Below are 140,484 nucleotides of genomic sequence, written 5' to 3'. Positions count from 1 at the left end.
GATAACCCTTCTACTACGCCTCCATTTCCGTAAAGTTAAAGGGATGCATGCCGCACTCCCACGCTGTTTGTATAGTCAGACACCTGCGCACGCACCGCGGTTTACCTTAAAAAATGAAGGGCTGTGACGCTATAAAAAAACCTGCGCTTCTTTATTCTCCACCACACGTTCGCTCACATTGGTAGAGAAGGACTTTATACGTCCATCCGACGTGTTCATATGAGATAATCGCACATAGCAACCAACAAGATGAAAATCAAGCATGCGGATTGAGATACATATAGTGCACACTTGGACAATACCGAAACCCATGACCTCACTTTGAAAACTTGGGTACCAGGGAACCTGTCTGACATGGCAAACGGGCACTTCAGGTTCACGCTGACTCGCAAAGAAGTCTGGCTGCATAATCAATATTTGATATCTGCTGCCTGTGGTTGCTTTCCTGGATAAAACCAGGAACTCTTTGGATACTTGAGATGGATAACGTGTAAAAGTAGATGTATTTTGAGGCTGGCATTTCGAAGTATTCCTGTGTTGGTCATTGAGTCAGATCAATCCTAACACAAATTTCTGGACTATGTGGTCACACTTAATAGTCGCTTCAGCAGATCTCCGTACAGATCGAAGTTTGTAAACATAACAAACTTTGAATTCTCAGATATCCTGGCGTGTGAGAATACACAGAGGGCAGTTCAAAAGCTTCCGCACACAAATCGTTACCGATGAACTGATTAGGCAGGGCCAAAAGGTTCGCAAAATACCAGTGTTACAATAGCTGCTGACGAAAAACTTGTTTATCTGAAATATGCAGATGTCATTATTCTCATCTTCGAGGAGGAGGAGAAGGTCCACACGTATTTGGATGAACTGATCAAAGTCATTCCGTCTTTTGGCATGCACCTGACACTCACGATGATCAAGGTCATGCTTCTGAATATGCAGTCACAGTCAGGGAGAGGTCCTCGAAGTTCTAAAGGGTTTTACATATATTGAAAATTGTGTTAGCTTTGATTGTATTGTGACAGATGAGATCAATGAGCGAATTTGCAAGACTCGGTTTAGGTTTTCCCAATCTGAGGCACCTATGTGGTCAAAGCGGTATATCCCTGAATCATAAGGGACGTGTACATCAGGCTGCAGCGTGGGCTGTTTGTTGTATGACTGTGAGATTTGGCCTCTTCAAACGGCCGAGTTGAGGCGTCTCCAGATCTTAGACAACTGTTGTCCCACAATCAAGACCTGTATAGTTTGCTTTTAGGGAAGCTGTTACGAGGCATTCAGAAAGTAAGTGTTCGATTGGGCGACGGAGCATCCATCAAAGACTGTGTCCAACAGCAAAGGCATCTTTGTTTAGTCCACGTAAGGCGCTTTTTGAAACATCGTTTACCGAAGGTACTGCTGTTCTACGTGTCCGACTCATAGTGACGGAAACAGAGAGGTGGTCAACACTTGACCTGGCAGGGAGGTACGAAAGATATTACGACAAGTCTGGTTGCTGCAAATCCGATTGGTGACAGAAGCGAAGCATCAGCTGAACACTGATATTAGTTTTTTGGACGGCGATTATGGCGTAAATTGTTTAGTCTTTTCGGTAACCCAGTCGACCAAGTTAAAATATTTTTTGTGAAAAAAAGAAGTTGTCTCGATACCTGGCGTAGCTAATCACTGGCTCCACCTACACTGATGTTTCGCCACAAAGGTTGATGCCTGTTTTGTTTATTTTGTGGATGTGAGGGAAACCTGTGTTAAGCATTCCGGAGAAGCCTAATCCAGCTTACATAATGGAATGCAGTGATAATGGATTTCAAATTTTCTGCCCGAACGAACATGCCGAGCGCTGTCCAATCACGTGCGAGCTGATCATTTCCGATTGGTCAAATGAACCGATTAGGCTTGTGAATTTTGAGGCATCTGATAAGCATTCAATGCAAATAGGTTCCATCCCGTCAACGCTGTGAGAATCTCTAAGCCCACTCTTCTGTTCTACATGTTCTAGTTTAACGCAATGCAGAAATAATAACTATTGAGGAATTATTTTGAAAAATTGAGGAGTTGATCGTTGAGTTATAGTGTCTCGATACTGTGAAGAATGAAGTCAGGCAAGAAATCTGTTACAGTGGTGAATAAGGAAGACACGGGTCGGCTAACCAAGTAAGTCAGCAAACACTGAGTCTCAAAATTCCCACCTAACTCCTTTCATCACGTACCGAAAGCCATAATAAAAGGTTTATCATGGTAAGGCCTGACATAATAATATGCGTACTGTGAATTTTTTAATATACTGTTCTATGGTATGGTAAAATGAACGGATGCCATGTCATACCAAGTTATATTACACTGGACAGTACACTGTTCACTGTTACGATACGAGGTGCTCTATTCTGCTGTTCAGTGCCCTGCTACCCTACTACCATAATTCACGACTGCTACTCAGGGATATGCAACGCGTTTTACAGCTTGTCATTATTTAATTTTTTAAAAAAAGGACGAAATTCCATGACTAGTTCCAGATCACACTTGCCCGGCATGATCTTGCCGATTTAAACTTCAATTCACTGAGATAGCCCAACAAAATTTCACTTGCGTCATCACTCAGGGGGTGACAGTTGAAAACTGGACATCCTGACCACCCACGAGCTGCCATGCAAAATCCCCACATCGGAATTCCGGTCACAATTTAATCGTTTGTTTTTCGGTACTGACTATACAGTTCCAGCTTACCCACAGGTTTAGTAAGATTGATTGTGATTCTCACTTAAAATGCATCATGCCGAGGAAAGGCGTCCCTGGTGAATACGAGTAAGGACATCCAATGATTCACTTTCTAGGTTTGTCGAGTTTTATTCAAAAAAGCAGTCGTGTAGTAAGAGAGCGAAGATGAAATGCGAGGCTCAACGAGAATCATTCATACCGGTGAACAATTCTGAATCATTTTGCAAGTGATGTGTAGTCAGATGATCTGTATCGGATTTTCAGGTTCTCAGGTAGCACTGATTTAAGAAAAAACTCATTCACTTTAAATATGACGTGGGACGATCGCTCATCGGCGACTGTCCATTCGGATGTAAAAACTGGTCAATCACATCATTCAAGTGTGTACACGGACGCCAGTTCAGACCTTTCAATTCAGGCGCACTTGGGTGCACTTGGGTAGCACCAGTGATATGCTTGTTTTGCATGTCAACTGTCCGGAGTTGCAGTCCCACAGTACCAGGTACGCGTACCGATTATGACCAATTTAAAGCAGATTAGGAATACACTAGCCAGCTGCAAGAAGGATGAGACAATGCCTATAACGAATGAGTTTCTAATGATTCTGTCTGGTATTGAAACTCTGGTATTCAAACTCATCCAGCAAACCGCTTGTCGCATCGGCCAACACGTGATCGGTCAACCATGTCGATCTGGCTGTTATGATAATAAGTTTCTGATGGCACTATGCAGGGCGTCGCACAACATCTGAAAGGGTCAAAAAATAACTCGAAAATTTATGAATAGTTTTATTTTATCAGCCGTCAACATCACGCATCCAAAAATCTCCAGAGCAATCAGTCCCACGACGGCCAAGGCATGGGACATAGTTCCACCGTCCCTAAATAACTCGAACCACGTGATCCCGTGTTTACAGTGTCTTTAACATTTCTTTGAGGGTTCTGAAAAATTCAAGCGAAATTTCATTAGATTCTGGACTCAAAATACAGCTGTTGCATCCGTGCTAGAATTCATCAGCAGTATGTCTCAAATAATATCTGAGAGGATTTAGAGTTACATAATTTTGGAGAAAAAGTTGGGCGATGGGTTACTAGGATCACTTCATCAGTTTTGCGACTCTAGTCTAAAATAAGAAAAAACCAACTAGGTAACAGTGCGGCAGTTTCGTTAAATTCACTCATCATCAAGAAGGGTGTAAGCTTTTTTTCGCAAACTGAAAAAACAGGTTTAGAAAGGCATATCTCATTCCTTCTATCCCCGAGGTTTTTCATATGCCTCATAATCGTACCCAAATAAAACTCAAAGAATGTAAGTATGCATCACATTGAAAGACCAATAAATGCTGACTTTTTTAATTTCAAAGTGAGGACTAAACACTCCTCAGTCTACCATTCAAAACCGAAGTTTTCCCAGAAATCGGACAATGCACGAAAGCTAGAATCATAGGGCCACCAATTTATGGTTTTTCTGATGATTGTAATGTATTCAATCGGATTCAGTGATTTTCAGGCTTTTGGAATCAGGCATAACGCTCGTCTGTCGCACACCAATGCGCTAAAGTTAACAAACTTTTTGACGCATATGTCCGACTGCAGCCAGCTTCCTACACAACAGCCGCAATATTTTAGGGGGTAGCCGTGCTTACTACAAAACTCACGACAACAGCCTTAGGTAGTTTGCCCTTCACAGCTAAAAATACACTGATAAAAGACAGAGATATGACTTGAAAACCGAAGGTTGTGTAAGCGCACTGTTAGTACGATACCATCGGCTTCGCAATGAGTTGAAAAAAACAGCGTCCTGCTGCAATCCCTCATCACACATGAGGCTGTTTGTTTCTGTGCCATGGGTACTCACGAGGCGGGTTTGCGCTCTGTTTTCTGGATTATCGATGGGCCTGGAGAATGCCATGGTGCCATCGAGATTACAAAAAATTAGGACAATCGTTTAAACTGTTTCAGCCGGGATCGCCAAATTATGTTTTCCTTTGACATGCCTCTGGCTTCACACACATACACACACCCTGAGTTAGGGGTAGCCCAAACTTTGATAGGTTAGTTGTCGCATGCACAGAATATTAAAGCGTCACATGTTTCCTTTATCTGCGTCATGACTTACACCGAGCATCGTGAAAGATGATGCCAAACACACAGCTGTAAGACTTTACTGTCACCAATATTTTAGTGGAGAAATGCAGTCGAGAGCAGAAATAATTTTTGAAAACTCAGCCAACATGAGTGTTTGGTCGTAGTGCACTACTCATAAGGTTGCTCAAAAATCGGTATCTCGGTGGGATATAGGTGGGTCCTTAGTAACAATAAAATGGTATTTAAAATGAGTGTAGTTTTCGACTTTCGTATAATTCGGTTTCAATTAAAAGATAAGGTTGACGAAAACTCGGAGCCTGCACCTACCTGATGAGTCTCAAGAAGAGCGGGCCTGGATGTGGGCTGGCGGGGATTTTTCAGCAACATTAAGGGTAGTGTATTACGTCTATTAAACGTGTTGCCGTATATCGAATATCATAATAACTGAAAAATGAGGCGGCCTGGTGCAGCACACTCAGTCGCTTAAGAACATGATAAAAGAGAGATTCAGCTATGTTGCGTGTAAGTGTCCCGTCAAGACCAGCTTGGTATGCAAATGATGGCAATTCGCTAACTGATTGTCCGATATAACGAAGAACAATAGTGAGCGCAATTTAGAATATCAGTGAAGCGGACTTTTCTATGATGAGATTACGGATGAGATCGTTCTTCATCCTTCATTAGTTAATTTAGCTCAAATTGTCTTAGGAAATAATGATGAAAATGATAGAACTAGTTCGCGTATAACTTCGAGTAAATGAAATCAATAAAACAACTGGATATTACTTGTTTATAATTGAGCGTTTACAAGAAACTATACAGTTTTAAATTTCATAACCACATCGCTCTCGTTTGAACAGTCGTACCCATGCCCTGCAGAAGTTGGTCAGGTGATTCCACACTAATTATGGGAAGCATTTGACCCGACTTTCGCTCCCATCGGAGCTCACCAGCGGTGCACATCCTTGATCGTTTCGTGGTTTGAACGCTGAAGATATGCGAGGTAAGCTTGTGACAACTACTCCAAAAGCACACGCAAGACTTATCTGATTTCGCCCGTTTGAGCAGACGAACGGGACTCACCAGAATTACCACGGCAGGACAGGTGGACTACTGTTCAGATGATAGTGAGGCGAATGTGAAAACTACCTACAGAAAACAAAATAAAAATAGTCCAACGGGTTTCAAGAATCTGTGGCCCTACCTAACTGGGAACCCCAGAGAGGCATCCTAATCGATCGGCACATTCAGGGTAGCTACCGGGTGTCGGGCCAGTCGATCCCACCACTCAAGCAAGAACATTTTCCCCCAATCAGACGTGAAAATTCGGATACATATCGCGTGTCGTAGAACAGTGGTGACGCGCTCACCTCTATGTCAGAGGTGTAGATTTCAAACCCCGGCATGTCCAAAAATATGCATTGGCGATTGAATCTGATGAGAACAGTGCAGTGCCCACCTTCGACTGGCACCTAGACACCAGACGTTCGGTGTACGCTCAGCACAGGCATATACAGAAATCAACGTTGGGTGGAACCAGACAACCTTCGATCACACGAAACCATGCAGAAGTATGATGTAACCCAGACGGTTGGTTGCTCAAACACAACTCACTTATGACCTGGGGTCCCGTTTGTGACGGGTTGTGTAAGACCATATTCGGTAAATTCAAAAGAGTGCCTCAGAAAACCCTTTGTACTATAAATTCTCCTTTGGAACTGAATGTCACAAACAACAAAACATCAAATCACACCAAGAAAAAATGTTTGAACCAGCACGGTATCACTAGGTAACTTCGAATTGAAAACGCCAAATCAACTCCAGTCATAGCATGAAATTTATGTTGTGCCCCTTCATGACATTCGCACACAGATATGGATTCCGGGAATTCACAGTTGATTGCAACTGTTTTTTCCCAGATATTTAAACTGAAAATGTTGGATAGCGTTTGTGGAAAGTACAAGTACTGGTGTATTAGACGAACAGAGAATGCCATTTCAGACATTCATGTGCCAGACATTTGACAGGGCCAAATCAAAGTAACACTAAAAAGCATTTGTTGAGTCTGCTGACCGTTTTCCTTCCAAGAAAGTAGAAACAACCGAAGATGCCCGTTCTTGGGAATTCTAAGCTGGGGAATTCTAAACAACCTTACATTTCGAATATCGTACCGAGTAGAACAAGGGTAAGCCTGGTGCAGCCTTTGGCTTAAAAATATATGTATAAAAAACATCATAAACGAGAGATTCAGCTGGGTTCTAGGTGAGCCTCCCGCAAAACCAATTTGGTTTGCGAATGAGTGTACTTCGCTGTTTTCAGATACATTAAATAGCCGACTTTGTCAAGAACTTCATCAAATGGATTAGTGTATGGATCATCCAACCAGGTGAATAGTTTTTGTGTGAAGAAAACCTAGGATCCCCCAACCACTCATTTAGAAAAATGGTAAATATTGCTTCAAATCATCCTTAGTTATTAGCAAATTATAGCCTACTTGCCAGGTGCACTCGGACGATCAGTAAACGGGATATCACGGAGTGGTGATGGACACTCTTTGCTTGTGATTTCTTGTGTGATAAAATTGATTTTTGAAAAATTGCGCAGTGGTACGGAAATTGGTTAATTTCTTTTAAATACAAACAGCGTTTATAACTTGGATATTGGATTAAGTGGAACTCCTAAAAGTTGGATTTTTAACTAGAAATGTGTGTTTAATTGGGTTTTTATCGAATGGTTTTTCAGGTTTCCGAAACACAGTGTTAAGCATGTGTGTCCATGCAGATGGGAGACCGGATGAAGTGATGAGCACTTCTAGCCAATTTAGTCGGCAGTGCCACAGGACAGGCGGTTCTTTCTCTTGTTTCGCAAATCCTCTGACCTTTTTTCGCCAAAACAACATCCCGATTAGGTTTTCAACCTTTGTTAAACAATAATTAGATAACCAGCTTCCATTGTAATCCAATCAATGAATTCACAAAACTGACCTTCCTTTCTGTCCTGCATTTCGTGTGACATCAAGGGCGACATTATTGTTTATGTGCGCCAAACTGTGTGTGGTGTGTGGGAACCGGTAAAATCAATAAACATCATAAATGGATGTTCGACGAACCACAACACAATAAATCATATTCGTGGGGAGCTAGCCCATCTGCCAAGGACAACCAAGCTGTCGTATAAAAACACACATGAAAAGCAGCGTTACGTGGATCTTTGACCCTCTTTGAATAGTTACTTTTAGTGAAGAGGGTTGGGCCTTTAAATGACAGTTGAATAGAAATATAACGTGAACGGCTACTTTGTACACTGAGACCTGAACCAAAATAAAAATGGTGCACCCGATCCATGCTAACGGGAAAATAATGCGGTTATACGCACCGGCCTCATCAAGACGTAAACGATGCTGAGCACAAGCGGATTGTTGAAATTTATCCAGTGACCCCTTTGTTCCGGGTTCAATTATCGAATGACGATATCTCCACGAGGTTTAGACTGACACTGAACTCGATTTTAGAACTTCGTTCAGCTAGTACTCTCCGTCCTTAGGGATACCTTTAAAGAACGGAACAAATGGTAGAAATGTGGAAAACGTGACACTGTGCTTAATTCGGGCGCTTTGATCCAATCAGCGATAGAGTATGGAAAATTCACATGATCCCATTTCCCCACTCTGGATGCAATGGGGAACATGAATAAACTGTCTGACCTGCCGCACAGGTGCACATGTGTTTCACCATAGACAGCAATCGATAATTTATCCGAGCCATCAAGGGCTGACAGTTATAGGTTGTGTTTGAGTTGCCGACCGGCTCGCTGATGGGTGTGTTGTGTAAAAAGAGATATTGATTGTTCCTAAACATTTGTTTTGTAGCAAGATGGAATGGGCGTCGAAATAGAGCGGCAGGGAGCAACAAACGGTGAAATAACGGTCAAGAAGGGCGGAACCCGTCGTCGGCTGTCTAAGAGTTTTCAGCAAACTTGTGAATATTTCTATTTACGGAAATACACCGTGATATCTCGAACATCGTACTGACTGAAACATGAGATGGCCTTCGTGCAGCACATTCAGTTGGAGAATACCAAAACGAAAAATTAATTCAATCCAAAAAAGTTGAAATGCAAGTGCAAGTGTTTGATGAAGAAACGATTCAGCTCTGAAGATAAACAGTAACACAAAACGGTCATAAATAGATTGGTAGGCAGCAGTGTGGTTTTTGGATTTTTCCGGTTGCACATCGCATAGATTGCTACCAGCATAGAGTACACTTATCAATGAATAACGCAGTCACTGAGGGTAGGAAGCCGGAGTGACTAGGCGCTGTAGCAGCCCGATTAAATTTCTGCATTCGGGTCCTGCTTCTTTGCGGCAAGCAACAAGGCTGTGCTGAAAATCAAGTACTCCTTTTGGATCGCCGTAATTTTTATCTATTATGCAGGTACACATCTTTATACTGCTTGGAATTTCGACCGATATTTCGTTCTGTGTGCGAAACCAGTTTATTCTGAAATGCCAGCAGCCACTGTATAGATATTTCATCCTTATTGGGAATAATCAACATTGAGCATTTCACAGAACTCATTGAATTCCAGTTTAGCGATATTCCGATCACCGGTTGAATACTCAACCATTTGGCGACCAGCGTCCGAAGAGCAGTGTCAACTGCTTTCACTTTATAGTACGCACCGATCAATCACTTTCAAGCCAAATGCCTAAGATTTATTGGATTCAAAACATCCTTCTGTTTCCCCGAATGTATAATACCATATATTGTCAGGATTGTATGCAATGCTTCAGTTGACTAGGTTTGCCGGTCAATGAACCGGCTATCGACCGGCCAGCAGGGATTTTCTCACTTTATGCCCTATAATCCTCCCCAAATAGGCTTCTGCAATAGTTATCTTCTACTGAAAGAAAGGAGGCCCGCGGTACAATTTTATTTATTGGGAAGCACTGACTGAACAGTTAGGGACAAACAGACAGGAAAGCAAGACTCTCATGTGCATCTTGTTTATAAAAACTGAATATCCGTCTTCTTCTTGAGCGTGTCTGCCCGAACTCTCCTGGATATTCTTTGAATATCACTCAAATGTAAACGAATACTACAAACCAGTTCCACAAATTCCGGGATAAAACCAACTTTCCAATAGACACAAAGCGGAGTTACGAGAAAACATAATACTTGCATACCTCACCATTAGTATCCACCGTTACACATTACAAGTATCGATTTTTTGAAAGATAACCATTGGGGTGGTAAAGGAAACAAGGAAGGCGAAAAGGAGAGAAGAGGTCTCTGGGAATAATGTGCTGCCACCGGTTCAGACAGTCGTGTTGGGTCGCTTTTTCCCAGTGTGCATTAGAGCTTGGCTGTGCAATACACGGGTAGAGGCAGCCAGTTGAAGAGGGAACAATCGGTTCTGAACACTATTCAGGCAGCAAAGATCGTGTGCAGTCAAGATAAGCACATCAGACGCAAGGTCCTCGACACATAAGGTCATATGTGGAAGACAGTGACAAAGAAGAACAGTTGACGTAGTTTGCTTCGTATAAAAATGTTATACCTTGAGAGACAGAAACGGTGGGTATGTATAAGTCATTGAATGCAGCGTTTGTGTAGAGGCTGATTATTACTCATCGTTCCGTTATCTGTCTTATTTACTAATGGTAGAACATCATGACAAAATCTTTCAGTTTACTTTTTACCATGATATATAAAGTCATCTAAGGAGTTGGGTTTCTCTAGGTCAAGTCCTCTAAGTTTTTCATGATTTAGGGGATATTTCTCAGCAGTGCGAATGCTTTGATGCACTGATTTAAGTCCGTTGTGAACATTTATCTTCATTTTCATCGCGGATAAAATGACCAACATACTTTTGGAATGGTAATCAAAATAGACTTCCACAAAAAGCAGCATACAGCCCTGAAACTGAAACAAAGTCTTCAGTTACCTGGTGCACTAATGGGATAAGTACAAATCCGAAAATCGAAGAAAATGCATTCCAGTGTTTACAAACATCATCATCGAGTTTTAATTTTTCTCTTTCCAGCCGGAAATGGAACTAATTCTTTTAAATATTCTAAAGAACTTTTAGCAGAGTGGTCTTTGGATTAGGCTCATTAGGCTGATCGGTACGGAGAGGTTTGCACTCAACGTAAGTATTCGTCATATATAAAAAAAATAAATTACAGCAGCATAAAGGTATGTGGATCATCTTTTGCACGCATATTGGCAGAATTCTGATGACATAATATTCCGATGACTTGACTGCCGGCAATCTAGTTTAGATGAGGATTAGGTGATGTCACGTCGAAGATTGATTCGCCTCAGCTTTCCTCAACAGCCCTAACAAAACTGACAGCACCTTTGCCTAATGGGTCTGATACAATGTGTCCGGTAGTTGTGCTATCGTTCGTATGCTACCACTCAATTATTCGCCCATTTGATGGACACGAGAGATAATACGCCGATGCTCTTACAGCCCTGAGAAACATCAGTTAATCGGGAAAAATAGCGTTTTGTTACACATTAAGGCATGGATAACTTAGTACTGCACTTTCGATTTTCAAAAACCCCTGTGATAGGCATTGCCTAAACACTGTGTAAATGATTTTTGAAGTGTATAAATTATGATTGGCATTCAGTTATGAATTTCCTTGATTGATGATGTCATCACTCCTCATAAAAATAGTATAAACCAACCATAGCCTAGGCCTCCAACAGATAGATGACGAATGAAACTTTTATTGATTGCAATCAACCTCTTAAATATAAGAGTCACCTTTCGTCATACACATCCGATACTCGTATTTGAAACACGCAGGTTTCATGTGACACCGTAATCCATTATTGCACCTAATTTCCCTATGATTAGCATGTTAGTTTGGATTTTTTCGCGTCCTTTTGGCATTGAGGCCGCGGCGTAGGCTTTATGAGAAAGTACCTGGGGGGAGGGTTACTAATTTTCTTAAGGATATTAAAAATGCATAAATTATTGCTTGTGCACTTTGACCTGACGAGTAATGACACATAAATTCAATCTGTCTAACCGAGCACAAATTCCGTGGTAAAATCAGATGATGTTTGAAAATTGATCGAGTAATGGAGATGTGCCAATTCTCTGAGTGGATACAGTGGATCACAAATTGGTAGAACATATCTGAGGTTGTATTGGATGCCAGTCGAAACAAGTGCCTCACATTGGTAAAATACACCAATTTGCATATTCATATAGTTTTGACAGAAGACTCACCTGGAAACCAGATAGATCTCTCGAATATAATGTTTCCAACAACCTTATGTGTAGTGTGTTATACCTATTCAGGTGTCTCGAAATTTCATCTTCATCTGATAAACCGAAAGAATCAACAAAATCCCGAGCTCTGCAATTAATCTACTTCTTATTGGTTGTAGAAGGCTGGCCTTTTAGTTGACCTAACTCCTCATTCATCACGTAATGCTAATCAAAAGGGCTTACTGAAAACAGATAATCATTCTATGCCCAGCTGCCAAACCACCCGCAGAAAGCACGGATGTTGGGATACCATCAGACTGCCATTAGTCAAGTTGCGGGAGTTGGATTTGAAACACTGACCTTCTGGTTGAAAATTGTGCTTCTTTCTTCAGTTGCGTGTTAGAGAAAATCAGATGCCAACCAAGTGTTAGTTTTTCGCACAAACTGAAACGAGCACATGCTAATATTTCTCTTTGAGGTGTACACAAAGTGTCACGCAATAAAATACATTTAAAAACAATGAAATTTTACGCTTCAATTTTTCACAAAATTTTATGATTATCGATTTCGACGTTCAAACCCGGAAACGTTCTGGTTTGAAGCTAATATATAATGTTATTGGGCAATCATCGGGACACAGTAATTCGCACAGTGTTATGCCTGATACATCTCAAACCAAATTCAGATTATTGCCGGTCATTATACTACGCGGAGTGTGAACCCAAAAGCACATAATGCTAAGAAAAGGAATGGATACGTGAACGGAAGGCCACCGTGTCACCTGTTACTTAACAGAACCTTGGACCTTGAAAACGAGGAATCATGGTTTTTTAAATTCCATCTGAAGGCTCCGTCTTTTTGTTTGTACACCATGTATTCAGACCTATGTGTAAGTTTGCTCTAATCTTGTCGTTCTTATTCATGTTGAAAACGAGGCTTTCTGGCTATATACGGGTGATAACGACCTTGGCCTATTGACGAAGTCACGAGGGACTCACACGTATAAGGGACTCAGTACGGTACTGAAGGATATCCACAGCTGTCCCATGATGCGGGGGCGAGTTGAAGCTCGAGTGCACTTGTGTCACGTGGGGCAGTGTGCATAGTGGCGCAGCTAGCACAATGTTCGCAGAGAGAAATCTCTGAGCTAAGTTCAGGTGGTGGGCGCTATCCTTTCAGTTACATTAGGTTCAAACAATTTCTTAAGACTTTTGTGTTATAATGTCCTTCAGAAAATGCTTACAAAATTTGCAGTCAGCTATCAATCTCTAAGGCTGAGCGCAACCTTAAGATTCAGCTGCTGTTTCTGCTTTTATCACGTGATACCACGTGAGGCATTTCCACACCAATACTTCAATAGTTCGTCTTCCCATCCTACTTTCACCACGACCTAACTGCTCAGATTTATCGGGCAGTCGAATAGACAGACCCATTCAAATTCAACTTTTTTTAAATCCAAAGATTTAAATACTTCTGTGAGCCAAAATGGCTCAGTGTCACAGAAAATGTGGAGGCGGAATATTGTACACCAATGTGTGAGGTGTGCGTACTCTTTATTGCCTGTTTATGTCAGACCTACCTTCCTACACTCCTCCACACTAAATGGAACGATTAGTGGAGATTTTAGCCGCAGATAGCATGCATGAATGGACATTGCTTTGACACCAGTGCTTTTGAACAGTTTCTATTTATTCCTGCTCTCCTAAGTTGTTGTGGCGAGTAGTACTCAGTCGTAAGCATGTGTTGAACTGTCTAGCCCATCGTGCGAAATCTCCGTCGTGTGATAAGTAATCAAAGGCAGTTGATCAAACAGACTCACGGGATTACTAATGACCGTCAATTGATTGCCAACCACTTTCCAGTTTTTGATGCACACTCACATGATACGTCGTGCTTTTAAAATGATGGAATATGATCGCACCTAGACAGACTGCGGATCGCTTTGATAACTAAGCACCATAAAAAACGAAGTGAAATATCATGTGATGTGATACTGGGAAAAAAACCACTACAGCACCACCAATACCAGAAGTGAAAGCAAGGGTATTCTCGGAATTTTTTGGTTTAAATGACTATAGTTGTGCAGGAGTTTCAGGTAACACAATACGAACAAGATTTTTTAAGCCAGTGATGGATGGGTCACCTACGTAATGTCATTTTACACTTCTCAGTAAGTCAAGAGGAGTTTTGATCGAAAAAGTAGAATGTATTTCAAATGCCAAAGTTTCTCTGAAAAGAGCTGGGTTTGTTGAAACTAAAAGTGTACCTGGCTATTACCGGTCCTAATCTTCAAGTGATCGTGGAATCCGCCTGAAAGGAGACGAACGTTTCATGCTAAAGGATTTCGATGACAAATACATGGGTACTCGTCTGTCTCGTCTATCAAAGGCTTGAAACTCTCATCAATATGTAAACGGCTTCGTGAGAAGTGTGGATCAGAAATTTGGGCTTTGGGCGGAGCACATCAATTCGACCGGTTTGGTGGTTGGTCAACGACAGTTTTTTTTTAATATTGATAAGATAAGAATACAAGAACCACAACTGCGATTATAGGGAAGAAAGCAAAACTCTTATAAAATCAACTTATATATAAGAAGAATTGTTCCAAAGGAAAGTATCAAAATTCATCTTATATTCTTCAGTATCTCTGAGACTTTTGGTTGATGAGCGGTGCTCATTACAAACTATGTTGGGCAGATTTTTAATGTTCTTTAGGTGACAAGTGGACGGGTTTCAACGGCTTGAATGCAGATAGATTCTTGGCATGGTGTAAACCGTCTTTAGGACTCCTAGTACATGTAAGGGTTTAGTATACTAACTAGTTTAACCTTTCCACCTTAATTGGATATCTGCTCTCGATTTCATATGGGTTAGGTTAAACAACGCTAGTTCATTCGTATTCTGGTTTTGACCGCGGAAAACGAAACAGTTTTGACGAATCAAGTGAGGAAGGCTTTAGGATTATTTCGCACATTCAAGTATCCCAGCATTTTGGTTAATCACGTGCCACCGCTCGACTAAACCACAATATTTTAGACACTACAATTTACTGCCCTCCCGTTGGTCACGTCTCGGCTTTGAAAAGAATAGGTGAGAGTTCACTTGAAGGCCTAATTACTGAAACAATAAAACCGACCAGAGTGCTTGTTTCTGCATGCAGATTAGTCACTTCAATAACATTTTGTAAGGGAAACAGTTTACCGTTCTAATTGTCTGCCGAATAAAGAAACTTCCGGGACGTCTGGCAAGACGCTCTCCAAATGAAATGTTGCAAATGAAGCGGACTTGGGGTGAGCTAGCAAAAAAAATCGGACATGATTCTCAATCACTTGACATCCACTTCAGCGGTCCGGAAAATGCTCTGGTCAGTTTAAAATCGAACTTTAATGGGTCGGCTTTAATTAATTTTGGAAATAAACCGACAGGATTTTGCTGATAAGCATAACGTCTAAGAAATTACAAACAGTTCTATAGTTTGCAAACTATTCTCAGGAGAAGATTGGTTGTAATAAAGCATAAGATCTATACTGTGGGCTACCTTCACATGAGGCAACATCCTCCCTTCAAAAAATTCCACTTCCGATATCTGAATGAAGTGTTTCACAACTTGGTGCGCCACAGCAGTTTACAAAGGAACTTCTTGACTACAAATCGGCCATCACACTGTGTTTTGCAAACAGCTGCCTTTCAGCAACAACAAACCATCACATTCACTGAAAATTATTGGCCTTCTGAAAAAAATCCCTACAGGATGAACAAATGTCAAAGAGCTTCGTGTTTAAAAGGCCGCGAATGGGGGTAAGGTAACACAATCCTAACAAAAGGCCATGAGAAAATATCAAGTTAAGAGTAGCCGAATATGCTGAAGTCACCAATAATCAATTAGCAGACCGATCGATCGATTTGTTAGACTTTCTAACTGATGGAAATATTTACCATCTCTTAAGGACACATTGTTTCAAAATATAACCAACTGTGTTCCGAGAGTAATGCTTATTGAACAGCACACTAAGTTTGTTGTGCAAAAGTGGCGAATGTGTTTACTAAATGGATTCGGGTTTTCTTTAGACATTTGCACACCATTGTTTTTACCATCACTCCAAACCAGGTGGACGGACGTTACCGCAAAAAGGACACAAATCTTGTCAGAAATGAAGACTAAATTTGGTCGGGAGCTCTAAAAAACAAGAGGCATGAATTCAGGGATCTAAGTAATGATGCCATATGTTTCGGTTGATTTAAGTCTTCTAATTTCTGTAAGTGGCTTCAATATGTGTCTAGTCTACCGTTTAGGGATCAGGATTGCTCAGTGGTTATGAAGCGGAGTTGGTAACCAGATGGTCCTGGTTTCAACCGAATCTCGGCATGACAGTTGTTCCTGTTTAGACTTGGAAAATCTCGAAGTATGTTAGCTCCTTTTTTTCCATCGGGTGGTATGATAACTGCTCATAGAACGATCGCTACAGGTTGGCAATTTAAATTTATTTATTCCGAACTTTTTGGCTGGCTGTTTTGTGTCCCCTTCTCAGTTTTTAGACGTGCAGATGCTGGCTATGCTGCTAATCAACATTGTAGGTTGGCGAATCCATCACTCCCGCGAGACTAATTACAAACCGACTATGGATGACATAAAATGCTTGAAAGACTGCTTTGCCTAGCTCGAACAGCCCAACCTTTCCACATAGTCGTGGTCGAGTAATACAATGTCAATGATTTCAATATTTGTATGTATTCACCAGTATCATGGATAAGTCGGTGATAGTCGATCGCTTATTTTGCATGATAACCTGACAGTCAGCTGTTCAAGTGAGAGTTAATCACATTGGCGTTTAGCAGCTCCTGGCCGAACCGTCAAGTCTTCAACCACTCACAGCTAGGTCGCAAGTTTCGTGCGATGCGCGCTGCAGATGATCTTCATTAAGAATGAAACGGCAGCTCTGCAGCTTTTCAGTGTGGAGTGGCTTTGCTTCCTCTAATTACCTCACACTATCAACTATTGCGGCACAGTTCTTGTCAATTTGTGCTATTTTCGAAGTATCTCATTCTAACCAAAATTAAGCATTTCTCCGCCAAAGTGAATGCATGTGAATTTGACTTGAGCACCCTCTCCGCTTTGGAAATGAAGGCCATTAGGAATGCTAAAAATTCATTGACAACCTTATGCCTACCTTCATATGTTGAAATGCTTAAGTTCTGATTTCTACCCCTGATAAGATGAACGATTTTGGATTTTTATCCCGGACAATGTAGTGTTTCACGTTAACAGATATGTTACCAAATATGATTAAAAAGTATGGCGATTATTTGGAAATGGTTTTCAGGGAAAAAAGGCCAATGAACTTCACTTAAATCTTTCCCAACATGGTTTGATCCTACAATTTTTCCATTCAATGACAGCTAAACCCCCGCAAATTACAGGCTTGTTTTGTGATTTACCGTTCAGTAAATCATTTCAATTGATACCAATCTAAACATGAGTCTGGTTACTGATGCAGACATATTTTGGTCGGAAGCGTGAGTGAGTAGTTGAAAGAAAAAAACAATCGTGATACTTCGATGGTCATCCGTACGGAACGGTCAAATAGAGTATTTCTCACTGATTTTATACAGACCATCATATATTTTCTAGGTTGCATTTCTTAGCTTGAGTAGTGAATCCAAACACATCGTTTCCAAAGTTTTATGGAAGAACTGCGTTTTAGTAAAGAAAGTGTATCCCACGATGTTTCGGTTTTGTGATTTAACATACATAATTCAAAGTAGTTTAGTGAAAAACTCGATCACCTCGGATCTAAGTTCCATTTAAGTGCCAATCCAGGCGAGCCACTTTACTCTGTCTGGTAATCAAGCAATGCAGTGGCATTGCTTGGCTACAGCTGAAACAGTCACAGTACAAGTGCAAAATCTGGCACTGTTTCTCTGATTCTTTGGAACTCTGAATCTGCCTTGGTCACAAATCGATCGACCAAGTCGATCAGCAACCAACTGGGCCACTTCACATTGCCCAGCCAGGTGTGACTTGGGTTTTGCTGACAAGCGATTGCCCATGTTTCTCCATTTGGTAGCCAGTGATTACTTTGTCTCTCATTAATTACCCTTATATAAAACATTAGATATGCACTGTTTCGCAAAAAGGACCGTCAAAACCTTAATGTTCGTCAACGTATCATTGTTGAATGCATTGGTTTATTCAAGCCGTATCCCCAAGTAACCGGAAAATTTCTGATTCGACAAAGAGCAGATGAGACCTATTTCCTTTGGATGTAATGCACTGCCCTGCTGAAGGCTCTTCAAAATGTCACGATCGAATTCGGCGTTGCTGGGACGCACAAGCAAGAGATTCAGCGCAACTCAATGTGAGTCTCCCATCAAAGCTAGATTGGTATACAAATAAGTGCGTAGGTCGAACCCCCTCTTCTGTGCTCAGATTATTTTTAACCCAGGCATAGTGAGAAACATTTAAAGTCCGAAGTTCTTTGTATTTGAATGAACGAAGCTGTATGTGGAATGTCAGAACAACCGACACATCAAGTTACCCACCCTTTTGAAACATTGGTACCATCAAAGAGAAATGTCAGGATGACAACCCGCTGTGAACCAGTGTTACAGCAAAATAATGATTGCAGAAGAATCCAGCAAAAATTAGTTTATGTACATAATGATAAAAATAATGAACTTGTTGATTATAAAAATACCTAAATAGAATTGAACAAAGTTATAAATAGTTAAAATTATAAAATTGCACAATAATATAGAAGGGTTCATTCCTTAACTGCATTTATTTTTATCTATACTTCGCGATGCGCTTCATGGTCACATCCCTTCAAATTCCACGATTTGTAAACGGAGACTAGTTGGAACCGTACACAAGACGGCTGATCAACGACTTCTTGATAAGATTTAATCTGGTGGACGTCAATGTCCAAGACTGATCTGGCAGATATTACGTTTACTTTATTGATCCAGCTGATAGCCGCTCCCGAGAACCCTTCAGCATACATAATGCTCGCAACTGGCACCATCGGTAAGCAAAGTTTATGAATTTCCTGTGTACGTCAAATATTACCGCTCACGGACATGTACTCAAACTCTTCTGCTATATAACTCTCAAATTCTGGCTTTTTGTAGTGTGCCCCTAAGAATACCGGGTTAAAAAGCGTACGTGGGACAACAAAATTGGAGTGATGGGCTTTTTAAGTGCCCTTGAGCCTGGGCCACACCTCTGGGGAATACTCGGGCTTTACAAAAATATTACACTGGGAATAACGAAGAAAAGTTTATTGTGACCTTAATTAACCTGTTATCAAATAACCGGTTTGATAGCAGATCAGTTGGTATGAGGGTTGAGATATCAAGTAAGTGATCTGCGTCTCGGTGCGCGGTCGGTGAACGGACGGTTGGGAATATCTCTTTGAAAGTACAGGTTCATATCTACAAACTTTCATACTTCCATGGAACAGGAATATGAAGATAGGAATGTGCAGGGACGACTGTAAAATGCACTGGATCAGAGTGATTGGTTTGTTTTTAGCACGCTTTCGTGGGGTATTAGCCAAAGATATGCTCATCCTGTGAGCCACCCTGGTTTAAGAGATGAACACTGTGCATAATATATATCACAGTGTTCCATTGGGCACGGATCAGTCAGCGCATTGGTTGGCACATAGACGATACGTTTCGGATTATCAGCGATTACCGGCAAACAGACCACTAGATAGATATAGTTTTTTCGAGTCTTCCCTAAGAAACCGCCAGATAAAATCTTTAAATTGGCATAGTTGAGTGATCCTAATTAGATTTATGGAACTTCAAGTGTAGATGGACAAAACGCATTTCGGATGATTTAAAGAGGGTGATGATTAAGGGAAAGTTGCAAAATTTCCAACAAATACTGGGAGTTCAGTTTCATCAACTCACTGAAACCCAGCCTTAAACCATTGGCAAATACACCTGGTGTCTCAAAGCCCACCACTAAAAACATCTATTTGTAATTAAAAATCCAAGAGCTGGGATTTGACGAACTTTCTGTATAGCGTATCTGCAATTTTAGTACAAGCGACACCTAGTCTTTAGATTAGCCCTGGTTGAGCGAGTGGACTACGCCTCACTTTATCTAGTTGCCCTTTAGTGAATTCTTGAAAAACCATTCACTACATTTCCGACCATATCTACCGGCGAAAACCAGGTTAAAGGCAGCATGGCTTTTTTCAGTTCGGCGAAATTTCCCCTGTACAGCTTGATTACTCATACTGGTAACGTCTATTGCTCGAAATACTCACGTAATTGTCGCTTTTTTCAAACAAACAACTACATATCATACTCCCTTATGTTCCAATCACTTGCGGTGTTCGTGATGGGTATTCAGGAAAAATCGGCACGTCCAGTCCATTGTTATCCGGGAAACACAATCGAGAACTAGTTGTACAATGTGAACTGTCCCACAATGATTAGGTGGTCTGATAGACAGACTCTAGGTACTTGTTTCGATAGGGATGGCACACAGCGTGATTGTTTAAACAATGAATGTACAATGTTAATTTGCATCTTGCCGTTCGCAGTGATACGTCCGCAGAAAATGTCTTGTAAAGAAAACGATCTTTATTTATGACTAGCATTTGTTTTGGCATAATTGGCATCGTTGCCATGGGACCTGGCTATTTAAGAAGGGTTAGAATTAGGAATTCAGTCCTCAACTAGGCAGTCACTATAAGTTCAGCTGGTGGAGAACCAGAACAATAAGCAATGTTACGGAACATAGGTAGCTCTGGTGCACCGCTTGGTTGTTGGTAGTCAGGCACGACAGTTGGATTGCAAACGTCCCATCACAAATCTAGATGCAGAATGAGTTAGTGAAGTCCTACTCTTCTGCCGGTGCTTATAAACAGTATCTGATAGCTCCATAGTATTCGTTTTTTGAGAATTTGCATACTCCTCTGTTTAGGTGATCACTTTATGATGGGGAGTTCAAGTGTGGTTGTCAGATGCCAGGAAGTTACACCACTGATCAGCTGGTCGTAGAAAAAGGGTTCAGCCTTCAACCAAGTACTCGGAGGCTTAAAAATGTCACTATCGTTTACATCTGCTAAATAACTTAAAGGAACTCGGTGGATGTACAACTATTTTGAGTTCGTCCAAAAATTTATGGCCTAAAAAACAAACCTTGTAGATATGTGAGCAGTATTACGTGTTGGGTGACTTTTTGGCTACTAATCCTAAATAACGTTCAACTTGGACTAGTGTATGCAACTGTTTTCTCGCAGAAAAAACACGCTTAGCGGATTTGCATAAAAAACAACTCAAAATCCGAGTATTTTGGCAACATCAACTGTGTTTAGTTGGGTCGTGAGAAGAGGCATGACACAGACTGGAGCTTTTGTTCTGTTTCCCCTTTTTGCTCAAAATTCAACCATTCAGACAGTTTGTGGCTTCCAAATACTCCCCAGGAATAATAACGATTTTTCCATGCTGCCGCATTTCACGGTTCAGTTTGGACAATCTAATTACTGGCAGACAGGGAGACCGATTATTTGATCTTGACAAATAACCTGATAAGTAAGCCATACAAGTGGAATTTCTCCAGACCTGCCATATTTTGCGATGACCAAGCCGGCAAAGTCTCGGAACCGAGTGGTTTTTGTCTGAAAAAGACTCATCACTTGAATATCTGGCCGAACTGAATTAGTTTTCCGGTGCAAACAATTCACTGACTAGTCGGCCGGGTTTACCCATCTGGTGATCTGATTAGAAACAATCGGGCCGCCTAATCAGTAGGACAAAAAAGGGACATCTATCAATAAAAGTGTCAAAGAATATTTCTTATCATGTCTGATTTTTTTAGTTTTTCGTTTGAAAACTCCATTTTTATAAAAATAAGTTTAAAATGAATTTGTTTTTTTTTCCTGTCGAAACTTCGATGTGACCAATGGCGGGGTCCTGTTTGGCTGGAGAACTCCATTGTAAACAAGGCATGACAGTAGACGCTCAGGCTTTAAAAACTCTTTTTTCAATGTGATTGGGCTCCTACATCGTATAGTGTTTAACCTGGTCAATGCCAGACAGGGATTCTATCCCGAGTAGGGCTTTCCGTGACAACATTTCTTTTCGTATTACTGGCCTACCCGTACAGCTATAGTGGACGCAATAAGCTATAGAGTGGTTTGATGGTAATTGAGGGTTCACGTGAACCCAGTTGAATCCTACACCTGAAAAATTGCAAAATCTTGGGCATCGTATCAGCAGAACTATAAATAAGCCTTTTGTGTAGCACGTTTATTTGAGGAATGTAGCAAAGAAGAGATCTGGCTAGGATTCAGTTGAATCTCCGTCACAATCAAACTGGTGTGCAAATGTATCGCAATATGAATTCAAGTAGAATATAAGATTGGTGAGAACTCGGAAAGGGCATCAACTTCATGGGTCCGAAGGTGAAGGAAGCCAGCAATGGACCAATGGAGAGCTTTCAGCGACCTTATGAGTAGTATGTCATATCCAGGCAAAAATGTATTGCGATATTTTCTAATATTGTTCCAAGTAAAACCTGAGGCGACTTGACGCAACACACCCAGCTGGAGCAGGTTATCATAGAATACGGTTCCGGCTAAAATTTGTTTTAGTCCCACATCAAAGTCAATTCAGATTTTTCTAGTTTGCGAATTTCATTGAATTTGGGTTGAGAGATACTCGGGGTTGCGCCTTCTTGATGAGCCACGAAGATGTCAAATTGGTCGTAGTCCGACAGAGTATTGTGAGGACTGTGTTTGTCATGATAAATTCACACATTTTTTCGTGGGGCGGATATCTGGCTTTATAAACAACGATCCTGTACTCTGTTTGGGATAAAATTGTATGGCACATAAACGTTTGTAACAAACATCAGCTTCTCTGGGTAGGACAATCGTGATAGAATCAGCTCAACTTTGGGTGACCATGTGAACACTGAACAGACAAATGAAGTGACTAGTTTTCGAAACTGTTTGTTCACGTCCGTGTATGCATTCTGCATGAAGGAGATGATGGTTTTGTGGCATATTCCATGGAGGAGCGGCTACTAAAACCTCCATAGCTTGTTGTTTATTTCTGGGTGAGGATGAACTTTCCCACATTTATCCTCGGACACACAACTCTATTGAAGATTTTGTCCAGGCGTTGGTTTTCTATACAAACTGCCGATATGCGTCTATCGTACACTTCTTCCATTCTCTGTCCTGCCTTTGCTCGATAAGTTCTGACTAAAAACATGGTATGACGCTTCTTGGCTGTCACAGTGTGACAATGGTCCCAATTAACATTCTACGTCGTCCTCGAAAACAAGATTCTTTTGGCTCTAGTGGCTTCTGAGCACTACACGTTCTTCTCAAATCGTTTTGGAAGAAAAACACTTACGTAGATTAGGTAGAATTGTATGACTTTTTGGCCTTGTGCAATAATTTAGAGATTCACTTGCTTAGGAAACGGATTTGTTTGTTTACATCACTGTTTGCTTCAGAATAATCAAAAGACTACGTAGTGAGTCACTTGCTTCTTCGAAACATCCGATGTGATGCGATAATTTACAGCGCTCAGGAGGCCACAAGGGAAATCTAGTTAATTAGTGTAGTTCGTGAGACCAGGCGTATGGGCTGATAACCACTGAATCTGTCCTGATGCCTTCAGGCCTCCACAATCAAATGTCAGCTGGATGACTTCCGTCTCAGCCATCCTGGTTTAGCTAACCTTGTCTGGAAAGTCTGAATTCCGCGACTTGGTCCATGCAATCTGATGTTTGGGTTTCTAACTAAACTCAACTGCTGCTCAACCGTCGGCCTATGTCTCAGCAAGTTCGAAACCGAATTTTTAATTAATAAGGCCGGTGAAGTCTTTGACACAAATATTGACGAACCAAACCTCTGGTCAACCGCTCCAGTTTACCCAGTGACACGCACCGAAGTTTGCGAAGGCTTTTGTCGAACTACTCTAATGTCCCTGCGAACCTTGGATGAAACCAAACGGGAAACGGAGTCGAATCAGGGCACAATCAACAACGTTTTTGGCCATGTACTCCCATCACTCAACGTGCTCCCTAAGTGTTGCGTTTTGGATGTAAATTTTGTTTTTTTTTCAGGCAGAAGCTTGAGTGTTGCGTTTTGTAAATTTTGTTTTTTTTTCAAGAAGAAGCTTGAGTGTGTGCTGTGAATTGAGGTCGAATGACAGGCAATGATGGTGAGATAGAGGGAATTCCGGTCTGACTGACACATAAGTGTCTGATGTCCACAACATGCAAAACACAAAAGAGAGTGGTTTTATCGTTTTTTTGGGGACCATTCCAGTGTCAATCAAAGGGTACAGAACCAAACTGTTGTAATATCTGGCTTTAAAAATAGTGATAAAATATAACTCACTTTCTGTTGCAAAGTAACATTACCAAGGAATTTAGTAATTTCTCTCACTCGTTGAACCGGTTAACGTTAACGCAAGACTTTAGTACTTCTCCCTTTCTCTCTCCTGGTTTGGTCTCTTAAGAATAAATGCTCTAGGTCATCCAACGTTTTATTCAGTAGTATATTAAAATAATGTGCTAAAAAACGGAGGGAAAACAATGGTACTGAGGAACAAATTCATGAGCAGACGTCATAACCAGACGTCGTATTGGAGGTTGCATTGATGTAGTCAGGAGTAACTCTCCGGTTGCCAGTGTTCCAAGATGTTACTTTCTGAGGTTGATTAAAGCCTGTTTTTGAATCAAGTTGTTAATCTTGACTTACAGGGTGATGGTTCATATCTTCCGTAAAAGGCTGGGTTTGTCCTATGGCTCCTTTTTATGCTTGCATCCAAATCGATCCAGTTTTATTATTCAACGGTCTCTCAAGTAAAATTTTGGACTAATGGAGACGCCAAGATCAACAGGTTGGAAGGCAGATTGGTTTCGGCGGTGAATACAATCAGTACTATGGGCTGGAACTTTTTCTGTATTTATAACCGCCAAACGAAAACGTCATAGAGTAATTCTGAATATCCTGATGGTAAATACTAAGGCAAATAAAGCGGGGGAAGCTGGACATCGATGGGTGAAGCCCGATTGGTTCTAGGACCTGGACGTACTGCTTAAATATGAAAAGGATCAAACAGTCACATATACGGTACCCGGGGTGGTAACACGAGTTCCACAGCTAAACGCTCCTTAATCTCATTTATGTCCTTGGCATATGAGGTGAAACATGATTTTGGCATTGTGACAAAGTGGTTTATTTATTATATGTGTGCCACTTGAGGGTTATAAACAAACTTGGTGAAAACGCTGCTCAGCTATGTATACTGCTGTTGTTTCGCAAATTTTAAGAGGTGATTATCCATTTGGAAGATTTGGTTCTGTTGTGAGAACACTAAAACTGGTGGTAGTAATTTGTGAACTATGAAGTTATAGAAGTGACCGTATTTCAGCCGACAAGTTCTGTCAGAAACACGACTGTTCGGCACATACTGTTCTCCTAATAACTTTTTCGACGATATCGAATAAACGCAGACGTGCGAGGGGAATAATTACCAGAACGAAGTTCGGTATAGGCATTTCTCCGAACGCCTGTGCTTCGGAGAAGATGCAATTTCAATGTACAGGACTGCTGTTCCGGGTTAAACGAAGGCAAACTTCCACCTAACTGGACAGTAGAAAGCTGTTTCTTAGACAGCTATGTATGAAGAAAGATTATGCCCAGAACTCGGTGAACAAACAAAATGGGGAAAGGCAGAAACACGAGCATACAAAGAGAGTTACTGAATGGTTAGGTAAAAAAGATGGAGGAAATTAGGCCCTGGTTATTCAGGTGAACAAGGGTGTTTACCGACCCCTTGTTTGGTTGTGCTCGGTGGCAGGTGACCTTAGTGAAAAAGGTAACAAGTTCGCACGCAGCTGGTCAGTCGTCTATTGGTGAACAACTTCGGATGGCAAGCTCAAGAGAGCGCACACAGTGTAAACAAAGGATGACTAAGTGAACAAAATAAATCATCATTGCGCTTGCAGGTTCGGGTCAGTAAACTTGATGAAAAACAGAATCGGGCGTTTAATTTAAAACACAGGCCGTCAGGAATTCAAAGATAAACACCTCCATGTTGTCCTTGATTCCTACATATTAAGCATCCACTGTCGTTTGACAATTCTCTTACATTTTGTTTCATCCTGAGGTAACTCATACCCACCAAACATTGGAAATCAATCTATTTCCTCTAAGGAAATGCCGAACCTTATTTCCTCGAGTTTGTTCTACTTTTGTTGGCACAGTAAAAGGACCATGACACGGTTGGTAACTCGGGTAAATTCATTTGAAGTTGACATGTTCGCTAAACCCGGCAGTCGATTGTTGAAGGTTTTGTTACTGTTCAGTAAAAAAATTGTCAACTGGTTTAGCGGTATTGTTCTTACAGATCGTGGTCCACCCGTCTTCTGGGTATCTGAAACAAGTGAACAGAGTATGACCTTTCTCGTATGGTTGCAGCTTACAGAGAAAGGTGTGGCTGTGGGAGAATGCACTGACTTCATTTTTGTACATCTACTTCGGGAATTAGCGGGACGACTTTCATGAAAATAACACCAATATTATTATTCAAATGCTGGGGTCTCTTAATATTTTCAGAAATTTTAACCCAGATATTTAAATGTAAGGAAAGGAGGAAAATTGAATGCAAATTAAAATCAAAACCCTTTTGTCAGAGGTAAAACAACGGGCTCGGAGCAAGGCTAATTTCACTGCATGTGTGAGAGTTGTCACTTGTGAAACCAGACGGTACGTGATCACATAATGTGGGATGCATGGCCGAAGGATGAGCATCGCTGTCCTGACTAAATGAGAGTTAATCACGCTAATGATCAGCCACTCGTGGTCAAAAGTTTGTGTTCAGCCATGGCCGTAAGGTCGCCGTTTCGTGATTCGGATTTTTCTGAGATCAGCAATGTTGATGAATGCAACAGATATAACGTGCTCCCCGGCTTTTTAGCATACATTTACTTCAACCGCATAAGAAAAGTAATTTTACAGTCTCCGAGAATAAAGTTCTGCAGAATTTTATGGTTAAAAACTCCTTAAAAACGTACTGTTATCATGATTTTTGAACGTCGTTTTCATTCAGAAATCTTGTCGCCAACGTTTGTGTACATGTATGAAACAAATTAGCCTACAATCAACATGCCAATTTCTTAGCTGACTATTCGTAGGTTATTGAGAATTAAATAAGACGGTAGGCACAATGAAGCTCTAAAATTCATAATATGATTAGTTTATGGTAACAGTTTTCTTTTATAAGCAGTCCTCTTCAAAATTATTTAGTTGTATTAAGCATAAGTGTCTTAAAATTTTGTTTTGCTTATTAATCCAATTGTTTGAGTATATCTGAAATTTATTTGCTTAGTCAGCATTGCTGAAATTACTGAGTCGAATAAGCTTGGTAGCTCGGGTGTGCCTGTTGATTCTCGGTCCGTCTACCGAACTTGGCAGTCAAATTGCAAACGTTTCTCCAGTAAACAAGAAGGCATTATCAGTGCACAGTGATGCTGTCTTTTCATTAGGTGATAAATCGTTTGTGAATTCATTGTGAAGTTCGGTGAGCGTATCAACAAACACCTGATCAACAACCAATAAGCCCGCTCCCAAAGGTTGCACCAGTCCTCCGGCTCTTCCTGCGCGATTTATCGCATAGGCCTACGTACTGTTGGTTACAACAAAAAGGCATAAAAAACCTCATTCATCTAACCCTGGTTCCGAAAACAATTGAAGTTAAGTTGAATCAACAAAACATGTGTGATGAACGGGGTTCGGCTTAATGAGAGACGTTTGCAACCGAAGCTGACTCGCTTCATAATTACTAGAAAAAAAGCGACGCAAACAAATGCTTGGTTCTAAGACTTTTATCGTACGAATTCGGGAGAGGGAATGATGTTTAAATTATGCCCAAAGGCAGCATAAAAACGTGATTCAGGTGGCTTCCAGATAAGTTTCTTATCAGAACCAAAATGATACACAACTAAGTGCATGATGCTAATTTTGTACAATCGGGGACTGAACCTTCCTAATGAGCCCCCCAAAAGTCGGAACCGCTCGTAGGCTGTCGAAGAGTCTGCAGTAACCTTATGAGTAACAACCTGCATCCGTACAATGTAGCGTGATACCTCAAATATCGTGCCACGTTAAAAATGGAGCGGCCGAGTACAAAACATTTAGTTGTTCAAAAACAGGACGAACGCGAGATTCAGCTGGGTTATAGGTGAGTCTCCCACTAAAACCAAACCGGTATTTTGGAAAGATTTTCAGTTTATTTAGAAATAGGACGTATTGGTAGATTTATCTCATTTGGGTAAGCTTGACGAATCAGATCAGGAAATCAAGAGGTTTGAACTTTTCTAACAACCCTATCAGACTCTTGAGTGCACAGTGTGGAGACGTCGTAGATAAACCATGATATGTAGAATTTTCACTGGCGGCAGCGTGATCAAACATTATTATTTACCTCATACCTTCTTAAGAATATAAATTGTTCTGTCTCTCGAAGTCAAACTTACTTCAATCATTCGATTGGAATATTAAATAAGGCCGTCATTAACTGTCTGTCGTGAATTTTGTGTGCGTGTTTTCTGTATGAATAAAGACTCAAAATATCGGTAACCAAACTCAGCAGTCAAGATGTATACTGATTAGACGCGACCTTACCTGATTTCATGAACGGTAACGGAAAGTGTCTGATAAATCATCTCAATATTTCGGAAGACGCTTTAGTAGTCTTTACTGTGGCTGAAAATATTTCACTTAATTTCTAGAATGTTCCATCAACTGACTTAGATTTGTCCGATATCCACAAGTCAAGTGTTTTGGTGTTCACTGAATAAATTGAAGTGTTAGCGGTCAAGGTGAACTGCCGCAACGAAAATCCCGTTTCATAAAGTATGCTGAATGAAGACCAGTATGAACGACAGCGCACGCATTCGTTTGACGCGAATCACACGATCTTAAAATCAGCACTACGTGCTGCCCAATAGTATCAAATTTCGTGTCTGTGCACAATCGTTGCCTACTCACGCCTACTTGCCCTTCACTTGAATTGAACACGCACCAGCAAAAGCACCACTATTTTGGACTATGCCATTGTGCAGTTTGCAAGAACTAAAAACGGATGTATTTTTGAACGGAATTTTCCTGAAAGTATTCAGTAAGAAGTAACGACCATCAAATCCGACAAACTGAGAAGCCATCATAGTAAGTTTGAATTCAATTTTGAGGTTTTCAATTCGGATTTTGTTTTGTAACTTAAGCTTATCTGTATAAGAAAAACCGAGGACACTGTAGAGCTGTTCCAACTTTGTCAAGAATCACCAGTAGTGAATATCCCACGAAACATTTGAAAAAAGTTTTGAACCCGCAGCCTCCCAGCTAGTAGTTTAAACAACCGTTCGGTCGCGGATCAGTAATGTGATTAACGCTCACTTAATAAGGTTCGAAATGACAACGTTTTCGAGAATAATCACCATAGTATTGAAGCTGATAGAGGTAAGCCACATTTCGAAGGACTTTTCGAGTATCGAACAGTCGTCATCTCTGGGTGGGGTATGTCCATGATTGCAACGTTGTTAATGGCTAGTCAATAGGTGGACCCCATTCGAAAAAATTTCAGTCCTCGTCTTCATAACTTGAGGAGGTAAATTTGTTATTATCAGAGTCATTATTATCACCATCCGGACGCAGGGAAAATTTTCCGTCCGTCTTTTTAACTAAATATCCAAAGGTTTTGATATATGTCTAGTGCATGGGAAGAGAACCGATATAGAAATATTTTTGTCTTCTGGTTCAAAATACACATTGATCGAGCGCGTCAACTTGGGTCTTGTCAAAACTGACAGTTTGTTCCATAGCACTGCGAGACCAGAACGAGCACGGAACAGCACTGGGAGTAAACAAAAACTAACGTAACTCTTCTGGACAAAACCTTATCGTCAGGAAACTCAAGATCATTTATCTTGGGCAAAAAATAAATGCAAAGATTCTATTGCCGGCACTAATTTAAAATTTTGTAACCAGTAAGAAGTGACGTCAAATTTTGTCCAGCAAGTGTTGACCGAGAAGTCAGGAGAAATTGCGAAGTTTTTTCAGTATTATCAGAACTCAAAATTTTGAAAACCTCTTGGGAGGTTGATAATTAGATGTGAGTCGGTTGTGTCGGGGGAGAGTTGCGGTTGAAAAAACAGAGACGTTTTAAAAATATAGTAAGGTTCTATACAACGTAGTAGTTAATGTCTACTTCCTAAGAACTCTGGGGGAAACAAATCCAAACCTGTGCAGTTCTCGAGTTACTCGACCCCGAAAAGTTCCTTTAAAGGCAAGAGCGGTGGTTAAACAATATTGAACGGAATAATTGGTCTTTTCTGATCAAAACCTGAACGGCAGTTGCACATTTAATCTAAGTTCCGTTGAGAGACAGAAACTAACAAAGGTAGTCTCACTCACTTAAATTGTAATGGGAACAATAAAATCTATTATATTATGCGAAATAACAAAATTTAATTTTTATGAAGTGTTTTCGCAGCTTGATTATTCAGTTTATATATTTATATGTATTTATGTATGTATTTGTATGTATGTATGTATGTATGTATGTAAGTATGTATGTATGTATGTATGTATGTAAGTATGTATGTATGTATGTATGTATGTATGTATGTATGTATGTATGTATGTATGTATGTATGTATGTATGTATGTATGTATGTATGTATGTATGTATGTATGTATGTATGTATGTATGTATGTATGTATGTATGTATGTATGTATGTATTTACATGTTCGCCCTTTGGCTGGTGGTTTGAGAGAATATAAACAACCTTCCTTCCGGAATACCCGTTTCAGTAAAAAATTTGAATATTTCTGGAAATTCAAAGTTTATTCAAGAAAAGCTCAACGCTTGGCTTACTGCATGAGTTAATTAGTCTCTGACATTACTTAACAAATATGTGAATCGTCTCCTCTTTTAACAGGCTGACAATCAAACATTTTGTAAACAGTTGAACGAAAGGACTTCTTATTAGCTAAGTCAATGTACTTAGTTAAGTGACGCGTTGTCATGGTGTCAGAAGAGTTATTCGGACCACAGAGACAAAGATCCTTGCGGGAAAGCCATGTTCAGACTAGTCTGATGAGGATATTTGGCAGTATTTTATAGTTTGGGCCTACTTTGTACGCTAAAAAAAATGCGGCTTTATCTAATATCACTCAAGGAACCTACTGTTTATTACATTATTTTTGCGTTAGTTTCGGTAAGAGTGGGATCTACAAACTGGAAAACTATACAACTTCAAGAAATCTGATTATCAGCTTTGAAAAACAGCACTTTCCAGCTGGATACATTTAAAATTACTTCGTCGAGGCTTTAAATATCTTGGGAACTTATCGAATAATTGTTGGCTTTGGTGTGCTTCCTAGTTTTTTATAACCTCGCTGTTGATCTATGCGCCTAGCCTGGCAATCAGCTCACCCCTGTTTCGTCACACGTTCAGGAGAAAAGATTAGTGCACCGGTGGCTGCACACTAATTATGTCTCGTCAATCAGCGTCGAGAGGCTTGCAAGCCAATTACCAACTGGATAGAAGAAGGACTGTAACCAGCTGGTTAACCACTACCAGAAATTTAGTTTTCCACCTCGAAATCATCGTTAGGCTAACTGCCGAAACTCTACAACCATCTAAGATTCTGAATCATATTGTGCACATACTTTTTGCCACACCAACTCAACTATCTGACAAACATGTATGGAGTGGTTGCATGAAAGTCACATGTGCCCCCAACTTATTTCAACCGTGTTTGTGCCTCATTAAATTAGCGCAAATGAAACTGTGGATGTCTGTTTTCTTTCTGATTTATTTTCGGGACAAAAAATTTGGAAAATCGTTTGGTATAATGCAAAGCCCAAAGGCCGCCAAGGAGTAGTTAGCAAAGTGGTTCCGTAAAAGTCGTCTCTTTTATCTTCTGTTGCTACAGCCTTCTGCTACACATTATAATAAAGACTCTGAGGAGGCTTTACTGAGTCCACGATTCTTTAAGTCTTAACATTGATGTGACCAAAAATATTTTCTTCCCATGTGAAACATTATTAAAAGTGTTCGATCGAAATTAGTGCAGAACGATTAAGACAAGTTTCTGGTGCAGGTGCAAACATAGCCACTACCCAATAGATGGATTCTTCATCTCAATGAAAACAGCTCCAATAGGGTAAAAATTTGAAATCGCTTTAAATGTATGCGGCCACAAGCAAAAAAATACCAAAATGATTGTTTGTAATTGCTCTTTTCCAGAAAAATGTTAGTTATTGTGCAAAATTTGTTTCGCTTCATGTCACATTGCAACACACAACGTGAAAGGACGCGACCAGATTTGCAGTTGCCCGTCGGCAGCCCGTAAAGAAGGATGAGAGGCGTTTTCTTGCCAGAAAAACGAATAATCAATAATTTCCAAGTGATAATGTGGTGGAATATTGGTAGATCGGGTGTATTAGTTGGTAGTTGATCAGGTGACTGTTGATCTGTTCGCCGAGCTTGGCAATTGATTTGCAAACGTTTCATCACCATTCGAGGAGACATCTTCATTGCGCTGTCCCCAACCAACAACGCACTGAAGATGTCTCCTCGAATGGTGATGAAACGTTTGCAAATCAATTGCCAAGCTCGGCGAACAAATCAACAGCCAACTGATCAATTACCAATTTCCAAGTGATTTTACCGTGTACTGTACTGCAGTTTGTTTGCACGACCTATAATCAGCTTTTTCCCAAACTAAGTATAATTGACACACGCAAAAGTTACTTTATCAATCACCCAAAAGAATGACCACCTGGACGAAACATCAATCTTACGTGAAGTGTATCCGGTAAAAAACGCTCACGATAATTCAGTGGAACACATTTAATTAACACAAATCGATGAGATATATTGTGTGAAGTCGAAAGTTTTCTTATTTTCTCTGGCCACAAGGCAGGGAAAATAAAAAAATGCTGTGAAATTGACAAACAGCCGACATATAAGGAATACTGAATGATTAAAATGGGAAAAAGTTAATGATTTTACCAATTATACTGTTTTTACCCGAGGGCACAAACGAAAATAATGTCTTTTTCTACAACTTGTTTGGTTATAGTGTGGATATTTTGCTTTAGAAAGCTACCGGTTGTTTCTGGGGTATTCCACGGATAAATTCGCTGGATGCCCTGGGTTTAAAACCTGTTCTGTCAATAATTAGCGTAAATCTGGAGAAAAATGACAAGAGTGACATTGCGAGGTGACTATCTAGTTGCGGAAATCACGGTTGTTTCGGTTGTACATTCCAAACGTTGTTTGAGGCATCCACCAGTATCGGATTTTAGTTATGAATGATTAGCCATACTGATAATATTTTCATCCCATGTGTCGACAACTGATTGACACAAACCCGTAAGCTAAAAAGCTTAAGAGAACGTTTGTAAAAAGAGCCTGTGGTGACAATATAATTGGGTTTCTTGCATGTCTGCAAAAAGCAAAAAAGCATCAATTCTAGTGGAGATTTCGTCCGTTGTGTAAAGCCAATTTATGCTGAAAAGGCGAACAGCATTGTGCAGATGTTTCGGTTTCATTGCAAAATCGTCAGCACTGAGCATCTTGCGTGAATCAAAGGGGTGTCTAGTCCGCGACATTCTGGCTAATAGATTGGACACATTCGGGCAAGAGCCACTGGTCGGCATTTTATCTCCATTTACTCATATGTCTAACCCATGAGTCACTCATATCAGTCAGAAACCAAACTCCAGGATTTGACGAACAATGTCCCTAAATTTCATTATTGCAGTCTAGGAGAACAATTTTTATGAGACACTTTGAGAGTAGCTTATAAACAATCATTTGCTCCACCATTTGGTGTAAAGTCGTACAGGTATTCTTATGAGCACAACAGACGCCTGGTAACCTAACGCCTGGCTGAGCATTAGAGAAATAACGTTTCTGAAGGAGCACCACTATGTCTCGTAAATTGTGAAGCCTAAACATTGTCCTGGTAGACTTACTAACCAAGATGCTATGAGCTGTAAGCCAAAAAATATAGCTGGTAAATATATATTATGTAGACATAAAACACCATTCGTGAGTTTGCTGAAAACCATTCAGCAGGCGAGGAATGGCTTCGCCCCTTTTGGGTTCCATCAAGTCAGTGAAGTCCTCGGGTTTCCATTCACTTTGTGTTGCATTTGAACCCGAGTTACATGAAATTCGACAAATGCACCAATTTTGTTTTTATTACAAACCCATCCATATACCAGTGAGCGATCAAACTGAGACCTAGGTTGACCATTAGGAAAAACCAAATTTGTATGCAAATGAGTCAAATTTCGTGAAATTCGCATTCGAATATAACGTAAGCTTGACGGGAACTGATTGATTGCATCTAACTTACGAGCCATGGGAAGGGTGATATCAATTGTTGGCTCCCGAAGAGATTTCACTTGCAATAAGACTAGTGTGTTACACCTATACAGTTAATTGAGACACTTCAATAACCTAATAACTCAAACATGAGGCGGCTTGGAGAAAAATATCATGAGCGAAAAAATCGGCTGCAATTTAGGTGGGTATGCCGAGAAAACTTGGTGTATAGACAAATGGAGGCATTTCACTGTTTAATATATTTTATTTATGCCAATCTCTGAACCTTTAACCATTGGAATTCATCAACCAGCAGTGTGAACATGGAAGTACAAGACGTTTAATTTTTCCAGACCCAATAGGGGTGTTTTCCCGGTTTCACAATTTTTCGTCGGGTTTTTGGATAACTTGTATAAATATTGTTTCTAGGCTGAATGGGGAAAGAAACGTGCCAGGCTTTTTCAATCTTTACCTTGTTAGCCAGCTGCAGGTTTGAGTCCAGCATTAGCCGAAAAACAACTTTGTTTCAATCATTTGAGTTAACCACTGTCTGCGCGTTGGGGACTTCACACGCCAGAGCTCAATGATTTTGCAAGTGGACATCAAAGTTTGAATCCGTTAGTTTTGTAATCGATGAATGAAGGCCAAAAACTGGTTAATGCTGTTTCACGGACTGGACTGTAAAGACTCGGTGTTTGTATTCAATTCAGCAGAAAGTCGTAACAAACGTGGACAACCGGCTGCGCAGATAGGTTAACTATGGGCTGCTGAAAAAGTTTCCACTCAAAAGCTAAGCTGTTTGTTTATAGTTCTGGCCCATGTAGCAGTGGGTCCGCATCACGCTGTTTACAAAACACGATAAGACATAGTCCATAGCTTCCGTATAATTCTGCTCTGTGGTTACAGGGTAGAAGGAAGAATCTGAACTCATTTGCAAACAGCTTTTTATTTTGCATACTGAACTGCTAGTGAGCTCGCAATGAGCATCTTAGTTCAGATCACACACAAAGTCCTTCAACTTTATCAGAACAATGTGCCTGTTGAAGTACTTATTTTACCGGGTACCTCACCACTTATGAGCATATGATCCGGGGTGATTTTCAGACTTTTATTTTTTTGATTAGAGAGACGACAGGATAACTTTTGCGGAAGTTATTTTCCAGACGAAAAATCGAGACATTGACGGCACAGTATACAAAGTTTCAGCATTCAGTCGCGGGTATTCATTTCCTATTCTTGCAAAGGGGAGAATGACACGTTTTCCCGCGAAAAGACTGTTTCTGCATTGGTTATATGCACTTCCAAAAAAGAGACGTGATAATTTTGGACAGCGAAGTTTAGTAGTCACCTGTCACTCGCAACACTACCAGGCGTTTGGTGAGTGAACCGTGAGTGAGTTTTGTCCGGACTTGATTGGTACTTTGGTTGGAACGGTTCGGTGGACTCCTTCAGTTTTTGAAAAACGTAATAAAACCAAAGTATGACCGAATGTTGAGATGCTTGGAATTACCGATATCTATTGTTTTTGGTTCAGAACTATCGTTAGGGTATCTTAATTTTAAAGTCATGAACCTTTGACAGATTGGAGTATGAAGATGGAAGGAGATTGCTTGGACCATTCCAAAGCTGTTCTTGAATGGGCCTCTGTCCAAAGTTGACTTAATTACCATCTACCCCCTCAGGAATATTTCTTCAGTAAGTGCTTAATCATCTTTTTTTGTAGTTCTTGACTTACTACTTCCTGTTGTGTTTGGTAGGGGAGCTTACATAAATGATTTTCACCAATTGTAAGCACCTGTATTGGTGAGAACAAAGTTGCGAGATAGCTGAAGGGTTACAATTGTAAACATTTGTAAACCAAACCAATGGAGAGGCGGAACCATTGCTTTATGGAGATAAGACACGCATCACTGGTGCCATGTTTACCGTTTGCAAAAAATACCATGTGTGTGTTGGAAGCCGTGCTTTCGTTCAGCGCACCAGCGTACCAGAGTTATTTCCACCGATTTGTTTTGACGTGAATTAGATGGTTTCGACTTGGAGCCTCTTGCAGCGTTATCAGTTTGGCTTAAAAGTACCTTTCAGTACGAGTTAATGCAGTCCAGTGGAGCTCCACGATCGTACCGGGTACTACCAGCTACTAGGCTAACCGCTGCATTAGAGCCAATGTACAACACGTTTTTTGACCTTTTATTTGGTGCCAGGAGGGAGAAGTATGTAGCAAGCAGCCAAAATATGGAACATAAAAACGCAGTTGATTTCTACGCAGCCAGTTGATGCTGTAATAAAGTCTGATAAAAACCAGTGATTGACAGCACTGCGCGCGCAGAACGGTTTTTAATAACGTTGCGCAACCGAGTAGGTCTCATTGAACCGCTTCACCGTGAAAGACCGTTCTCCTAAAAGGACAAAACGTTGTATTACCAACTGCTCAAACAAATCTTGATTCCCAACATTTAGTCCAGCTATTTCCATCTCTTTCCAACTAAAGAAGTAATCAGTAAATCGATGAAAAGATCGATGATCTTGTGACGTGTACAAAATCCTTTTTGTAAAAAGACCAAACAAACTGTAAGTAATGATCGGATAAAAGGTTACGTTAGATCACATTTGCTTCAATCACAACTAACCGAGATGGTTCTGGATGAAATTTACATTAAAAAGGGTGGATAATTCACTAAGTTTATATTTCTAAAACACAAAAGAGGAACAATTTTTTGCGTGAAAATCTGTATGGGTATTTCAGTTTTGTAGATGTGAGAAGTGTTGGTGCAGTCGTTGAATTTTTGAAGAATTTCCAGGAGAAAATAGTGATTTTTCTAAACTTTTACAGACTGGTCTTTATAATAAAAATGGTTAGTGTAGTAAGTAACAAATCGAGAGAAATATTTCCACACGGGTGACAATGGCGGTAAATGTAAATGGGGAAGAACGTTCTTCAAGTCCGTTCACATAACGGTAGCTTGGAAAACTGATAGCCCGTGGAATGCTTAAAAATAGGGGGATGCTTGAAGGCCTGAATAAATCAGTTTTCCAAACTAAAATAAACAGTTTTTGGATTGAAGTTGCCTTCACCATGTGGTTATGCAAGAAGCGTGTCCCGATTCCATGGACTTGGAAATATTAATGACCAGGGAGACTGGGAAATTTAGACTATTTTCGTCAGATTTACATCAGAAGCAGCTTGAATCGTGAAACAGAGGAGTAGAATGATTATGGTTTGAGTTGCGTGGCATAATGGTCATTCACAAACAGTCAGTCAACCAATCACTATTGTCGTCATTGCCCATACCGATCATTAGTTTGTTTCAGCCGACCACATCACTGTTGTCTAGCAAAAAATCCCTTATTACCAATCAATATTTTAGATACAAATGGAAAGAACCAGGATTTAAGATGAGGGTTTTTGTACCACTTGCTTTACAGTGATGCTCATGGTTGATTATTCATTAAGTTATGGGGAATGTTTTCGTAAGATGTAACCTTCAGGAACTCACCACTTGTAAGCCATTGCCTCGGGTTTTCCTTACTTCATAATGCTTTTTTAACAAGTATTATGAACCCACATAAAAATTCCACGAATCCAGAGAAAAATAATTTCTCGATCATGTATTTTCTGGTAGCACTCATATGTTCTAAGATGAGACACTGTAAAAATTTCTGACATTGTGATTTTTTTAACAAACTGCTGAGGGGTTTATTTGATCACTCATTTTTGGTACGTTTAGTGTCCCATGAGTGAAAATGGTAGTGGAGTGGTAGTGGAGATAGCTAGAATTTATAAGCGAATGTCTTTCTGGCAGAATCAGTCGGTCCTTAATGATAAAAAACTAAATACGGCCTGATTAGTGTTCTGTAAATACCTTGCTGTAAATGATTTTTTTTCTCTTAGAATAGGCTAAGCAACCCGTTTCTTAAAGTCTTCTATTTTCAGAGGCTAATCTAATAATCGCAAGTTTGTGCGTTCGAAATTGACATACCAATTAGAGGGAATGAGACACGATCTAATGCCATAATCTAATGTTCTTCATCTAAAAAAACTCGGCTGCAATTTCCTTCTCAAACCTCAGTTAATTGGAGTCATTGCTTTCTATAAACTCTGAAAAGGCTAGAGATTTACGCATGATGCCGGTTACGTATGAAAATCAAAAGGAACCCAACAGGAGTCCTCTCAAAACGCACGGATCCCAAGAATTTTAGCCTTAAATGGATTAAATTTTGCCCTTTGCTTTTCTCGTGTTATATCTTTTGTCCCACTTTTGAACGTTTTTTCAGGTAGCTGCTTGGATAACAGAATAAATCTCTTACTTTGATCCAACGTCAACAGTAATTCTGAATAGGATTTTCTGGAAGAAAAAAATTAGCCTAACTAAATTGCGAAACAGATTTTCCAAATGCGTTGTAGATTGTTTGACGAGGGTTTTTCCGAACTATGGCGCCGAATTGTTTTTGTTGTCTATTGGCACAACTCTGACACCAAAGGTTACAGACCAAAGTATAAAGCGGTATTCTTTTGATGTGGCAAACATTTGACGTCAAGCTCTACAAACATGGTCGTTTTCTGGGTGTGAGTGGAAAAGTGAAATAAATTCCAGTCGAACCTCTCGTTGTTAACGTAGTGTATACTAGGATAGTTAGTCTCTTTCTTCAACTGGCAGGATATTCCTAATGGCTAACATGTTCAAATAGAGCACATTACTCAATAAGTCATTGAAAACTCTTTTTTGCATCTGAGTGTGCTTCACAAGTTTCTTTTCAAGCAGAACATTTGGATGTTGGAACATGTAGACGGCTCCCTCCTGAGATATCCAAAGATGGTTCATCGCAGTTGTCATTAGCATCCTAAGTATTTTTGCAGGTGCACATTAAGAAAACGATCTTTCTATCTCCAAAAGAAACAGTCCCTTACCCAAATGTAAAGGATTGTATATCCAGTTCAATTTTGAGCTGAATACGCGTTCACTGTTGTATACATTATATTGGCACGTTGGCCACGTTAGGCGTTGCTTGTTCGTTCACTTGCATGCTAACAAACCCGGCCAGATGCAGATATTCCCCAGGGCGGCTGGAATCTTTGGCAAAATACAAGGCAAACTGTCAGATGTTGTGAACACAAAGTCCACGTTTTGGTGAACCTTGACCGCCGTACTAGCTTACGGGATTTCGTGTCAAACAGTTACTTCCAGTTTGGTACTTGCTAGCAAGAGATCCTTCAGAATCTTCACTGTTGCTGAGTAATCCATCCACAAACCAACCCATTTCGCAGACAACCGATGAATAATCCACCCGAATTAGCAAAATGCACCCATTTGTAAACCAATTAGGCTTTGCGGAAAACCCACCTGGAACCAAGATGAACCCCTCATTTACGCTGTTGCTTAAAACATCATAAAGGAGAGATTGTTTTTCACAAATGAATGTAGATCACTAAGTTCCTGTAATTTGGGTCCAAGTAAAACATGAGAGCGTCTATCTGATGAGCCCCCAGAGAGGCGGAACCTGTCCTGGGCTACTGAATAGTTTTCAGCAGCATGATGAGTAGTGTAATATGTCCAACCATCCAAATGTTTATTACCTCAAACGATTCCAACATACTATATGCGTACATTCAGCTGTTTATCTATGCCCGTTACACGTCACTAAGTGCGTCATTTATTCTTCTTCAATTGGATTGTCATAGTAATAACCCCGATTCACCTCTTGGTCTTAAGCCTGTCGATCTAGCGCACTATTGACGTATTGTTTGTCATCAGATGGGAGGTAATTTCTGACCTAAAATGCGAATAGCCTGGTGCTGTCAACTTCTCTGAACTGGATGTTTCAACAAGCTATGTTCAAGTTCTGAAAATATTCTGAAAGTCATTGTTGGGCCCCACAACCCAGGAAGTATCGGCGCGTACTGGTTATCGCAATCAAAAGTCATCGTAATGTCAGTTTCGGTGATTTATCTTCCGTTTTGTCAGATAATATGAGCTATCGCCAGACCGCATGACATCCCCGACTCCCGGTGAATCAAATAAAATTTGAAGTGATTTAGGTGGTCCGCCGAGATTACAGTGGGTTAGCACCGGTTTGGTTACCCTTCGGGGGTGAATCTTCGGTGCACGGCAGCAATCATAGTTGAAGCTCATATGTCAACAAACTTATTCCGGAGTGTTCGTCCTTGACTTTGCGATAATCAGCTCCTAATCTTGTTGACGTTATCATTTCGAAACTCTTGGAAGTTGAATTTATTTGCAAGCTCACTCGTCACCGCTCTTTTCACCTTGGTCGCACATATGCTTATAACATGTATTATGCGTGTTAAACCCATTTATTAGAGAAAAACCGTAGATTTGGAAAGGGATGGCTAAGTTCGGTGAAACTGGATGCCAGTGAATATATCTAACTACCTTCTCGCCTATAAAAGTTCATTTCGCCGGAATACTCTATAATCATGTGCTGCGTGGACAAAAAAATTTGTCGGGAATTTTCAGGTGATCCGGCCACCTGACTCCGTATAACTTACTTTCAGCTGCAATTATTGTTAGTAAAATAGGAACATCTTTTTCGCCGTTTTTGTGCAACCTGTGCGTTTGCCAAAAGCCCATCAGATAAGAGTAATATAAAGAAGCTTGTCCCCTAAGATGAATAGTAAAGTGGGATTTCATTCGTCCAAAGGTAGACGAATGCGAGAAATTTTCGTTCTCCGGATATGCTTGGTTAGCTAGAGAAGTTGAAAATCCAGACAAATAAGGAGATGGGAAAAAGTTTGTTTGACGTTTTTGAGTAGATCACCATGCAAGAGGAATCCTAGAAGAAAGTTTTTTTAATGCGTCGGATAACAAAACAACTGTCATGCATGTTCCGCAAAAAAAACGAAACCAATTTTCAATGGTCATAAACCACACGCCAGATTGATGGAAATTTGCTCATTGTACGCCGATATTAAAAAGTGTATTGGATAAGCATCATTCACAGTTGATCGGCTGATTTGTTCTGTGCTCATCCACTGGCTTGCTAACGTTTCGTCACAAATCGATGGGAGGCCACTAGCTCGAAGTTGGATTGGATGAGTCATTGACGGCAGGCACTGGGAAGCCTCTATGAAGTGACAGTGCCTGGCATGGTGTCTTTTACCTCTTTGTGTTTTGCATCGTGTATTTGAATACCTTTCTCGCCAGTCCATATCTGAGGTAAGCAATAATGATTATGACCCTGACTAATGGAACCATTGCGATGCGCAAAGTTTGCGCTAATGTCGACGGTTTTGTATGACGTACATTCTCGTGCTGCTTCGTCAGCTGCTTTCAGCGTGAATTTGGATATTTGATAAGCCAGTTCTCTCTTGCTTACGCGTACCCGAGGGTCCTCTCGGGGGTGAGTAGCTGTTTCGCTGTATTCAACCCAACAGATGTGGATGCCTTATCAAGGCATAAGTAGTTACTTTCACCACTTTGCATCAGTTTATAATATGTGCGCCAGTGTATCAAACAAAATGGCATGATAATTTATCAAAAGGATCGGGTAAATCTGCTGAAGGCCTGCTCGCTTAGCTAAGCAACTTGGCTAAAAACACCTCAACGACAGTCGGAATCTCATCACGGATTCACTGAAGTTAGAAGCACGTGGTTGTCGCGCGTACGCGTACAAAGAGAGGGCCTAATTGCTCAGGAAGAACTTGATCGGTAGTTGGTTGTATGGGTGAGCATTCCTACCAGGATGTTTGCGGATCTGCCTTCTGTTTGATGGATGCCCGTGCAGTCGTGTGAATCAACTTATCCGAGTCCTCACCTCCACTTTTCTTCGCTCGGATTGACATAGATTCGCTTGTTTTGGTTCTTTGGTTTGATGGTCGAGGCTGTCAATGCTATCATTGATTCGGTGGTCGGCAGCTGATAAAGGTGTGTGGACGGTGGGTTGCTTGATTTTTTTGCGGTTGACCATGCTTCCCAAAAGTCCATCTCGTTTTCTGTGGGTCTGCTCTTCGCGTTCTCCACATTAAACTCCACTTGTGAAAATAGCAGTTGGTGGGTTTTGTCAAGGCATTATCTCATTGCGGTTTCACTCAAAAAGCACGGATAATGTCACTTCGCGGGAACGTTTGCAATGATGTTGCCCAGTTCAGCGAACAAATCAAGGTTAACAATGGGACGTGAGCTACCCATAACATAGTGATCTACTCAAACATTTTTGGCCGAAAGCTCTACTCGGTTCCTTCACTCCTGCAATCAACCTTTAGTTATAGTCACACAGGAAGAAACAAGATTTCGGCCATCCAATGTGAGTTTCAGTATTTTATTAAAAGGTAACTGTCTGGGTGACAAACACCAAAGTGTGGTGCACCAGCTGATTAATCACTTCAGTGTCTGTCATGGTCCGGTAATCCCAACATTTGTTGCGCTCACACACAAACTCGGTTATAGCCTTTCACGTTTCCGTTTGATGCTTCAACTACTTTGACCTATATATTGCATCTGGAATTACTAAACGATTTCTACGTCCGTCTCTACCCAGGCACATCCACTGGGAAGACATAACAATTATGGTTAGTCCCAACACCTCAAATTATTTTTATCCTATATGCTAACTTTAGCCGTCTCTCCAGAAGTAACACATTGGCCTAAATAAATCCCAACGGGTATTCGATTACTAGGCCGACAATCAGGGAATCGAAATCGATTAATCGATTGACCAAGTGATGGTTAGATGCACGACCATAAACAACAGTTACAGCACAGACTGTTCTAAAATTCACTTTCCGACTGCAGTTAAGCACGCGTAGAAGCCTGGTATAGTAGTTTTCGGGTTTGAACCATCACTGTAAACAATAAATTGTATTTTATCCTTTTGTAGGTTTTAGAATTCGTCATAGATTTTGGACGAAAGGTGGCAGCTTCCGCTTGAGTAGAAGTAAACGGGTTGGGCGTGGTTGGTGTAACCATCCGACCTATTGAGAAATTGACGCACCATTGAGAGTAGCTGTCTGTGATTCAACGTTACGATTGTCACATCCAACCTTGGTTTGCGGTTTTCTTCATCATCAGCAGCATAACATCAATTTTGAAAGATGATGCTTCACCGTCGCACAACCATAATTTACTTGAGAGCCTTATTGTGGAGTAATGAATAAACCATGGATTTATTACCAAAACCATGTCGAGATACACAAATAGATACTCACTGAGGCAATATGGATAGAGACTGACAACAGGAACCCCACTGACATTGGTTAGCTGCCATATCGTACGAAATCTCCAACCAAGCACAGAAGAGTGACGCTGACCCCATCCTGCTGGGCATGTCATACAGGCAGCGCTCATACCAAACTACTCATTAAACGCAAAATAACTAGGTTTCTTATCCATATATTGTGCACTGGAGGGACCGCCGGTGTCAGTTACATTCTGCCCGTTCTAGTTCATTAACACTGTACAGACGTCTGAGCGGTTTTGGAAAGAGTTTCTGTCGAAGAAATCAGTTTGTCTCAGTATCGTAACGTGTCACACTTATCCAGTTTGAAGACAAGCTACATCTGTCTGATGGAAGAAACAGATGCGGTCTTCTAACATCTAACCGAACTCACTTGTTATTTCACAGTGTGCGCCAATTTTAGGCGGGTGTTGAGTGAGATACGAAAAAAAAGTTTAGACTCCCCCTGTCACCTGCAGCATAATTACTGAGAAGCATACATTCGACTTTCACATGATTATAGGGTGCTTTTGGATCCCTCTTGCCAATGAAAAGACCACAGAACGGCCTACACCCAGTTTGAAGCAAGAAAGGGGATGAATGGCTATAACGAAAACAGCAAAACGAGGGATCCAGCTGTACAGAAAAGAAAAAGAAGAAAACAGTCACGAGCGTCAAAGTCTCCTGTGGTTAAAAATGGCTGGTCGTAATTGCCTACCGTTGCTCCCGGAAAATCAGACTTTTCCGGTTAAGGTCATGGAGTACAAAAGTCTTACTCTCCGGTACTCCTCCGTATCACTGACTATTCACTGGGGATCTTCCCACGGTCCCGACGTATTTCTGCATCTAAAAGTGCTGCGAGTGACTTCCTAAAAGTCAGTATTCTTCAGTTAAACATAATTTTGATGGTACGCGTTTTAATGTCATATACGGCCAGGCGATAACCTTTCGTTTCAACCAGCAGTTCATTGCACTGAAACGTACAACTACCCACATGCTTAACCTAAAAGAACTTAAAAGATTCAACAATCAAAAATATCACTGATTTCTATGTTGTTCTTGAGGTATAATTTGTCCAAGGTTACAAATTTCAGGTCGTTTCCAAGGAGTAGCTTTCTACATAGCCTTTTCTTTTCGATTGCTCAATTCAAGCATGTTAACTGGGAAACTATTTGTACATCCCTTTTGTTGATTTCCATATTCCTTTGAGGGTAACAAAGGACTCGTTTCAGCTTTGTCCAACTTTCCCGCTACTCCCCTTCGAATGGAACTTCTGGCTAATTCTTCAACTATTTGCCTGCTATGGATATCAGTTTTTAATAATATTTAACCTCAAATGTTACCTAAAGCTACACTTTTTTTAACTTTTCGGGCCCAAAAGCTTAATTACCAAGCTGAAATTCATCCTATTCTTGGTTCATGGTTCCTGGAATATTTCAGTCAATTGTGGTTTGCACATTGTCTAGCGGTCTTTCACCACCAAGTTCCATTTTCAGCTTGCTTGCATAAAGAGAGAAACTCATACTTCATAGCCAGCATTGTTTTAGGTGAGATTATACCATGAACAAGAACGTTTCTCTCTGTAAGTTACAATTCCGGACTCCGGTTCGAAATCTATCGTCCGTAAAAAAACAATTCCAAATGACTCACCAGACGCCCCGATCTGCGACAACAAATTATACAAATGGAACACCATCTCTCCATGGAATTCGGGTTGTTTTATTAGACTTATTTTTATGAACACTAAACTACCATGTAAACTGTTTAGACGGACAATTCTCTTGAAGATTCTGCAGAAGTTCGATGACCTACTGGTTGTGAAAAACCATGCAGATCAAAAAGAACTTCTCTGATTTTGAACGGTTTGATTCTGAGTCTTGCGCTTTCGTCTCCCCTACAGTTGCTTGCGTCTTATCTCAGTTTTGGTACACTAATTATATTTTGGGGCTATTTTCGGAAGTAGATTCAGTCAACTGCCTCATTTAGCCGTTAGAGATTGGACCGACAATCTTTCCGAAATCATTCTCTTCACCAACGCTTACCTCATTACAATGGTATGTTTGGTCTGCAAAGGCTGTGTCTCACCTAAATCTGATGATAAACGCGGCGCCATTGACCCACTTCGCAAATTTTCCACATCTTAAGTTTAACCAAAATTATTATTTTTTTATTATCACCAATTGGACTTGTGCAGCATGCTGGAAGATGCAGGTCTTACTGTATATCTCACCTGTTTGTCTGTAAATAAACGTAAGTGCACATTTTAAGGAACGTTTGTTAGTGTGTCACTTTTTACCTCTAACTTTTTAGCTGGACATCTAAATTTGCCCACAGCAAACGGCTTAAAACAATCTATCAAACTATATCGCAGCAAGTAGGTAGTTTCGATGATATGCCACTTACAATTCTTAGGATCTTGAAGCTTATGCCTTGGCTAGATCTTTCGGATATCATTGATACCTTATATACTTGGACTTGGCACAACATGGAAGTCATCCTTGGAGACTTTAAACTTTGTTCATAAGTACAATTTGGATTTTCGGCAGTCGACATTTTCAGGCAACCGTTCTGTTTCTACCCATTTAGAAAAGCTTTCCAAAGAATTCGACTGAGGTTCATGACACATCCGTGGTCTCTCCGTTGGGAAATATCCCACTTAAATTGGACAAAAAACCGAGAAATCTCTGTCGTTGCAGTTCCCCTTTCAAATTTAGTTAACCTCTTAAATTCGTTTTCTGGTTTTCTTGGCCTACTATAAAAGTACCCCTTTATCACCGGGTGAGGCCTTAAGCTGAATGAGGGCGCTTCCTATTAGTAACAAGGAATTTTTTGGGAATATTTTTGTGGCGTGTTCGCCCTTAATTATCCTTTTCTCCTAATGACTGCGAAATCCGACAGCAAAGTGGGGAACGTTTTTTCTTAAATTTTTCTGCCCGTAATTCCATTTAGTCCGTCTGTCCACATTAAGTTCAGCGCCTGAAAAAAACACTGAAAAGAGGTTTGGCGGGGACCTTGCTTAGCAACCTACGTTTTCGTAAGTGCTTTCTACTACCGATTCCATTCATAACCGTTTTGCGCAGATTGTCAAGGATCATGTGACTACTTCTACAGAGATTGGACGTAATATGATCCCACCAGTACATTTATTTTCATGTCCATCAAGCTGGCTCAGGCTTATTCGTGGCGCGTCGAAACGTACCCGTTCCTACTTCATTCTCAGCAACACCTGACTACGGTATTTTACAGTTGCAATTATCGTTCACGTGGTTCATCTTGGTATTCGACATAAAAACAACAAAAGATTTCACGGTAAAAAAACTTTCAAGAATTGAATGCACCTTGAATTTGACAATTATTTTGTCGTGAAGAACGTCAGTATATCTACCCACGAGTGTTAGTAACCGCTCTTCTCAGAAAATTTATTTATCCTAAACGGACTGTATGGTATGAAACTAATGTCATAAAATAGGACTTAAAGGGAAAACACGTTATTAACAAATTCCTGTTAATGCGCTGACGGTAACGAAACCTAATCAGTTTGACGTCAAAACCACAATGTACCATCAAATTCGTAAACCCGAGCCCGACCATTTGTCCGGGCTAAAAGCAAACCGTCGAGGGAGATCGATCCACCAAATTTCATCACAATTAGTTGGTCCCTTCAAGTTTATTGCGAAAAAAATGTTATCAAAGGGGAAGACCAGGAAGGAATGGTTGCTCCTGATTAATGTCCTAAGGTGGTTTAAGCAGAGAACAAACCTTGCTCCTAACTTAACAAGTAGAACACCATTAATTGACTTGATCCAGTGCTCACGTGATACACTCTATGTCTGGCAGCAGCTGAGTTTTGTGCGCCAACTGGAGTATAGTTGAAATTTACAAAACCAGGGACAGTCAGAACACCGGTATATAAGCAGAACCCTTCTGACAAAAGTAAGTCTTCATGCTCGAATCTTGGGGATAAACGTAATACGTTGGAGCGGTGCAAAACAAAAACCGTGTCGAGATCAAGGTCCCTTATTCTTCTATTACAGCACATGCAGTTGTCGAAAACGTTTCTGAATCATTCACCTTTCTCAAAAAAATGTTTTAGATAATTTTTGAAAAAGACTATGCTCTATTAAACATGTTTTTATCAACTGTACTTGGTAACGTTCACATTTTGCGAAGAATCAACTTATTTGAAATGTTAATTTTCCGTTACTTTATTTGGCTGCTTTTCTCAATGAAGTAGCCAAAATCATGGCATGACAAATTACCATCACATGACTTTCGTAGGCAAATTAAGCTCAATTTCGCCTTGTAACGTTCCAGGGGCAGCAGGCCGGAGGAAGCAATTTCGGTTGCGATACAATCACAGCTATACCACTTTTAAATTATCAACGATGAATTCTAATGTGAGTCTGATTTCAAACAAAAAAATTACGGATTCTTTCAACTTGGATAAATCACTTCACACGAAATATGCAGACAACAGTTCAGCGTTGGCACCATTAAAGCAATCTTTGAACAATCAAACCTTCCATCTCTGTACCATGCGTTGCTCGACCAAACACAGTAACAAGAGACTTGGTGTTTACAAACCGCTGGGCGACGGCAAATTGCCAAAACAGTCTGATAAGGGTCACCTCTATTTTCGGCTTGCGTGGTGAGGCCAACAATCACCCGACATGGCAGACTTGTTTACGACCGAGTTAATCGGATTCACACAGCGTAGAGACAGGGTGAACACACGATGTGACCGAGCTTTGAGAAGCGAACGCCTAATCGGGAAAACATTGTCGTTTCACGGACTGCTTGGTCGGTCGGACAGTTTGCTTGAGAACCATCTCGTATTTTATCGTTACACATATCGACTGTCACAAAACCAATGCACGGAACAATGACGCTTCAGACAGAATTTCGAATCATTGTATAAGAGAGAAGTGCGTGATGTTGATGATCTCCAATAAGACTGAAAAAAACTGCACACTGTTTTTAGGCCTTCCTGCATAGATGACTCCAACCAAAGGACAAAAAATTCAGTGATAAAATTCCCAAATCTCTTGACAGTAGTGGCATGCTGATCCAGATTTTGCCTTTAAGGATCCAACTGAGATATCAGTAATGGTTGATTATCTATTTTATATAACCTATGTCTATTTCGAACCGCTCAGTATCACTTCGATTATTCCAGCTCACAAGTATAATGGTCTGGGTCAAATTAGTCATCAAACGGACCGCAAATCATCTCCATTTTTAACATCTACAATTAACATCTACAATTAAAAACTATGTACCCTCAAGGGGAACTTCAAAAGATACTTTGCAACTGACAGAGCGAAGTAATTTTCAGGGCACTTTAAATTCAGTCGATGGATCTCCTAATTTTGAGGTGTATGATTTGTGGGCGTTCTATTGCCTAGCCGCATGATTCACGTAGATTGCGCGTATTGTGCAGTTATCAATGACTGCAGTACACCTTTCTGTTCTGCCAGTGAAGCCAAAATTTGCCGAGAAATCGAGGAGCAATATCTGGCTTGACGCAAAACGCCATGTTGCACATCTTCAGGGTGGTATGACCGCAACAACTCATAGTGAGTGGTTCAAAACCAAACCTTTGAGCTGGTTGGCTTTAATTGCCACGGTGCATAACTTATACTCAGGCGAGAAAAGTAGCTCCCATCATTTATGCATACATTTCTGAAGATAACGCACTCCGTTACTCTAGTCCATGTTTACTTTCACCCAGACTTGACGGATTGGTGAACCATTTTTAATCCCTATGGAAAATCCTCAAACGTATCTAACAGATGTACACGGTAGTCGATGCTGCATATTCAGCGTTACAAAGGTGGACCCTAGCTTTTATTTTAGAAAGGGGGAGCTTCGGAAAGCAGATGTTTACTGTCACCCTTGAATTCCTATTACCCATTTAGGCTTTTCTTTTAGGCTAACGACCGGTTAATTTTAAACCTGAATTGATAGCCTTTTTTAAAACAGTAACGCAGAATGTGCCTCAAGGGTGATATTGCCTGGATCATTCAGATAGCTATTAAGCAGCCAAGTGTTCTGAATAAGTGAAAGTTTCTGAATAAATGCAATATATAATGTTATTTTTCTTATAGCGTGCATGCATGCATGCAATTGTGGTGACAAAAGTCTTTTTTGCTGCAAGCCAGGAGAACTAAATTAAGCGTTGCAGTTTTCACAATAAACTGACTTTGTTGCATCATGAGAGTTTCTGAAATCCATAGGATTTCTCTCCATCAAAAGTCTAGCAAGGTAGAGTTTGTCATTATATTTCTGTTATGTGGACCTACGAATTAGCTAAACTTTCTCTCCTGTTGTTCGTCTTTTGTTGCGTCCTATAGTATGGTTTCGTTATGAAAGTTGAAAACAAAATGTTTCTGCAAAGAGAAAAAACTTATTTTATGGTTATTGTTTAAAACACAGCAGATCAGGTGACGGATATGACTTTGATATCTGTTTTCGAATTTGGACTCGACTGAATCGAGGCGCTGGGATAAAACGCAGAATAAAGCTTATCAGTCAAATTGTAGTCCGTTCTGGACAAAACCTGTCATGGTTCATTTAGTGTGTTGATCCAAAATAGTTTTTGAAAAGGAAATTGTTGGAAACAATTTTACCAGTTTTTTTTATAATTGGACCCCTGCGGACATTAGTTCACTGACATTGGCAATTCTTACATCAGATGAGCTTTTTGTGACATCAGAAGACACACAATCTTTATCGCATGTAATGTAGAACAAAACACAAATCGCCTGGTAACCAGATATCAGTATGTTCATTAAGCAGCTGGATTGCACTGGTTGGCTGATGATGACAGTCGTGAATGGAAGTGCGCGGATGTTTGTTTCGAAGGTACATTTAGCCAGACCACATAATAAAAACGTGTGTGTTGTGCGGGGACATTGTTCTGTTTTAAGGATTATATTTCTCCACTAAATAGGTGTTTTGAGCACTAGATGATGTCGTCTATTTTCATTAGCTGATCGGATTTTTTCCTTTCTTCCTTGGGGGGTGCAATACACAAAGATCAGTAGCCACTCACTAGATTATCACTGATAGTTAAATCCGGCCATAGAATTGCAGTCGGCGATGAAATAAAGTATTCCGTATGAGGATGCTTGGCTCGCGATTCCTCGGCTAATAGGCAAAGGCTGGAGCGTCCGTCAAATAGCAACTGACCAGTGGATTAACTCACTTAAACGAGATAAAACATCACTCGCCATGAAATCAATGTCACTTGTCGACTTTAGAGTAAATTTTATGATGTTGGTAAATACTATAAACCTCCGTTGCAGGCCAAACTCTGACTGGTTGCTTCTAATAGGACGTTGGTGTAGGCTGTATAACTGTAGCTGAAATCCCTAGGTAAAACACCTCTAGGGTCTCTTCGGAAAACGTTTCTGCAAGATGCTCAAAACCGTAATAAAAACTGCGTCGTTGTTTTCAGAGGTAAACACACGTTGAGTTTGAATAGAAGGTATGCCATGTCTCACACCGCTTTTGTCACATTAATTTACTTTCCACATTAGAAGAGCACTTAAATAGGAAATTAAACTCAGCGGTCTGTCACAAACTTCACCCAGACCGTGCTTTTTTTAATTCTGTTTTGGTTATTTTTCCGTTGGATTGTACGAATCAACCGTTCCCATGTTGGGCTAGACCGAGTGGATTCCAGGCGCACCAGTTGACCATCGTTTAGTGTCATATGCAATAGCGCACCATTTCGCAATGTCTTAAAATATGCTCTGATTTTGATTACCAGTCTGCCTTCTGACACACCCAAAGATGAAATCAGCTGTGAATAGCCCATTTTCGTCAGTCATGTTCAGGTCTTTCAAAGAGTAAAATGGTGTCGTTGCTAAGCTAACTTTGAGCAAATTTATCAAATTATTATCTTGTTCTTCTCAAAAACAAAGTCCGGCGTCTTAGTGAGATAGATGTCAGGAACGACTGAGTCCTGATATTAATAAAGCCACAACAAACCTAATAACGAATTATCATAACTTGATCAATGACATTCAGCGATAATAAGTGTTTCGGGTCCAAACGTGTGTCAATGCAGGTGACGTGAGATTAGAATAGGGGAGTTATTCTGAAATAAAATTACCTCTTTGGTTAGTTTGATATTTAGCATCTACCAAAAATAACAGTGGCACATGAAAGAGGACCTCCGCACAAAACGATGTGTCCAACGCAACCTCTGCCACAGCAGTACCGCCCACATTGCGGCAGGGAATTATTCCACCTAATTAAGAAGTCGAACGAATATAACAATATATCAGATGAAAAAATTCTACGTCATAGCTTGGCTCCACTGATTGCTTTTCTAATGCCAAGCAAAAACAAGGTATCTAACCCAATAAAACTATGGTAATAATTTGCACGGAACATTGAGCTCGGTCAGTTCAAATACTCCTTGTTTGGCGTAGTACGGCTGACAGGTTGTGATGGGTTTACAAACTAATGATGAACATACATTCACGAGGCGGTCTAAAATGGCCCCAATCTTTTCTTGTCAGCAGTCTATTCTTTCGCTAATCCAAAGATTTACTTACAATCGGACGAGATCAAAAACACATCCATAGATTAGCACAAGGCAACAACCTTATTGTCAGGTTTGCTTTCTTGCTTCACCTAGCTCACGTCAAACGTATCGTAAGCTCCAGAGTAAGAGTTGATAGCAAAGCATTTTTCTTCGACAATAGATGTACACATTCATACAAGCTTGTTGCTCCATTCAACGTTATGAGAACCACGCGCCGCTGTATAACACTTAAAGTTTGTACATGACTATCTGCGTCTTTCTACCGTTACTAAGATAAGAGTCAACCAGATTAACTAGCATCTAAATTTCAATTCTTGAGTACGTGATTGGTCTTCCAGAAATGGTGAACTGGTAATTTCTGTTAGATGTGCCCGAGTTGAGTGATAGGAACCGAAGAAATTGTCAGGCTTACTCAGGACCAGCTTCTCGCCTAATCATCAAACGTTTTAGACCGGACGTCAAGCCCACGCAATGACTGCGTGAAACATTTTACCCGATGCACCAAACCCTACTGACACCGTACAGACTAAAGCTTCCCGATTTCGTGCTCTGCCAGTCTGAACGCAATACATTTCCAAGTTGAAGCGAACCGTCATGAACGAGAAACGCAGCTGAAGCCAGTTGGATTTCCTGTCGAAACACAACTTATGTGCAAGTAAGGGTACTTACCAAATGGCGCCTCATTAGCTGCTTTTTATATTGATATGAAGGTATTTAACAAGTTCTAACTATAACATGTGGTATTATGTGGTACTACCCTCAGTTTCTGATAATTCCACCTTCACAGAAAAATCGATAATGGATTGTTGACATCCTAGTCGTTGTTGTTGTTCTTGTTGTCTTCGCACGCACGGTGTTGTGAGATGCAACAACTGAAACGTATTGTGTGGACACGTCAGCCGCTGTTGTTTTTTGTTCGTGGCGTCCCAGTGGAGTTTATCGCCGATTGTGGTGGACAGAATCCAAAAGTCCCAAGCGTAGCATCTGTAGAGATGAGAGAGCAAAGCGTCATTAGCTAATTCGAGTAGAAAAGATGATTCTTACCACTCCAGTCAGAGAGCGGGCACTATGAACATACTTCTAAACCTGGCGTAGTTGTCGCAGACAATGTGGAAACCTGGTGAAGTTAGCATTTGATTCCCAAGTGTGGTAGAATTTTCAGGGCTAAAATGCCATTGTTTCAGATAGAAATTAGGACTCATCAACTTCTTCATCTTGATGCGCACGTTACTCCATTTTTTGCTGGTAAACTCGGAATGGGTTGGATTTCAAAATGAGTGAACAATTTTTCTGAAATAACAACGATATTTATGAATCTGTTGAAGCGCTCTCTGACGGTTTTGAGGCTCGTAAGCTGAGCGTAGTTTTTGAAGTCGCGTCAGACTTCACCAACATCCCCTAAATTCTACGCAAAGTATACTGTATAATAACTTTGTTTTTTTTAAGAAGACGCTCTCATAAGCCTTGGCCTGAAGTCCTGTTTTTGACCTATTTTGGCATCTTAAATAGCGTGCCTAACGATGCTGTGAAGGTTCATCCGAGAGCACATTTTGCTGAAAAAAGGCCATGGAGAAGCAATCAACTCGTTATTCCTGACAATAATGAATAACTAACTCCCATCCGTCCATCTTCTGGTCTATTGGTATATTTGAACGCTGCTGAAACTGTGCACAAACCCAAACATGAAGGGGGCCCGAGTTATTGAAGCTTAGCTTAATCAATTTCTGTTGAATAAATAAAGAGGCTGAGTCAGAAACCTTGGCCACAAAAACAAAACGAAAATTGTTCAAGCACATACAAGCAACGCAAATCTTAGCTTACAACTGAAACAAGAGTTTTACTTAACCATTTGGTCTGAAAGATCTTTTGCGCTAGAAAAGAAGCCTACTGTGAGCAAAATGCTTTCTCACAGGGCAGAATATTTGTCACCAAGTCATGTGCGGGCTTTTACTTTTTTGACCCCTTTGAAGTTGAGGTGATAATGTTACGATCTTGTTACAGCTTGCCATGGGTTGATTACCGCAAAGTTCTGAGCGCAGGTCCCAAAACCAGTCTCCATCGTCTACTTACAAATGTTAGAATGAAACTGAAAGACAGGCCAAAATAACCATAACACTAGATGCTGTTTTTGTAGGGTGATCTTTGCTCAATCCGCCTCAGGTTTACTTTTTTTGCAATTTTCCAGCTAATGGACTGTCAAGGCTTGGTAGATTTGATAATTGCCGAGCTTTTCGTTTAGAATGACGCGGGATCTTTTCGACTGTTCGCTAAGCCAGAGAAATAATTAAATAAAATTCCGACTGCTGATAATTTGATAAGAAATCCTGCGATGCAATAATCTACTTTGGACGTAACTGTCAACTAGATACGAGAACGAGATGAACAGTCGAAGGTTGTCACTTTTTACACGCCGAACTACATTCTCCTAAGTTTTTGCAAAACATCTCTGACTTAGCCTAATGGATTGTTGGCTTGCGAGTAAAGACGTAATAGGGAAAATCATCCTCGGATGACGCAAACTGGAGTGAAAGAAGGGCTTGCGTAAGTGAAAAATTTCTTACTCGAAAAACTGTTCATGCCTTGTGAATCGATTGCTAGCGATCTACTCATGTTCCAGTGCACTGTCAAACGGTCATCGGATACAGTTAGATAAATTCCTAGACAGTCTTACTAGTTTTGTTCACATAAGTTGGGAAAAGTGTTCAGCATTTCCCCCTCTTATGTTGGACCGTTCGGTTTTTCGCTCATTTAACCGTGCACTGCCTTTTGACTGACTGAAGATAGGTTGAGTTATAGCCAGGGCACCGAATCCTAGAAAAGAGTTCGGTTAATTTGTTAACCGGAGCATTTATCTCAAAAGCCAGGCCGCGAGAAAATGTTGGTTGGCTTGAAACCAATCAGGCTAAATTCGAAGGGACAAGTTGACGCTTATTTCAACCCCAAACTAAAAGGACGTGAAGCTGTCCACTGACGGGGGAGACTGTGTGAATGTTTCAAGAGCATCCTCCGGTATAGTTCCGTGGTTTTCTCAGGTAATTAAACCATCGATACTGTCCTACTGTATCTTTGTAACAGAAGAGGCTGACCACCGTGGAAAATTCGGTCACAAGAGATTGACATATTGGTGCTGTCGAGTACTATACACAATCTACTGATATCGTTGCTAAGCTACGTAGGTAGGTAGATAACTGATTATATTTTGCATTTTTCCCCCAATGCAACACAACTATCGAGCAGTATTCAAAAACAATCTTCAGTATAGAAAAAACGGACCCTGACATTTTTCACTGAAGTAACCTATTTGAGCTTTTTTTCATTTCTCGTAAGAACCAAAGTTGGCACCAAAAACACGGTACGGTAAATATCATACCTTCTGGACCTCTGTTGCAAAAAATCACACGTGATTAATAGTCTGGTATCAAGTGGACAGGCGACATTAGTTTAGACCAAAGAGATTACCTAAAGCGATGTTTAAACACGGTATCACTTTTGTCCCTTACACACTATTATTTGAGTGTCAGACTTGCATCAAGTGAAAAATGCGGTCATATTCATTCATCCTAGAATCAGTCTGTTAAAAATTGGGTGCTTCTAACAAACGTCCGAATACGGCGTTCGAAGGCGTGACCTAACCAATGTCGGCCGCAAAATCCTTCCACATTTGTCAACTACGCAATAGGTTTGCGGGAATCATCAACATTCTCGCCGTAAGCATCAGCAATACAGCATTCTTTTTCATGACTGATCACTGCCGTAAAATCATCATTCACCTGGAAGGCTTTTCGTGAAAAAGGAACAAAAGTGGTTGGGGAGGAGACATGGTGCTAGCGTATCACAAGGGTTGCATACACATCCAGACACTCATTCAGAGAATCTGGATAATAACTGATAACAGGAACGTTATTGACATCGACTGGTAGCCACTTCTTGCAGCATATCCAGTCGGGCTCGCCGGGGTTCCCGCGGTCTCCATCATGGAAGGTGAGTCGCACCCTGCTTGCGCCATTCAGGATTGGGCACAAACAGCAGCACTGTCTTCGGAAAACGATAGTTCAGTGCGCGCAATACACAGCCCAAGCAACGCAGCTTCTTGTGTTGGACACATGTTTTGATAGACGCCCTCATTGGAAAACCAAACATTTTTCTAACTGGGCCATTGCGGGGTCACCGATACCTAACTGCATGAGCTATGATTCTGACATAACGCCCGTCAAAGACCTGAAGACACCTCAGAAGTGCAACAAGACAGTCTGTACGTTAATCTAATACGCATGTCCCTTGAGATTCAGGAATACCTTTTTCAGTGTACCGGCACAAGTGATTCAACAGATGATCACGTGAAACCGATACGTTCAGCTGATTAACAGACTGATGGGCAGTATTGCTAAAACAATGAAAACTTCATGTAGTTGAGGAATGCCTCGCTCTGTACCTGGTAAATTAATTCTTCACGTTTCCACATGCTACCAAAGAAAACTTGGATTTTCTATGAACAAGAATATATTTTACCTACAACGGGCTCGCATCTGGTAAAACTTGGCCACGCGACAGCATTTATCTTGTTGTAATCTGCCCAGATACCTAAAGCTTGTCTTCCACTAGTTGACGGACGTTAACATCACACCCAAATAACCGTAAGCACCGATGAGCAGTACTACTACAGCTGAAGATACCCGGTTAGACCCCGTATTTCCAAACTAAAGAATGAAGAGCTACAAAGATTCCATTAGAACAGTACAAAGTCCCTAGAAGGTGCTAAACACGTTAGATTTTTTTGAAGGGATGCGTTTGATATTTCTGACTATTTCTGCACCCCTCTTGAAAAAGTTGGTCAATTATTTTGTCCTTTTTGTGATGCTTTAAAGGCTTGAATGAAAGGTGAGGTGTTAGCTTTGTATGTTTACTGCTTTGGTCCAAAAAAGGTTAAAATGTTACTATTCTGATCACATGATTCTACTCACATACAGACCTAAAGCAGTTCCAGAACATCCTTGTATAACCGCTTTTCTCGGAATTCACACTGATTCGTCTGACAAAATCCGGCGACATCGCTCAGGCTCACACTTATTTATACAGTGAACAAAATTCATCAAAAATTACAGCAAATTAAATGCGGTGGAAATGAGATTGCAAATGCGATGTTCAAATCGATCGACTATATGTTGGACGTTTATTTTCGCATAATGCTACCATTGACGAGCTGTTCAACGAGACTGAGGAAACCGTTATTCTATTTAAATGTGGAAATTATGGTTTATTTAACCTTAAGCCGTGCCGTCGTTGTATAAGTTATGTACTAAGGACAAATCGTTCAGTTTTTATCCGTCCAAATATTCTCGCCTACGGTAGGCCAAACATTGGCCATTGCTCCGAGAAACCAGCAAAGGCGAAGTTCATGTAAATTCAGTTAATTCTAATGAAGCCACTTACATATACTTAAGTGACTTGATTTAATGGTTTTGCGAACACACGTCCAGCAGTGTGCATCTGCCTTATCCGCTTAATGTATTGGTGATCAGATGTGTTACATTATTCTAATAACTTGATCAGTTACCGGGGATGGACTACGAAATAGCCTGTCCCCAAACAGATTTTCCTTGTTCCGGATCCCGAAAAAAGTATGTTTCTAAGTATGATGTAGCTGTGACCTGGCTTGTCGAATCTTAGAGCTAAACTAATCCGACCAACTTGCTAAAACGGGACTATCACGCCACAATTAGTTCCAGCAGGGTCACACAAAGGATACAGTTTGTTGTGCAAGATGCTCTAGCCCAATTCATTCACTGATGCTTGTTACAGATGTGGTTCATGACAATCTGTATGGACATTACTCATAAAGTGTTTTCACAGAATTGAAGAATTTATCACCTTACTTCAGTGCATTCAGTGTTGAAAAATTTTTCGCCTTCTTGCAAGACCGGTTGTTTAGTCGTTAAAAAAATATCCTTCTTGAGACGGCCTAAAGTTATCCCCTTTCCGCATGAGAAAGCAAAAGAAAGAACAGAAGTCGTTCACGTATTAAATCAGACATTGCAATGTATGCTAGGTGCACTCAAAACACGATCAGTAATGCTTTTTTCTACTTTTTGCAGTGCACTTCAAATGATGACAGTGTCGCGTTACCGGTTTTGTTACTTATGGGCAGCTTTTTCCCCTTACTGATTGTTTAGCTCGAGAGAACTAAATACGCTTCCAGACAGCCTGATTGGAAACTTTGGAAATTTTCCAAAGATTGCGTGGACGAGATGAAATCTCTAGAATAAGTAACCTGTTGGCGACTAAATGGCATTTCCGATCAACTCAGAACGATAAGGATATCTCAGTAAAGTTGTAAAAGGTGCATTTTCGAAACTCCAAAGGTGAAAATTTCACCAAAATGAACAAAGTAAAAAGCAAAATTGGTGGTGCGTTGACCGATTGTAAAAGTATTCACAGAAGTAACACTACAGAGTTCAAAACCTGCATATTTCCTTACAAACCCTTAAAGGAAATGTTTTCGATAAACCTACTCACATGCAAATAAATTTGATTTCCTCGCGAGACTCAATTAAATGTGTTCCACTCTGGCGCACTTTTACGATATGTTCGGATGTTAGAATACCGCTGACACCTAAAAAGTGACTAAGGTTGAGTTCAAACACCCTACAGGCGTTCCTCGCAGACGAACAAGTTATTTGTCGGTCAACTAAATCGTAACTATTAAGTAGATCTCATATCATTCTGTCTCAATAGCCGATCGAGGTTACTAGGTTATTTGTCAGCATAAACCAAATACATGAACAAATTTAGTCATTTGCGTTAAAAAGTATGTGTCAAAGTGCAATACATGTCGCCCAAACCGACGAATGTTTCTTTTCTTACTGTTTTTTATTTGTCATCTCCCTTGAAAAAAAACTTTTTTTCTTCCAGTCGGAAGGTTTAGAATTCATACCGAATAATAATAGTAATAATAATAATAATAATAGTAATGATAATAATAGTAATAATAGTAATTGAAGTATGTTGCGAATGCATATGGTGGCATCAACCATTCTCCTATTCTTAGTTAAACCGCTGAAAATTTGGTGTGATATCCACAAAACCACTGTGATAAGGATGCAAACTGTTGATTGCTTCCATTCCGTGATTGCCAGGGATAAACTTTGCAGAATGGAAAGCTAGTCGACAGTGGATGTTTCAACTGATCAAAGGCCTTGACTCGAACCCAACTCGTGCGACAAAATAGTAACTTAACCATGTGCGCATTTTGACTGATATGGTAACTAGAAGCTGAGAGAGTATCACAGCTAAACGAGTGTCATCATTATGTGTCTTGTTACGAAGTAGGATGTGTGTCATTTTTGGCGCTTTTGAAGACATACTGACTATATCATCCAGCAGCGCATTACAACTCGCTTGTTTTACGTGCACTCTGGCTGTCCTTTAATCACACAATGTGCTTTCATGGTAAGTACTTTGCGAGGCGGGGCAGTTCCCGGGAGTGGTGGCCAAAACAGCCCCCTCATATGGGCTGAAGTGCTCCCAGTACTAAGTCAACTTCTCCGTTTTCACTGAGTATTGGGTCATTTATTCGATAACACAGCGGTTGGAGTGCATTACTGGAAGGGCCTGAAAAACTAATCTTGGATTCGATTCGCTTGAATTGATTCAGGGCAATTTGTGCATTTGGTTGATTCAAAACACTCTGGATCCACTGTGGGCAGTTGAATGGCGGAAGTGACAAATTGTATACGAGTTCAATAAAAGCGATGCCAACTGTGAGTTGTGTATTTAGTTGTTCCAAGGTTGTGCTGATGTGCTCGAAAGCGCGTATAAATAACCACTCCTCACTTTCATGTAATCCTGTAAGCGTACACATAGTGGTTAGTGAAACGCATTCGTAAGATACGGTTTTCAAAATATATGCATATCCATGGGACATATTCATAAAATTTCGGCTGGAAAGATTCTGCGTGGATAAAAATACAAATGTCATGGTCTGTTAAATCTTGCTGGGCTTTGTGCTTAAAAAAATCTATCCTCCACCAACACAGGGCCCGTCTGACTGCTTCCTGTACCTACATAAATCATATCAAAGTTTATGGCCACCGTTTTGACCAAGGTAACACAAATATGACCCGTAAAGATAAACACACATGTTTACCCACTCCCAGCAATGCGGTAGTTTATTTAATGAAGTGCTCGAATTTCGCCACCCTGCAGCTCCGCATTGAATGAACGCATTGCTTGACCGATCTCGTAAACAGGAGTTTGCTTATTTGGACTCCGACCATGTGCCTTTGGCTGGTTGCCGTTTGTGCAGTGAGTGGTTAGGGACCCATTTTCAAATATTCGAACTTGCTTCTATCATCCATCGAAGACGAAGGAAAAGTAGTCAGAAATTCCGATGTTTGGACACAGCTAATTGAAGGCGGCTTTTGCCACAAGCGTTGAACATCCTTTGTCCTAAATTTCACTCCGTCGGACGGTCTGTCAGTCATTTTGTGAGTTGTAAGCAATTTACGAAATTTGCGTTGATACAAGGCACCACGGTTTCGGTAACAAGAAAATCAGACAATGTGAGATATATAGCAGACCATTGCCAGCGATGACCGAGCATCAAAAGCTATGGCTTTGATGTACGAGTCTTTGACTGCGTGAATTATTCAATCCTGCCAGTGCCGCTAACATTTGGTAAGTTGAGCCGCGGGACGGCATCCGAAGCGGGAACAGTTGTCTTTTCGAATGACCTCACTGGTTAGTGTTTTCATACTTTATCAGCAGGTCACAGAGTTCAACACTTTGTCTATTGTCATCGGAACAAAGCTGAGAAGAAAAAAACTAGAAATCGATCCTCAAATCTCGATGCCCAGTTTATCAGACCGCTTTCGACCAAAGTTTTATCGCCCACACTTTTGGTCATCTGGGGCAGCCTTAATCAGTAGAGGCATAACCAAAATCACGTAGACAAGCGTGCACGTGCCAAATGATTACAACGTTGAAACAATTAACACTATCATCAGGTTGGGTTTGAGAGCCTGATAAGCTGCATTTGGATCTGTTCGGTGTCGATTAGTTTCGTTCAATTCCATTCAGATCCGTCCTTCTATTCGGATGACACATGAGGGTATAAAATGGATTTACTGGGCTTCTGGGTAGCTATGTTAAGCGTATCGTTGTGTACAGCAGTTTGTCTTGATCCGCGAGCACTGTCTAACTGTCGGTATGGGTATGCTTCCCAACTACTAAGTGTTCTTCCACTTTATGTGAAATGATACTTGGGAGTAGAAATATGCTTTTCTTTGCGAATTGTTTATGTGTTTCCTGTTGAAACGTTGGGTTTTTATTAAATGAAGACGTTTGTCACAATAAATCGGTTTCAAACACAACGGAATATGAGAAAGTTGCTTATACTCATCCGTGCTCAGGCAATCAAGGAAGTCAGGCTATGATTCGAACGTGAATAGCACAGTGTCGGAAATCTGGGCAGGTTACTGCAAAGCACTTTATTATGTATGCGACGAGCATTCAGACAACTGATAAACTTTCAACTCCAGATGTCTGGAAAACATTCTTTTTAGTTCACGACCATGAAGTTTTTGCTAGTTTGTCTTTACAGAAGTTTTTTCGGGGTGAGTCAAGCAGAAGCCAACTGCGTGCACATTAATGTACACAGTAAAGCGATGTCAGTTAGCTACAACAGCTCGACATGAGCAACATAAAAGCATCTATTATGATCCTTAACAAGTTTTCCTATAGTAACTTGCTGATTCAATTTGAGAATTTCGAAACGTTGGACGCTGGATTGATAATGTAGTCGTTCACAGCTGAACGTCCCGTAGTTCCTTCACTTTAGGTTTACTCGCATTCAATTAAAGCCGCACAGACAAATCAGACATCCGTTTAACGATGCGAGTCTATGGGCTTAAATTCCTTGAATAACAACGCATTTGCCCTTCTCCCATCGGGAGGCTAAGGAAATTTCTCTGCATTATCAAATGCGCACGAAGTTATTGTTTTACTTCGCTTATTCAAATTCTTTGACCTGTTTGCAGCGGCAATAGTGCTTGTTATTTGGTGGAAATTGTCTTCCTGTGTCTTTGCCATAGCTATTCATCTCCCCTAAGGGGTAAACCTCCAAAGTCAGATGCCAACATTAATCGGCCATCAGAGATAAGTGGTTCTACCTGAAGAATTAATTCTTTTTGGCCACCAGTGATTTTAATTTCCATTTAGTTCCTTCGAGGACCAATTTACTGCGGTCACATCCTTTGTGAGACACTTAGTTGTTTGGGATTTCGTCATGCCATTAAATGAACAGCTATAGGTATGTTGAAAACCCGATTCTTTGGCATTGAGGACTGACTTTTCAGAATTGCTGTACCCTTCAATTCCATGAACGAACCCCAAAAGCTTTTTGGCAATGGCTGCTTGATAGACCTATCTATGTCAGCGCAGCACCGGCAAATGAAATTTAGATTATAAAAACCTGTGTAAATGCGTTGTCTCAAGCGACGCGCACTGTTGTTTTACCAGAGCCTAGTACAGCGTTGTATTGCTTTTAAGGCGTCATATGTCCAAAATCTGATGACTGACCTGGTGGAGTGTTAGTTGGCCACACTTACTGGCTTGTCAATCAATTTTAGAGTATCGATACGGAAGTAGTGAAACCGTTCAGGACCTATATGTTCAGTATTGATCAGTAGAAAGTTTGGACTTTTGCGACAGATGCAACTGAACGATGAAAATCACACCCACGTTATGTGAAATCAAGGAAACGTTTCGCGCGCTGAATAACTGCAATATTAGTCAGACATTAAAGCGAGAATTCTACACTGTAAGGAGATATGACCTATTTTGGTCCACGCTTGATGAAAGAAACCCAAATCCGCTTGGAAAGTGCGCTAAACAGCACAAGGGTGTGAACTCCTCAGATTACATGCACAGGGGAGAGACCTACTCACCGTGATTGACATGGATGCATATCCCACGACCACCCACAACTAGAATTACTACGGTTTTGATAGGATGATTCTCCATTCAGCAGTCAGACGAAGGTTTCCATAGCTGGCACAATTCTGTCCATGATGGTAACGTTGATCGTCCGCATTGTCATGAGCCCCAAAGCCCCAGTGGGTGCAAAATTATTCGCAACAGTGACCACATAGATACGATCAAACATGCTCATGTCTCCATTTGCCTCAATCACGGTCGACTTGACAAATTGTCGGGTCATTTCTATTGTTCGCAGTCGCTTCGCGAGGTTTCATGAAGAAACGAATAGTATCAATAATAATAATATTAATAGCAACATTCGCAACATGTTATGTTGTCATGCGCGCGTCGTTCATGAGCGCAGGGAGCCAGGGTAAACCTTCCCAACGGTTTTGACTCAACACCACGTCTATTCGCAACGTGTATCTGACCATTCCTAACCGGAACAAAATGTGGAATACGTGGTGTTTAGAACTATACAATATGATTCACACTCCAGCCATCGAGAATCTTACGCCTGCTGCTTACCAGCTTCTTTTGGAATATCGTAAAACCTATGGATTATCAGTCTGACATCTAAAAAAATTTCAATTTTTCTAGAAGGTTCATTGCGCGCGCTGAAGTTAAGGTCTACTCCTCAGATTGTACATAACCATACTCTGAAGCCTCTTCACATCAGAGCGTTTTGTTCGTCACAATCGCCGGAACAACTCATTGTCTTTTGAAAGTAAAATCGAAATCATTGTCTGGTACATTATAGTCTGCTAAACAATTTCACCCTTACTGTTTGCCACTTTTTACTGTTTCGCTTTATTTTAAACCATTACTGAAATAATAAAAGCAATTGATAAAAAAGGTTGCGTTTTAGTTATTGGTGAGAAGAGACTGCAGAAAAATTCATTATCTGCTTTGCTAATTGGTTTTTCGATCATAAAAAATGAAGTAAAAACATAGAAGTTTCCATAGAATTTTCCTATTCACCAAAAATGCAGCTGAACTTTGTAGAACGTGGCAAAAATCCGTCCGTTAATGCAACAAGAAATCCTAATAAATAACCGTTACTTAGACCTTCAGCAATACATTTGGATGAATCTGTACAAATACTGCATAAATTCATACTGAAACTTCAATTTACCCAATCAGATTACTACCCAGTGTAAATGTTTAGTTAGTTATGGACTCATTTTGCTTTATTTCAAACATTTCATACGGTGCTCTTTCGTTTCGTTTTTGTTCCTTTGGGGGAGTAATTGTTGACAGCTGAATTATTGCTTGGGATCGGTGTCCATGGCTTACGACACAAATTGAAATGATTGTTCAGTTGTGATTGGTTGCGAGATTTGTGGAATTTACTGTCACTCAGCTCTCCTTTCAACACTCTTCCTACCCCTGCCCTGGTAAAATTATTTTGATGAGTCGGGAACGAAGTGTAGCAGCACTTGGTATGAGTTTCGCCATCATTAGACCTCAGCAGTAGTGCATGTCACTGGCGGTTGCGTCCAGCATGCGCTAGTTTAGTAGTGGTTACTAGCTAATCTTACATGTCAGGTACTTGAAGTTCAGCATGCAGCAGGACGAACAAAATAAACCAATTTCAAGGTCTAGTATAAACGACAGTCGAGTAAATTGCTTTCTCTTTTTGGGCGCGAACATACCAGAATAACTGTGCATGCTACTTGCCCGAATAAGGAAAAAGATTTAAAGAAATTAGCCTCCCTAGTCTGTGAGATTGTTCGCCATCTGGCTCAGCATGCGCCGTGCATCACAAAAACACTTTCTTACTTCCTGTCACAGAAGTCATTAAAGGAGAGCAGGCGTTCTACGCTCAATCATACCTTGCCATGTGATGGAAAACTCTTTTACGTAGTAGTATACGTATGTGCGGTCTGATAATCAAGGAATATTAGACCAGTCTGATTAAAGTCACTAATAAGCGAACTCAATGTCTCCATGTCGGGTCTTCTTAGCGTACGGTCAACTGATCGGCTTGGCTGTTCCAGATGCAAGCTGAAACTTACTTGTTGAATACGACAGGTCACCTGGAAAGCCACATTGGCAGACTCGCTCCTTTTCAGTGCTGTATACGTAGAAAGCAAAATACGCTCAATCCTTTTCAACAAAGCCTTAGAAAAGTCGTTCTTACCAAGACGTTTGTCGGTTGAGCAGATCTGCCTTACCCTTGTTGGTTCACAAACATGTTCTCATTAGATCGCACTAACTCCAGGACAGAAATTTAATAAAAGTTTAGCTTCGACAATTATTATGAGTGTGATTTTCGTCCGTAGGTCAGTCGTCATTATTGGACACCAAAACATTTTATGGATAGTCGTATGGCCCACAGAACGCGGACAAGTTGGGTCCACACTCTTATTGATCGTCGTGGCATTTCGGTAACATCAACTCTAAAGTGAGAATTTCCACCCATGAAAAACGTATTTCGTAACCGGTATGTATGTGATGAACCTGTGGCTTTCTTCTCCCGGAAGTACAATATCTAACAGGCGACGAATCGCAGTATGTTGTAGATACGTTGTGTTGATGAACATACTAAAATAGATGAAATAACCATATCAGTCAGATTCCCTCCCATAAAAGTTGCACAAGGCAAGCATACTTCTGAATACATGGACCGATCACAAACTAAGTGGGAAGCTTCACTGCACAGTAGCCTTAAATTTAGCCACCTAAATTGGCCTCCGATTATGATCAGAAAATCTCTCATGTTCTTAGAATTACCTTCAAGTGGCACCATGGAAGGACCTATCATCCTATCCAGTTGTGTACATGTACTATTTAAGCTCCATCTAACCATTCTGTTGACCCAAATATTTCTTGCATTGTTGTCACTATGAATAACCAAAAATATTTGAGGAGGCAGAAAAACGCGTAGGCATCCATTCACCCAAGACCGCAGGGCTGATAAGAGAGCAGTCAAGCTAATTCAGATTTTATCGAATGCCCTTTAAGTCACTAAAACATTTTAGATGCAAAATGTCATTAGGAAATAATTTTATTTCTGGCTTGCAGCATGATATTTTCGTCACACGGGACTAGAGTTTTTTGCATAATGGTCAGTTTCCAAAATCAACGTGGATGCCTAAGACTTCGCCTTTCAAAATGTAACAAAAACCAACTAACTATCATGGAATCAAATTTGTTGAAAACCTGGAGACATTCCAGGCATTTGTTAAACTTGAGTTTTGTTTATTACCCCTAACAAAACAGAATAAGCCGATATCAATCAGCCGTTAGTACAACGGTTCCAAGTGCTGAGCACACAGTAGCTGGTTAGCAGTTTTTTTACTTTTGTACCGACAATAGAACACCGACCATCTCTTGAATGCTGGAAGAGTCCTTGTGACTTGCGAAGCAACCCACGATTTATGCAGAAGGAATAAGGCTTTATTTTTAAATTATCCAAGTTAAGTTCGACTTTTCAGTGTCTGGTCTTGGCTGCATTCGCTAGTGGTGTCAGTCCCTAACGAGACAGACGTCATCCATGTTGAGCAAGAATTAAGTAAAATATGAAGTGAACCAGCTAAATTTCTAACAGGTTTTGACTTTTTAGAAATTAGACTTTTGTTTAAATGTGGGATTAGGAGATTTTGAGAGACCGACAAAGATTCCAAGGTGTAAGTAAAAGTAACCCATGACGAAAGACCATGGAATACTGTTTAGTCGTTCGCAACCCACGAGGGAGTTTAGTACCAACGACTTCCCGCTTTGAAGGAGAACACTTGACCTTTTGGCCACCAGTAACAAAATTCCAACATAGATAGCATTTTATCACATTTCTTATTTCATCACGAGATACACATCACCTTATTATTTGCCAACTAACACGGGTGTGACGACTGTTCACATGGAAAGTCTACCCATCACGTTGTTGTTCTCTGTTTAGAGTTACCCACCGTTTAGTGTTAGTTTCTATCACATTTTATTCCGGCACTTATCTCCACTACGTATCAGCTAACCCCCCGAAGTCTTTAAAATTGTGGACCGCTTTTCACCTGGAGAATTGACACGGTTCGAGATTTGACTGTCTAGCTCCACATACTCGAAACCTACTTGTGAAATCAGTCGAGTAAAGCTCTGAAATTCGTCCAGGCGCCTCGGGTTTGAAACGGTCTTTGTCTCTGGCAAAAAAGACCAAGGCAAACACAAGCGCCTTCACATGAATTTTGGGGTTTTTCAAGCGGATTCTTGCTCATCCGTAAGCAAAATTTCTTTTGTTTCTTCTGTGACACGCAACTCTTCGCTGTCATAGCAGTTGTATTCCACCTGTTTCGGAGGGTCTCCTAGTATTGATCGCGCACCAGTAACAAAGTACAGAAACACTGAATGTGAGTTGCGGGATTTCCACATTATTGTTTGACCAATTTGCTTTGTTCTAAATAAGCACAGTTGAAATTCAGATTGCATGTCTGTGCCTGTCGCAAAATTCACCAAAATCTATCTGAGGTGTGCTCTCCTAGCCGTGTAATTCGATCACCAACTACCTAGGGGACACAACAACAAAGCTGCTCTGAGATGTACTTGAGTGAACTGCGCTTTGTGCGATTTACACAAACCTTTAATACATGTACACTGCAACCATTTGGGCTTTAATCTCACTCCATAGAACGATGACTTGACTATAAGAAACTCCTAGCATTTTTATCCCCATCAAAACTTCTGTAAAGTATACTCATGGAACATATTATTCATGAACTTACTGAAATATATTCTATCTTTTTGATACTTGCTCTGAGAATGCAGTTGGCAAATTCCTCCCGTTCCTATGTTCTACTTGAATGTAAGTTGTACAAAATTTGCAAAACAAAATCGTTTACCAAATGATGTGGCATACCAACTGAGTCTTTATAGAATACACTGCTCAAAAGGTAACAAATCACGCAATTTCACTTATATCATATCAAATGAAACAAGGGGACATTTATTTAAATGTTTAGCACAATCTCAAGAGATTTATTAGTTTGAAATCGCATCCACTGAAGTTAACTTTTCTATCGAATGTATTTGTCAATGGCATGCGATTATTACAATATCATAAATATCCCCGAACCAACAATTTCGACGGAGACTGGAGACACACAGAAAAGCCCTATCTGAACATTTGTCTCGGATGTCAGGAAGCCGCAACTCCGTAGACGGCAGCCCCGACTAAATACCAAGCATAAAAAACTTCGTTTCGAACTTTCATTGCACACAAAATCATTTTTCTTAGACAAAACGTGACACGAAGCAACAATTGTTGTCCAAAAATATCACAAGGAAGCTTTTGAACATCGAATTTTAAAAGTAGATAATTTGATTTCTTAGTATACAGCAGCTGTTAGGATACCAGCAAAGACGTCAGTGCAGCCTGAAAATGTATGCTTTAATTCAGCTGACGGAATCGATCGTCAGTTGAAAGTAAATTTTGCCGAAAAAATGGGTTAGCTTACTGAAATTTTGGGATACGAAGTTAAACTTTCCAGTTTTAAATATTGAGCAGTTGTTCAACAATGCTGCTCACTTCAGCTAGATTAACTTTCGATTGGTTTAGTTCATATTACCTGATCTTGAATAGCTGAGCAGTTGGTGAGGTAGTAATTTTAGCGTGAATCTGAAGACGATAAACCGATTAGCTACATCTTGGAGTTTTTTGAGAAGTTTGTTTGTTTGGCTGTTTTTTTGAACGTCATGTTGAACAGCGTCGATCGGCGATGTGCAATCCGGTGAACCGAAAATTCCACTCCTAAAGTAGTTGCGGATACACTGGTTCATCAGCTTCTTGTTTGTGAGGTCCATATTGATAAATGTGGCGTGTGGTTGTCTTCATCGGTTTGTCAAATGTAGTACGAAACCGGAGAGCGCTATATATGCTGGTTGATAAAAATTAACCCTGCACTGTGAACAAAACTGGATGTTTGATAAGCATGATCACTTAATTCTAGGAAATAAAATTGGTCCAGTTAAAATATTTCGGAGTTATCCGCTGGAATTATTGTTTTCCTCACTACTCATGCTTTTTGCCAAATTTGGAAACCCACTGCGACTAACCTGGCGCACTCAGCCGTTGAACCTGCTGGCATAAGTGAACTGTGGAACACAGTCTACCTGTTATAAGAATACAAGAACAAGTGCATATCCGGAGCTTGTAGTTAAAACAATGAATTTTGGTCTAGGCGTATTTGCCTCAGTGGTCAGCTCTGCAGTGGAGTGGCAAGACACAATTGAGCCAATCGGCCAGTTCACAATTAATTCGCCTGATGATGGTCACCCGAAGAATAGAGTGATGTCAAAAGTCCCAAATATTTAGAAACACTTAACAAAAAGGGGACCGTTCGTATCAGTCTGGGAATATCAATCTTGAAGATATACATATCCTGGTAGTAATTTCTAATAGTAGGAAAACATCTTCAGCTGTTTGAAGTCATTCTATACCGAAAAGATAAGAAGCACTGTACATCTGTTCCATCCATGTTGGAATAACCATCAGGGTTCACTTCAAGGAAATCCTCAAGTTACTCCAACTGGTGACCTCCAGACTGGTGGTTAAAAACTAAACCGTCTGGCTACGAGCAGCTGAGCACCACGGCATTTGGCTCGCAGTTAGACTGACTATTGCACCGCTTATTCTTCAACCAAGAGATTAGAATTATATGGACACATGTTGACGGGCCGCACCAGTTACGACATCTAGCCTGGAGGGTTACTTACTCTTCCTAATGAAATACTAACATTAGAGAGGTTGTGAGTTGTAACCACCCTGGGGTTTTGTAAAATGTGCACCTATGGTGACTCCAAGAATTGTGAGACACCTGTACAGTGCTTTTCGGCTTTTTGTCACATGAACTTCATATTCAGGACAAAAGATCAATTGTAACGGGAAAGCTTTTTTACAATGTGGTTGGTGATTTTTAGGACTGGTTTTTTCAACTCATATTTTACCTCTTATTCCTTAGACGCCTACCACCCTGATGTTTCAAAACTAAATAAATCTCATTTTGTCTGCTCTAATTAGCTAGAACCATTTGGGATTTTGCTTTCGAGCTCACCCTATGATTAAAAGTTGGAACCATCCACATGAGTCGGCATAATTCTATATCCGGCGAATGCAGACGGATATCAAATCTCTTCGAAAGTAAAGATCAGATAGAACGGCGCCCACGGCTGCTATTTTTCTCCTGTTATAACATCAGGTAACTTCTATCTGATATGTGATACAGTCATAGTTAACTAGTTTGCGTCTAGTCGTTACCACTAACCATCATTCGTGAGATCAGTGATGAAGAGAACTCCTACAAAACAAAGGAATGCACTAGGTTGAAGTGACAGGTTGAAGCGTCATTTAAGCCTGCGAATAAACAACAATGACAGTGCCAAGGTACTTGTGCACCCGTCCACACTCATTTTCATAGGCAGAAAAGCGAACCCCTTGAACGGTTCAACGCACTGTTCCACAAATATTAGTTTATTCGGACCTGGATACTGGAGTGACCATATTCTAGTCCTAAGTATTCGCTCATTCAAAACTGCCATCATCATCTTCAGTTGTTGCACTTTCGTGTTGTTTAGGGTTGACAAGTGCAGTATGAAAACCAATATATAGATAACTGCCATGTGGGAAGAACAAAAAAGAGACAACCGGACTGATATCCGAGTACACACTAGGCGTATATTGAAGCTATTTATGTTGAGAAAAAAGCCTGAACGACCTCTAAATGTCTTCCATTGACGGAGTAGCCGGGAAAAGATTGATGCATTTGTCACAGTTGGCCTACACTTTTTGCAAGTCCATCTAAGTAGTAATGTAGTAAATTGTAAGGCTGACAAGTTTGTACACATTGTTTATCTTTGAAATGTTAGCGAATGGTGGAAAAACCGTGGTTTTTTATAAAATTTCCTTGCTACTTCTTCGTGTGTTCACTGATACTACTACCATTACTACTGATATCGTATTATTATTGATACTGCTAATTCTCGTTTTACAGTACAGAATAGTATTTGGTTTCACCTTTACTTTGAACCAAATGTCACGGCATGTCAGTTTAGCTAAGTAATTCGGGTGTGATTCTTGTCAAAATTTTGTTAGCTCTCGAAATCTGCTTTTTTCATTCATGCTTATGACGAAAGCAGCCTAATGAAAAAATACGAATGTGTGATATCCGCTTTGCATTCACATACGTAAAGCAGTTCTGACAGACGCCAAGTGATGACTCGCGGTGGATGGAAACAAAATAAAAATCGTACCACCATAAAACGGATGAACAGTATTATCTGGACGAATAGCCATGTCAGAAGTTACCAAACAAACACGTTGTTTTCCTACAGTAGATGAAGCTTTTAGACTGAAGATGTGCATGTTAATCCCGCTGATATTTTATACCATAACTCCATTTTTAGTTTACTGGATTTTGAGTTTCATTATATTTTTCTGCACTGGACACCATTACTTACCATTTGTTGTCACTGGTAAAGGTGATATTCCGGCTTGTTGTTATGGGGTGCAGAGTGCGACTCAATCTATCACGTCTCGTGAGGCCAGGAAATTTTGTATTTTCTCTACTGTTATATCTGCTGGACGGCCTCCACCACCCGTCAGTAAATTGTCCTGGGCGGGTGTGCTGGGATTTATACTGCTTTGTTTATATTTCCGAAGGTCTTCCGGGCTACTCACCTACCGTGGTTTTCGTTCCGTCAGGGCTGCTTTTTCTCAGGGTTTGAGAGATTTCGGCCGTCAGCAACCCGACATATTAGTCACACATTTGTTGTGCAAAGTGATTTCAATCCAGACTAGAAAGCAGGATGACAGCCTCGAGTATCGATATGGTCTGAAATAGCAGGCAGTTGTGCTCTAATACACCATGTTGCTTGAAACAAATCAATATTCATTAAGCATTTTGTCACTAATCCTTTTAAGTTGCCTCTTGCATCACCTCCCACTATTCTGAAAAGCTGTGTTCCAAATTGGGGAACAGATAATCCAGCTTACGATTGTCCTGGGTGTGCTGGGATTTATACTGCTTTGTTTATATTTCCGAAGGTCTTCCGGGCTACTCACCTACCGTGGTTTTCGTTCCGTCAGGGCTGCTTTTTCTCAGGGTTTGAGAGATTTCGGCCGTCAGCAACCCGACATATTAGTCACACATTTGTTGTGCAAAGTGATTTCAATCCAGACTAGAAAGCAGGATGACAGCCTCGAGTATCGATATGGTCTGAAATAGCACGCAGTTGTGCTCTAATACACCATGTTGCTTGAAACAAATCAATATTCATTAAGCATTTTGTCACTAATCCTTTTAAGTTGCCTCTTGCATCACCTCCCACTATTCTGAAAAGCTGTGTTCCAAATTGGGGAACAGATAATCCAGCTTACGCAAGTCTTCATTATTTCTTGTCATATTTAATAGAACGTCCGGTTCTGCTCAGAAATGCATTTAGCTGAGATATTATCAACATTTCAGTTTTGTCATGCAAAACCCAACAGTTTTATTGGTTCGCTAATGCAGGTTAGCGTGAGTTTGATATACTTGCCAAATTTTGGCCCCGACATGCGGTTTATTTGCAGTGGGTGAGTAGTCTCAGGATTTCGTAGAAGATATTTGGCCGAACAAAGTACGAGAAAACATCGGTAGATTGAACGAAAGTGTGCGATTGGAGGGCGGGTAGTAACCTGTGTCTTTAAGCTGGCCTTGTTCACACTGAAGGAAGTGGCCCAGTGGGGGGTTACAAACCGGTAGCACACAAGCGCGAATCTTTCCGGAGGTTCATAGGGACTGCACCCTTGATGAGTTCCAACTAGAAGGAAACACCTACAAAGAGCACCTTCGTTTTCCAGTACGGCATGAAATCCCCGCAAGTTGCTCCGCGTGCACTAAGAGTAATCAAGTTATCGAATGTTGTAAGCTGTCCAACAATGTTTAACCTGTTTAATTTCAGTTCCCTCCTGAATCCTCATTACCTCTCTCCCACCTTGAGAACAAAATTGTCGCCGTTATAATGTAACCTTTTGGTTTCCTAAAAAGCCGATTGCATTAATGAAGCCACATCTCCAAGCACATTATAAACAACATGACTTATTTATACACTCCAAAGAAAAGGCAGCCCAAACGTTTTTTTTCCACAAATCCTTCTTATTCCTATAAGACAGGAATGTTTTCACAAGTAACTAAGAAAGATAAGTAGAGCGAGCGCATCTCAGAAAAATAAGATGAATTCCTTCGTTTTTCTGCAACATATGGCTTCTAATTACCGCCAATTTTTGGGGTTTTAAATACCATTGCTGTCTATATTCACGCTGCGCAACGCAAGTGTTGATTCGTTTTACATGGCGATTCAGGTAAAGGAGCTCATCCTTTCTAAAAAAAGGCTAATTTCTTGCAGTTTCGCTTTCTTAGGCTTTCTCTATAACACATAAAGTTCTCTGGACTCGGAATAAACAGATTCGAGTTCGTCAAATAACCTTTCTGCTGTATAAAACAAGAAATTTACAATTATTCACAGATAGATTGGTTATTTTCTGTTGGCAGCTTGTTAGTGACGGGAGAAATGTAAGATTCTGCGATTGCAACCCCACGTTCTAAACCGACCTTCGTTTACAATCGCACACGCTGAAAAGTCCGGCGTTGTTTTGTTGATGATGACAGATAAATAGAACGGGACGTAAGCAACTAAGTTAGAAGAAGGCGATAATTCCTAATTCACTGAAAAAAGTCAAAAATGCGCTCACTGGAACTCTACACGATCCGTTAGGGGACAAGTGTAGTTCTTATCACAACGTTGTACCTGTTGTTCTATTTCCACGTGGCGTTTGACAGTTGGCCAATTGGTCTCCAAAAGCATTATATTCATTAAATAATAAACACTATTATTAAATACTGTAAGGTCAGTAGTGCAGTTTGAAAACAGAGGCTTGATGAATCGATAATTTCTACATAGCTTTAACAAACACTATTTGAAAACTTCAGTAGACCGTTAGTTTTTTTATTTTGTAAACGGTCACCAGCAGGTTGATGTGTTCCTTTTGGTCGCAGCATACATTGAAAACTAAAAACAGTCAAGTCCGCATTACAATAACGTTCCTGCACTGATCAGTATTACGGGGACTAAGTTTGTGATTTTCGCACACCAATCGCTCCGCAATAAACTCATCTAATCACAAATGGCTTTGGTAAACTTCGAAGAAACTCCTTCTCGGTGGTGATCAACGTATTTGTGACTCCAAAGCTTTGCGTCCTAAAAATCTGGCGCGTATGAACAACGACGCCTATTGAGCTCAAGTGAACCACAGTTTAATCGTGTCAGCAGTTCGTTAGTGGTACAGAGTTGCATATCCTCCGCCAGATTTGACTTATCAGAAAACCTCAAAAAACATAGCGAAGTCGTGCAATCAATGGCACTACTGCATCAGTTCTTTTGGTCTTTGTCAACACACCACTGGTCTTTCAATTTTCAGCTCAGGTTTTTACATCTGCCGTCACCCATCCCACTCCACAACGGCTGATAGGATAAGATGCGGTGATTCGAACTATTGTACACACTTTTGCAGCTTTTAGCTGTCAAACTGTACCCAGGACTGTCTAACATATCCTTAGGGTTCGTTTTTTTGGACCTAAAACCCGACAATCAACACGTCAAACATATATGTGATGCTGCCGTCAAAGCTGTTAAAGGTGATGTCGATACGCACAGTTAACTATTATTCAACTGTGTGCTTCCAGAAAAGCGTACAATGTCACTTACATGACTTGTTTGAAATGAAATTACTTTCTAATTTAGAAGTCTCCAAACACGGGTATTCCTAAGAGGTTTTGGCATCTGAGAGGCTCTGCTTTCACGCTTATTGTAATTCTACAGGCTTCTTGAAAATCAGATCCCCCATAATGTTTCAATCATTTGGTTCGAGACTTTGGTAAAACCTACTATCGATCAGTTTGGGCACCTTGAAAGAAAAATAGAACGTTTAGTACACCTTGTTGAGTACATTTGACCAAAGACTGTATAGTGGTTAATAGGTTTATTCAGTAAATGAAACAAAATTAAATACTATATACGATAGTGGTTATGGTTGGACAAGTTGAGCCAACAAAAGCCATCCATAAAAATCGTCAGTCGTGAAAATTTGTTTTTATCCAATGTTCGAATTCCAATGCACCAATTCTCCATCATCATTCAGTGTATTTAAGCAAAATGAATCGTTTTTGCCTGGCTATTTACCAGACGTTATCGGGACATGCCTAAAATTCACTAAACAGTCTTGTTATATTGATCTTATGGACACGATTTTTTAGGTTAAATTGATTTTTTTATTGTACCTCGTTTTACTGGGACATGTAACCTCATACTATTGTTTGAAAGCGATTTGGAATGGGAATTGAAACATGCTGCTGATGGAAGCTCAGCTTAGCCACAAAACGGTTTCAATTAGATTGGATTACTTCGGTAAACGAACAACTCAAAATTCATCCCAGTAGCTATCTCTTTTCGTGAATGCATAGTAGCTAGGGAACCTCGGAAATCTTGTGGCTAGAGCATGTCTACTTATAGCCGTCATCATCATGTTAAGTATTTGTGGATTGTGTTTCATCGGAGGCTAAAACAGCTGCAGCAATCAGGCATGTCCAAATGTGTCTGAATGTGAAATGGGCTGGTACATACGTGTCTGACACATACATGTATAATATGCATAATAAGTATGAACACAATGTATATGAGTTTATAAATGAATGGATAAAAAAATAAACAACCGAAAAAACCTGACCCGGAAAAGGGAGAAAAAATCCCCTCTAGGTAAATTCCCACACAAAACGGAAAGTATTTTGGTCTTGTTGTACGAGAATCCAGCGCCCTAAAATAAGCGGTTTTAAAAAAGTTTCACCTGAAGACGTATCAAGGTTTTCTGTAACAATCTTACGAAAGTAGTAGTATTGGCTTAAAATTCCGAGCATTTTGAGGTAAGTATAAACAAGTTTTCTGTGACTGCACCAAGGTTTGTGCATTGAATAGTGGTTCGCTTGTAGCGAAGTACGGTACCCAATCGTTCGTGAACGAAGTGAATACCCGTACTGGTACAAGGACAGTGTACCTGCAGAGGTATTTCAGGGATGATTTCGTCTCTGGAATTGTCGTTGTTATACGATTCAGGTAGAAAAGTAGGTGGCAGAAGCTCGTGAAATGAGCCTACCTGATGAGCCCCAAAAATGATGAAGCTTTTCGTGGGCTGTTAAGCTGGTTTAAGCGGGCCTCGTGAGTAGGTTTATCAAGACCAGTCTGTACATGTTAATCCATGTTGACCTCCAGTGAACTCGTGTGGAAACATTAAACGGCAGGTGGATGGTTACATCAAAATGTGCATGGTAATATCCCATCGATTTATGGGGGTGTCCGAGGTCAACAAATTCAGCCCTGGTTAAATCGATCATCGAGCCGCACAGGTGCGGGTTTTTGTCCTACCCCTTCTTCGGCTATATATATACCCCCAATTCCTAGAGAAATACTTCTACAGCTTTAAAAAATCACCGAACAACTTTATCCAGGTTCTATGTAGTGGATGGCATGGTTTCGTAGCTGCCTACCCCCATCCTCAGTGCTGTTAGGAAAGTAATGGACGGTTTCCCATAAGTAAAACTCGTCATATCACCCTCTTATTTCGCGTGGGTGCAGCGGATCACGTGAAATGTGAATTGCATGGAAAACATAAAACTTCAGCTTGGTCACACACCAGCATAATTTCACTATCCTGGGATGCTTAAGTGTTTGAAACCCAAAGGGGACTCCTTAGGCACCAGAAATATTTCACGAGTTCTGTCGGTTTCCGGTACTGCCATATCATTCTGACTATAACAGCTCCCATTGAACGATACCTTGTGTTAATGAAATCTGTCCGAATCTGCTTAGCACTACATTTTCCTCCTTAGGCTTGCAAGTAGTTGAAGGTCGATCTCGTGCACTATGGCAGGAACACCAGTTGGACAGAATGCTAGCTGTCTTGCCACACAAAACTTAATGTCGCAGTTCTACATAAACAGAGTACAGTTTATCAAAAGTGTATTTCATGAATTTTTATCTTAAAGAACTTATATGTCATGGAGATAAACATTTGAATTCTACTGACGCTCAAAATTTTCCGTGGTGATGTAGTATCGCCTTCCAGCCTAAGAGACGATAAGTACCTCAGGGGAACAGTAAGCTCTTAAACCAAGTGAAACGTTCATTTGATAGGCCGTCACTATAAAATGCCAGGCAATACCTGAGCATTTGATGGGGTCTTTGCAACTCAAAGATGCATTACCCTATGTACAGTCGAAGTGAGAGCTAGTCACACTGCAAACCAGCCGCTCGTGGCTGAATGTTTAAGTGTCCATCATCATCATAATCCTCCTCCTCCTCATCATCATCAAAGACAGCAACATCAGTGTTGACACTGATGTTTCACTGCCGTAAGTGTCCAACCAATGGTCGGAAAGCTGCGGGTTCGAAGCTCACTGAGTTTCGAGAGATTCTTTCCGAAGCAGCTATTCTGTGCTCTGTGGCTTTTCAGCACAGACTGGCCCTATCTGAAGGACATAATCTTATGAGGTGGTGCTTTCGTTTATGCTCTCAGTAGTTGTATGACACCATTTTTGCATTTTACTTAGCATACCAACGGAGCAGGTCCTTACGATAACGAGTGACACAAACGCCATACTCCACCTTTTCTGCCCAATGTTATTAACAAACCCATAAACTACTTAGAGTGGTTACCAGCATGTCTCCACTCACAGGTGAAAAAGTCCAATCGAATATTTAATGATGGCTAGCTAGACCTTTCCCACAAACTGTTTTCAGTCAGCCTGAAGTACCCACAGCATGAGACTAAGTTGATTCTAACTTGGTCGTGGTTACTTTTCGGTTAATTTTCCTAACCCTGAGTGATCTTCTACTCATACGAGGCACACAGCTTTGTGAAGAATTTTATTGAAAAAGTAGCTCGACTCACATGACGCTTTAAGTTATGGGCTCGCACGTAACTGATATGAGTTTTTCAACAAGGCTTTCACACCTGTGTTCGCTTGAGCAAACTCGTCGGATTAGAGTTTGTTTAACAGCTCAAACGGACGAAGGCCTGTGTACACAGAAACATTGTGCGTTGTGTACACTTTGTTATAAATAAACCTAATGGACTGGGGTCTGATGGTCGTCTGTTAATGAAAATCTTATCTTGTTAGTTAAAATAATCTATGCTGAAAAACCGGAACTCAGTGCACGGCTGTTTCACCCTGCTTTAGGCCGATTAATATGGTATGCATCTCACAAATCTGTAGCGGACAGTCACAGAGTTGAGACCTTTTGCCAGGTGGTCAAACAAGTAACACTTAAAAAACGAGAAAAATTGGAGATCCTGTCTGACAATGCCTGATGATTCCTTCTGGTTCAAAGCACTTAGTACGGTTGTGTGATTTTTCGTGAGCTGTATACTGGATACTTATCCGTCTTGCTCCAGTAATCGAGGTTTTCAACACCATTTTGTCATTTGTTAGGAAGAGTCCCTCTACTGCGTCATTTACTCGACAACTGATGTTGTTGCCTGACTAATTTCCGGTTCATTTTAACTTGACAGTAGCCTTTGTTGAGCGCGGCAGGTAAAAAATTAGCTTCCATGTTTTTCCCTCGCTCATCGGTTTTGCTTGCGATTTTTAACGTGTCACATTTAATGGCCTCTTGTGAACGCAACGGAAAAGTCTGCCTGATGCCCAGCACTAAATAGATGTTGGTACGTACCGAAAACCGAATCTTAGTCTCCATGTTAAAAATGAACTCATATTTCACACGATCCCGATTTTACAAGCAAAGGCGTTAAAAGCCCGTGAAATACGAAAGTAATTATTCATTTGGAATCACGTTCCTATTAATCAAAAGAAGCCATGAAGTCAACGGTAGACAGATGACCTTGAGGCCTTACTAAGGCAGTTACGGAATCGCCCTTTGATTTTTCTGTTTTCAGCTCAGATTTTATGGTAAGAATTGGTTGAGACGATTCATTCTTGAAACCTGGTTGTGTTACCAGTAATAATCATTTGTTGATAATAAAAGTTAAACAAGACCTGCCTACATAATTTGTCCCTTTTGTGCTCATCAGGTACAACTTTTAAGCAATCGATAAAAAATACGCATCAGCTGTTAAAGTGATGAAAAACAAACTATTGGCTATGTCGAAGCTAGCTTATGGGAAAATATTTAGTGTGTGGTACCGAACCATAAAGATGCGAAACCTAAGGAATTTACTTTCAAGGACCAAATGAGCTTGGCCATTTCTCTCTCTGTTTGGAATCTTCTTGTAGAGAAGAACAGCTCGGCACTCCTAGTACCGTTTATTTTGAGGATCTATAGAAAGTTTCAAAGCCGGGAAGTACTCTGGCTCGAACAACAACTGTGGATCTCCTACCAAGTAAACAATGAAAATATACTGAAGAGTTGTTTGTACCTTACTGAATCCAACTATTTTGATGGGGCAAACAACTTTTCTTCTAAATGGAAAATTGAATACGATCTCTACCCTTGCTTGGGGGTAGAGATGTCTCATCGCCTGAGTGATGAGGGCTAGACGTACTAGATTCAGATTAGTTTATCTATTTTTTGAATGAAACGGTAGGAATCGTTTCTGCACTCTGATAATTCACTAGTGTGGCGACATTGATTTTGTTCTAGGATGCCAAACAATACACTAGGATCATAAACTGTCAGAAGACTGTTGAGTGTGGTGGTTATTTGAAGGCCACAGTTAGGTGCGACTACGTCGCAAGAAAAAACTGGCTGGGTTGCATCATCATCATCATCGACAGCATGACATCAATTCTCAACACTTATGCTTCACCACTATTGTAAGCCCACATATGGCTATCTAGCAACAAGTAGGTGGGAGAAGTGACCAACTGGGGTTGTTCGAACCTTAAACGCTGAGCCATTTCGAACTCACTTCATTACACAGGCAGATAAATCCTAACTCGGCCCCTGGAGGAATGTAGTTTAGACTATTCGAATATTCCATCCCAGGTTCATCAGTTCTCCTTAGACAAAGGGACATGGTTATTGACAAAAGATTCGAGTGACCTACAACATTCGTTTCTTCTTGTAACGTTGCAAGTAACAGTAAACTGTCACTGCTACCCATCTTCCTCGTGTACTTTAGTAGGGGCGTTTCTCTCAGAATAAATCAGTTCGCACCAGAGGTCATAAATGGTCTATGCTTTTAGGGGAGCAACTGAATCTTTTTACGTTCCGATCATTTATTACATTTTCTATATGTTCATATGTTTTAATGCATTTTTACGTAGCATGAAAACTGAGCTGATTTGCAAATTGTAAGTGGACACTGAACTGTCTGCTTACTAACAGAATGACAATAACTCAAACAAGACAGTTGACTGCAACGAAAAGTGTAACGGACGAGAATAGACCCACTTGACAGCTGCACGTGTAGACAACCGTACCTCCCCTAACAGAATTGCCTCTGATATTGCATATATCGTAACGCTATCATCCAAAACGGATGACAACAGTTGTGTCACCAAACCGTGGAACTTACAAGCGCCTTGTGTGCAGTATTCCTCTAATTTAGGCATTCTAAATTGACCGCCAGGCCAGATCGCGCTTGGTCTGCTACTTGACTGATGAATACTACATAGCTTTACTCTATTTGAATAGGTACGTTCAACAAGTAGTTATCCAGTTGCGCAATTCAAAAATACTTTGACACCTTGACTCCGGGTAAGGACCGGTGGTTTCTTCAGTAGAGACAGGAGTGTGATCGAGCCAGACATCTAATTTATTCTCACGGGACCCGGATCAGCCCCAAAGGATCTTCCGTCGGAGCATCAAACGTATATGTCCGAACGTACTGATCCAAAGTTCTGGAGTTCGGACCCAAACCTAAAAATCTTGATTACTCTGTCTAGACATAGAAAAACAAACAACATCTCAGTCCTAGTGCTTTCTTTATTTGACATGGCCGCTATGCATCGAATGGGTGCCACATCTGAACGATTTTTTTGTTCTAACCATACTGTTTATGTTTTGCAAATATTGACTCACGACTCCGGATTTCGTCACTAGATGACAGCGAAAATATGAACCTGGCACGCTCGCTAAGACAAAGATCTAAAGATGACCGATTTCGATTCTCTGCTTTCCTTGAGAAGACTTAAATTTGGGCTGACATGGATCAAAGGTATCTTCCACTTCCTCGTAGAGAGTAGAATGCCAAGACAAGCACTTTGACATTCTTAAATGAATGAGTGTATTTGCATACCTTTGTTGCCTGAACATTGGTCTGGTCTGGTCTGGTTATCTGTCGTTCGCCAGAGCACGCTATGAACAGCCGTGTTAATAGTTCCCTTGGGAGTATTACTACTGTCAGATCAGCCGCTTTTTGTTCTATTCCTAGGCTGGATTTTAATCAACTCTATGGTAACTATTCTGTCCCCCAAACAAATGATTGGAGATCACTGATTAAAATATATTATGTAGGTGAACAAATGTCTCAGTCGACGGATAAGTGGGTTGCCATTGGGTTTTTCGTGAATCAAATTGATGAAGATAAATTTGTCGTGATAAAAAACGAACGGAGTTTGCTTTCATGGAAACAGAGTGTAGAGGAAGCTTCATTATATCTCCGTTTTTCGAAAAATACTCATAAAGGCTTGAATGGAAACAGAAGTTCTACTGAGCTTCCTTCAAACTTGAATGCTGGAGCTTATTATTACAAGCACCGGGCTGAAATTGTGCTTTGAGTTTAAGTGGTTCGCCAAAGACTGTTCTTTAGCACCTTTCTAAAAAAAATCCCTCAAAAATGCCACCCTGGCTGCACCTGAGTGACAATGTAATATTGAACATTCATTTAAAGTTAGCCTGCGCTATTTTACCAAGTAAGCCATCCGAGGTATCATCCAAAGTGGTCAGGTTGTTCAAGCTCCATTAAGCTATGCTTTGGGGGCTTTGTAGCGCCTGTTTTTGTCGTCAAAACTGCACCACGACCAAGTCATAAAAATTGCGTAGAAGCATGGCTTGTAGGGTGACCAAATGTTTTCTTATAATGCACGCAATCAGGGTGACGCCAGGCCGCCTCATAAATCAGTTGCTACGATATTTGAGATATCGTAACACACTACGTATAGGCTTGCAGAAAATCCTTCGGCAGCAACCAGAACAATGGTTGTGAGTTGTGTTCTAGCGCAGACTGCAATGGCAAACGTCTGAGCGCGTGATGAACATTCTGGATTATCCAGTGAAAAGGAAATAAATTCAACAACGCGAAAAATCTCATCACATGGGGTGGGTCAATTTTCTGAAATATCTTCATGTAAGATAACTGACACTTTCTTGTAATGCAACGAACGTTTTAATTCTTTGTTGACCCAAACAGGGATGCATTTTCCTGTCTTCATTAATTTCAGAGTTTGGCTGTTTAAGCGTTCTAGCTAAGTCGTTTTTGAGTGGACTAGTTGTTGTCACACGGTGCCCACCACGATTCAACAGCTTACGGGTTAGTAGCGTACATCGTCCGGGTCACGGAAGACCCCTGGCTCATGCAACCTGCCCAATGAAGTTTTATTTGTGTGAAACGAAGACAGCTTTCTTAGCCGTATACCCGTCTTCTACTCTAGAACCGTATCGCTCCCGGACTTCAATGATCTAGAAGAAACGCCCCAAACCATACGCATTAGATCGATGCTTTATTTCGGGGAAACAGACTGAAAAATCTGTACCTTCCGAAAACAGTCAACTCCATCTGCTCCAAATCATCTAACATTGTGAAATCACCAAAGGTGATGCGTTTTATTGCAGACTTTACAACCTTACAACCCATTTACAAGTTATCTCTGCACAGAGGCAGACAACTTACAGTCATGATTTCAGATGGAGTTGAGTCCCACAAAACGATGTGCCTTGATTTTGGTGACAAAAGCTGGGTACGATTGTTAAATATCATCGGCTAGAAGCGTGGCTCAGTAGAACCCAGGCACAAAATTACTTTGTCTGGAAGAGTGTATTTCACTCTACGCCGAATACAAGACAGTCCGGTGGCTGGGGCGCAAAGCATCTGATTGGAATATACGTGGTTCGAACCCAACCGCGGGCTATTGATTGCCCCCGTTTAGGCTTGGAAGTATCTCTCCCCTGTTGCTTTCTTCAAGCTACACTGCACCAAAATGAGAGGCACAGCAGAACGACTACTCTCTCATTTGTGGTCTCATCTTTGGTGACCATCAAGGTGGTTTACTACACATCTGCTGGTGGAGGAACACGAAACAATCAACATACAATTTGCTGAGTTTTTCGCGTCGTTGAATTTATTTCCTTTTCACCGGATAATCCAGACAGAATCTGGTATCCACCACGCACGCCTGACATTTGCTACTATCAGTCTGTGCTGCAACACAACTCACAACCATTGTTCTGGTTGCTGTCGAAGAATTTTCAGTAAGCCTATGAGTAGTGTATTAAATCGACATATGTATCGCGATATCTCAGATATCATATCAACTGATATATAAGGCAGCCTGATGCGGCATATTCAGTTGCCTGGAATCCTCACAAACGAGTGGGATTCAGCTGGGTCTCTCGCAAAACCAAATTTGTTTGCAGGTGGGTTTATTTCACTGATTTCGTGCAATTTGGTTCCAAGTAGAACATAAGGTTCACGGAAACTCGGGGGCTGCGCCTTCCTGATGAACCCTAAGAAGGGCGAAACTGTTCGTGGGCTGTCGAATGGCTCACTGCTAACTTTCCACAATCAGTCTGAGGTGCTTATACCTCGAAACACTAATTCAAGCAATCTGGATGGACACTGAGCACAACAACGTCTTTGACATCGACTGAACGTATACCTTGTAACCAAGCAAAGACAAGGTCATCGGGACCCCCATCCTACAAGACAATTCGCATCGTCATCATTAACCTGCGGAAAAGCAAATATATGAAGTTTGAACAATGCTCCCTAACAAGTGAATAACATGATGTGGAGCATATTTTACCATGCATCTTCTTTGTTGTCACTGTGGAGGGATTCTAACCTGCGGAAAAGCAAATATGTGAAGTTTGCACAATTCTCCCTAATAAGTGAATAACACCATGTGGAGCACATTTTACCATACATCTTCTTTGTTGTCACTGTGGAGGGATTTCAAAAAATCAGTTGAGATTTTTTCCTGCAAGTGAAGCTAATCTGAGCTTAAAAGTTGGAAAACATACAATGCCTGTTTCATCTTTGTGAAGAATTATCAGCAATGCGCACCGCTCAAATCGTCTGATTGGCTTGAACCCGTGTTTTTTTGGCTATAGATTGAATAAGCAACGGTTTGTGTGCAATCCACTAATATTTCAACCACGGAAACCATGTCACAAGGTCAGGTATCGACTAGTGTCTCAGCTACTAACTCTAAATGTCATTTTGTAGGGAATAAACTAATTAATGTACTGTATTCATCTAGTTTCACATCCACATTACTTGAGTTTGAACAGCCGCCCTCCTGTCAAATCAAAAATTTTCCAGAGGGTCTCAAGAGTCAGTGGCGCTACCTGACTGGGATGCCCTGACAGGTGGATCAATCAATCGATAAAACCAGGACAGTTATTAGGTCGTCGATCGAGGCATCGGCTAATTTAGTCTCATCACTCAGGCGTAAAGACATTCGATCGGTTGAACATGATGATTTAAGTGGAGAAACGGTAGCACACTCGCCTCGCACGACAAATGTTCAGCTTTCAAACTCCGGCACGGTCAAGGGTATGCACCGCTGGTGAGCTTTAACAAGAGCTATGCTCTAGTCTAGTGCTTCCCCGTTTTGAATGGACCCACGAAAATAATTGTTGCAGGACCAGTATGGGATAGTTCGAACGAGAGAGATGTAAACGTGACCACTACAAAATCCGTAACTTGCTACGAAATTATCTTCAGATTCCACTGACTTCCTTTGCAGACTTATGTCCGGAAGCGACCTCCGTTTTAATCCAAGAGAGTTTAGCCAGGATCGTTGCGAAACCATATGATCTCTCCCCTCTCAGAACACACTGTGAAACTGATTTTTTCAACCATTAGTGGTGGTTAGTTTGCTTTTAACTGGAACACATTGACATTCATCAGCAACATTGAACGTCTTCTTTCCATCTGAAGCCTTAACGAAATGTTTTGAATGTCCTGATGGTTTACACTAAGGACTTCTGACAAGTTTGCTTGGTATGTGACAGGCGGAGATACTCCCGCTCAAAAAATCGAATTCCGGAAATCTCAAGAATAAACTCTCGCCAGCTATTTCTGGCCTGTAAACACGCGTGCTCACGTGATATCACATACTGGCTGGATGCCATTCATCGTCAACCTTGACGCAATTATCCAATCACCAAAAACCCGACAAATTTGACTGATACGTAACCTGGTTATTGTTGTTTCGCCGACCCTTAAATTTGCCTCATCTTAGTGTGCTTACTTGGTTTGTGGAATCAACACCGCCGCTCTAAAATTCAGTGTCCGTCGAGAACGGTTTCCTGTGATTGAGTTTAGCATGTCATGTCCGGACTACTCAGATGCGTTTAACTCACAAGGATCATGTCATTGTGTACTGCGTGATTTCCGAGTAATTTTTATTGCATTGCATAGGCGACATATTTATCAAGCCTGGTACATCTCATACAAGAGTACGACGTTGTTCAGACGTTTGGCAGTATCACTGACGTACTGCGCGCGCCAAAATTCAACACAACCCCTGAGTATGTTCACTTTGGATGGCCAATTAGCTGAGCAACTACTGTCTGTTCGTGAATTTATATTAGCCCTCAACTCATTCACCGAGGGCCGCCCTCCATATGTATTTTTCCACCGCTAAACTTGTTCTTGTTCTTGAGCTAATAAAAACGGCACAAGGGGAAGTGACACCGATTGTCATAACGCTTCCGAATATATCCCACAGTGCTTGTCTCGAAATTTTGTAAGAACGTGGGTCGTTTTACACAGCACTGATCCAACACTAGTTTTAATGGGTGGCCACTTGCGTTACCAAGTGCTCTGCATGCATTTTTGTCGCTAATTCAAAGCAGTTTGCCATTTTTGGGCTTTCTTTGGAGAGAAATCCTCACAATTTGAAGTTTATAGCGCCTTCATATACACGTGTTTTGCATATAGTACCTCAACTGTTGACAAATCTCAAGACTTACCAATTCTTCGCCTGAAATTGGGTGATTCAGTCAGTTGAGCTTCCCAGAATACGTCACGTATCCTGCAGTCGGATTATCCTATCTCTTGCATTAGGAGCAATCGTCAACGGGAATAGGCTCTGCTTGAATCCAAAGAAGGGTGAAATCTCTATTGAAAATGGCTTCAGTTCCTCGTACCACCATCACTCAGTAAGTAGCCCAGTGACAACATTTTCTTGAGATGTGTGAAACTTTTCTCTGAGAAGTCATCACTCAAGAAGCCAGTAAACATGTGATCACGTGATGCAGTTTCCATGACTAGAAGAGGAGTGTCACCACATCCTGTCTAGTTGAGAGCTCACCTCATGGCTGTTCAGCCGCTCATGGCCGAATGGTCAAGTGGCCGGAAGGTCGCCGGTTCAAAAGGCCCTATTGAAGTTTTGTGAGCGATAATTCCCAACAAAACTTGTATAGTGCTTCTTGGCTTTTCAGCGCAAATCGGCTTCATCGACATGGTGAAACATGTGTGAAGAGCATAGGAATGGTTTTAAACTAATATATAAATATTACTGGGCTGTCAGACCGTCTTCTGGGAGCGTAGAAGCGCACTTGTTTTGGTAAAATACATAAACGGGCCTCGTAAGCGCTGGTGAGTATATCGAAGGTATGTGATGATTTACAAACGCAAAGAGAGAGGCCGAATGCTAGCGCCGTTTGAACTGGGTCGGAATTTCGCACCACTGGAACTAGAAAAACTTATCATCCAACAAAATAACGATAAATATATTCTGGCTTCATTAAACAGCTTATATAATTCGTTTATGCATGTGCGATCTCCTGAATGAAAACTAACTGAACTCTTGGTAACAATTTAGGCCGTAACAACTGGTACCTGAGCAATTCGATTCAAACCACCTGGAAAATGGGCATGTTTCTAGCACATTAAGTTAAACGACAGTGGTGGAACAATTAGTGAGTGCAACTGTGATATTAAAAACTCTTCTAGCCCATTTAATTAACACGATGTTCCACAAATATTATTATAAATCGCACTGGTGACAAGTATACGATTCTCAGGAATAATTAGCAAATTTGATGGGCGATGTGTTTTGTTCGGTCGTCGCAACTAAGTTGTATTTTTTCACGATTTTGGTTCTGGTTTTGTCTGAACAAAAAGTATTTGCACTTCCGCCACCGAAAACATCTTTTGAAGCACTCAGACAGCATGAGGATACATCACGCCACATCGTAAATATCCGTTAAGATCTTTATGTGAACTTCAGATCAGTCTGCCTTCATCCATATGACTGTTGGTACACCGCCTGACTATGTTTTCTGAATAATTGCTGATCCTCACGTAGGTCCAGATAGTTATAAACCCTGGGGTTTGTTATTTGAACGATGTCATAGTGGGACATTTAAGGTGATTACAAAGCGTCGATACAAACAAAGCTGTGTGAGTCGTGACATACTACTCATAATATTTTCTGAAAAGCCTGACAGCCCATGACTGGTTTCCCTTCTCTTGGAGCTGATCAGATAGAAGCATTCTCCAAGTTTTCTGAAACCTCATGTTTCAATCTAACCCGAACTGAACGAAAAGAGTAAATTACCCTCGATTGCACACCGGCTTGTTTTCCCCGGGAGACTCTATCTTTTTTGATGTTCATAGATTTGATTATTAGGTTGACGGGGATCGCGCCTACTTCTTGTACCCCAAAAACGGCAAAAACGTTTGTGGGTTCTTGAAGAGTTTGCAGCAACCTTAGGAGTATTTTTCGTTGTAAAATATTGTTGTTTCTTCCTTGCGCTTTCCTTGTGATCACCTTGCTCATATCAAAGGCGAAATGCGACAAATTCATAGAGGTCACTTTTGTTGAGTGTATTCATACGAACTCCTGTTGGCCAGTAATGTCTTAAGTACCTCACTCATGTCACGTTATTCCCAGGTTAAACTGGACTTCTCAAAATCGGTCGGAATGGTATGATTACCGCCATCACCTTGTGGATATTCGTGAACACATTCCCTGATTTGCTTTGGTCAGCATCTTTCAACTTAGTGGCAACTAGGAGAAGCCTTTTGACGAAAAATTGATTTAACAGATTTGTCTTCTTTAATCACCTAAAAGCTTTATATGTCCCTACCACAAAGACCGAAATCTGACTACAAGCTGTGATGCGAAACAACCCCATATCTAAGTTCAAATGGAGAAATGTTAAACCTAGCGGTATTCCAAGAAAATCGTATTTTCCCCTCAAAGTCGTTCACACTTCTAAAAACATGTTTGCAGTCAGGACCAATTAGGCTTCCAGATGAAAAACGAACCGCTTGGTTGTGTTGTAGCCAAACCCAACAAGCGACAGTTGGTTTTGTTGGACTTTACACCCGTGGTGGCCGATGCTAACAACAGTTGACGATTCCTGAGACTTTGGTATCCATAGGCGTAGTGAGCGTAAATTTTGCAGAATTTTTATTAGGCTTGCAGCTGGACCATCGACTGGTTGGCTGACATCAACCGCGTCAGCTGTCTACAAAATTTGTTTACTGGCTTCCCGAGTGGATAATCCATCCACTTTGAGCCCTCAAATTATGCTCCTACCGATCCCTTTTAACCAAATACTGCTTTCATGATGATCTTATTGAAGTAAAACTTCGCACAGTAGCGATTCATTATGCAGAGTTTGTAATGTGAAAGAATGCCAGAAATAGTAGTTTGGATAGGTGTGTTTTCTAGCCTAGTTCGGCAGAGAGACCACTGTGTTTTAGTTCAACTGACGTCAATCGTATTCCGACAACACTGACGTGCAAGGACAGCAAAGGTCATATAGTCACATGGCCAAAACTAACCCCTCTTATAAAATTCGCACAAGAAAATAGTTCACAGTTGAACAAACATGAGGGAAAATGTCTGTCGTGCATAATCCATCCATTCTGTCGATTGGCTTCAGTGTCTGACACGTGACGCTGATCAATACATGCCTTATTTGCTGGATTTTCACAGCATTGAGTGGTCTTTCGACAGAGACGGTTTTTAAAAAGAGGTTCCCATCTACTGAGGTATGCAATTTTTGAACTTCTTCAGCATTACCGAGAGATTCAGCTAATTTCTTTTCGATTACCTTCATCAACTAAGTATGTTGCACAAATGACACCTCATGGTAGAACAGGCGGCGAGACCGAAGCAAATATTCCCGAAATAACCCACTACCTATAAGGTGGTTGACAGTTTCGTTCTCCTTAAAGCCCACAATGTGTGCGTAGTCCCTCTAGTTGGTAACTATACCGAATGCGAATGGCGTAATATAATCATTTGCTTATGGCAAGATCGGTAGCCGGTTGTCCAAAAGATATTGTAAATATAAAATTAGCATTCAGCAAGGAATTGTACTACGATGTCTGCAATAAAGTTCTAACTGACATTTGTGCGGCTTAACAAGCAGTAAACAAGTTAATTTATTACGTGGCGTAATCCGCAAATACACTTCACCGTTTATATACAGTTCGATCTTCACAGAAATCAATTAACCTCTATGGGAACCGGCCCAATGGGCTACCAAATATGAGAGAACCGGTAATTGGCTCTCAAAGAGTTCTCAGAAACCTTATATTCGGTGTAATATGCTAAATTCTCCATCTACCTTCCTTTACTTTTATGTACGGAGGCCTTTGTGTGAAGCTACCGTTTGGCTGGAGGATTGCTTTGTAAAACCAGGAAGAAATCAACATGTGCGTTGTAGAACAGACAGCCAGTCCAACAACACAATATCCTAGTGGTTGCCATTATTCTCTATCTTTCATCTCGGCAGCTCGAATTTCAAGGTGTTTAGCCGACTGCCTGCTTCGTTTTGGTGATGATTTATCAGACCTATAGGTGCTATTTGACGAAACAGACATGGCGACTTGGTACACACTAGGTCAACAAGCAATGACAAGCAAATTACCAGAGGAAGCATACTTTGTGCATATGTCGGAGTTCTGCTAATGCCAGGGTGATTGACGTTCATTCACGGAGCAGTAAATGCTGTCTTTGAGCTGGTCATGTGACCCTGTGTGACCAGTTGCCCAACCGTCAACGCCTCGGGTTCTTTCTATCGGTTTGGGTGTTTCCCTTCATCAGCATCATAAACTGCGTCAGCATTTGCGGAATGTACCGTGTGGCACCGTTCTGCCCCAGCCACACACTACTACTACCATAAGTGAACTGGAAATCCACATTTAAAAGGATTTCCCGGCAAACTGGGCTTAGGCCACCGTAGACCAGGTAAACTTGCAGGTCAACTAGCAGGTTGATAGGTAACCCAGAATGTACCTTATTAACTGAGTTGCGTATCACGCAGCTTAGAATAGAAATAAATGAATTCACATGGTCAGTTTTAAAAACCACTGCTGCAAAGCACAAGAATGTCAGAAGCTGTTGAGAGTTTAGGATTTAGTATTGTAGGGGAAGAGGTGAGAAGTATGGCTTCTTTGGTCTTTTGTACCGTGACTCAATCTAACCTGCAACTCCTTTATCGTTCACAATTATGTCTTTTTCCATGGACATTGCCCTCAACGTCTACCTACTTGTAGTCTTTCAGTAGTATGACAAGCATGCTATTTAATGACTAGGGCGGACGAATCACCAGGTCGTTGCGTGGATTCTGCTTATTATGTAAGGAATCTTTTCACTGTGTGGTTTTTTTCTCAAAATCGAAACCACTTTTGAGTAAAGCGTCGATGAAAATTGGTTGGTTCAATAATTCTTAGTAATAGGAGAGGTTTTGTTGACTAGTTTAAGCACTCAGCATCGCTGTGCTATACTTCTGTCTCCCTGACGCCATGCATAGAAACGTTTGCACTATTTTAGACAATTAGATTGGGTGAGAAGGATTTATTAGGTCAACCTTACTGCTGAATGGAAATTGCGCAGATTCAGGCAATGAACAGCTATGCTGTCGCAGGCGGTAATTCGGATATCTAATTTAATCATTCATCGGCTGAGTAAAATCAGTAACGCACAAAGGAAAGAATAATTTCCCCTAAATGCGACGAACTGCTGATGCAAGTTTTCCTCCTTGACGTTATCATCCGTGTACTCTTCGTATTGGACATGCAAAGTGTTCGTTGCGTCCCTGGAAACTCATTTTTCAAGTTTACTCGAATGACGAATTTTAGGTAAAAAAAATGTATTGTTTCTAAAAACTCTTCGCATCGAAGTAGAATAGAAAAATAACTTATCCACTACAGTGCTAGCCGGTCAGAACCATCCGTCAAAATTGAGTCCCTATCGACAAAGATGCAACAAATGATCATTAGGAAATGGCAGTTCAAATGGAACGAAAGATTTGCAGTTGGTAAAGAGAGGAATGGATGTAATTGCCTCGGAGTGAAGAATGATGCCGAAGGCAGCCTTTATTTGCGGACGAATCCAGCAGCTTTCTCTTTGCTACCGGTAAAAGGAAGAAGGCATTAGGAAATGCCAAATTACCGTCTGCAGACCATTGAACAGGGAAGCAAAACTCTAATCTGCATCTTAGTTACAAAAACTGGACACCGATCTTCTCCCGAACGAGTTTTCTTAAACTTTCCTGGAGATTCATTGACTCCACTCATTCGTCGGTCAAATTCAAGCAAATGTTACAAAGTGGCTCCAAGAATTCCGCAACAGATCTCCCTTTTTTAATAGACCCAAAGCAAAATTCTACGAACAACACATACTACTCGCGTGTCTCCCCATCACCGTTACACCGGTTGCATACGTGCCCGTTCACACCCTGAGTTACCCGGATTGCATCACATGAGAAACCTGACTCAGTCACTTCCCAGCAGTTAGCTATTGTTTTGTTTAACTTCGTTTTTGTTGTGACCACTTTTGCACAGTCAGCGGTTTATAGGTCCAGTGTACCACGCCTTTCTGCTTTCCAACTACGATACATGAAATAGGAAAAGCAGAAGCAGTGGACATCTTTTTTTAAAAACATCTTCTCCCGTAAAGGGAAACGTAAAGGATCGTATCCAAATACCTACACCAGACTTACTGAAAGATAAAAACTACAGAGCTGTTATGGGATGTAGTGTACATCCTGTTTGTACCTTCCTTTAATACATCTGGAACATCTACGCGCTTTAATTTTTCCATAACAACCGCCTAAACAATTGGCCTGAAAACATTTCTCCACCAGTTGCTAAGCTTGGCGAACAGATCAACAGCCACCTGATCATCAACCAGTAAACTCACCCGAGCTAACAATATTTCAACACATTACCTACCGTTTAAACAAGCCATAAAAACCCTCAGTGGGATAACAAGCCATAAAATCCCTCAGTGGGATGCATTTCATTGCGTACGCTTTTTCAGACATGTCTGGTTTCCCAAAGAATTGCAGTGCAACTTCTCCGGTGCACCCGGAAAAACTCAGTCACATAAACCAAAGGTAATCGCAAAACGTCCGGTTCACCTGAACAAACAATAGCTTCAAAGTACAGACAAAAATCCATCGAGTGTAACGGAAACGCATTTAAGTATATTTTTTTGGAATCCACCACAATGAAATATTCCTTTCTTTTATCTACTCAATCAGAAAAACATACAAAAGTCTGGGGGATTCTCTACACAATATTTTCTTGTTCCAAGATAATAAGAACCTTGTCCTCTAAATGAGTCTAACCTCGGTGGAAAGGTCAAGTAACAGTGTACAATATCTCACAAACCTAAGACAAATCTCCTATCGGTGACCTCCAAGCTTACAGTTTTAACACTTAACCGTTCGGCCACAACCGGCCGACTATCAATCTAACTAACTCGTATTTAGACAGGATGGAATGCAACTCACTGTCATCACGTGTTCACAGGTCTTGACTAGTTCCACGGTAATGATTTCCCAAATGGAATTTTCACTCGTCTGTTGAATTTCATATTCCCATGACATGGGTCAACTTCACTTTGAGGTCAAAATTACCATTCAAATTCCCAAGAATGTAATTTGTTCTTGATTCAACGGACGATATCACTAACGTTTGTTGAACTAACTCACAAGTAATTTTTCACTTGGTTCATGCTAATGTAGCATCAATTATATGCATCTTAAGGGGTTTCTGGATTGCAATTGTCAAGAAGGGAGTAAAACATATCACAAAAATGTGAATATAATAATGATTGTGCATACTACTCGCAATATTAGGTCTCTATGAAAATATGTGATATTTTGGTTTATAGTACCAGTGTATATCGATTTTGTATGAACGGGTTGCTTAGATACGAAAATTTCGAGTAATGTCTTAGCTGGAATTTGGATTTGCTACCAGTAATTCTGGCGATAGTCTTTTTAGCAATCAATTTTTTTCCAATTGCTCTGACGGATTAGGACGGTGAGTTTTTGTTATCCCCACACGTCGAATAGCTCCTGATCCTTACCACTAAAGTTGTCCGGTCAACGATTTCAATATTATTGAGGTCATATGGTGAGATGTTTTTCGATCGCTTATGATTGAAAATGCACTTGAATGACAAAAGTTATGAGTTCGGAATGTACTTCCTACCTAGCACCTAGTGATCAACAGTCTTCTGAATTTTGAAAAGTAAATTTTGCATGATGGCTCTTCGTAAGGGTATGCCACGTCACATACACCATTTTGAGCAAAAGAGAAAAATAGAGTTAAGTTAACGTTGATCCCGAATGTGGCCGTAGTGTGGACTACCCAAAAAATTTGTTGACCAGAACCGTCCAGTTCTCCAGCACGAATTTTGATGCTACGATAATGCAGCATACAAAAGGTGGATGCCCATCGTCTGTAGTGCATCCCAAGTGAATTTATTTCACTTCGAAATTTACACTGCAACAAATAGCTTCATGATCACTGGTAGTCTGTGCAATCGTTATTCCTCGTTTGGTCTGTAAATTAAAAGGGAAACTATAAATCAACGGATGATTTTCTCTTGTAACTTTAAATAAATTATGATTAAGTGTTCAGCATTCGATCTTGCCGTCAAAATCCGCAGTGACAACCGCAAATCAAACCCAGATTTGCGATTCCATAAACGGAACTCTATAGCCCATTTGTCACTTCTCTGAACAGCGTATGGGTTTTGATTCGTCTCACTGAAATTCTAGATTAGACTGATCTCAATTTGCACCCGAAAAAGCAACTAATATGTACTTGAAAAAAGCACTCAGCAGAACTGCTCGTTCCTTGCGGAGGGATTCCTGTGCTTCCCTTTATCCAAGCTCCACGTTCCAATTATCTGTTCCCCGTGAGGAGAACAACAATTTTAGAACAACAATTTCTAAAAGACAGATTCATAACAAATTTTATCGCGCATGCCAGATTCATGAATTGCTCCCTGTAATCACAGAATCCGGTAACCGCTGTAACCCTCGTTTACCAGGTGCATGTCGAGCCAGGGCCCCAGTCCTACAGGAATTTATGGGACTTCATCCCATGAGATTCAGCATGATGATCGACGATCATCTAATAACTAGGTGGAGCACCAACAAAAAATGTTGTCTCCCGATCCGTCGGGACTTGTAACCACCAGGACTATAATTTATGCTTGACAGAGGAAAATCCAGTGACTGACGAGTGAGTGAGTTTTCCACCCGCATGGTCGCCGACGTCGGCGGTCCAACCAAACGGATCAAAAATGTAGCAATGCATGCGAGATCGTTCATCCTATTTATACGACGTGTTTATAAGGGTGGGTTGTATGACTACCGGCAGTGTGAAGTAACCCTATTTGGTTTACCGACAGAGAAAAACCAAAATATCCACTCAGTTGTTTATGAATGGTCAGTTATGCTCTCAGTAATTAACCCCGTTTGGTAATGTTCTCCAACATAGCTGTTGATACCGGCAGCATATACACGCTTGCGATGTTGTTCTGTTTTCCACGGGGAGGCTCTTTGAGTGAATGAATGCAGCTGGGGTTAACTGATACGGCAGTTTTGCGGAACCTGTGTGGTAGTTTATGTACTGGAGTTTACTTCAATCTATTCGTGGAGAGACAAACCGTATGACATTAACAACAGGTCCTCATCTTATGAGCCTGCTTCATCCAATTTGGAAATTAACCAAAAATGTGCATGTTATTGCCTGGTTTAAGGACACTTTTCTTGCCTGATAATTGTCCGGGTCAGTGCTGTGATCTGGGAGGTTCTTAGCTGTTTTCTCAATTTCTCCTGTTTGTAAATTACTAGCATTTTAGCCACCTTTCCTTCAGTGGGGTGCACGGTCCCTCTACAGCCGAAGAGTGCACTGAAAGAACAGCTTTTCTTTAATAACATCCGCAATAGACAGCAAAGTGGTGAAAAACCGCTGCTCCTGCACCATTTTTCATCTTTTTAAATTGCGTTAAAACCCAACACGGTTTTTTTCATTTTTTGGAAGAATTGGTGTCTCATATTACAATGCCTGTCTCCAGTTACATGAACCGTGCTCGGCTGCTCAAGTGCAAAACCTTTTTAATTCATGCAGTCATTCGGAAGATTAAATTACGGGTCTCACGAATCTCATTGGCTTATTGTGTAAACAATAAATAGCCTAGGGAACTACCGTTTCATATTTGACATAAAAATGCCACACGTGATAAGTATGCAAAGACACGACGCGAATATATTTATTCAAAGTTTACTCAAGTGGATTTCGTCTAGTCTAACAGATGCACTATTGATTATTGAGGTGAGAAAAACATATAACGTCGTGGGGAGTTGTGTTTCCTTTTGTAACCTTGACTGTGACAATAATTCGCTTCTAAAGATCCTTCTTACTTTTGCCGTTATTGTTGGCCTTTCGATCGTGTATCTTTCGGCTTTATATAGCATAAAAAATGGAAATCGGTAGCAACACGGCTCAGATTTGTAGAGATTGGGGTTTCAGCTGTTCGACTTTTTAAACAACCACCCGACAATAAGTGCCTAGAACAAGAATAGAGCTCCCATGTGCTGGATTAGTTCACTGAATAATCAGAGGAATTAGATTAGGGAGAATACCGTGGAAGAGGCATTGGGCGGAGATTCAGCCAAGCCTTCTGCTAACGTCAACTCAGTTTGCACGTGAATGTCAGCTGTGTACAATTTTGTGCTCAGTTAGAATGTAGAATTAACAGGCTGCAATTACCGATAGAGCACGGATTAGGGTGAGAGTGATTGCAGGCTGTCAGTGTTTCCAGTAGGTTGGTGATTTGTCTGCTCTGTCACTTTGAGATTTGTTAGCCTTAAGTTGATGACAATATATAGGATAATACAGCGGAGGCATAAAAAGTTTATTCATCTCACCTAATGCAGCACAAAGTGAGGAACGGTAAACACTCCTGTCTTTGTGAACTTTAGAAAGCACATCGCTTGTGAATGTATTTATCGCAATGTGGGCACTGATTTGTCATACCACTGAACATAGCTCTACAACGCCTGATAAAAATTACATGCTTTCTATCCAGCAATGCCGAAATTTCCTTGCCGAGAACAATTTTTTAATAAAATATCCGAGTAAATAAGCAGACTGACCCCGCGGATAGGAACAGCGCGTAAGTGGATTGTATGGATGTTTACGTGTAATTAGTTGTAAAGGGGACGCGTCAGAAACATTGACAGTAATGCACCGTGGAGCACTGTATCCTGTTCTCGTTAGTATACCAGTTAAGGTTTCCCCCTTGTGACATTTAATCACCATGAAACTTTAACGGAGAACCAAAATTTTTGGCTGGCATTATCAACTATCCTTCAGAAGGGTGCCAAAATGTTTCGAAATATCTTCCTACGCTTATCAAATTATATGCGATTCAATCGGAAGAGAAACGCCACACAAAATGCATGATCTCTTGGTCTCAGAAGTCAATCAACGCTTGAACAACCAGACCGGGTTTTGTGGTTGGAGAATGAATATGGTCAAATTCTGCTCGAATGACAGTAGGTCACGCCTTCAGTCAAATACCACTGGTGAAATATGAGGGTAGTGTTCGATTAGGTATCAGCGCTCCATCTCCGCATCCAATGAAAGAAGAAGGTTGGTACGGNATCTCTTGGTTCAGAAGTCAATCAACGCTTGAACAACCAGACCGGGTTTTGTGGTTGGAGAATGAATATGGTCAAATTCTGCTCGAATGACAGTAGGTCACGCCTTCAGTCAAATACCACTGGTGAAATATGAGGGTAGTGTTCGATTAGGTATCAGCGCTCCATCTCCGCATCCAATGAAAGAAGAAGGTTGGTACGGAAACCACTGAACAGCTTTGCAGTGTTTCCTCATTATTGCTAAATATTCACGGAACTCCTGGAAAGTTCAAGAGGACAACTGTGAATGTTGAGATCATCACTTTGAGATCATTGCTGAGATCATTAATATTTTGTCCAATGGCTTCTAACTGCTTATTTGCTGCCCTTTGCCAAAGGGACATTTTTCTTTCACTGATACTTCGTTCTATCCAATAAGCATAGATTACAGCTGCCAATCAGGAGATAGGGGTTTTAAATCTCCTTTCAGATTTGCAGAGCGTGCGCAGTTGTTGACATCCAACAAGGGTGGATATTTGCGGGATGCTCTCCACTTTCCATCATAGACTGACGCCACTTAGATGACAAAGTCTTTGGTAAAATTAAGTAATCTCCTCGCACTGTCCTCCGGATATGTGAATCTTAAGTACTATTGTCTAGAAGGCCTTAAGGTTCAAACTCGCTTTGTTCTTATTCCAAATGCTCAGTACTCCGTTGGGTTTCTCAACTATTTAGTAAACACGAGCCACAAAATGATGACATTATGCATTACAAAAAGCTATTCATAGACCGTATTTCTCCTTGTCCCATACCGCATTTAAGGAAAACCCCGAAATTACTGAACCGACGATCTAAGCCATATCATTGGTTGTGAACCATATCAAACCAATTTGATTCTGATTCGACTACTGTGAAAGTGGCAGTAGCTGCGTCCGTGAAACGTCTGACAAAATGGTCTCTCTAACAAGGGCAATTCGCATTTTTAAAAGAACTTTAGAATAGCATTGTTTTGACCACGAAACTCTTTAGGCTATCCAGAAATTTTACGCTAACTAAAGATTCACCATGCATATTTGCCTAAGAATTTCCATTCGCAATTTTGACTCAAATGAACGTAGAAATTGCTGGGAGTACAGGCATCGAGTAGTTTCCTGTCTGTAAAATTTTGAAAGCTCGTTTATACCATATGTGTCAGGCAGAATTAACTTTACTGAATGACCTTATTTCGCGTACAACTCAATGGGAAAGACAGTTCAACCGCTGAGGGACACTTTCGTGTTTAGGTAGCATATGAGGTTAACAAATCACAAATGAGTGAGATGTGAAATCCAGTCTCTAAGTTGAATGGTAAACGGGTTACTCTTTTCAGAACTCTCAAAACAGCCGCGTAGAGTAAAACGCTCATTTTTTTGGCCCAAGGATGTTAGATTTAACTCCGTTGCAGATAAAGTCTACCGCTGATAAGACTGTAAGCAGAGACCTTGAAAGTCACTCTTATTCAACAAATAAATCTCTTCCTACATTTTTGTCAGTCTGTCACCATTTAATGCGCTCCATAATATTGGAAAACAGGCAAACTGTTTGTTTCTGAGAGCAGCAGAAATGTGTAAAGGGACTTTAGTGAAAACATTATCACATCATACGTCCTGGCACAAAACTGGTTTGTTTAAGAAGTCAAATCTTGCATCTTCAAAACATGAGCGCATAGATGCAACTGTTCTTCCAACTTCACTTTAAACTTTTTATGCATTTTGAAATTGCTGAGACGCCGGATTATATAAATACTCCTTATTTAATATGAACCTAATTTCCCTCCACTCCAGCTATGTTCTTCGTACTCAGTCGCTGAAGTAGCCAACAATTATGTGGATCAAGCAACTGAATTGTCGCCTTTGGGTTTTGTGCAGCCCTTGCAAACTATCCAATCTTTTAATACGGTCTCCAGGTGAAGATTGTAAGCCGCGTAACAACAATCTTACAAAACGTGAAGTATATATATATATATATATATATATATATATATATATATATAAACAAGAGTCAAAGTAACTCATACTGGATCGGACATTCTGACGTGGGGACACATTGTCACTACATTTTAATCACCTGCCCTAACCGTCACGTTGCTAATCACGGGAGTGGGTAAAACGGAACGCTTCGTAGCCCACCGGTTACTAGTGAATCAAACTAAAATAAAGGTGACAGTCATCAGCGTCTGGCTTAACGATGAATCAGGCGTGAAGTCAATCATCGCTTTGGGCCAGACTGTGACGACAACTGCCTACGCAAACTATGTGAATAACAGTGACCAGTGGAGACTGGAAAGCGGAAAGAAACGGGAATAAATAACACGAGGGTTTCGTTGTGGCGTCAAGCCGATAAAACCAAAGCATGATAAACAGAGCAGAATAAGCCACACTTGCTAGAAGACGAACAATTTTGAACTAACTATAAGAAATATAACGCTGGATGTTAGCCTGAAATAAATAAATAACAAGTAAAAAGAGAAAGTCAAGTAATATATTTCAACCAAACGTGATGTACAAAGGTTACCTCAGGGCATGACATGAGGAGTAGCAGTACAGTTATTCGAGACAATACCCAAGGTTACTGACACCTCAAAAATTTAAGGCAGGAACGTCGGAACTGCGCCCACTTCATGAACCTAAATAAGGTCGAAGAATTTTCAGCAACCCTATGAGTAGCATATTCCGAATAAAATTGAGAGCAGAACTTGCTTGGCTACAACGCAACAGATATGATAGCATTATGAGTTGGAAGTCTTCAAAGTGACAAAGAGCGGTTTTACAGGATGCTTTTGATGAGTTCTAGAATGTGCCTCCTCAGTAATACATACTGATTTGATGACCAGGTAAGCAGAACGGAGCATACAATGATTCAAAAAGAAACGTCGTGAGTAAAAATTGAAATCTATCAGAATGCAAACTCTCTTAGCACTGTGAAATTCGTTCTTTCTCCATGTGCGTTCATCTACCTAAACTTTAAGTTCACGAATCAATGGAACAGTTGTGGCTCAGTTGACAGTATCCTCATTCGGAATGATTTCCAATTACTTCATGATGTTTACGACTACTTATGTACACTACCGAGACAAAAATGGAAATTGCGGCCACCTTGGAACAGAAACATCCCCAGACAACATTTTTTGCAATTTCTTGCTCACTGAACAGGTCCATAGTAAACCACTAACACTTTCAATATTTCGGTGCCGTTGTAAACATCTCTTTGACAATAGGTACCACTAATATCACCAGGAATTAACTTGAAAATTGCTTTAACCCGAGTGGATTATAACCAGACTGTTGTGTTCTCGGCTCTCGAACATTTTGGCGACATTTGTTCGCTGTAAATCCCTTGCAAATTTTGCACACTATGTCCTATATTTTCACCAGTCTTTTTCATTATGGGTACATAAGTTGAAAGAAGCAAGAGGTCGCCCCATTCACTTTTATTCGAATATTCACCAGCTCCCAAAATTACGGTAGATGCAAAAGAGTACTTCTTTCATGTTGAAGTTCCAAAACCATGTAATTGTTGGATGGGGAGTGTGATGTTAGCCCCCACATGATCGTACTTTGGCGGGGGTTGGTGCGCACCTTTCGGTTCTACTGACGTATTGTAAAGGATGTGCTAATGATAACGGTGAACGTCGCTGTACGCACAACAGATCAAGCGACGTTTGCAAGTCCCCGTACAAATTGAGTTTTATGTTTAGCAAGTCACAAACATTCTCAGTTCCCCACCTGGGACTTGGCACATGTGTGGTGCTCTGCTTGCACAGACTGTGTAATTGAGTTTGGACTGTGGTGAGCTTATCTCAGTCCAGAGTAGGAACGGATTCATTCCCCGTTTACCCACCGGAATCTACTAAGGTTAGTACATGGAGTGCCGTCAACCAAATACTGAAAGAACTAGAATAAATGGTTTGTTCGTTGTAATTGGAAATCAGGTTGCGTCACTGAACGATGTGACATGGTCAATGCATTCTGTGAGGTGATATGAGTGATGTCTGTTAATGAGTCCTGCGTAGTTGCGTGCGTATCTTTACACAATCCCTGTTAACCAAGACTGACCTTCACCTAGGATTAGCCGTTTAAGTGCACAGTGCATTTGGTTCCCCGTTTGGTTGACGAACCGATAACCTCCGACTTTAAGCCCTCTCGTCTACGCCTAACTGTGAGAACACGGAAGAGCTGTGACCTTGACCCTGGTCGATGGGGACATGGCATCAGAACAAGTCCAGTCTTCTGCTTCCCTGACTGTTTCAGTTGGTTAGTTATTTAGAACCACCCGTCCTTTCCAAATCACTCTTTGGTAGTTCCTTTGAGAGTGGGCAGGCACAGGTGCGTAATGTTATAACCCATTCAGATAGGATGCTACCATACGGTTGTATTTCTGGGACGTCACAACGTGAAAAATCTTTAGAAGCAGTCACTGTGTAGATGAGATTTTAATGACGCTATCGGAGCCTAGAAGTGAACACGAAGGAGCACTCTGGGCTTCACGTTCGTGTCGAATCTCCATCCGCAGAATAGGTCACAGCGAAATTCATGAATGACAACAACCTCGTTCCTGATTAACTGCATCAGTATTTTGTGACGTCTTGTGAGTGTGATCAAAATTTTTTTTTGGTTCTAAAGAACATCTACTGCTTTTTCACCCTTGGGAAACTTAGTTTTTTTCAAGAATCCTAGTCGTGGTGTTTGCGCTGTTTTCCTTGAGTAAGCAAGTTTGCTTTCTTCCGTCTAATGTAAAATACCACAAAGATTCATCATTGTCTTCAATTTTTCTGTATTTCAGTTCCAGTAAACCAATGTCTACTACACGAATCGGCGATGCACCAGCCACCATGGCGGTTCCCACAGGACGGACGAGACGTGGGTCGATTTTCGTATCAGCGTTGGCATCCGAAACGCTCAGTACATCACCCGGCATGGAGTATTCGTGAGTGAGCGAGGCACGCCTCTTCATTGGGTTTTTTGTCCCCCTCTGGTTCAAGGTCGTTCCATCCTGTCAGCATGTGGAACATTTTCACGTGACATAGGGTACTAATAAAAACGGCAGTCACAGCATTTGAAAATACCGCTCGGTAGTCATCGTTGTGAAAGAGCACCAAAAGATCCAAAAGCGCATAATCCCTGACATTTTTCAATGCTCAGACGAGAAATACGTAAATCATGCGACACTGATATCCAAAATATACTATATAGAAACGGTTTCTCTGTCCGGGACAGTAGCGATGGTCTATGTAAGTTTAACAACTGCCAACTATGATACATAATTATTTTTGAAGGAAAAGTATTTTCTAAGCTATACATCAAAGCAAAAGAGTCTCAAATTCCCCACTTTTTAGACCTGAGAAAAGGTGTATTCCCTTCTTACGAGAATCATCCGTACTTGCGACAATGTGAGGGTGGGAAATTTCAGCTTCCTTTTCACTGTAGTGCACAACTTTCACAGTGATATAATTTTATCAGGAAGTGAAGAGAAATCGTCCCGAATTCCTAACATAACCCTTCGTAATAATCGAAATGCCTGCACTATAGTTGGTTGACGCTTACCTTTGTGACCTTGAACTTTTGCCAAACTAACCGAAAAAGCCCGCGGTTTTTCTGTGCAAAACATGTCATCATATGACAAGCGATATTCAGTTTGTTTAGGAACGTGCCTCATTGTTTGTGTGACCAATGCTTCAACAGTACGTAGATTTTCGTCACAGTGGGTTAGACCATCGAACAACAAAAACAGGTTTGTTAACTGCAGTAAAACAATAAAATCTGAGTAAATAGTTTGCAAACGAACAGGTTGTTTGCCGTTGTCAGCTATGGCGTACAACTCACAACAAACACCAGGTACATTAAGGAATTATTCAGTGAGAACGCGTTCGCTCAGAGGATGTTGGTTCCTCTAAAGAAACGTTCCTCTAAAGAGAAGCAGAGAGAATTCGAGTGGCAGTTTATCTGAATTAAAAAATATACTACCCACCGTAGTAAGTTTTCCCAGAATACCGACTTATTGATATTGCATGTGCTTCCAACTCCGCCTGTAAACAAAGAAGCCATAGAAAACAGGGCTTTCTTATTTGTATGACATCCTATTCTCCTTTTAGGATTAAAACCCCAATTAAGCAATACTCCAACTGTCGACAATTTTCCCGCATAAAGATGGATTAGTGTGACAGCGGATGCTGGGTTCTATATTTCTCTTTTCCTTGTGCTATTTTTGTTCACAAGCTAACAATTGCCGCAGCCATTTTTCGTTCCCAGTTTGATTTTTTGGAATCCTTCAAGTGATATTTCGTCCTACAACTAACGCAAAGAAAACCAATAGGCATTGCAGAGCTGTTCCATTCTTATTGCCATTTTTCAGCGGGGCGCATTCCACGAATCTCTATAGAGATTCAAAGCAGTTGCCGACTGCTGTTCAAAGATTACACTATTCGGTGACGAGTGGCTGATTAGTACTTTGACAGTTTACGTGGTCACTCATCCTTCACTCACACAATTTGCATCACGTGTTCACGTGTTGACTAGTTTAGCCTTCAACTACAAGCAAGAAGTTCATCGATCCAAGTCTACATGGAGATTGTGAGATGTGCGGCGCTGATAATGCCCAATTAGAATGTAACAGCTAAGTAATACTTCTAAGATTTTCGGCACATGCGAACTTTACCCGCATTATTAAAGCTTGAATCAAAAGTTCATTGTTGCTCCAACATTGTGAACAACCATAAAACCACTGGATGGCTTTCCAATACGGAATAAACGATAAGTTTATACCAAAATGTTGTGTATGTTATCATTTTGAAAGCATCATAATTGTACTGGTAAGTGACTGAGGATTAGCCAATGGAAACTTGTGTGATATTTGAGAGGAATTTAGGAAATGCACGAAACCGAATAAGTACGACCATTACACAAAAATAGTCAGATAAGGATGCAAAGAAACACAGAAAAATCATAAGGAAATGGAAGTTTACAAAGATTTTGATGTTCTAGGTTAGCGGTAACACCCACCACGACCAGACTTGGAGGTTTAAATCCGTACAGACAGCCACTGTCTTGAGTCTTGGCTGATGACGAAATGGATGTACATTTAGAGCTTTTGCTTTTCACAATTCCAGGGGAAACAGCAATCGACTCCAAAGAGCTCTTGTGAGGATTCGAACCTAGGTCTTTGGGACAGAAGTCCCAGTTGTTGAACACTAGGCTGACGGTGCTTATTAATAGCCTAGTGATTGTTTGCCTGATCAGGTACAAATTGTTCCACATGAATGTGAGAAATAAAAATCGTGAACTGTTTTCTGATTTGCACCTAGGGACGCAGCTGGGTTTTCCTGACCACCGTATCCTTCGGCCGAATGTGTTGCACACAGCTACTCATGTCCTAGCTGAAACAGTGTTCAGAACATTGAACTAAGTTTTCAGATGTGGTGGGAACTGTTGGAAAGCCTAGTACCAATGCCCTGGTCGGTTTCCGACTCATTAGATAAACCTAGTTCCGAATCTCCTGGTCATTCTTAAGTTGTACTTGAAAGCTAACTTGAGCCGCCTTTGTGCACCACATTCAGCTACATGCTGGTGGTCGCGACGTAACACTGCGTTATTTTGCTTTGTTTAAGGCACGTGTAGCTTGTTCTTCACAATGAGGAAAAAGATTGACATAAATTAAAATAGCAAAGTGGGAATAAACGGAGGAAACAATTACACGTTCATATTTGGGATTTCCAAAGCTGAAAAACCGCAAAGTACTGCATAGCTGCTTCATCATTACTGAGGATAACCGTTAGTAAGCATTTCGCTAAACTGCAGAGCGTTCCGAACGCGCGACCTTCCGGCTAGGTGTTTGGAAACCTTACGGTTCCACAAACAGTGGCTGAAAAGCAGTGTCATCAGCTCGCCTCTAGACATTATGTACTGTAACTCATCCTTCAATCACAGCATCTATATCAAGTGGCACACGTGGCTCCTCTAATGATCACTTCTCGAATGGAATTTTTACATATCGAGTTAATTTTATTCTTCCTCTGAGCCACTTACAGATCAACAATGGTGTGCGGAGATTTGGAAGTTTTGCAGAGGATTCAGTGATATGAATGAAACCAAACCATCCTGGAACGCAGGAAAGTTGTGTCATTGTCATTAGGAATCATCATTCACTAAAGTGTGAGCTGGCCCCACTATCGACCAACTTGGCCAAAATTTTTAATGTTCAAAATACTAACATGTTTAAAACGCCCCATTGGAGTTACGTGAGATGCACTATGCTGATCCTCCCAATGAAAGAGCTGTAAAGTGCTTCTCGACTTCTCAGCATAGATTGTTTTCACTCACAGTTCGAAATCTCCATTGATAAGAAGACTGTCAGTACACAGATACGAATAGGGTACATTGTTGGTACATGATAATCCGTATCCACGAGCCTCAGATTCAATAGCGAGTTTACTGTGTGAATTCAGGTGAAAACAATTGCAGTGACAACTGAAGCATGAATTCAATGTGATCCAAGTTTCAACTCCCAGTGGCTGCATGTTGATGACTTTCAGTTGAATTTTCGTTACATTTCCTCTGCATTATCATTTAAGAAGACGGAAATATGGATGATCTATTTTAGATTGGCACGAAAGTTGACCACAGTCTTAGAAACCGGTAAAATCTCCACAATCGACCGTTTTAATAGCTACCTCTGAAAATACTAGTCTTCGGGGCGTTTCGGTTCAACCTGAGAGGACGAGAATGCAGATTTGTTGTATTTTAGAGTGGACCCACCGAGACTAGTGTCTACAGGACCAACCCCCACCCACACACACATACGGACATCTGCCCCACTCTTTCGATATAGAACATGGAGTTGATAAAATAGTCTTTTTCACAATCGGTTTGTCCAAACCCGTTACTTATTTTTTGCGCAAGAAAATCTTGCAAGCTGATAAAGTTATGTCCGAGCACCAAATGAGTATTATATAGAAAGTGAGCAAACAAACGTGACATGAATGTTGGAAAAATGCCAGCTCGCCTGGTTCCGCATCTACGGGTAAATGTCCCTGAATTCTGCGACATATTGTAAGGTTAAAACATCAGTCGACTGGTGTTGTTTCTAAATATCCCTCCTAGAACCTGCATGATGAAACAAATAAGTACCTCCCTGTTCTACGGTAATTCAAACCCGTTTCGACATAGATGGAAATGATATCGATTGACAGTCTCGTCCAATGCTTCGTGAGACATCTAAAACATCAACATGAAAGTAACAATCTATAGAATGCACGACCATTGTTTGTTATTTAGGAGTTTTTATCGAATTACATGCATTGCTGGGTGAAATGGAAGAAGTTTCTAGCTTCTTAAAAAACTAAAGTTTTGCATGGACTTATTTTACTACTCTTAAGGATGCTGAAAACCCTCCAATAGCCCACGACCGGTTTCGCCCCCCTTGGGGCTCATAAACTAGTCACACTCCAGAGTTTCCATCGAACTTATATTCTACTTGAACTTAAATTGCACTAAATTGTCGAGAAACACCCATTTTTACCGATTTGGTTTTGACGAGAGAACGCAACTGAATGATGTTCATAAGCAACTGAATGTACTGCACCAAGCTATCTCATGTTTCACTTGGTGAGATATTTGAGATGTCGCAATATATATGTTGCCTAGCCCTGCTTTACTACTCATGATTTTGCCGTAAACTCATCTGCGGTTCATGAAGTGAAAAATGACGTGGCTTGGCACAGCACATTCGGTTGAGTAAGAAAATCATAAACGAGATATTCAGCATGGCTCCAGTTGAATCTCTTGTCAAAATCAACTTGGTATACAGATGATTATATAAGTCGAAACTAAAGCATTATTAACAAGTAATTGACGGATTTATCGAGTTTTTTTTTTAAGAAACTTTGTCCGCGCAGTCCTCTCATTATTCCGGAATGATTATTCTACTTGTATTGATCTAAAGCTGGGTATCTCGGGTGCCAAATTTTATCCCTATGGAAGTTCCTTCTCTTCTTCCGGGAGACTTCAACCTCGGTCGTCTGACAAATAGAATTCATAATTACCTCAGCATCGAAGCTGAATAATTAGTATGCCATTGTTATTAGGTAACTTGTAAATTTCTGCTCAAAGGAGGATAAAGAAGAATAATGTATCAAGGCAGTCAATTTTATGTCTCTATAGTGTCTCATATGGTTGCAAATTCCAGCTTATGGCTCAGATTGACCTACGGCCGAAGCAGAGACATCTGAAATTCGTTAGCGGGTACCGGAAGTCACCAAGTTTCAAATGTTCATAGTTAACTGTTGCAACTGAGAGTTGACAGTAGAGTCGAAAAACCTCAAGAGCTTAAGAGGTGCCGCTGAATACCCTGATGCTACTCAGACGTTTTGAGGGTTTATTCGAGGACTTTTACTTAAATATTTGGACCAACCAGAAACTAATGCACCGTTTTGGTGTTACCGAAAACGACTAAAAAAGGTAATTTATATCAAGGATAACAGTACTTCTGAACAGTGATGCTGTCTATGCTATCCAAAGAGGAAAATTTTCATATCTTTCTCCCAAGTAATTCGGATTCTTTTGGGGGAACAAGGCTCCCAAGGTTCAGAAACATCTTTACTTCGATCGTGCACGGTGCTTAGATTGATTGTGAGAGCCTACCCGAACACCATTTAGTACGAAGAGTTGAATAGCGAGCATACTCTCTCATTGGTTGGTGGAAAATTGAGCATTACTGAGTTGAATGCCCAAGGCGTACCCACGGAGTCCTATGATGGATCTGCGCATAAGGAAGCGTCATTGAAGGCCACGCCCCCAAACATCGTGTGACCAAACCTACGGTTAGAAGTATCCTCCAGGAAACTGGCGAATTTAATTGATTTCACTTGTTTTAAGTGGTATATGGCCATTTCTACGAATGTTTGTTGTAGGCTGGACCAAGCCAGCTTGGCACCCTCCAGTACCTGCATCTGCTGTCGGAAATGTTCTTGTATGTTTGTTGAAATAATTGGTCGGACGAAGTAGCCATTCACGTGCACAGCAACGAAAATGGCTGCCCGTGAGATGTACTTATAGGCGTGATCAAGCGAATATATGCACGACACGCGGCGCATTGCATTTTGTTAAACTGGAAATGTTTACTAAAATGTGAGTGGATGCTGAGACAGTTTTCATGCCTCACTGTCGGCTAAGGTTATGAAAATGCGGAAACACCACAAAGGCGCCAGATATACAATTTGAACGAAGTGAATTCGAGGTCGCGAGCTGGCGTCACCTGAAACAATCCATTGAAATTGTTTATGTTTTTGGTTCGGGTTATAATTGTGCTTTCAGAGCATTTTTATTCTCCAAAAAATCCACATTACCCTAAAAATTGAAAGGGCCTCGTCGCCAAATGTTTGTTTGTTAGATGAAGGCATACCTAGCCATTTTGTCCAAACCCTAAGAGATCCATTAAACTGCGTATTAAAAAATAAAAATTGAGATTGTTCTGAAAATTTGCAGATCGGTTGCGTGCAACGTGTCGTTGGTCACTGAGGTTACAAACATGAGAGGTATGAATGTAGATGACTTATATTAATCCAGACGGCCATAACTGAATGATGAAGCCAAAAGCTAAACACAGGTTAAATATTCTGCCACAGTGTTGCTCATTTGAGATTAAAGCCACTCCTTTCCAGTGTTTACATTTGTAGAAATGCATTACAACCCTTTGGAAGCTTCTCTCTGCCCAGGTTTTTTTCCACCTCAAGCACACTATTGTGCTTAGGTGTAACGGTGATATTCTAAGAAGTCATCTGCTCAAAGTTGAAATGTTCACTAGCGAAATACATTCACTTGCATGTTCATACATTGTGATCACCTGAGATAAACACACGATAGTTTTTTTTCTAAGCGCAGCAACTCAATCTTTTCTCCAGCGTGATTAATGCCTATAACACCCATCTACCTGTAAAACAGTTTTTCTTTGCAACTGATGTGAATGGGTGCTGTCAACAAAAACCGTGCGAAAAGATGTCGCCAACAGATGCTACGCTTTACAAGCTATCGGTACACCGTGGAACTGATAGGCAGTACGCTAGTTGGGGTGGAGAGTAGAAAATTTATAAAGTTGTAAATTGATGATCAACTTGCGCTAGGTTTTCTTGACGCATTCATACTATCTGAACGTTAAGCACCGAACATTTGTTTGGCCATCCATTTGTGTATTCTGTTTCAAATGCCTCATAAGCCTGGCATGAAATGTCACTCCGTAGCAGCTAATTTAACAGAATATTTTGTCCGGAAGGTCGGTCCTGATAATCATGAATTCAAGTTGACCTCGATACTTAATCAGATGACAACCAGCAGTTGGACGGAGAGAATAGTAATCAAGTGAACTATGAAACTAGACGTCATCACGTTCGGCAGCAGTTGGCTCAAACCAAACATGTTGGTTGTATGTACTACACTGAAGACGGTTTACATTGTGAGAAACACTCACTGAATGCTCCAAATGCTTTGGAAATTTGTAGGTACGCCATATTTCCTGCATTTTATCAAACCGATCAATAACAAATAGGAGGCGTCGGTTCGACTCCAGTGATTCGCGGATAAGCTTTGGAATGAAAGGTGTGTTTAGCTGACAATACATCGCACGCTTCGTTTTTACGGGGGACCAAGCAACAGAATGTCAAAACCAACTGACCTACATGTCCCAATTTCACACTCAGTATTACGGGACCACTCTGTCACTGACCTCACTTTTGTTATGGTGCCGAATGATTCGGGTAGTTTCATCGAATTTTTTTCAAATGGCTGCTTATAATAGTATGGTACTCAACGTTTCACTCCTCTCACTTCCCGTGGTCCTGCGGATACTTGGAAGTTGGCCTCAAATACAACGATAGAAATAGCCAAAATCTCTCTTTGCGAAAGGTAATTAGTTTATATGTGATCCGTCACTGAACTGGTGGCAGATTTATGGGTTTGTCTTGACAAGCTGGATAAGCCAAAAAAGATAAAATTCCCTTTGTTTTATTGGTTTTCAACATCGCGATAACTATCCGCAGCGCTTGTTAAAGTTTGCACCTCAATTCTCATAAGTATCATGACCGTACACAGTTTCGTACCCCAGCTACCTGACAGGCGGTTTTACTGCTCCCGGTGAACGTGTTCTTCCCTGAGCAATGTGACACCTCAGTTTTCTTAATGTAGTTATACGTGACTGTTTCCGTTAATTTCTAGGCCTACTAGTGCGAAACAAAGAGCGTCATATGCAAGGTAGGTGATATCACGAACAGCAAAGTGAAATATGTCACACTGCCTTTACCATAATAGGTCTCCGAATAGCACGGGAGCTATGTATCACTAACGACAGGTGGATTTGATCTCAAAAACTGATTGGTCTGCGCGTTCTTATAGTTGGCTTATGTGACAGCTTTGACAAGAATCGTTTTAGGGTTGCAAATTGTGACAGCTCCCAGTGATTGAAACTAATCCTGTGCCTGCTCTCATGAGCTGTAATGTCATTCATCAACTCACTCTCCTCTTCTGCTAAGTTGCGCTTAGCACCGAATTCGTGCGAACATTTAGGCAAAGCAAGGTGCACAGAGTGTGAGAAAACACTGTCATATGAGTGTGAATACAACCTGACTATTGCGTTGCAACAAACGTTTTCACTCTGCAGTCACTCATACAAAAAAACGGATAAGTCAACTCATCCTTCATGATTAGGATGTAATTGCCACCATTTCAGTTTTATAACAAATTGGGTGTAGTTATAAAAGTCGTGCAGGTTCTGGGAGGGAGTTTTCGGATCCATATGATTTGGACACAAGAGGAATTCACTCTAAATTAGTCAATTACTGAATTATCTGGTTTTGAGACGGCGAGTTCAATGAACTCGAAATTCGGAAAAGGTTGAACCTCTTCGGATGGCTGAACAGAGGCAAAAGATACAAAGAGACGCACTTGGAATTCAAAAAAATTTTTGAAGCACCGAACACAACGCTAAAAGTGGTCTCGGACTCAGCTCGGTTAGTAATTAATGGATGTGAGGGGATCTTCATTTCGTCTATTCCCTAGGCTCAGACATTCGTAAAATTGATCAAACTGTTGTGCCCGAGTGAATCAGATTGTGAATCAATGAAAAAAATAATCAAACGCTTTTGCGATGATGCTATGCTTAGAAGTAACGTGTGCTAAAAGCCGAACATCAGTGCTGATGTCCTCATAGATGCCTTCCATTCGACACTGCACTCGACTCGTCCGAATTCACGAACACCTAATGAACTAGTGAGGCAGACACTGGATGTTGGATGACTTTATAAATTGAGTTAGAATACGCCCAATGTAACACATCCAAATATCGAACTTAACTATCAGCTTGAAAAGGAAAACTACTTCTCCGTTTGGTCGTGTTGACGATTCGAGCACGAAGTGTGTAACTTGACCGATTTTGGACAGATAAATATATTCCAGCCCACAGCTTTTCCCCTCCTATTGTCATTCTAGTTTAATGCGTTATTAGAATGGGAACTTTTTCAAAAAAAAATCCACTAATAAGCGGGAATTTATCAGAAACAGTGTTACATTATAACCGCTTTTTTAGATAAGGGACTCGCAGGCCAAACCCCCAGAAAGTCTCACATATATTCAACTCAAAACCTTTGGTCACGTATTTCTTTTTCGATCTGAAGAACTTTAGCAGCAATTCGCGGTCCGTTTAGCATTCCAATCGCCTCCATCACCCGTCACTCTCGCAGAGGGTGTGTTTTCGATTCCTCTTCGCTCTAGAACGTTTCTGTGCATTTAGCAGTTTGTTTGCTTTTTTGGTAATAGATATGTGCCGGTCAAAGACGCCTTGCAAGGTAGACATTCAAAGATATTCCTCCAAGTACAACGACTTAGCAGCTCTGTCTAAGCAAATTTACTTGATGTATTGGGGGAAATTGTGGGCAGTCTTATAGAATTGCTTTAGAATGTCCAGTATATCAAAAAATACCAGCGCCATGAATCGACATTTGCACTTAAATCTCCTAATTCTGAGCCCGAAAGCACCCTGGAGCATTCAGGTGTCTGAGTGATCATTCTTCTAACCTTAACTGACTCTCTCTTTTAACCAACATTTTGACGTTTTGTTAGCTGTTGAATGCCCGATGCATCTCGTCTCAAGAGGTGAGACCAGTACCTTAGCAAACGTAGTTCGCATTTTATAACTAAGTTGTCCACAAAAAAAGATTTTTAGTATTGTACAACAGGAAAATCCGACGGATACCCGAAATGCGCATCCACTTGTTACGTACAAACAAAAGGACCACTTGACAAACAAGACGCCCACGGGGTTCCTTGGGAATCTGTCAGACCATTGTGGCATTTTTTAAAAAAAGACCACAGGACAGATGTCAAGGAGTCTTGATGCGATGAGTATATGAGTTATTTTGCTTTCATGAATCGTGAAGAAAATTTTAAAAAGTGTTGTTTCGTGTTCATAATCGAGGACAATCACGCACCGCAAAATCAACTCAAGGTCTCTCCGTCACTAAGGAGCACCATAGTCTGTCCGGTGTGATAGGCGTCTTTATGTATCGGATTCACCGGGTGATCGGTTCCAGGTAAAATGGGTCGTTTACAACAAGTGAATAAGCAACCACTCACACCCACAAGCACATGAACATACGGTGGCGTTAGCCGGTGACGAGCATGACACAGCTGAATAGTTGACAAGTTGATCAAGGTCAGTCAGCCATGGGCTAACTCGTAAGAATATCTTACTGCAAAACGAACAAACCTGACTAGTTTTCATCTATCATTACCAGTTCAGTGGTGTTGCAATGTTCGTCTACCATCCTGGATATTAGTCGGACGCAACAATCTGCAGTTCACCGTCTGACAGCACTTCGTAATCGAGTACTTGCTCGAGTACTTACCTCTGTTATAGGCAGGGTGTTGAAGGCCGCACCCACCTTCTGTTAAACTAAGAGGCTGAAGAACTCTAATCGCTTTCGTTCCCGGATCTGATGGTAAATTTGATTTCTTCAACAGAATCCTGGTGACCTTAGCCGATTCATACATTAAAGCTGACTCACCCAAAATTTTTTGTACTGCTGTCCCGAAAACATGAGATATCCCAGTGAAACGACTGGCAGTTGCTCCAAGTTTCCAAGTACGAAGTTTCTCGTCTTTGGAAATACTTTGAGTAACTTCATCATAGTTCCTTTGGCGATTTAATGGTTTCTTGAATCGAGTAATGCCATGAGCATAAACGGAAGTATTAACTTTTACCTTGATGTTCCATGGCACTTCATCAGTACTGTGTGTGGGTCGTATGCTCTGACCCATAAAGTTGGTTTTAAAATGTACGCATAATCTTTTTGCCAAACTGCACGACAGATAACATGTGCGTGAAACACCATATCAGACTGAAGCTAATTATCTGTGTGCGTTTGACAGTTCATAGGATTTTGCAAAACAGTCTTTCAGTTCACATGGTTACTTACTGGATACCTTGTGCGCTGCTAGCAGTAAAATATTTTTTGGTTTTATAAAGGAGTAGCAGCCAAACCGCCTGGATAGTTCTCAGCAGATGTTAGGCCTTTCAAAGTAGCGCGGTCTGTCCGTGTATTGTATCATAAAAGTTTCATCTTTTTAAAGTTTCCGACCATATGCTGTTCTGGTTTATGTGGCCTGTTTGTTTATATTACGTGTAATTACCGGTACAGCGTATTGTCGAATTCGTTAACTAGACCTCCTGGAGCATTCGATTCTTGTTTATGGAATCTTGCGGACTGCACAATATTTTTTGCGTGGAGCTGGATCATTTTTGGGGATTGTGATTGTTCACCCATGCTGAGGGGCGGATAAATGAACTATTTATCGATTCCGTGGAAGACCTATACTGTCGGCAAGACTCCACGGGTAAACACCTACAAATGCCGGTGAAAGAACAATATGGGATCACCTAACAAACACAGACGGCATTAGTTGGCTGGGTCAAGCGTGACAACAGATGAGAAGACTGATGAAATTAATGATACAAAACAACAGTTTGGGTTGTCGAGAAAAAGCTGTCATCGTTAGAAGTGCGAAAGGTGCTTCTGTGACTAGCCTACAGCAATTGGTGGGAAACCCCAAGGAAAGTGTAAATATGCCAGGCCAAATGGACAAAAGTGCTGGGGGAAAAACAAAAAATGTCGAGAGAAAAACCTACCTATTCCACCGGGCAAAGTTACCACATAAAACTTCGAAAATGGGCGGACTAAATGTTATTTCAGCTTAAAACATGATACAACCAAGGTTCAGCAGCACNACGGTTAGTTGGAACTGAGACAATAAACATTACTAAATAAAACAAGGATAGACCTAGCATTTAGGGGTGCTCTTTCTTACGATCTCTCATACACTGGCCATTGAATGAAAGCGAAACACTGCATGCTGACATGACGACATTTTGTTTCGTCTCAGAGAATGGAGTGATCGGGTGATTCACCAGCGCCAAACAAACACAGGAAAACACGTGACTAGTAACATTGGAGCGGGAGAGTGTCACTGACGGGTGAATCCTTTACATGACGACTGCGTGTATCGGTCCATCTCATATCCAGGGAATTAAGAACCGTTCATGTGTGGCTCGCGTACTTGCCGATGCAACCTACTCCATATCATGCAACAGGTGTCCAGTTGTAAGTGCCAGGCTGAAACTGACACGGTCAGTTATCGGTATTGTAAGATTAACAATCATCTGGTTCGTTAGACCGTACAAGCTCTAGGATACAGCTCTTGATAGTCCGTATGTCCATGGACACCAGATACTGCAGCTCCCGCACACCAACGACCGAGTGCGTAAATCGACATATGCGCGGGCAAGTGGCTGGAAAAGTGAAGTTGGGATTTTAGTAGATGGTCTCAACAACGGAGAGGCTAAGACGTTTGACGTAGTGGAGAGCGTAAGCTGAAACATTCGGTTAAATGACACCCGACAACATAGTTCAACAACAAAATCACACCTAAAATATATTCGCAAACACAGTGGCCTACGTCGCATATCCACGGTCACATACACTCATGTGCCCCCGTGAAAATCCCGTCTGCAAATCAACTGTCTCCCGAGGCATGAACAATAGAATTTAACTGACTTTGGAATGCATCCAGTGTCCAAGTCTTCTTTGATGCCGTATCGTACTTTCTGCTTTGAGGACGAGAAACCTGGTGAAGTGTATCTACTGGTAGGTGACAATGGTTTATACGCATGCATCATGCATGCTATCATGTAAATCCATGTACTTAGGTGTCATGTATGTCTGTTTTTCTCCAGTTTAAAGGCGAATCTATTGGCTAGAATGTGACCGACGGCAAACTCCATATCCCTGCAGATGACTGTCGATACAGTTTATTATGAAACAAAAGTGTAGATTGTACTGTGTTGTGAAAAGTGATTTCTCAAATATTTCATGTTGGTTGGATGAAAAACGGTTCCGAGTTCTATCAATCACACAGTCTATGCAAAATATCAGTGAAGCTTTGGCGAACCTTCATGGGTTGTGGCTAGTTTTCAAACGGGAATGAAAAATACATTTAATGTTTCTGATTCAGCAACTGTATCGCTCCACTGCAACTGCTGCGCAAAGCGCCCGAAATCGATCACAAAATCCGCTCACCTGCAAGAGTCCTACATGCGGGTTCCGTTCATCCAAAGGAGCAAAAGAACCTCTTCCAAATCGCTTGAAAGGGCTCCCAAGAATATATAACAAGATATATTATTAGATGATAATAAATACGACATAACAGTTAATAATAATACTCATTAATCCCAATAAGCTTGGTGTAGTGAGCTTTCTTAAGGTCTCTCACAGCTCCAGTTCCATTGATTGCTTATCGGATATGACACTGCCTATTTCCCAATTATCCTCACCGGTTAATTATGTATCCCGAAGTTTGCAGAGGAATTCGATTGGGCAACAACATTCTATTATACAAAAGTGAAGCTTTCCAGTCACGACACGCAACCCTAAATCATTTTTTTCTTTCATAATAAACCGTGTAGTTAGTCATCTTGCAGGGATATGAAGTTTGCCATCGGTCACCTTCTAGCCAATAGATTCCTCTTTAAACTGGAGAAAAACAGACACACATGACACCTAAGTACATGGATGTACATGGTAGCCTTAAGATATGCGATAAGAACGAAAATCGTCTCCCGAAACTAGAAACATGGACTAAGGCACCTTCAAACAGCCAGTTGGAATGCTTTCCAGAAAAAAAACAGCGCTTTCATGGACAACCACATCACAAATCAAATCGATACATGCGTATAAACTACTGTCTCCTACCAGTAGACCAGGTTTGTTGTCCTCAAAGTAGAAAGTAAACACGGTGCGTCTTCTGTCCGATACAACATCAGAGGAGACTTGGACACGGGATGCATTCCAAAGTCAGTTAAATTCTATTGTTCATGCCTCGGGAGACAATTTGCAGACGGATTTTCAACGGGGCCACTGAGTGCATGTGACCGTGGGTATGCGACGTAGCCCACTGTGTTTGCAAATATATTTTAGGTGTGATTTTTTTGTTGAATTATGCTGTCGGGTGTCATTTAACAGAAAGTTTTAGCCTACGCTCTCCACTACGTCAAACTCTGCAGGCTCGGTTGCTGAGGCTGTTATTAAAATTCCAACTTTCTTTTATGGTCAGTTAATTGTGAGCATGCGTGTTCACCTGCCACTGTGCAAAACGCTTCAGGGTCATTGCCACGCGAGGAATGCCAACCTTTGAGTTGGAGCGCACGCAGAAATATCTGGTAAGTGTCTTTGCACAGGTAATCAAGGGCCAAATGTCGAAACATATCATGGACAGGTTGCTCCGTACGCAACACCAAGCCAGTCTGTGGTACCAGAGTAAACCTGGTTTGAAATACTTTGTGATTCGCTAGCATGTGCGTATCATAGGGGTGCAGAAACGTCATGTTGAATGCGCATGATTTGACACGCCGATGCATACTGGCTCCAGGCACGTGACCAAACCATCTCCAGTACTCTTGCGCCCAAATGTTTTATTTCTGTTCTGCTCCATGCCTCGACCAATAGACCCTGGGTTTGGGTCGCCGAACAAAAAGCGGTATAACAGCCCACAATTGGGACATTTTCTGGTTACGAGTGTTTGTGTGTGTTTGCTGTGAGGTCGTTCCAACGCCAACCACGTTTAGTTCAACTTTGGGCCCGGACTGGTCTGATGACATCAAGAATCATCGTGTTAGCACTCTCGAATAATTGTCTTTTCGTGATAACCTGGATCGTGTTGGAAAAAAAGCCAGAAAAACCGACGTGGTCATTGCGGTACGGATTCATGTTTCAAGCAGCTAGCTGCAGACAGCACTAGAAGCCTGATCGTTTTTCTATTCGTGGCTGCCTCGTGCAATGTGTCGAGTCAGGAAAAATGCAGCTCGTGCCCAAATGAATAGTTCCGTACCTCTGAATATGTCCGACATCCGGTGTAACGGGTGCACGGTGTCATCGAGTAACGCGTAGTACCAGAACCTCCGGGTAGGCAAAACAAAGTCGGAGCTGGGTTTCTATACGGTACTATTAGTGTAAGGCAAAATCACAAAGTATACAAACCTCGACAGTAGATACGCGTCTAAAACAAACGGTCCACTTGGACTACAAAAGTACAAACAAAGGGAACAAACAGGCTCCCACGTGCGACAGTAACACGTGCAAATTCGGCTACAAATGGCCGGATGACCTCAAGGCCAAATGGGTGAAGTGGTAAGGACATACAAACATCAGTTCATATATACACAAATGGGGACAGAATAAACGTAGGGAATTTCATTGTCAACGTAATAGATGATACATCCGGTGTAATAGTCAGGCTAGGAAGACTTGGCTCAGCTACTTACTTAACGTAATTCATTCAATGGCTCCATGGAACTCTTACGATCGATATTCCATTGCAATGAAATGATAATGAGTCAGCATTGGAGGTTGAAGCTCTGGCCCCTGTATCCATATGCATCCAAAATTCAACACCCTGCTGGTTTAGGGCAGATACCGAAACCGAATAGAATAGCTCAGGTGATCTAACAAGACACCGCATAATCCACTGTGAGGCTAGGTTTACTGACTGAGCGAAATCCCAAATAAGAACACCATAGACTCTGGATTCTTTCAACAGAAAAAGCAATTTTCTTAGTACCAGCGAACAATAGACTCGATACAACAAAACTGAGCAAGTCCAACTACACCGATTAGGTCGAACAATTTTGAAGTGACGCAGCTCCCCATAAAACGGTTCTCAATGACCTTAATTCAGACGTTATCAATGTAATCAACACACAAAAGTTTGCCAAAAAGACCAGGCTGAGAAAGAAATTATATGGATCAAAATCTGCACAACCAGGTGAACTTGCAAGAGTAGACAAAAGAGAATCTCCCTTTCCAAAAACTTCCTTCACAGCTTGAGACAATTACCTTTGATGGAGAGTGGAACACTTGATCTCTAATTTTGGATACTAAATAAACGAAAATGATGAGTTGGAATTTTTTCCAAAACAAAATGAGATGTTGTAACCCATAGTTTCGGTTGCCGTTGGTAACCATTTTAAGAGAATTCTACAATCATCTCTACAGTCAGCTAATGGTTTCCTAAACTAGTTATAGAATGCGTTTTTTGACGTCACAGTATTGGTCAACTTGATCAAACACTACCCAGAGCTGAGAAACTCCAGTGGAGTCAATTTGAAGTAATATCATCTTGATCAATACAAAGAGAACCTGGGAGCCGGTTGAAGCTTTTGGATCTATGCAGGTATATATGATTTAGTCATGGCGGTAAAGTATGCAAGCAAGTACAAAGGACGCCAATAGGGCCTGCAATGCCACTTGTTATCGCTTGTGTAGTAATGGAGAAACTGGAACCCTTTATTCCAACCCAGCTCAGTATATGATACTTTCGTCATCAGGAAACAGTTCACTGGTGCACTATTTCTCCAACGCTTTGTGGTCCATCATCCTGAAAAAAGGAGTTAGAATAGTAAGACGCACGAACACACAAACGAGTATAGATGTCCCCTACACGAGGAAATAATGATGAGGAAGACTGCAGCAGCAACGTGAAATAAAGTAAAGATAAAATTCATCGCCGAAGAGACTCAAAAGCCCTTTGTTCATAGTACTCCTCTTCTAAAGGTGGAATCCAAGCTAGCATGATATGGTAGTACTTATAACGCTGATAAGCACCTTCGGACTGTCGAGTATCCGCCTGTCTTTCAGCAACTTAAGCGGTGGGCGTAACTCCAGAGAGAAAATTAGTAACATTTTGTGCCTGGACGCCTAGTTAGAGATAAACATTCATTGAAAAATTAGGATGGTTTCTAGGGAAGGCTCATGTGAGGCCCACAGTGGATCTTTTGTTTGTCACTGGTCGGTTGAAACTTACCAAAGCTATCCGCAAAATTCATGAAAACAGGAACGAAGGCAACTTGCTGTAGATAATTTAGCATCAATAAAGTTATGAATACCGTATCAAAAATTTTAAACACACTTTTGTCCTTTAGACAAATTTCACTGTTGTCAGCAGTGGCTAGTAGAAGAGGGTTTTCATACAGGTCTGTTGAATAAAAACTAAAGCCCTTGGTCCAACTCAGTCGTAACGAAGCTTAGCATATCCCGCTACTCATTACAAGTCGATATGCCACAAAGTTTATCGTCCTGTGAAAAAGATACATTCGGGTACTGTAACAAAAGAGTTATGTCGATGAAAAAAATACTGAATGGGGAATTTTCTGTCCACCTTTCTAGCTTCAGGATCTTCAAAGTGAGGCGGAAAGGAAAGTCTAGAGAACCCTTGTGAGCATAGAATATACCAGAATAAAGTAGTCTGTCGTTTCGAAAAAGTACACTTGAACAGAATCTAGGCATTCATCTTGCAAGGGTCGGAGCAATTCCCTTGTGACGGCGGAAATATCAGTAGATTTAGGAGGCTCTTTTTTCGATAATGGTATCATACTTGACTGCATTCACGATCTTGTTGAATGTGGTCTCCAGCTGAATTGGCCGGATGAGGTCTCCAAATCCCTTTCTATAAGGGATGAAGAAAGATCCCGGGTAAAATCAGTGGGATGATAAGTCTGGGAATCCTGCTTAATTTCAAACGGCAGTTGAGTTGAGGAAACGTACATGTGGTTGGGGCGAGATTTGTCAGGGCTAAGACCGGAAGGTCCGTGGTTAGTGTGAACCCAACCTCTGCCACTCAACTTATTCTGTCTAGGCCTGGACAACGTGGCGGCATCCCAGCCTTCGTGCATCTTTCTGGTGGCACGGCGGTCGGGCACCGAAGGAATTCCACAGCTAAATGGTGAATGCTCATGTAGTGCTGTGATGTACAGGTTATTTTGAAAGGTACTCATATCACATCAACACAGTATGAGACCAGTGGAATTTTCCTGTTCGGTTATTTGATTTGCCACTGGCAATTTGACTTACCGGTAGACGCACATCGGTGCTTCAGCCAATCAGGTGAATGTTCCTCTTGGGTAAAAAAAAACAATTAAGAAATACATGTGTTGAATTCATTTTTTGCATCAGTATTTCTCGCCCTGTTTACATATCCATCAGCCAGAGAAGTGTTCATGGGGTCACGTGGTTGTTGACTTGGGGCTATGTGGTGGGCATTCTCGAGGTGTCATACTAAGGTGAACGGACTCGCCTAAAAAGACGATAAGGATGGATAGACAAACATGTGCAAATTTGCCAGACGAATATGGTGTACGCACGCACGTGCGTACGTTAGTGCGCATCAGGCATTGGTCTACGTGAATAGGACCAGTGAGCCGTGCTTCTTCGTACCTGTCAGCCTCTCGTACACAGATGCGAGCGCGTAATACGCGCAACAGACAAAGGTTAGCTTTGTAGGCGCGTGTATGCACAATCTTGCTTTCAATGCATACATGATTCCATGCGATGACACGCAGTAGACATGGGGACCCAAATCACATCTTTCGTTAATCCATACCGCGCCCATATCAGTAAAACAATGCTGTGATCATTATCTCATCATCCCGATTGAAACTATTCTGAATGGAACATGTGGAAGGGTTGGCTTTGTTGCCATACTGTTCCACCGCGAAAATCAGGGCGACCATCTAAATCGCCATCACCGAAATCCAAACCTAAAGAGGAACATACAACAACAGTTAAGGTATGTGAACCGGTACAAAACAATCACGACAGTCGCAATGCTGCAGGGAATTCCGCTGCTATCCCCAATGCATCCACAACCAGGCACGACGATTTACCACCACCTGTGAGTACAACGAATGGGATAAGCCCCGTTCCAGACGTTGGTTCTACGACAGCCAAACACTCTCGTCCGGAAGGGCCCAGCGTGTCATTCACAACTAATGTTGATTTCGAACAAGACACTACAAGTTTAGAGCACACAAGCCCTCGATTAAGGAGTTTTACTTACAGACCAGCATGGACATTGCAGGATGTACCAGGTGGTGATGATTCTGACGTGCACATTTCTGTGACTAGATTTGGTGATGATAAAAGCAGTAGACAATCGACCAAAACTTCTCAAGAGTGTGTACGCACCTCTTGTCGTAGTTTTACCAAAATTCTAGATGAAGACGTTGATGCCCTTTTTACTAACTCGCATCGATTCAGCCGACCTGGTTCTTTGTTTCATCCTACTTTCGTTCTCCCCCGTATATCCACCGAACCGAACGCTTCCACAATGTCCGAATCGATGGATGATATGACTGGGCAACCGTTAAAATTGTTCCCTGTACGCAGAGGATCTATGATTGTACGCTCCGGTAGAACGAATGTTGCCGGAAACGCAACCTTCACTGGGACCTCTCCTGATCAGACGGTAGCAATGGAAGGAGTTATTGTGACACCGTTTGCTCAAGTACTAGTTAGCCTACAAAGGATTCGGCACGCTTTTATCCGACTCACCTCAGCACAGAGCACACACCGGTAAGTGTCTTTAAAATTTTGTGTGAATTTCTATCAGCGTTTTCTTATATTAAAATGGTTTGTTCACATGTTAACAAGGTCAACAACTTCGTTGCTATGCTTTAATTATCAGTGGTTTCTATGTCTAGGTTACATTTCGAAATAAGGTTTCAAAATAAAAAAATACGTTATGTTTGGTCGGACAGCTTAATTCACAACGAAACATTGTTCATAGTGGAAAGCGAACAGATATGTTCTAACACACATTCACGAGAGTCCAAGACAAAGCGATTCAGTGAACCCGAATAGATTAGTCATGAACGCTTCAACCGGCAGTCGCAAAGACCACCGTGACTACCTGACCCCCGGTTGTTTCGACAGCCCGCAGAGACTATAATAATAGTATGATTTACTCACAAGCAGCAAGTTAGCATCTATCCACACTTGGGCCTTATTGATCAGTGAATTTTTGAATGTACACGTTACCGAACCACGTGGCATGTGCCGAATTTTGTGCGTCAAGCAGACAGGCATTAGGGCAAACTGCTTTAAACCATTGCGCATCACCGCACAGTAAGCTAACGAAAAAACACAAACGTGCAGCTAAACAAAAACTACGAAAGTAGAAATGCTCAAAGCAATTTCAGACTTGCCGTAAGTTGTGACCACTGCATTCCCACTTTTCCGATTAGATGATTTTTCAGAGAAACTTTAGTACTTAGAGTACTTTAGTGTTCATAGTTCACCCTCACATCGCAACAAAAGAGTCTAGACTGAATGTCAAACAGACATAAAAGCACCAATTGTAGTTTTGTGTCGTATGAACAAGAAAGCAAAGAAAATGAAGGAAAATATTTGGCGATATGGGAATTGTTTTCGGCTGACCAGTAAAAGAACACTTGTATAAGAACATGATAGACACATGCTAACAGAACGTCCGAGCAGAACAAGATAGAGAATGACTTCCATTGGCTACGCATTGTTCTCATTAGGTCTGTTCATTAATTCATAGCCCAATACAAACTGTTTCAATTATGCTGAAGACTTCGTCCAGTAAGGGGAACCAAACTATGCTAAAAAGTCAAACAGCCTTGTGCATAAGAATGAATTCTTACTGTGAATCATCAGCAGTGTGCAACTCTCTGAAACCCGGGGGGTTTGGAATCCGCGACTTCCTGCCTACCAGCAGTCCGATTAGCTCTTACTTGGGGTATAGCGCCACTCATCCTTCAGTCACGGAAACTACACCTCGTGGCCACGTATTGACTGTCTCCTCTGTTGAAGAATTCTCATATGGAAGTTTCATTCATCCAGTAAAATAATTCTACCTCCATCCTTCAGCACGGAAACTACACCTCGTGGCCACGTATTGACTGTCTCCTCTGTTGAAGAATTCTCATATGGAAGTTTCATTCATCCAGTAAAATAATTCTACCTCTGATCCACTTATAATTTGATGGTAAGGAAGTTTGATTATTTTTAACTGAGATTTGGTCCTGTTAGTGGGGTTATTCTGAACTTGTTTTTTTTCTTACCAAGAATCATCAGCATTGCAAGTTGCACTCATCTCATTTCTTCTAGGTCTGGGGTTCATTCACCACTTACCTACGTCCACGGCTTAAATTCATTTACTTTATTCATACCTGTATTACGGAGAGAAGAGTAGGACTTAGATTGCCTTCAGAAAGGTTCTATGGGTTGGATTCCCTGTAATTTTCCGATATTTAGCACGTCTGCTTTAAACGCTATAGGAAAACACATGCTGTCGCTATGAGATTACCCATTTTCAGCTTACTATTTTCACGCTGGGGTGTGAGAAAACAGCACTTTATCGTAACCGTGTTTCCCTGTACACCCGACAAGCACTTATCTTCTACACTTGAGTGGCAGATGAAACAGTGCCCTTCGCTCTCTAGAGATCTTCAGTGACAAGAGGGAAATTGATCTGCCTAATTCGCTTGCTAAGCGCCTGATTGTCAATAAACCATCGTCGCCAACCTCACTCCATTGCTATAGAAGGGAAACCTATCGTGGACAGCGCAGAATGTACGCTTACGTGACACTGTACCGGAACTATCGGACCACTTAGCTTACTAGTGGTATCACCCAGCCCATCCTGGCAACGGCACAGTATCCATCCTAGGTGCGTTTTTGGAGAACGGACCACAGGACAGGCGTAACATTGGCTTTTAAAGTTATGTATGTAGTCCGTATCCACATATAGGTATGAACATTTACACGGCAAACAGCCGAATTAATTTGTTCCAGGTTGCACTTATAAACGGACAAGGCTAGCTGAACCGGCCACACATTCAGGGCGGGACAAATGAACTCCCAGGTCAGACACGCGTAGGGACAAAATGGAAGCTTGAAGGCAAGTATGTGGACTACTGAATGAAACTACGTGTCATTTCTTCGGTTACCATCATTGGGGAATTGACTGTACCCAGGAGACGGGAAAATTATTCCCCGAGATGCACACTGGAAGTAGTCAGTTATCAAATTTCAACCTTAGAATAAGACAACCCTCATTGCATTTTAACGTACCTCCGTAACTGGTCAGTAGTTGTCTAACTCATAAAATCCACTGGTTAGGAGTGAACTATGACTGTTCGACTATTCCCGTGTGGCAGTATCTCAACCACTCTGTTTTTTCTTTCAGTTTGAGTGAAAAGCTGGCACAGAAAGGCTTTCAAGGCTGAATGATCAGTACATTCATCCATTAGTATGATAGGTAATCAGTGAGATTTTGATCGTGATCAACTACGGTTAACTCAGTGACCCAGTTTCAGAGATACAGCACCCTAAGTAGAAAAAATCCGGCCATGTGGTCCTATGTTTGTGACCATTGGAAGGTTTTTACTGAGGCGAACCATATTCTGATGTTTACTTGAAGGGAAACAATTAACTTTGGATGACGTAAACGAGTCCACTGATAACAATCTTGTTCAAAAATTGTCTCCGTTTTGAATGTTACTTGAACTGTGCACTGCCTAGATGGTTAATTATCTTCGGAAGAAAACAGTTTTTTTCTTTGTCTGACGGTTTATAGGACACGCATTATAACCAGTTCAATTTTGCAGTTTCCTTATCGGTCGCAACTGAGAGATTCTTGATCGGATTCCAGATTGACCAGTCGAAAACTAGGTCTTTTATATTCCTTGCAATCGACGGACTGTTTCACCGCTCGATGTCCCAGTTTCTTGGTATTCCCTTTGAGAGGATCCATTAGCTGACAGATCGAAACCTCTTCCCTTCAAATTTTCCGGCGATCTACCGCATGTCACCATATTCCACTATCATGTCACTGCATCGCACCATAGTTTTTTTCACATTTCTAGTCCTAATCAAATTCCATCCTTCTTCCCGGTATAAAGCAAGTGTTGAATAAGCCACCTGAGCTTTCACAGTGTCGCCTCCTTATTTCTGCCATCAGTGATTCGGGATCATCCAAAGCCTTGCTTAGGAGGGCTATCTCACGTGCTTCTCATCATATCTTCTGGAAAATTAGGTTTTGTCTTGGACTTTGACCGGAAAAGTCTGGCTAGGTTGGACACCTCCTTGGGATTCATCAATCGAACCTGGAGGGAATTGGTACGTGACCATTCCCGTTGATCGAAATTGGTCCGTTTGGTCAAAGAACCGCAAGCATACAAAACACCGGGGATTAGAAAGAGGCACATTATCCTTGGCAGCAACGCCAGGTCAGAACACTGGCGGTTCACCGCCACACCAAGACGAAATGTTCGAAAAAGAATACAGTTATATTCAGGATAGGAGTCGTGTTATTCACAACATGACGTAATTGTTATCACTGTGAGTTTCGCCAAGGTGACTGAGAACTAACTGACCTGACTTTCAAATGACTCTCCAATGTTCTTGCAAAGTATTTGTTAATTTTCTTTGACGAAGCTGCATACAAACCAAATACTACCCCAACTAAACTTCTGATTTATCTGTTTCACTAATCGCTAATGGTTTTTTTTTGTGGTGGGAACTGAAAAATCTCGTTAGTTTATGATAAATTTGTTCAATCAGAAGACGAAGCAGATCGATAGATGTGTAGAATAATGGAGGGTTATCCTGTAAGTGAAGCCAAGGGTCGTTTGTGGCCAAACGTTTAGGAGTTCGGACCGCTGACCTAGAGGTCGCCGGTTCAAAACTCCCTAGGGTTTTGTGACCTACACATTGCTGATTATTCCCAATAGGGATAAAAAGGCTGTACATTGCTTCTTAGCTTTTCAGCACAGACTGACTGCACTCACAGGAGGATATCCTCATTGGAACTTCTCAACTCTTATCACACTATCAATAAATATCACATTTGTTTTCGCTATCTCAATCCTAATGCGCCAGATATATGTACAAAAGGTATAATCGCAACCGCTAAACACTGGTTGTCACGAAGGGAATGTGAATGTTGACAGTTCCTGAGTAGGCTGGTCTCCTAAATCAACCTTTCTGCTCTCCATTCGCTTAGGAAACCTGTAAGACTTAGAAAACAGTCATATTTGCACTCAACTAGAACATAAGGTTGACGGAAACTCGGGGACTACGCCTACCTGATGAGCCCCAAGAAGGGCGAGACCGGTCGTGGGCTGTCGAAGAGTTTTCAGCACCCTTGTGAGTAGTTTCCTTTATGAAAATATACTGCGACATCTCGAATATCGTGCCAACTGAATCATGAGACGGCATGTATGCAGCACATTCAGTTGTAGAGTAGCATAAACGAGAGATTCAGTTGAGTCGCTCGTGAAACCAAATTGATTGAGTGTATTTCTCGAAAATAGTCCAATTTGGGTTCAAGCAGAACATAAGGTTGACGCAAACTCGGGGACTACGCCTATCTGATGAGTCCCAAGAAGGGCGAAACCGGTCGTGGGCCATGTCTGACTAAAAGGAGAATAAGAGATTTTGCTCGACATTACTTGAAATGGCAGTAAATGTTACCAGTGGGATACCACTCTCATGGAAGAATAAGTTGTCTGGTCACAAAACTGCGATCGGTTATCAGCAAATCTGCACACGTCTCGGAACGAAAAAATCAGGACAAAGCCGTCATTAACTACTGTGGAGCGGAGGTTTGTATTATTGGGATTGACGGACTGTAGACAAAAAATGGCTTAAAGTTGTGAACTAGAGATCACTGGCCTAAATGTTTGTACCGCAGTGCAAAACAAACACTTCGGTCCCGTCGACTCTTGCATCCTCTTGCTCAGCCTTTAAGAGGAAAAAACCAACAGTTATTTCATCTCCGTAGTCTTCCACATACCTAAACCGGTCTTTGATCTTACGTCATCATAAACCTTTGACGGTATTTCATGAAGCAGTTGACCACGTCGCGTTTGACCAAAGGACAGAATCACTTAATTAAATTTGCGTCCCAGAAGTTTCACTGACAGAGGCTAGTCCTAATTCTCAGACAATCGCTTGTTCTGTTTGACATCTACCGTCTCCGAATACCCGCCTAAGCATACACTTCGTTTCGTATTCCATAGTTAATCCATTAGTTTTGACAGACGCTAAAATTGATTAAACGGCGAAGCTACGTTTTCTAACCGCTTACAGATTCTTCCAATGAGATTTCATCCCGCCCATGAGGCCTATTTATGCCCAAATCCGTGAGGCACTGTACAGCTGTTCCATACTTATTCGGAAATATCAGCATCGCGCAGTTCACACCCAGTGGTTGAATATCTAACCGTTCGGCCAAGAGCGGTTAGCTCTCGTTTACGTTTACACTTACGGATACTCCGAACTTCAACTCAACCTTCAAATCAAATCAGCAAATTCACTATTCATTACTTTTCAATCTGCCGAACTTGACTTGTCTACTCAAGGAGATGGGTGCGTTAGAAAAAAGACAGGTGATCAATCCATTTCACATTGCTGTTTTTCAAAAGTTGAATGACAGGCAAACGGTAGTTTGTGTGACTTTTTCTGTTCGTGACACACATCTCGCGGATCTTCAAAGCTGACTTTTTACCTGGACCCCCAATGTCAATTGATGAAAACTGTGTATGCGTCTTGCCGTTCCGGCAGGTTTGCCTTACCACGTGATTTCTGACACGGACGAGGCATGGTCTACTTACTCGTTTGAATCTATGAATTTATGTGAATATATTCTGTCTGAACAGAACAGTCTGTAACGGCATAAAAAGCCGTAACAGGCCCCGTTCGGTGACAGACTCAAAAGAATAGGTAATGGTCAACCAGCACTAGAGATACTAAAACTCGTTGCATTATGCTTCCGCGAATATTGCTTTGAAGAGTTGGAAATTCGTACGAAAATGGGGAGAAGCATGTCTTTTTGTCTTCCGTAACCCCATTCAGTCAAAACCTGTCTCAATTGTTTTGTGGATGAATATCGTGAAAATAGGGGCGAAAGAGGCTAAACAAACCGAACGGGCACGATAAACTGTAGATATGTGAAAATGTTTCTTGGAACGGATTATTACTTGACGTCAAGGTTTGTAAGGGCTTGTGTTGAGACAGTTCGACCTTTGCAAATTACTCGGCGTCATTTCGGATTAATCGCATGACTTTCCGCAGCCGATACCTGGCTTAAATTGATGCAGCCTAACTGTTTACATTAACAGTCCAGTTTTAGCCAGTCTGTTTACCTCTAATTCAATGCTAGTCAATCGTTTTACGGCAAACTCACCAGCTCTGCGGTTGTTTTTCAAATAGCTTAAAATAGACCTCTGTTTGCACATTTTGGAAATTTTTTTCCATTCCACCAATAGAGATCAGCTTGATACCCTAAAAAATAACATGAAAAACAGAGTGCAATTGCTGATATTAGTTCAAACGATTGACTGTACCACCATAACGGAATACTACTCAGTGTCCTTAGGACTCCTCTGTCAAAAGCTATCCGAGCCATTTGAGGTTTTCGAAGAATAACGTAAGCACAACTTATAGACAAACGGTCGACCGTCGTTTTGCGTGGGATAGAACCGACGAAAAGCGGATACACCGCAAGGCACGTGCGTAGGCGTCACCAGATATTGTTGCTTTGTCACATCTTATAATTTTCTGGTATTTGCTGACACTTTTTTCGGTGTTGCTTGACTATTTAGCACGTTATTATGATAGGTACGCCAGATTTTCAAACCACAATTTCCTGTATTGTCTTGTGGGTTCTGTTACAGCCCACAACGGGGTTCAATTCATACCGTTAATAATCAGACTTGTGTGCTGATACGTGTTTGCCATTTAGCACAAACGCACAAAGTATTCGGCGGGATCATTCTAGAGTTCTTTTTCAGACAAGGACGCATTCTGTCCAGGCAGGCAATACTTTGCTCCAACTGGACACTTTCAGCAGGAAATCTGTTCTTTCCCTATCCAAAATTGAGTATATAACCACAAGACATTTACCGTTTCAACGTTCGAACAAAATTCCAAAATGTCATCCCAAATAGAACTGGGTCATTTTGGGATAACAGAAGCAACTAACAGTTACCTTGCAAGTATTTGAAGCATATAATTAGGCATCCGAAATGCGATCGAAAAATGAGTTTACTTGTGACATTTGCACACCGGTTTGGTTTTGGGGGAGGGTCGAATGAATCCAACCGAGTCCACTTTTGATGATGTTCTCCATCAACTGAATGCCTTTCACAAGACAACCTCGTACTTGGTTGATACGACATTCGAGCTATCGCAAGGAACATTCTACTCACAAGGGGTTTCCCAAGCGTTTCAGCAACCTTATAAGTAATGGTTTTCTTTATGTTTTTTTCCCGACTGGTTGCTCGACTCCTTGCAATCTTTCATTATTGACTACATAGAACTAACATTGCAATTCCGTCCTCTTGCTCTCAAGAGGTGCCTCCATTTTCAACCGAACACTACTTTTGGACATTCTACAGCCAGTTTCATCTTTCTCAAGATTTCCGCCTTCTTCACATTTTCATAGAACAGTGGCTAAAATACAACATGCCTCAACATATCGTTTTCTTGTGTCCACTTTATAAGCTCTGATATCCTAGTCTAACTGCGAGACAGCTAGCCAACGAATTGTCTGGGGAGATTTTTGGTAAGGATAATGACACGGTGCAACGTGGTATCTGTTAAACCATTTATCAGCCTGGCCAAAACAACTGTTTTTTCCCTTTCATTTAACTATCTGAAATTGTTTAACGGGTCACCTTTGTTTCTCCCCAAGCCGTTGTCATACTCATTGGCAAATCTCACATTTTTGTCAAGAGGCACGTAAAACCGACATGGTCTCACTCGATGGTTATCCTAAAGTGACTGTCAAACTTTGGCTCAAACCGAGTGAATAATTTTAACACGTCGACGTTGTTCTTGCAAGCTGACCAAATCATCATTCTGTCAGCCCCGTTTATGCCTGAGTCTCAGGGGATGAAATATCGTTGTGTGTGTGTTTGTGGGGGGGTATCTCCATTCACGGCATATTTTTCTATATGAAAAGTGATTAGACTATTGACCAGGTAGGTTTTACATGAAGCGGATTGCTTCTCTGGCGAATTTCCCGGCTTTCTCAACCACGTTTATCGTCATCGGATTTTGGTCGCGCTGTAACTCAAGATTAAGTATTCTTATTCTTCCAATAAAGGGTGAACTTCGTGGAGGGTAATACAATGTAGCCGTCTAATATAGAATAATTCAGCCGGCCAAGATGACCTTTTAAAACTAAACCAAGAAAGTGCGGTGTAAGTCTTGAATCGGACGTTTGGAGAGTTTCTCCTTCGTACATTGATTTCAGCCCTAATACACACTGTTGTTTGATGTCTGCTCTAAGGTGTTAATGATATCAAGCTTACACGTTTCCGCATCCCGGAATGTCCTTTAAACCTTTCTTGCGTTCCTCCTTCAGCAGCATCTTTTTGACACATGTGCACTCTGCAGCCCATAGGACAATATTCTATCAAGCTTTCCCACACTGTCTAATTTGCCCTTCATTGGTATCGATCCATTTGGTCTAAATTGGAGATCGGTGACCGCCAGACGTCAGAATCAGCAGTACTTTCCCGTTGTCCCAAAGTTGGTTCATACACCGATCAACTCTACGCGTGACATTCGTCTTTCCTCATCTGTCTGTCTTAGTTTGTCAAGCCTGAACCAGGATGCGCAGTCTACATGGTTCATTCACGATGGTCAAATGCTACCTAATAACTGCGAGTTTCTCAAGACCTGGGACTCGACAGACCAGTTCGCAAGGCTTGTTTTCCAGCATTCTTGTACAATAATGGTATATTTTTAAAATGAAATGATCGTGACGGACGAAACATCATCAGCATCCTCTTTCGCCTGGTGCTGTTTTGAAGATTCAGTGAAGATTAAATTAAGCGTGCATCTGCAGGTGATGTGTCTGGGTTCAAAGTAATTCGAAAACAGGCCGTATTGTGTTTATTTGTATTGTGTTTATTTGTATCAAAGCAGGAAAGTAAACCGATTAATGGAGTGTAATGTGCCACCTGCATTACAGGTAACCACGTCACTTGTAAAGGAAATAACCATGAGTAGCGATTACCAGTGATGTCGTCAAAAGTTTGACTGTCTGTCTACCTATAACTCCATAACCCTGCAAACTTATCAGTGGATTCGAGAAACTTTGACCAGCTCCGAAGTCTTGATTGACACAGTGACATACATGAATGCAGTTTTTTTGTGGTAAGCAACAACATCTAGGACTACGTCTTCGGCAACTGGCTGGATCGCAACGCTGGAGTCAATCACGCACCTGATCTGTTTTCACATTCCGTGATGTTCGTGCAGCTGGTTTGGTTTATAGTTAGACCTCTGTGATGTTTTTCGTAGGAATCTTTCGAAATTCACTAATCGATACCGTTTTGGTGAAACACAAACAATTGTGATGTGACAAACCGTCGTCCCAACTTCTCTGCACGACCGATTGATAGGACTGTCAAGGACGTTTTTCCAAAGCATCGATTATTACCACAGTTTTCAAAGGAAATCTCAGTGACTAGAAAGTAGTTGGATACAGTGTTCTTCCACTGAGAAGGATTTGCAGTTTGTTCCGATGGTCCGTTGCGCCAGTGATGTGACCTTCGGAGATAATCGATTTCCAGAGACCTAATACAATCGTCCGATCCACAGCATTGACCAACTGTCAGAAAAGACCTGAGTCGACCACATCTGGCACCTGACTGGAAAACTGAACTACATGTTAGCACCGAGCGGAATTCTGCAACATTCGCACTGAGCACGATCATTTGCGAGACATGGTGGGATTTTTTCTAGTCACAAGTGTAACGGACCAAACAGCAGAAAATGGATGGCCTTTTGCGTTGAAACCGTTTCCCCTTGCGTCCGCAGTTTGTTCCAATGCAGTTCAGATAAATTATCTGCGGCGTTCTGCTCCTAGGACACAATCATGGCACACTAAGTGCAGATTGAATCCATTTGTTGGTGGCATATTTGGATGAAAATTACAGTCAGCTCCCAAGAGCGTCATTTGTATCTCAAGTAATGGAAACCCTGTTCCCCTGTTCCGTGCTGTTAGGTTTTCGTTTCGTTGTGCGTAGGGATGAAGGTTAACCGTAACTAAAAGCTCATACTTCTAAAGACATCATTCGGACCAAAAACTATCTAGATTCCAAGCAAATACTTTACAGGAGCGTATTTCTTAGCAGTTTGTGTAACAGCTTAAGGATCCGAAGAAAACGAGCTATCTGGGTCAACCATCACAACCAGGTCCATCAGTGACATTAAAGTCAACTTGGCGGATTAGATATATTCTGTCCTAGATCTTCGTAAAACCTTCTCACCAAAGCAATGGGACTGGGTCAAATGTGATGACGAAAATGACACCTCAGTGATTTCCGCCATGTGAAAAGTACATCCCCACTGTGCAGAAAACACCAGCTTATTCTCACCTATTTTTGTCTTATAGCAGCACAACTATTCTTGGTTACCCCAAAAAAAATCAGGTTTTAAAACCACGGCTTAGTGATAATTATTCTTGGTACCCCAAAAAAAACTCAGGTTTTAAAACCACGGCTTAGTGATAATAGAAATACATGAATACCATGAGAAATCTGGTCACTGAGACCTACCTCCTGGAATGTCCATAGTTTAAACAAACCCTTATTGATTTTTGTCAAAATTCAGGGGATTTCGTTAATTCTCAGCTCGTATCCTGCCCTCGAGTTATGCAATAGTGGTGTACCAAAATCCTGGCGTGGGTAAAACATAACAAGTAGAGTTTAACCACACCGGATCATGGTGGAGTTTAGCAATTATCACCAAGGTACACATTGATCATCCGGTAATTGGCTCCTACATCCGTCAACAGACGAGGATTGGTTTGACACAACGATAGATAAATGAACTACACGTGGAAATCAAATACCGTAAAATCACGCTGTGAAACTGACAGCCATTTTTACGAAAAGCTCTCAAAATGTTTAGCGACGGCCTGTGGTAGTCATGGTAGTCCAAACGATTCAAACCGTGGTCCTAGGCTGGTTCTATGTTTAATGTCATACTGTGAATGCACTTTGCCGTTGCATGACCCTTGAGAACTAGGGAATTCTGACGCCTATTGACTGAGGTAATTTTTCACACTATGAAACAAAGTAAGTGAAACAGACGGTAGAAAGAATGGTTACCTACTAAGACTTAGACTTATCGAATTCGATCTCTAGACGAAGAGTTGAATATTCCCTCCTTTGCAACTGTCTACCAGGCTTTGTCTCTCGAGGAAGAACTCTCTAAACTGTGCTTTCCAGTTTCCTGCTCTCTGCTGAACTCTGAAGTGCCCAAAATGGCCGGTCCTTCTTGACTCGTTGTGATTCATCTTGAGGCTCATCACGTAGGCGGTCTTTGAGTTGCCCTTGAGTCTGGTTCATTTTCTACTTGGACATCAAATTGAAGGTGATTGGCTAAAAGTACTCATCTGCAGAGTAAAGTGGTACTCACAGAAGTGTTGTGTCGAAAATTAGGTAGATATCTTGAACTTCGAAATATGAGGCAGCATTTATGTAGCACACTGAGTTCAAGATTATCGTAAGCCAACCACTCGGCTGATGTTCATTCCTCCGTTAACTCCAAAATAATGCACAAAAAATTTGTATCCTTTCGTCATGGGTATTTGTAGAAGGATGTGCATCTATTAATCACCATATTTAACCATTTTCATCATAGAAACCAGTTCAACTCAGAGCTGTTAGACGAAAAAAATCAAACTATGTTAGCACATCTCAAAAGAATTTTCATCCAGATTCATCTTACTGGCTGTTCCGTTTTTATGGATTTAAGCGATTCCTTTTTTTGGAAAAGGTTCCACTTGAGTTCATCTTCATGTTTACGGATATCCACGTTCACGTTCTTTTTTTGGCGAGCGTTTTGTGAATCGCTACACTCCGCTTGTTAAACACTTGCCTGTCCTCTGTTTCATTCCTTTAACAAGAACAGTGATGGTCACGTGTAGCATGCATTAATTCGGTTATTCATGCGGCGCCTAGATGAATCGATCCGCCAGGTTTATTGGTTCTTCTCAACCAGAGTTGGAATCATGGTCGCTTTGTGTGAAGTGAGGAAACTCATGACGCTGGTCAAGCGCGTCCTCATGTATTTGGCAAAGCTCATCTGGGTCAATAGATTTCATGTGAGGGGTCATGAAGTCGCCTTTTCGGAAATAAGAATTGCGGTTCTAGTATTACGGGTTCTCCAAGTGCAAACATCAGAGAAACGAACTACTCATGGTTATTCACTTAGTCATTGAATCAAGGCATTGTGCACAGATTATTGCCTGAGAACGTGGATGATTTGGCCAATACAGGAATACGTTACCTTATTATGAGGATCTTTTCCGTTTTGATGAACTGTATCGTACAATTCTTGGTGACGTATGATCTTTGCTAGAACTATGTAGCATTGTATATACAGTGAGGAATGAAGAATTTGAACGTCATAACTCAGACGAAGCAACATCAAGGACATAATCTAATTACTTGTTATGGTGAACTTCAAGACACTTGTGTGTAACGAAACATCAAAGGAACAGTCCAATGAAAGGTGAAGAACGATCTTAGTTACCGTTTTGTCTGCTTTATGACAGTGTTCGCCCTCCACTTCGTCGGAATAATCTAGATCTTCGGAGTTTATCTAAGCGGTTTGGCCCGTCGTTAGACAATGATTCTTATCAGAGTTTACTCATGAAATATGAGAACCAATTTGAGTTGCAAGTGAGTGTATTTCTCGAAAACAGTCCAATTTGGGTTCAGGTAGATCACAAGGTTAACGGAAACTCGGGGACTGCGCCTACCTGATGAGCCCCAAGAACGGTGAAACCGGTTGTGGGCTGTCGAAGAGTTTTCAGCAACCTTTATTAAAACATGAAACCTCTCTATTTTTCAAAGTTCATGCTCACAAAAACCAAAATTACAAACATCCCGAATGATTCACCATACGTTACCGTTGGACGCATAATGCACCCCCTTTTTGTTGGTGGAAGATCATCGCTGTACCAAGATTCTGCTCCACATTCGGAACATTAGACGTCTACATTAAGTTCCATTTTCATCAAACGGACAGTCGCCATCGTCTTTTGGTGAATTTCATTAGGACGTGGGCGTCATAAAATTCAAAAGGTGTTGCGGGAGCACAAAAAGAATCACTTCGCATACTATCCACCACCAAAACGTGGTCTGAGTGACCAAAAATTCTTCAAATATGCGGACCACATCTCGGTACGATTTCGAATGATGGTTGCAGTCCAACCTTGTGCCTAATTCAAAGTGTGATTACAATCGATCTCACAATCGGTAGACTTCGAATCACTTATCCGACCCAAAACTGGATAACGGAGATGCACATCTTTAACGTCTTCTGTAGGTCTTAACAGCCTCTATTTAGCTGCAACTGCATGTGAACGTATGTGTGGAATGATTGGTTAATGGAATTGAGCACAGTGTGGTGTTACTGTGTGCTCTAATTACAGCACCCTTGGGGAAGCTACCATTCGTGATTGGAAATGTTTAGAAGGGTTCCGTAAAGCCACATTGTCTCCTCACTAGGGGGCCCAATATGCCATAAGTTTCGCCTAAGCTTGATGAAGTATTTGGAACGACAGCTTTCCAAAAGTGCACCCACAACTGGAGTTCCCCATCTACCTTATCCGGTTGTCAATATTCTTAGCCTTTTCGTGCCAAGTACGGATCAAACACTGTTCTATTCATGCGAGCGTTCGACAACCTGAAAGATACATCTAGCGACCCGAATTCTTTCCAAGTGGTATATCTAAGGAACGTATTTTCCCATCGTATACATATTTAAGAGTAAAGTGAATGCTCTGGTGGAGTGAGTTAAACAAAGCAAGAAGGTCTGTAAATCACGGCCAGAGACGTTATCGCATAGACTTTAATCATGGTCGTTGGTTCGTTAGTTCAGCTGGGCGATTTGCCTGCAACCACTTCATTACTAGTCAAGCTGACATTAACAGTCCGCCGTGAATGGAGGTGTGTTCCGGTGGGAAGTGCGTGTCTAAGTCGCGTACATGGGTTGCTACAGACTCTACTCACCCAGCTCGACCTTGACCGGTCACTGATCATTTGTTTTCGATCGGAGACTTTAAGTCCTCTGGCTACCGAGACATCCACCAATCGGAACATAGGTCACCCAACGAGCCTATCGCCAAACGAATAGTACTCTATCAAGGTTGACCTGGTTGAGTAGACCTTGCATCAACCGATGAATGTGCAACAAGCCACCGCTTTCAATAACAAGGCACTTCTACTCATAACGTACTGTTCATGTAATTTGAAAAAGTGATTAAAGGTTTTCAACCGCATCACACAGGTTGCGGACAAGGCAAAGACAACCAGCTCCGCAATGTTTTGTTTATCAGTAGCAAAAGAAGTGAACTGTCGCTTAGAATCGTTTGTATGAAGAGAGTATACTGATTTCAGGTTGCATTAGGAGCTCGCATTTGTTACAGTTGATGTAATTTCTATGATCGTTTGTGACTGCAGAAAGCCCGCGAAATGATACCATCTCGCAAACACTTTGTTCTCTTTGCACTGATCGTCGAAGGAAATCGATTTTTAAACACCTACGAGATTCCTCGTTACTAGCAGGAGAAATAATTCCAACGGTAAACCTCAGAGTTGTCTCTATATGGTACATTCCTTTGGGTGTTAGGCGTTCTATCCATCTGCAACATCAGTCAAAACTTTCAACCGACACCTCGTATTTACAATCGATATCCATTTACGTAACGTCTCGATGATCTTATTGTGATGTGATCCTCCGCTTTTGGCTGAGTATAATTCAGAATACGTCCTATGCGGAAAACGAGTGGAGTGGTCTCACTGAAATCCATATGTTTTGCTCGAAAACTCAGAAAGTTGCATCTCAGCAAAAGAGGACACCACAATCAACAGGCGACTTATATAATCGCTTCTGGTAGGTCTGTTGCATGGTAGGCACCCATCGAGTGAATTTGCCTATGCTAGAATGAAGATGGTTTTCTTGATAGAATATTTTATCTCAAAGCAAAACAAACCGTATTGTTCGACTTAGAGAAGATCATAGATAGAGTATTCTCTCCAAAATGCTGACCCATATGTTGCTGCTGTTTGTCTGCAAAATCCACAAAACTGCCAGAAAACGAAATTTCTATGTTCCATATGGAGGTAACATACTACTCAAACGGTTGCTGAAAACTATACAGAAGACTACAACCATCAGAAATAAAAAGTTCAGCTGTATTCGGTTGGATCTCCTGTCAAAAACGAATTTGTGTGCAAACGAGAGTACTTGTCGACTTCGATATTCGGTTTCAATTCCCCTTCGAACTCGGACCGAACGTCCAAATGAGCTCAGTCGTCCTAGATGGTTCTTTCCCAGAATACGCCCCGTAGTCAGTTTGTCCAGACATTACCGGCAATGTTTCGAAAGAGATCATCCATGATTTAGTGTAGTGAAGAAGATTTCACACACGTTATCATGTTGTCAAAAATGTTCCAATAGTTGAAGGGTGCCATGTAAAACAGACGTTGTGTTGTAGACTAGTGCGTCGCATAAAGTAAACCAACCACCAAATTGAAAGAGATAATAACACGTCTGACCTTAGAACTACTGTTGTTACCTGAATTCTTACTCGAGGAAGCCTTTAGCACATATTTCAGATGTGTTTCATGCGTGTCAAAGAGGGTTTTTGTGAGTTGGACCACTTTAGGTTAAGTTAACTACCGAAAATCCACCGCTCCTCGTAATGAAATTCCACTAATGATGACCGTCGACATTTGCATTTTTTCGACAGGATTCCACGAACAGTCAGAGCGTAAGCAGCCTCAGAAAGGTGATTGCGTTGGCACGAAGGATTCGCTGAACTCTAGAGCGATTAATTCTTTAGACTGTTTTCTTCTTCAACATTTATCACGTGACTCATTAGGTTTATCAAAGTTATGTGAAACGTCAAATATCACTGACCTCGTTTCTGAGACTACAAATCGGAGTTTAGAGGAATTTTGAGACACGTAAAGGGCTCCAAACGAGTCTCCGAAGCTCAGAACGCCTTTGCCTATTTGAGGGACCAACGGCGGCTAGGCGACGTGTTAATGAATCTCGAAACACGAGTACCAGGCTACAGTGCTGGGTGTTTTCTGTTTGCCCGTAGGACAAGGCCCCTTCGAGAAGCGGAGAATTCAGTGATCTGCAGATCTTCGAACACCGTTGTCGCAGAATCGAAGCTCATGCAAACTGGTGCCAACGATTCCTGAAAAAGACATCTGGAAAACCAATGCTCGGTTGTACAACGGGAGCATCATTCAAAGACTACGTGCAGCACGTATAGCTGCGGTGCTCTGGTCATGTATTGTGCATGCTGAAAAGTATGCCGGTTTCCTTGATCAGTTCAGAGTTGCCCGGGCGTGAATGTAGCCGTGTACAACGGGAGCATCATTCAAAGACTACGTGCAGCACGTATAGCTGCGGTGCTCTGGTCATGTATTGTGCGTGCTGAAAAGTAAGTATGCCGCCTTGATCAGTTCAGAGTTGCCCGGGCGTGAATGTAGCCGACGCTTGAACCGCCAGACAGGCATGAAAACGATTTACTGTCAGTGCAACTGGATTTCCATCACTGAGTCCGTCTTGGTTCATCCGCGCATGGTTAGAGAAGCTGCAAGATATGGCACTCGTCTTGGCAGTTTCCAAACAGATTTCCCTAATGAGTTTCCGGAGGTTTCGTCTCTTGGAATTAGTGTGCTAGGCCCCTTTAATTATTTTATTCATAATAAGGCTGCCAAATAAAGGATGCGTACGGCAGCGAATCATCCGCGTTATGCTGTCAATGATGAAGATGATGATTGGAAGTCTGAAACCCTATTACTCAATTTCACTTGGCGGATCAACATCGGTTCTATTCAACATACATGCAATAAGCATTTTCATTTGCACGTCTGCCCATGTTGTTCTTTAAGTGAAGTTCAACCCGGTTGTTAAAAAATGACCCAACATGCCTGAGAAACAATAATATGGACTTCGATTTTAACAATGACCAACAGCTAGCTCAGTGAATGAATTCGCTTACCATAGGCTAATGTATCTTTCGATTTAGTTAAAAAGCGGAAGACTTAGAATGCCAAACTATGGCCAAAGTTATGCAAGACAAAAAGCATTTAGTACATCTCTGGGATATTTGCGTCAACTGTTTATCAAGTGGATACTTTCGCGTGGAAAATAGCCAGCAATTCTTTTCAACTAGCACATATCTGATTTCGTAGCTCGCATTCCAGTGGCACTGGTTTCCACTGGCAACAATCAGACTGTATAAAAATAAAAGTCACCAATGGTCGGGAGGGTATGTGGCACAAATTTGTGACGGCGGTAGACCGTCGTCCCGACTGGTGGGGAAAACCAAGCAAAGTTGCTGGTGTAAATGTCAAACGTCTTTCCGGTACAATCGAAACATCCCACAACTGGCGACGAGCGGAAAAGGCATCGATTTGATGCGAGTCAACATTAGGAAAATTGTTGGCATCCAACGGTCCACCGTTGGATAGCGTGCAACGCATGTAATGTCAATGAGAATGGGGTATATTCAGCAAAATATATTCTCCATCAGAAAAGTTACATTCATCGTTCAATGGTTTGGCGATGAGAAAGATTGATTCGCCCTCTCCATAGGTGTGCGGGTTCACACATTACTTCATAATTGAGATAATTACAGCAAACGCTGCCGAAGACCCCGGAGAAAAAGAAGAGTCAAGGAGCGGATATCTGTGGTCCCATTGTTCCGAAAAATCTCATCATCTGTATATCTACCTACCTACCTACTCTACCTACCCA

The 140,484-nt window shown here is 41.2% G+C and overlaps 1 protein-coding gene across 1 annotated transcript; it reads left to right on the top strand.

Moving 5' to 3' along the window:
* Positions 1-28,188: 28,188 nt before the first annotated feature.
* On the top strand, positions 28,189-122,221 carry T265_09657 (hypothetical protein; the record flags this gene model as incomplete). Its single annotated transcript, XM_009175806.1, has 3 exons — positions 28,189-28,259; positions 102,066-102,209; positions 122,032-122,221. 3 exons carry the CDS (start codon positions 28,189-28,191, stop codon positions 122,219-122,221), a joined length of 405 nt encoding a protein of 134 aa, XP_009174070.1.
* Positions 122,222-140,484: the final 18,263 nt, after the last annotated feature.

The sequence above is a fragment of the Opisthorchis viverrini genome, assembly GCF_000715545.1.
Source record: "Opisthorchis viverrini unplaced genomic scaffold opera_v5_293, whole genome shotgun sequence".
NCBI lineage: Eukaryota > Metazoa > Platyhelminthes > Trematoda > Opisthorchiida > Opisthorchiidae > Opisthorchis > Opisthorchis viverrini.
This window is presented reverse-complemented; position numbering and strand designations above follow the sequence as displayed.